Source organism: Ambystoma mexicanum, chromosome 5p (assembly GCF_040938575.1).
Source record: "Ambystoma mexicanum isolate Mex_15411 chromosome 5p, UKY_AmexF1_1, whole genome shotgun sequence".
Classification (NCBI taxonomy): domain Eukaryota; kingdom Metazoa; phylum Chordata; class Amphibia; order Caudata; family Ambystomatidae; genus Ambystoma; species Ambystoma mexicanum.
This window is the reverse complement of record NC_090930.1, coordinates 636,806,314-636,950,492: the sequence shown is the minus strand read 5'-3', so window position 1 is coordinate 636,950,492 and position 144,179 is coordinate 636,806,314.

Here is a 144,179-nt window from a genome sequence, read left to right as displayed (position 1 = left end):
CTTTCTTGCGATTTTCAGGCGGGCAACTTTATCATCTCATCAGCTGCGAGGACCCAGCAGCGTAAGTGGTTATGGGCAAGCAAATAAGGACTTTTACCTTCACGATGGGACTATTAATGATGAACGAAATAATGGGGGTGGTAACTTGAAAATTATGTGTAATAGTGAGCATTACCGCTGTATCACCTGCTAACATTCCCTAACCTAAGCAGGAAGAGTTACGGCGTCAGTGGGTGAGGAAAAGCTACTGCTAAAGTAAGGAGAGTTAAGGGCAGACACAAAGGGAGTAAAACATACACATAACACACATAGCAGAAGTGACCAACAACATGCACACATGTACAAAATTGGTAGGGACACCACTGGAGAGAGCTGTCCTGACTGCTCTTTAACATACGCCGGAAGAGAATTGATTACAACAGAAATTAATACAGCAGAGCACGACGCCCATGTATCCCAAGGTGCAAAGAAGATTGCAAGGGAAGACAGCAACATTGAGATTGATTAAAAAAAAATAAAAAAAAAATTTAAAAAAGGGGGTAATCCCCTATGGAAGATGATTACATAAAGCAGCTAATTGGAGAACAGCTGTATGTGGAAAGTGACCAGAGAGAGAAGAAACAACGAGCAAATGCACAAGTGAGCAAGCTGCAATAGAAAAAAAACAAAAGAAAAAATAAATAAATAAATAATAAAAGAAGAAAGAAAAACAAAAAGAGAGAAGAAAAAATAAAATAAAAGAGACAAAAATATGATAAGTGCCTAACGGAGTGAGACAAAAGAGCGAAGATGGTCACTTGGGTGGAGAATGAAGAAGGACGTATACTGTTAAGGTACCAGCCTTATGTTACCAGCACAACAGTGACAAGAAGTGGACAATCATGCTGGATGCAAGAAGGTTGAGAGAAGTTGCGAGATGAGAGCAGGAACATCACTGTTTATGGACTACTATTGAGCACATGCATCTAAAGATCAAGAGAAACTACCACCGAATTGGGGAGGAGACTGTTCGTTGGTGCGCATCAGCATGCCCTTGTTGGTGATGTCCAAGGAAGATGTGAAGAATGACACATTCACTAAGATGGAAAACAATGGAAGAAGAGAAACAGACAGAGGAGTAAAAAGAGGGGGGAATTACTTCTCGAGCGAGACAGAAGAATCATTGGGTGAAGTACCAGCATACTAAAGAATGATCAGCAAAAAATGCATCTGAAAAGAGAAAGCAAAGAACTAGCTAGTGCTTACATGGTAATGGATGACATCATGACTGCCTGGTTGATTGAAGGTGATAACGGAAGCACTAGTACCGAGCACAGCATCATTGTGCAAGATTGAGATACATTGCAAGATGTGAGAGAACAACAGAAGAAGAGATCGGAATGCAAATAAGAGACATAGTGAAAGGAAGAGCCGGACTAAGGGAGAAGATAGCGGTGTGCGACATGGTTCCAGCAGTAATAAAGGTGGCCACTCCCTGTGATCAGAAGAAGTACAAATGGAAGTGAGTGTGGTGGTACACAGAAGGAGAACACTCCTATATGTACTGTTCATCAACAACAATGCGAACAATTATGGACACTTCAAGGAATTGACAAAAATATGCAGACCGGAAGGAGGTGGATGTTGCTTGGTGGTGTGGTCAACAAAGTCGACCAGAGGGGGGACTGAAGAGGGAAAATCGAGATCAAACCCATGCCCCCTCACCCCAGGCGCATATACAGAAGAACAGCAGGAAGAACAAGGAGCGCACTTATCATTTGAACCAGGCCCCAGCGTACCCATGGGTGACAAATATGCTGAAACACACCCACTTCACCAACAGTCCAACTTCCATGCTACATTAGAATCAATGCTGCAATATCAGAATCTACAAACACAAAAATCCCTGTTTAAAGGCTTGCAAATGCCTATATAAATTAACATGGTCTAATTGCACAGTGTAAAGCCATGTTTCAGGAAAATTACAGCCAAGTTCATTTCTCTCAGTGAACACAGGCTGCAGAAGCCTTCAGCAATGCTCCTCGCAAAACCCACGAGCAGCCAAGGTCGCGCAGTCAGATAACATTGCTTTCTGCAGACAAATATTTTTTAATTCTCCAATAATGCGAGTAAGCCACGGCAACCCAGTGTGTTTTTTTTCTTTTCTTTCTGGGAAAGAAAGACATTTTCTCAAAGACTCGCACAACATTTGAAACATAATTATAACAAGAATGGCTCAGGCCTAGACAATGAGCACTCAGAGCTCAGGTGCGAAATGCTTGCTTCAGCTAAAAAGTTATGGGAACAAATTCATAATCGAACAAGCTAGAATTAGGTAATGGTGGGCTGGCACAGCTAAACCAACCCACTGACGCAAAACTCAAATGTCCAATTATCATGCTCTCTATAAGGGCTACATAGGTAACCTATTACTCAGCAGCCAATAGCAGGAGGAGATAAGTTTCTGGGAGCTGATCCAATTTGGTGAGGTCAGCCTGCAGTGTGATTACAAAGCTGGCTTGCAAGCCAGCCCCGGGGGAGATGGCGCCTGAACTCTCGATGTGCATGATGCTCTGCGTGTTTTTTTTCTTTTTTGCTGCCCAGGAATAAACGCAGTTTGGAACATGCGGCTGCCTGCTGGGGTCTCTGTTGGATTTCTGGGGGCCATATGGGAGGTGTTGGGGTCTCCCATAGCTGGTGAGGGTATGGCTGCTGGCCCCCCCACTGCCCTGGTGGGGGTCCAGCTTCTCCCCAACACCCCGTGTGTCGCATACCCCTTCAGAGGTCATTCTAGGCTGTGTGTCACACGCATACGTTCATTCTTGTGTTTCTAGGTGCCACAGCGTAGTGCAGGTTTATTTTTCCACACACGTGGTCTAGGAGGGGTTGCGTGCACATTAATTCCCTTTTTTGGGGTGCCTGTGCGTTGCATGACCTGTCATCTTTACCCAGGGGTGACATACAGCCTTGCTAGAGCACTAGGGTATGATTACCATCTGGTACCCAACCCCTTTGACCCCCAATTGCCCAGGACAATAGTTCACATCGACTCCCATACGCACAATAACATCAGTGCCATGGCTGGGAGGCGAACAAGCCGTAAGGGTGGCAAAGGTGGCCGAGCCCCAAGTGGTGGCTGTGGTGGATCCGGTAGGGGACGTGGCCGTGACTTGCAGGGTGCCCCTAGCCCCCATGTGTGGAGGAGCAGTCAGGGACACCCATGCCCCCCCCTTTTTGAGGGTAACGTGGCTGACACCATCCATGCTCAGCCCTTGTTGGACCAGCCCACTGTGGAACTAGACCTGGCACAGGGTGACTCCATGGCTGACTTCCAGGTCAGCAGGTCTAGGCCACGTGTGCCGGTGCACGTTGGTGTCATCAGGCCACGTGGATCAGGGGCAGCTAGGTCATCTGCTGCCCCGTGTAGGCAGGCTGGGGAGGCTGCAGGGGCAGCTGCGGCTCCATCCACCCCACCTCTCACACACCCAGCCAGTACAGTGTCAGTCCAAGTCCATCATGCTGACATTCCCCCTGACACCATCACACTTGAGCTAATGCCTGCACCAACTCCCATGCTGAGTGTGCAATCCCACACTCCTAGTACAGAGTCTACGGGGGCTCCTGCCCCTAGTGTCCAGAGCAGCGTAGGACACTCAGGATCCCCACCACCTTCCAAGCGGAAGAGGAAGAGTACTCGTCCAGTAGAGGCTGATGCCCCAGACACGGCTACACAATCCGGCCCGTCAAGGAAGCCCAGCTTCAATGAGGCCGAACTGAATGCACTTGTAGAGTATGTGTCCGCACATGACCGCAAAATGGTGATTGTTGCAGGATCCAAGACCACACCTGCACAACGTCAGGCACACTGGCAGACCATCGCGGACATCATAAGTGCCCTTGGAATTGTGAAGCGCACAGCTACTGAATGCTACAAGCACCGGAATGACCTGAAGCGCAGGGCAAAGAATAAGCTGGCCTCAAGTCATGCCGCAACTCTAGTGACTGGAGGTGGGTCTCCAGCAGAGGACATAGAACTCACTCCACATGAGCAGGTTGCTGGGACCTACGTCACGGAGGAACATATCCAAGGCGTGGGAGAACTGGCAGATTACGAGGCATTGTCCAGTGAGTGCACATGCATGTGTGTGTCATCCATGTGCATGGTGTGTGTGGGAGGGCTTCTGTTTGGGTGCCAGGTGAGGGTGTGTGTGCCTGAGTGGTTTGGGTCACCCATGTGCCTCATCCAATACATTCTGCGCACCAGCATTTGGGTATAGCAGTATCCCTTCTGCCAATATTAGACATCCAGCCCAACACCACGCCAGTTGCCCTTGAAGTGTCATCTTGTCACAACATTATTGCTTATTTTCCTCTGTTTATTCAGGCAGATTGTTTGCATACCACCACTTTTACTCGGCATTTCTCAGTCCTATTGTCACATGTCTGACATGGCTATGGTACAGTGGACTGGCTTTGTTTCCTGGACATGATTTGTTTAGACATGTCACTGTGCTATAGGACCATTTTGGACTGGCAGCTCCAGGTTAAACATTTGAACCATTTCAATGAAAAAATCAATTTCATGAGCAAACTGGACTCAATGAACAATTGGTGCCCTCCTCTCCCTCTTCACTTTATGGCTAGGGTACATGCCATCTGTGTGATGTTATGTGTATTTGACCTGCCAATCACGGGCCAATGTGTGATGCCACTGCTAGGCAGCATGCAGAAAATGTGTTCATCTTCCATCTTGGTGTCATCAATGTGTGCCATCTGCCTACCCTTCACACGCAGTGACGGTACTTGCATGGGAGGGTTTTAGTCATGTGGGACATGTGTCAATAAAGTACTGTTTCTGTAGCCTCTCAGCCCTAATTGTGTGCCATAGTGCTAATGCCTGTTTCCATGTGTTTTCTTTTATGTCTTTGCAGGGGATGACGCACTTGATACTGCTGGGGTTGTGGAGATGGTGTAGACCCAGGAGGGGTCTGAGGCCCGACCGACCACCAGTGAGGGACGTGGTGTGGTGGTGGGTGAGAACCCACAACTGCTGCAGGTCGTGCTCTCAAGGTGTGTCTCTGGCTGCACCTCCCCCGAGCTGTATTCAGGTGTCGATTCGGATGATGAGACCTATGTGCCGTCGCAGGTGAGTGTTCCTGGGAGGGATTCTGTTCTGTCCGACCCACATGCACCAGGGTTAGAACCCTCAATGGGGATGTCAGTGTTGGCAGGTATGCCTTTGGTGGTTACGGATGCAGGGTCACACTCCGCAACATCTGATCCTGTTCCAGGGCCAGCAGATCAGAGGGGGAATGCAGTTCTGCAGCCTCAGGCAGTGCCGGCACAGCAAGGCGCAGTTCGCCTTGCCCCAGACAGGTGTGTTGCCCGCCGACGTGGTAGCCGTACGCCACCTGGCAATACCGCATGGGAGCAATCCATATACGGTATGGCAACCCAACAGGCAGCATCATCAGAGACGATGGCTCAGGCCATGGATAGGGTGGCCACTTCCATTGTCCCCCCCGAAAGGCTGATGGAGCGACTAGAGCAGGCAACAGACTCCATCTGCCAGTCAGGGAGGACATGTTGGCGTCCGAAAGGGACAGGCGGGCGGCACTGGCGTCTCTGCGGGAAGCCATTTCCATAGAGTCCCAGGGCCACAGGGAAGCCTTGAGGGTGAAACTCCTTCACCTCAGGATGACTCTTGTTGAGCTTGAGACTTCAACAAACAGAAGGACAGAACAGCAGCTGGATCGTCTCACACGTACGCTCTCAGCTGAGATGCAGGCAACTAGGGCAGAGGTCCGGGCATCCCGTGAGTTGTTGCATGGGGACCTACGTACAATTATCCTCCAGAACGTGACCTACCACACCCGCATGCTTGCTGCCATGGAGGAACAGACTAGGGCTTAGCGTGGGCTGCCTCCCATAGTGCCACCACCTCCTGATGCAGCTGCAGAGGGTGAGGAGAGCAACAGCAGTGATTCTCTCACAATAGGGTAGCCGTGTGGGCCATGAGCCCATGGGGGTGTTTTATTTTTCCGCAAGAACCAAACAGGTGGGTTTTTGTGTGCACCCTGTCCTCTGACCTCCTGGGTGGCCTCCCCCACCCCCCGGGCCCATTAATGGCCATTTTTGATTTTTTTTTGTTTTTGTTTTTTGGACAGTGTGTTGCCTTGTGTGGCTCCCGTGGGCATACGCTATATTGTGGCTGGGCACATGAAGGCTTGTCATGAATTTGGTTCAGATGCTTGGGTTTGTGTGACACACACCCCTCCTGCTTCCCGTTGCCATGGGCTTGCAAAGGGTGTGCCCAAGTGACATTGACGTACATGGTGACGTTGGACTCCCATTCGATGAGTGGGCAGTCTGTAGTCAATAGTGTGTACACATTCATAGTGCATATTGTTGTATCGTACACTGCATGGTGTATTGATATGTGCCTCTGCATCCATCTCATCCTCCTAATTTGCAGGTCCATTTCTCATGTCTTCACAAGGCGGTCCACCTTGGAACTGGAGTCCATGTTGTAAGCAGTGCACCTACACTCTTGCGTGGCGCTAACACTGTATACTTGGAAGTGTTCGAAGTGCTGGCATCATCAGGTAGTAAGGCTACCAATTTTATAAGTCTGTAATGTCATGTTTAAGGTAGGTTGGAGGTTGTGTAGGTGATTGGTATTCTTGGTAAGTATTTGGTAATGTGTGTTGTGGGTCCTGCATTAATGTGAGCATTTCATGTGTGGCCATGTTTCCATTAGGGACACTGTAGTTGGTGACACTTGGGGCATGGTGTGGGGATTAATTTGTTTGCTCTCACATTGCATGACATGCCATGGTGTGTTGTGTGGCCGTGCCGGGGAGGGGTTGGGTGACATGGAACTGTTCTCATGTAGTATTTTGCAAGTGGGTATTCATTTCTGCAGCATGGAAGTGTGTCTTTTGATGACACTGCATTGGTGGTGTTTGTCTAGGTAGGGATGCTCACATTGTGACACTTCCACATGAACAATCTCAGGCTGCTATGGTTCTGACAGTTGACTGTCCCTTTGTTCGTCATAATTGTCAGGCCGAGTCATCATTGCTTATCAGATGGTATGTGCCAGGGCTGTGTGCACTCCACAGGGGTGTGATTTCTATGTGAAGTAATTAGCCACCAGCTGCGTACGGCCTGCCTCACCCCGTGCCCTTTCCCCTCCCATGCACAGTGAGCGTGCATGTGGTTGGGGATGTGGGGGCACCACCATGTCCACAGCCAGGCCCCGGCGTGTTGCAACATTGTGCAGGACACATGCTGCCACTATGATCCAGCACACTACTGGGGGCGCATATAACAGCTGCCCGCCAGAACGGTCAAGGGAGCGAAAGCGTGACTTGAGCACTCCGAATGTGCGCTCCACTAGGCCAGGGTTGCAATATGGGCTGTGTTGTATCTTACCTCGGGAGGCGTGATGGGGTTCCGAATTGGCGTCATCATGTGGGTGCTCAGAGGGTAGGCACTGTCCCCTGGTGAGGAGGTGATGGGTATCATTAGTGGGGTAGTGACATAACTCTGCATCTGACATGCATGCATGTGAAGTGGCATTCATACTCAACAAGCAGCCATGTATCGCCATGCCGCCCAGCTTCTAGGTCCCGGCTTAGGGTAGACATTCGGTAAATGAAGCTGTTGTAGGTGGACCCTGGATAGTTGGCATATACTGAGGTGATGATTCCCTTGGCATTACATACTACCTGCACGTTGATGGAATGCCAGTGCTTGCGGTTCCTATAGATGTGCTCAGATGCCGTGGGGGGACGTAGTGCCACATGGGTGCAGTCAATGGCACCTAGCACTTTGGGGAATTGTGCCGCACCGTATAAATCAAGGGTGGCAGCCTGCCTTTCTGCAGGTGTCCTGGGCAGGTATATGTGCCTACGGACTGATGGGCGTGCAGTGATGATGTTCAAGACCTGGTGTAGGCAGCATGACTCCGTGGCCTGTGACACCCCACCCACTATGGCACTTGTCCGCTGAAATGATCCTGTGGCCAAGAAGTGCAGTACATTGAGGACCTTCTCCAGGGGGCTGAGTGCTTGGGAGCACAGGGTGGGTGATGTGAGGTAATCTTCCCACTCACTGACCAGGTCCAGTATTATGTGTGGTGGAAACCTGTACCTCCCATACACCTGGTCATCAGCCATCCCAAAAAGGCTGGTTCTGGGAGTGAAAATTCGGGCCCTCACTATCCTCCTCCTCCTCCTTTGGTAACCCACGGCCACTGCTGCTAGGAACGGTATATTCATCCTGGCGTCTGAGCTTGTTTGTTGCTTGCGCGCACTTTTTGCTGTGCGGGTCGACATACGCCTGCTTCATGCTGGCGTACGTGTTTCAGGATTGGACCATTTATTTTTCGGCGCTTTGTAGGCGAAGGTGTGAATCTTCCCGGCCACCCCAGGAATACACGTAACACGCTCTCCCAGGCCCAGTCGCGAGTAAATATTCCCGCCCACCCCTGGAATACACGTACCCCACTCTCACAGGCCCAGTCGCATGTGGAAGTTCACGCGTACACCGAAATACACGTACCCTGCAAAATCGCGTGTGAAACTTCACACGCACCCCATAATACACGTAGCCTGCTGGTATTGCGTGTGGAACTTCCCGCAAACCCCGTAATACACGTAGCCTGCTGATATCACGTGTGGAAGTTCACGCGGACCCATAATACACGTACCCTGATGGTATCGCATGGGAGACTACCCGCGCACCCCAGGAATACACGTACACAGGCAAATTGCACGGCTTGGGGGTGGGGGTGGTGGGAGACATGTGTGGGGGCCTGGTGGAGGCTGCCCTGCACTGCTGGTGGGTGGGGGTGCTGGGGGACATGAGTGGGGGCCTGGTGGAGGGTGCCCCTGGATGCTGGGGGGTGGGGGTGGTGGGAGACATGAGTGGGGGCCTGGTGGAGGCTGCCCCTCCACTGCTGGGGGTTGGGGGTGATGGGAGACATGAGTGGGGGCCTGGTGGAGGGTGCCCTGCACTGCTGGGGGGTGGGGGTTCAGGGAGACATGAGTTGGACATAAGTGGGCGCTTGGTGGAGGGTGCCCTGCACTGCTGGGGGTGGGGGTGGTGGGAGACATGAGTGGGGGCCTGGTGGAGGTTGCCCCTGCACTGCTGGGGGGTGGGGGTGATGGGAGACATGAGTGGGGGCCTGGTGGAGGGTGCCCTGCACTGCTGGGGGGGTGGGGGTGCAGGGAGACATGAGTTGGACATTGTAGGGGCCTGGTGGAGGGTGCCCTGCACTGCTGGGGGGTGGGGGTGGTGGGAGACATATGTGGGGGCCTGGTGGAGCGTGCCCCTGAATGATGGGGGGTGGGGGTGGTGGGGGACATGTGTGGGGGCCTGGTGGAGGGTGCCCATGGATGCTGGGGTGTGGGGGTGGTGGGAGACATGAGTGGGGGCCTGGTGGAGGCTGCCCCTGCACTGCTGGGGGGTGGGGGTGATGGGAGACATGAGTGGGGGCCTGGTGGAGGTGGTGCCCCTCGATGCTGGGGGGTGGGGGTGGTGGGAGACATGAGTGGGGGCCTGGTGGAGGCTGCCCCTGCACTGCTGGGGGGTGGGGGTGATGGGAGACATGAGTGGGGTCCTGGTGGAGGGTGCCCTGCACTGCTGGGAGGTGGGGGTGATGGGTGACATGAGTGGGGGCATGGTGGAGGGTGCCCCTGGATGCTGGGGGGTGGGGTGGTGGGAGACATGTGTGTGGGCCTGGTGGAGTCTGCCCTGCACTGCTGGTGGGTGGGGGTGCTGGGGGACATGAGTGGGGGCCTGGTGGAGGGTGCCCCTGGATGCTGGGGGGTGGGGGTGGTGGGAGAAATGAGTGGGGGCCTGGTGGAGGCTGCCCCTGCACTGCTGGGGGTTGGGGGTGATGGGAGACATGAGTGGGGGCCTGGTGGAGGGTGCCCTGCACTGCTGGGGGGTGGGGGTGTGGGAGACATATGTGGGGGCCTGGTGGAGGATGCCCCTGAATGCTGGGGGGTGGGGGTGGTGGGAGACATGTGTGGGGGCCTGGTGGAGGGTGCCCATGGATGCTGGGGGTGGGGGTGGTGGGAGACATGTGTGGGGGCCTGGTGGAGGGTGCCCATGGATGCTGGGGTGTGGGGGGAGACATGAGTGGGGGCCTCGTGGAGGCTGCCCCTGCACTGCTGCGGGGTGGGGGTGATGGGAGGCATGAGTTGGACATGAGTGGGGGCCTGGTGGAGGGTGCCCTGCACTGCTGGGGGGTGGGGGTGCAGGGGGACATGTGTGGGGGCCTGGTGGAGGGTGCCCTGCACTGCTGGGGGGTGGGGGTGGTGGGAGGTGTGTTTGGGGCCTGGTGGAGGGTGCCCTGCACTGCTGGGGGGTGTGGGTGGTGGGAGACATGAGTGGGGGCCTGGTGGAGGCTGCCCCTGAACTGCTGGGGGGTGGGGGTGATGGGTGACATGAGTGGGGGCCTGGTGGAGGGTGCCCTGCACTGCTGGGGGTACAGGGGGACATGTGTGGGGGCCTGGTGGAGAGTGCCCTGCACTGCTGGGGGGTTGGGGTGGTGGGAGACATGAGTGGGGGCCTGTTGGAGGGTGCCCCTGGATGCTGGGGGGTGGGGGTGATGGGAGACATGTGTGGGGGCCTGGTGGAGGGTGCCCCTCGATGCTGGGGGGTGGGGGTGGTGGGAGACATGAGCGGGGGCCTGGTGGAAGCTGCCCCTGCACAGCTGGGGGGTGGGGGTGATGGGAGACATGAGTGGGGTCCTGGTGGAGGGTGCCCTGCACTGCTGGGGGGTGGGGGTAATGGGTGACATGAGTGGGGGCCTGGTGGAGGGTGCCCCTGGATGCTGGGGGGTGGGGGTGGTGGGAGACATGAGTTGGGGCCTGGTGGAGGGTGCCCTGCACTGCTGGGGGGTGGGGGTGATGGGTGACATGAGTGGGGGCCTGGTGGAGGGTGCCCCTGGATGCTGGGGGGTGAGGGTGGTGGGAGACATGAGTGGGGGCCTGGTGGAGGGTGCCCCTGGATGCTGGTGGGTGGGGGTGCAGGGGGACATGCGTTGGACATGAGTGGGGGCCTGGTGGAGGGTGCCCCTGGATGCTGGGGGTTGGGGATGCAGGGGGACATGTGTGGGGGCCTGGTGGAGGGTGCCCTGCACTGCTGGGTGTGGGGGTGGTAGGAGACATGTGTGGGGGCCTGGTGGAGGGTGCCCTGCACTGCTGGGGGGTGGGGGTGCTGGGGGACATGAGTAGGAGCCTGGTGGAGAGTGCCCCTGGATGCTGGGGGGTGGGGGTGCTGGGAGACATGTGTTGGTGATCAGTAGTGCAAGGTGACATGTGGGTTGGCTGGGGGGCATGTCCATGGTGGATGGGTTGCCTGTGGCACATGAGCAGGGGTGCAGGGTAGCCCCCTGTGGTGTGGGCTGCCTGCAGGGGCCGTGGGGGGTGTAGAGGGAACACCTGGGAGGACCCACACGGCCAAATCAAGTGTAGCATTCCCCGGCACCACCGAAATACACGTACCCTTCTGAAATCGCGTGTGAATCTTCCCGCGCACCACGGAATACACGTACCCAGGCCAATTGCGTGTGGAACTTCCTGCGCACCCGAAGTACACATACTCAGGCCAATTGCGTGTGGAACTTCCAGCGCATCCCAAAGTACACGTACCCAGGCCAATCGCGTGTGGAACTTCCCGCGCACCCCGAAGTACACGTACCCAGGCCAATCGCGTGTGGAACTTCCAGTGCACCCAGAAACACACGCTAGTTTTCACACAGCGGGTGTCTGTGTTTGTCGGTACCCCTTTGCACCTCATTTGTCCTAGAGGGCCACTGTATGGACCATTCATCATGGCTATATATGGGTGCTTTTTGTTAGCGCACATTTTGGCGCACATTTATTTCAGGCGCAGGGACGCTACTGCCTGCTTTCTTGTGGCGTACTTGTTTGGCCCTGTGCGCATCTTTCACCGTGCGCTGGTTTGCCCTATTCGATTCCATGAATACGTGTTGTAGGCGAGCGTGTGGGCGTTCCACACACTTGCCTCCTGTACTTCCCCCGTGACGCCCATGTTTTCACACGTTGTTCCCCATTCCGAGTGTTACGCCCCGTGTTACGCCTACTTTTGTGATGTGCGCCGCGCTATTTGCGATTTCGCAGTGGCCGTGGCGCACGCTGTTGGATGACCTGTGCGCCGGCGTGCGCGGCGCACTTTTTCAGCGCACATCCAATGTTTTTCTCGCGCACGCACTTCCATGAATCGATGTGCGCTGGTTTCCCTGCGATTTTTGCACTTGCACTGCGATTTTCGCACTTTTACTGCGAATCGCACGTTTTGGCACCTCTGCACGGGAATTTTCGGCGCACATTAATTCCATGAATGGACCCCCAATTCATTTAACAATTGGACTATTTTTGTTGAATATGTTTCATACAAAGAATATACTACCGAAGAGGTCGAAATTGAAGACAAGAGGAATACATAAGATATTGTCAAATATTATTTACCATCCTTTTTCATTTTAATGTCATTTTTAATGTTTTAATATTTTACATATGGAATTTAGATTCTGTTTGTAAATATGTATATTTGATTCCTGAAGTGAAAGAGTAAATTGCTTGGTCTATACATTTTTAAAATGTTTTTTATCTGCTTGATCTTGGCATCAGCAATTCAAAATTGACTGTATTGAAGTATTAAAAGAAGGTAAATAACAAACATGTTTGTTTTAAATAAGTTGTTGCAAAGTTGTTTTATAGATATTACATTTTGAGATTGCAATTCATATATTCTGTATGTTTGAAATACATTAAGCATGTTTTATTTTCATCCATTAGGGGGCTACGAAGAAAAGGAGCATAAAGACTCCGACAACAAAGCAAACTAATGATGTTGCTTGCCAAACCAATGTCACTTTGGAGCAACTAAATGTTGAGGCGCAGTATGGTCCTCTCAAGATTTGTGATGCAGATGTCCAGTGGGCGGAATTTAAATGTAATGTCAACAGTGACCCATGGAAAGTAACCATGGATCATTGTTACAGCACACAACATCACCCAGAAGAGACAGACAGAACAGAAGATGTTTCAGAATTGCTTGCAGAACCGCTCATGCAATTCACACCCTCTAAAAAATGGCAATTGAAGAACGTGACAATGTTCCCTGTTTCCCCAATACCTGTGGGAAATCTGAGCATATCACACACTGAAATAACTGAAGCTTTTTCCCAACTGATAGACAATTGTGCTCATGATCTAGACTTCACTCTTCCAACTGTGGAGGACTTGTACACCACAATCGAATGGCAAACCACTGTAAGTCTGGACGATTGGCTAGTAAGGGAGCCAAAATACATTGTATTTGACTTCTGCATAATAGAGATTATGAAAATGATTACATGTGATCATAAATTATGTAGGAGGATTAATGGGGAGCCATTGGTGAAGGTTAGTGGTGTAGAAAAAATGCACTAAACTGAAGATCAATGGTAGCTGTGTCCACAATCATAGAACATTTTCTGCTCAAGCATGGTATGCTCAAATGATGCTTGGAAAAGTGCCTTCTGGAAATGTACTTTGTTCATCTGCTTTGGTTTTTAGCAGAAACAACGTTTAGTAACTTTTCAAGTTTCTTTAAAATTGTGGGACTTCATTTTTTTGCTGAAACCCAACAGTATACATATCAGAAACATGTCTTGTTCCCGGCTATTAGCCAGGCCTGGAAATTTGAACAGATATCAATGGACAATTCTCTCACTGGCAAAAGACTCAGGCCTGGTGGGGATGGACAGTGTGACAGTCCTGGGTGTTGGTAAATACTGCACATACTACTTCCAAGACTTGGAAAGCAAAAAAATAGTGAGTTCATTCATCGCCAGAATGTACATCTTCTTTTGCCATGTAGAAATTTGGTTTAATTAAATTGATTAAACGTCTGCAATTCAGAGGAATTCAAATAGCGAGAGCAGTTCCCACACATACATCATCAATACGATATATGGCACATCACAGATGCTGGTAAAATAGGTACAGAAAACTTTTTAAATTGATCACAGTCTATAAGCAACCATTTTTGGTGGAGCTCCAAAACCTGTGATGGATCGGTAGATATTCTGCTTGCAAAATGGTGTTCAGTCCTGTACCATTACTCAAACAAATAATCTTGCAGAGAAAACAAACATATAGAAAAAGTAGTTGGTGACAGGCTGGCCTCCTCACACACCACTCGAGAATATTGTGTACAATAAAATGCTTTTGAGAGACATGAAGGGAGTCACCGAATTCTGCCACACTGGAGATTTGGGGTTGATACATAACATGTGCCAAAAGTACCAGCCTAAAGGTTGCATTTCAGCATAGATTGCAAGGAGGCCAGAAGAAGACTGGCTGCACTTGCACTCAATGATAACATTGGTAGGGAACAAGCAAAAAATGCAGGAACTGTTGAGATGTTTTGTTACAACATGGTGTTCACAAAAAGAAGCAAACAGTGGCAAAGCCAGTGTTCCAGCAGATGGATGTAGAATTTGTCAAAGATGTGGCCTTGACTGTGCTGGCCATGAATACACATGGAATGGCTCCAGATTGTGCTGCTCCCAGGGCCCAGTCTATGCCACAGAGCAATGCAAAAGAGGTTTGTTCTGGAAAACCTGAACTTGTTGAAAGATTGACTTCAAGATTCAAATGATGTGTGGTTTTTTCACAATTATTCACAAAGCAAATTTCAAGCTTTAGCCCAATGTTTGGAAACTGTTTTAATTGTAAATAAAATGTAATAGTATAATTCCAATATAATTGTGAATAGTTTATTTTAATTTACATATGTTTTGTGATGTAATCTTAAAAGATATTGATTAATAGATCTATTTGTCCTGCCCTTTATTATATTTGTTTCCCACAATATCATTGGTTTATAGTACAACAATAAATGTCAATGTGATTATTTAAAGTATGTGATTTTATTTCAAAATCATTGAAATGTCTTTGTTGATTACATGTCTAGGTACATATGCTTTTTTATTCTGAAACAATTTGTAAAAAGTCTTGGCAAAATTTGAATCACGAAAAATAGAACATTGACTGAAAGTAATGTAATCACATACTTTAATATTTAAAATACAACAGATGCAAGCTGTATTATTAAAATTGCTAGAATGTATCTTGCACACGGGACATAGATTGATACAACAATAACTATTAATTGTGTAATTCAAAGTAATCAAGCATTATGACAAGGCTGAAGTCGAAGGGGCATGAGTGTGAACAGGGTAGCCCAATTATTTCCAGTAGTCCACCCACTTTTTTCATATGATACTTTCAGGTGAAACAATGTTCTAAAAGTGCACAAAGCAGAGAAAATAAGTGACGACATAAGGATTTTAGCATGCAGCAATGATATGTTTAATTTTATACTTTGATGAACATAGCATTAACATGAGTGATTAACAGTAGTTGTGATTTAAAAATATGTTCTGAATGCAATTATGCATCACCTTGGAACAAGGAAGGAGTAGAGCCAGTTCCACAAGGAGTTGCATTGGCTTGCATGTCAAGGATTCTTATTTTGCAATGTCCACTCAATCTAATGACCCAGCTTTCATGATTTATTCCTCTGTCTCATTTACCCTATTTTACATACCCCACAACATATGGTGATCTTCCATTCCACCAAATCTGTCCTGCCCCTTCATCCAACGATTACTTACAATAAAATGCCATATCTCTATTACCATTTTGTGTAATCTATTCACTATTTACTGACTTTCCTTAGCTTACCTGGCTCACCACCCCTTTCATTTGCCCACATTGCCTATTGACTAATTGCTTGCAGATCAGACACTTCCATTTCCCTGGTTCACATGTACATGTCAGATCACATATATTTTCCATTCATGTTATGCAAGACATGAGAAGAAGTTATGGTTGGGCACTTGATGGTAAATGTAGATATGGGGATGGCCCATGGACAACATAGTGAAAGACGCTGAGTAGACTTGACATTTGTAGTGCATACATATTACACTTTCTTGCAAAGTTTGTTGCATATTTCAATTCATGGAAGCCAGGGTAACAGTGCCGGGTGTCATCCGTGGATATGGTGATGGTGAGGGAGTAAGTCTGACCAATAATACACATTTGTGTTGTGCACAAAGGGCAGGAGCTTTCCTTCAAAATTAAGTTTTCAGAAAGGGCCATGCAAAGGGGTGACAAGGAAGCATCTCAAATGAGCACATTCTCACAGCCTTTCACAGGAAATGATTCAAGGGGAGCATATTGTCTATTATGTGCATATAATTTGACCAGCAATTGTTCTATTATAATCTACCATCTTTGTATTATTCGTGGTTAATGAACTCACACACGAGTTGAAGAATCTCATCAGAAAAGTGGAGCAACTGTCATACAGAAAGAAAACAAGGTTAAAATACAGAGGCTAATATCGTTGGCATGCAGGAATCATGCTAAGTGGCTGCAGATTGCAATACACTAAAGGGTTATGGGCCACAGTGTTATCCAACATTGAAATAATGGCCGAAAGAATATGTCATGTACATGCATACTTTGCTGATGTGTACTATAAACATGTGCCTGGGTACTTTACGCGTTTTCATCTTTCTATGGAGGCCCATATGTGGAGGGCACCCAGGCATGCCTTCAACACTGCACACATCAAGATGATTGCAGGACTATACAGCAGCCAGTAAGCCTTTAAAAACTCAGCTCATTCTAGTTAGGCTGGAAAATGAGTGATTATTTTGTAGACTTTGCATGTGTGGCCCTGGGAGCAACAGTCCAACCAGCCAGGTGGACAGTCGTCCCTTTGCCCCCCTTCCCAGTCTGCCCATGCGATCTTTATATATCAACCCACTGCTTTTCATCCATCAATATCCATAGAGCTGTACTTCACACTGTAACCATCTCCAAATGTCCAATTTGATTTATGAAATGAGTGTGTGTGTTTTAAATCCACACTTAAGGTGGGTAGCGAATAGCTAGTTAGTTAACAGCAATACATACTTATCAGGTGTTGGGAATAAGGTGCATTGAGTAATGTTGCAATAGGTTGCAGAGTGCCAATGGTGACTTTATTCAACCAATGGACAGAATTTTAGAAGTCCTTGTATTGGGGTCAAGGAGAGCAAGCCTGTTTTCATGGTGTGTATTCGAATTTTGTTACTTGAGAAGAGACAAGATGGTTTGGACATATACAGGCGTGATACAATTTGGTTTTGTTGTGCTGCTGGTTGACTTTACATTGCAGAAAGACTGGCACTTGTTTGTAAAAACTCTTTTGACAGTAATGCAATTACCACCTAGCCGTAACTGAACCGTATGTGTAGACAGATCTTGACCCAAACCACACTGCTACAGGATGGCCTCCATTCTATGCATCCATATCAAACAATACATACATCCCCAGTGCAGTAGATGCTTGTTTGTGAACACTAGCAAAGAGCAATGTGCGGTGTACGTGTTCTTCAGCCAGGGTCAGATTGAGTCCCTCAAAATGAAAAAGTGGCGCAGATAAGCATATGGCAAACAATTCCTTTGATAACAGACTGTTTGAATAGTACCCCAGGGGGATTTGTTTGATACAATGAAATATAAATTGTGAATATATTTGTGCATTCTCAAATATACATAGCTACATTGTACCGATGTGCAGCTGCCATGGTTTCAATTTTCCAGTTGACGGCTTCTTCAACCATAATTGGACGGTAATCATCAACAACGCATCTGTGATAACCATTATCTGGGACGATCGGCAGACAACAATCTGTCCTTTTGCGGTAGCAGTAATAAGGAACAACATGGCAGGCTATAGGATCTGAATATATGTAGATGTGAAAGTGTTGTATTGGAAACTGAAATTACACAGTTCTTCTCCCTAACAGAATGCCATGTGCATCAATCAAACATCGGTGATGGAACATAAGACCTATCACTCAAGAATACAAATACTGGGCAAAGAATCGGCATTATAGGATCACCATCACAGTTATACAAATAATGCTAAAAATGAAATCTTTGCTAGCTATAACCTCTACTGGCAAAAACGATCAATGTGTTTGTGGACATAATGTCCTTGTTTGAGTATTATGTAAAACATAAAAGTACTTGTTACATTTCTGTCTATTGCGATTTCCTTCAAAACCTATGTTTTTCCCTGCTTTTTGTGAAAAGAAACAGAACATTTGGGTTCTGTTTGGGCATGTGTGTGTTTATGTTCCTGGTTCTGCATTAGATAACATTATGACACGGGTGATGACAGGATACGTTTGGCTATGCTGTCCATGAACATCATGAAAATAGGCGGATCATATGGTTTTGACTAGTCATGCCGGCTTTGGGGCGGTTGGCCTGAATTAATGTTGGAATGGCACTTGAACTTTGGGCGATGAATCAATGGATACGATTAGCAGAAGATTGTGGTACCCTACCTGTCATTTTCGCATTTGTACATGTGAGAAAACCTAAGGTAAGATGCATTGGAATTTGTTTTAAGATCCAACGATGTGCGATCAAAAACACGTGCCCGGTCGATTGGGCCAATAACATTTATGAGCGATCTTCCCCTTTAAATAACAGGAAGGAGATTTTCTTTTCCAGCAAAACAATGTATGTAAAGACTGTTTATATGTACAGCCATGTATGTGAACAACATGCAGATTGACACAAACTCTATATAATATTCTGCGGGAAGATAACATGTTGACATGTTGTATAAATTATACTGATTTAGATAAACTTGTTGATAAGGCCTGCATATATTGAATTGTCATTTTCATACACAAAGCAACGTAGTTCCTCTTGTACAAATAACAGTGGAAAGTGTGAACCCTTGTTAAACCTGAGATGTGTTTATCCAAGTGCTGGCTATGAAGACCGAAGGAGTGCAGAAGTCAGATTTCTGTAATTAATCAATGACTAATCTATTTACAGATATGAACAGACACAGCTGTGGGTATTCATGACAAAAGGCCTTTTGGGGAAAATACAACAAAAATAATCCAAATATATTTCAAATTCTGAACTTTCATGGACAGGCAGATTTTACCATCTTTTATTAGAGATCACTTCTTGATATGTCTAAGAGAAACGTTACAAGTTGAGGATACACAGATAGATAATTACACACATGTTTGTAACCTGCCAGGTCTAATATTCAGGGTGCAACTCAGGTGGCCTTGTAATTTTCATACTTTTAGGCCACTTGTTGTCCTGCGCACAAATTATTGTTTGCAAGAAATGTGTTTGGTTAAACCAGTGTTTCCTGTTAATATATGTTTTTATCTGATGAACTGTTATGCTTTAACCCAGTCAAAGAAAAATGATTCCTTTTATAAAACTTTGAATCATGTGGTATTAGATTGCCTGTAATACATTTCATTCCACGACCCTTTATTTTCTGTGGAGATTGTAAGACACAAATGGGAAATGTTTGTGAATCTGAAATAGGAGAAGTAGAAGAGGCTATCATTCCTGGTTTCTCTAACCCAATTGTCAAAAATCCTCACCATGATAATAGCGGTTTAATTATATTAAATTACTCACCCGAGAAGCCTTAGATTTGTGAATGGGAGATTCAAATACAACTGTCCTGTACTTTTTTGGGCAATCAATCTACAATTGATTTTATTTGTATCTCACTCTGTAAATGGGAATGGGTGCATCACTTGATTATTGAAAGGAGTGTTGATTGTTACCATGTAATGTTAAAACTGTCCCTGTTGATCCCTTATTGAATGGGGAATTACATTATGTGCTCCAGAGTTAGTAATGGAACTAATTCCATCTGTGAGAAGTATTTAAAATGGGATTGGGTAATAAACAGTAGTAGATTGTTTGATATTGAAGTGGAAAACAGTCACATGTTTAATACTTGCTTGAGTGAGCATATTCCTGACCACTATTTTAGACTTCATTGTTTTGATACATTATTGGCAGATTTATACTATCTATGGAAACCAAACAACTAAATGCACATCCAAATAAATCTCGGTTTGATGAAGATTGTAAAGCAGATATGTTTCAGCTACTAAAAGCCCTGAAGAATCCAATTCTTTCTTAATCACTCATTGGTGCCAAGAGGAACATATATATATAATGAGAAGTTGGAACTGCGTAGAAATTAGATTCTTTCCAAAGCATGAGAAGAATTTGAAGCATAAAACCCTGCACCTAATAGCAGACATTTTTGGAACATGATTGCTAATGCAAAGAGTGATCTACAGAATAAAGCTGCGAAAACAAAATGCCAGTAGAGCAATGGAAGTGCCAAAATAAAATTGATGTTAACAATATAATCAATTTATCTTTAGATGACAAAGGCAACACCAATGACAATATTTAAAATGTTTCCATTGATGAAATAGTGGAGGTCATTAGCACCTTAAATAGCAATACATATCTGGGATCAGACAATATTGCTTCAGATTTTTATATATGCACTAGTGATCTTGCGTGCCTCTAGTTAATATGCTTTTTAACCATATGTTGAAATATAGCTGTTTCCTCACTTCATAGTACAAGGCCATTATCTTTGCAATTTTCCCATTTTTAAAAAGGTGATAGCCAATCCACATTAGGTTATTAACCTATGTCCCGCTTCTGTTGATCTTCTAAGAAATTGGGGACATATTTTTTGAGGAAAAGGAATTAGTGGATGATGAATAATGATATTGTGGCACCAGCATTGTTGTGCCTTGTGCAGGAAGCTGGTACACAGATGCTATTTCTCAACATTCATCTTTTAGTTGCCAAATGGTTATATATCAAACATGGGACTTCATATGTTGCATCTTCCTACAGCCTTGATTTATTCTGTTGATAGAGAAAATCTTTGGAATACCTTAAAAATATTGTGCCTGACAACGGGCCGTTTGCAGGTACTGGTTTTCTTGCATGCATCTAATACAGCTATGGTTAAGTATGGCAACATACATTGTGGGAAAACAATTTCTCATTCTGAAGTAAACCTTGGAGTAGGTCAAGAGTATGTCTTGGTCCTGATTCTTTTAAATCATAACTTAAAATGATTTGTATAGGGCCTTGAGTGGATGTTGGGCAAACACACCATAAGTGTGTTTTAGCGTTGCTATCCCACATCTTTGTTATGCTGTTGACAGTGTTTTCATTGGAAGAAACACTAGATCTTTTTAAAGCTTCTCTGAGTATATTCGCATTGTATGGCAGAATGAGGTCTAAGTGTGTATGATGATAAATCGAAAGAACATCCTTGTCCCTAAGGTTTTCTACATGTAAAGTATGTGTACTACAGGTGCTCTACCTATTTCATGTGTAGACACATTTGATTATTTGTGTATTAGAAGTATGTGTACTTTGATCCCTCATGCCCACATAGAAAAGCAGAATGACAATTGGTGGGATTTTCAAACTTTAATGTTCAACTGATTGTCCATATAGTCCATTTCTATATTGATAAATCCTGTTCACTGGCACTTCAGAGACACTCTATAGAGCAGTCATTTGGGGTTCTACCAATGGTGATAAACTACAAAGAAAATAACATTGGTTCATCCCAGTCTTCATCAAATGTGGGAAGGAGCTGTGAATGGAGTTGATCACTTTCCACATTGTCCATATACCTTGGCAATTTAGGAAAAAAATATATTAAACTTTCTAGGATAATTCTTTAGCATATTTTGACATGTGAAAGAGCTAACGGCATGCCCTGCATGGCATATATTAAATCACTACTGTTTGTATCTGCATCCTTGATCCCCTTGAACCAATTAGCAGACATGGGAAAGGAAGTGATTTATTTGACTAGGAATGTCCTTGTAGAGATATTGGAATAATCTAAGGGACTATGCAAAATTACAGACATCATGCAATGGATGTCATGACTATTTCACATTTTCAGACTGGAAGACAGACTTATTTTACATGGTCTCCTTATTCTTAATATAGAATTTGTATAACTAAATTGCATTCTAATAGTATTTATATAAATGTGATTACACCTAGATGGTCTAGTAACAGTACACATACTATAATTACAAACTCGTGTCCTTTCTCTCCAGAAGCTGAAGAATCTTTATTACACACTTTAATTTTTTTGTCCTAAATATAGTCAAATCAGAAACAGAACATTGAGACGAGTTCAAGAGGGAGAATTTAAGCAATGTCGTCTTGCAATGTTGTTCTTACTTTGGGTAATTTTGCCATATTACCGTTGGGCCAACTTTATGTGGAACAGACATTGAATATTAGACCCAATACTGTGAAAAATGTATCTGTGACTTTTTAATGAGATGTGGATAGGTATGCAATAAATGAAAGATATAATTGTATATGAGTAGCTCTTATAAGCAAAAGTCTACGATTTATGTAATATAAAAAAAAAACTGTTTGGGTTTTCGTAGAATTTATAATGCTATTTGGGTAAACTTGGTGCACTCATTATTCTGTCCTCTTCCCCTAGTTTGAACTAGAGACGATTCTCTGGAGATGTGAGCCTAAGGAGTGTAAGGGTTGTCATTGGACAGACTATCACACTTTCAGATAGTTAGAATGAGGCTGAGGAGTATAGGCTACATTTATGAAAGGTCTGGTGGCCATTTTCAAAATCTGTGTGCATGGAGAGGATGGATAAACTGCCTGTGTTGAGGGTATCCTGTTACTCTGCTGTTGGAAAGGCATGTAGTTTAGGGGGGCTTTGTGGATGTTTAACGTTTCCTCTGGGGCTGCCAGTCCTTGAATTATTTTTCTATGGTCTTCCTCTACTTGAAGCGATATGTTAATTTCCCTGTGTCAGACCAGGTTTTCGGTTGTGGGAGATGTAGTGAATTTGCAATTGGTTTGGTGTTTGAGCCCTGAGACAGGTTTCCCAATGTCTTCCCTGGTTTAAGGGATCTGGCTGGGTATTTTGTCAGGTTTTCCCTCGCCCCAGTCCCCAAATCTGCTTTCTTGATCAGGCCCATGTTTTGTATCTTTTCCTGAAGGGCATTATGAAAATGAATGTTTTTAACTGGCTTGGCTAGGTACATTGCCTTTTGTCCCTACAATTTTGCACTCTTCCATGCAAATTAAGTAAACGGGGCATGCCATGTGTGCATGGCAGGCACTTTTTTTAGAGATATTTTGGTGGTATTTTTGGTTTGGTGGTATTTTTGGTATTTCATGGTTTAGTGGTGAGCCAAACTGTCGAGTAACATCTGATAATTGTTCTTAAACAGGGGTCACTAATGATACGCAAAGACTCCACAGTACACTCTAGATAATGTTCTTATCTTTTTGCTGTATTTTATTTACAATGTCACAATATCCCCTTTTGACAACATTTCAGAATGTATTTATCATGTCCCGGAATGCTCACATTCACAAACACACATATAGCCCTTCTGAAACCCAGTGTACAATAAGCAGTTTGGTTGTTGGCATATCACACATGGCAAAGTAAATTACCACAGGCGGTAATGCAAGCTCACATTGGTTATCTCCAGTGCCCCAGGTGCCCATCAGAGATCAAAATACACAATAAACATTCTGAGATGATTCAACTTTTGAATAGTTATTATTTATCAGAAGTTAGAAATATGGAAGATAAACAGACTTAATATATAATTCAAAATGTTCACATGACCCTTACATCAGTGAACCAGGAATCAAACATAAACATTTCTAATTGCAATGTGCTTGCAGTTATTTTTCTCTGCAATGAAATGGCCTTGCTAAGATAGATTTCAAAATGTTCTCTTTGCGATAAAATTTGCCTTGGCCACAATGAGCTTCAAAACAGTGTGTCTTGGTAAATAACCAGAGTCTTGTGGAATTTGCCCTTGAGCTTCTATTACATTTGAATGTTGTTGCAATGCAATGAAGCTATAAAAATCAACAGGGTAATTCATAAAATTTCGCACAAAAGTGGCGCACGCGGCTGGCGCACAGTGTCCCCGTGCGATACATTGCACCAGCCGCATGCGATAAAATCAATTTCATCGCACAGCGTATTCATGGATTTAAGCCTCCAAAACCAGCCGTGGCGCAGAGTGGCGCAGCGACCCTGCAGCAGCGCCAGTTACGCCCCCAAGAACGCCCTCGCGCAAGGAAAAGCCATCAAAATCCCCAATTCATCGCAAATGTCTGCGCTAACCCTGGACCAGTTCACAGGGCTGCCAAACAGCAAACGCCAAGCGGGGAACGTGTATTTCAGGGGTGCGCGGGAAGTTTCACACGTGAATTCAGCAGGCTACGTGTATTTCAGGGGTGCGCGGGAAGTTTCACGTGCGATTCCTTCAGGGCATGTGTATTTCAGGGGTGCGCGTGAAGTATCACACGTGAATTCAGTAGGGTACGTGTCTTTCAGGGGTGCGCGGGAAGTTCCACATGCGATCGTCCTGGGTACGCGTATTCCAGGGGTGTGCGGGAAGTTTCACACGCAAATTCAGCAGGGTACATGTATTTCAGGGGTGCGCGGGAAGTTTCACATGCGAATTCAGCAGGGTATGTGTATTCCAGGGGTGCGCGGGAAGTATCACACGCAAATTCAGCAGGGTACATGTATTTCAGGGGTGCGCGGAAGTTTCACACGCGATTCCATCAGGGCACATGTATTTCAGGGGTGCGCGTGAAGTTTCACATGCAAATTCAGCAGGGTACGTGTATTTTCAGGGGTGCGCAGGAAGTTCCACACGCGATCGTCCTGGGTACGTGTATTCCAGGGGTGTGTGGGAAGTTTCACACACAAATTCAGCAGGGTACGTGTATTTCCGGGGTGCACGGGACTTCCACACGCAATTGTCCTGGGTACGTGTATTCCAGGGGTGTGCGGGGAAGTTACACACGTGAATTCAGCAGGGTACGTGTATTTCAGGGGTGTGCGGGAAGTTCCACACGCAATTGTCCTGGGTACGTGTATTCCAGGGGTGCGCAGGAAGTATCACATGCAAATTCAGCAGGGTACGTGTATTTCAGGGGTGCGCGGGAAGTTTCACACACGATTCCATCAGGGCATGTGTATTTCAGGGGTGCGTGTGAAGTTTCACACGCGAATTCAGCAGGGTACGTGTATTTCAGGGGTGCGCGGACCGTTCCACACGCAATTGTCCTGGGTACGTGTATTCCGGGGGTGTGCGGGAAGTTACACACGCAAATTCAGCAGGGTACGTGTATCTCAGGGGTGCGCGGGAAATTTCACACGCAAATTCAGCAGGGTAGGTGTATTTCAGGGGTGTGCAGGAAGTTCCACACGCGATCGTCCTGGGTACGTGTATTCCAGGGGTGCGTGGGAAGTATCACACGCAAATCCAGCAGGGTACAAGTATTTCAGGGGTGCGCGGGGAGTACTACATGTGAATTGGCAGTGTGGGTCCTCCCAGGTGTTCCCTCTACACCCTCCACAGCCCCTGCAGGCAGCCCATACCACAGGGGACTACCCTTCCCCCTGCTCATGTCCCGCAGACAGCCCATCCACCATGGGCATGCCCCCCATCCCAGCCACATGTCACCTTGCACTACTGATCAACAACGCATGTCTCCCAGCACCCTCACCCCCCAGCACCGTGGGGCACCTGCCAGCAGGCCCCCACTCATGTCCAACTCATGTCCCCCTGCACCCCCCCAGCATCCAGGGGCACCCTCCACCTTTATGGTTTATAACCCCACTCATGTCCCCCTGCACCCCCACCACCCAGCAGTGCAGGGGCACCCTCCACCAGGCCCCCACTCATGTCCAACTCATGTCCCCCTGCACCCCCACCCCCCAGCAGTGCAGGGGCACCCTCCACCAGGCCCCCACTCATGTCTCCCAGCACCCCCACCCCCCAGCAGTGCAGGGGCACCCTCCACCAGGCCCCCACCCATGTCCAACTTATGTCTCCCAGCACCCCCACCCCCCCCCCCGCAGCACCCCCAACCCCCTCCCAGCACCCCGGCAGAATCAATCACTTTTGAGAAGGCCATTCTGAAAAAACTGGAGCAAATAGAAAGAAAGGAGGAAAAGAACTTCCAGAATATCTCAAAGGAAGAACGCGAAGCACTTTGGGACCTCAGCACGAACCAAACTATTGTAATTAAACCAGCAGATAAGGGGGGCTCTATAGTCATCCTTAACACTGCGGACTATGAACTGATGGTTAACAAACTATTAGACAACAGAACCCATTATCAGATTCTACCTCAGGACCCAACCGAAGAGTTGCACATTCTGATCACAGGGATTGTAGAAGAGGTGGCCTGTGAAGGCCACATAAGCTCCCAAGAAGCAGCATTGCTGTGTCCCAGTTTCCCGATACTACCAGCCTTTTACGCATTACCTAAGGTGCATAAAGGGACCTTACCCCCACCGGGTCGCCCTATCGTGGCCGGGATACAATCTATCCTAGAACCCCTTTCGTGAATTTCTTTCTGAGGCCTGAAATCCAAAAGATGCGGTCCTACCTCAAGGACACCACGAGCATCCTGAAACTGGTGCAGGACCTACCATTTAATCCTACGACAAAATTATTAGTCACTCTCGATATAGAGGCATTGTATACCAACATCCCGCAAATGGAGACCTTACGTATAGTGGAGAGAACTCTACAAGAAATGGGGTCAAGTTTGGAAATGCCAGCCCAGTTCATTTTACAACTAACAGAAATAGCACAAACAAAAAATGTCTTCCTATATAGGGAAACATTTTTCCAACAGTGCTCAGGTACTGTGATGGGAGCAACTTTTGCTCCGTCTTTGGCCAACTTATATGTGGCTCATTTTGAGGAAACATACATTTACCCCCATACGAACCCTTACTGGAATAACATCACAGTATGGGCTCATTACATTGACGACATTCTCCTAGTGTTTACGGGGGAGGAAGCCACACTTAATGAGTTCATTCTTTGGCTAAACTCTAGAAACAGATACCTAAAATGTAGCCATAGTGCGACAAAGGAAACCACACAATTTCTTGATGTAGAGATAAGTGCCAACTCCGGAGCATTGACCACAACGGTCTTTAGAAAACCTACAGACCAAAATTCGTTGTTACAATATTCTAGCTTTCACCCTAAAAGCTTGCGGGATAATCTTCCCTTCGGGCAGTTCCTCAGATATAGTAGAAACTGCTCTAGTCTACAAGAGTATGATGCTCAATCTCTTGTTTTGAAAGAACGTCTTCTGGAAAGAGGATATCCGACTAGAATCATCAGGCAAGCCAGAAAACGGGCAAGAAACATTCCCCAGGAAGTCACATTACAACAGGCCAGACGTCTGGAGGGACAACAAACGATCACAGCAATCTTTGGATATTCCTCTAAAATCAACCAAATCAAAAGGGAAATCCTCCAGCTCTGGCCCATACTGAATGTAGGGGCAGTAGATCTTGCCCCTCCACGTTTTGCCATCAAAAAAAGAAGAAATATCAGGGACACGCTAGTTCATTACTATAGAGAACAGGGAAAAGGTACATCTACCACCCTATGGAACACTACACCTGCTACGTGACACACACCATGTGGCAGGTGTAATGTGTGTGATCTGACCACACGCACCAAATCGTTAGAGCTGGGGCTTCGCACCCCCTGGAAACAGAACTCCCTGACAAATTGCAATACAGCAAATGTGATATATATGGTTACATGTCCTTGCAATCTGTTATATATAGGTATGACTAGTAGAGCTATAAAAAAACAGATACAGGAACACATGTCCTGCATTAGAACTAGGCTGGAAAATGCACCTCTCGTAGCCCATTTTCTGGCCCTAAAACACAAACCCGAGGATATAAGATGGAATGTAATAGAAAAGATCAGGTGCCCACGAAGAGGAGGCGATGTTGCCAGCATGCTCCTTAAACGCGAGCAAAACTGGATTTTCCGCCTCAAAACTGATTCAAGGGGCCTTAATGAATCCATTCCTTGGCAAGCCCTCTCTGTCATGATATGATCAGACAGGTATTTACGTACTTTCTAAAACAAAACTGCCAAAAACTTGACTTCTGGCCATGCCCATCAAATTAAATTACACTCCATCATATATGCGTTTCAGCATATAAATATTACCCAAAACAAGCTATTTGTGTTTTGAAGTATTGCCAGCAGAAGAACATTATGCCCACTACAGTACATGCCACTTCCTTCATTTGCCAGCATCCGCGGCATGAGGGATAGAGTTAGCACATATTGGGCACAAATTTATTTATATATAGCTTCACCACCCTCGCTAGGGTGCACATATTGCGTGACTTACTGTCATGCACAGCCTTCCTTTTGTTCTTGTTTCTCTTTGTTTGGATGCGTACGCGAAGGGAAAACCGTGTACAGCTGTTTCCTCGCTCGGACGCATACACGAAAGGGAATACACTCACGTGATGGAGGTCACATGGCCCTGGCATAGCGTCCATTCATCACAGACCCAGCTACAGCCTCTCCGTAGTTTCGGGGTTTGCAGGAGCAGAGCCGCGGTTTCTGGACAACAAGTAAGCGTTTCCGCCCAGTAGAGACAGAAGTTTTCCTTTTTTTACCTTTCGCTCCCACCTTTTGAAAACCTAGGGAGCGCGTGTTTTTGATTTAAACAGAACCGAAAAAATGAATACACATTCTGAGTGGTGCCTGCTGTTTTCTGTTTCAGCCACCATTACTCGGCTATCTTGTGGTCTCTGCCTATCACAACAACAAATTGATAACCTTGGCAGGCGAGAAGGTTAGTACAAGTGGCGCTTTACCTTCCTATTTAGATAACCAAAGGCTGTAGATCCACTTGTTTTTTCAAGAAAACTGTCCCGGTTTGGTCATTTAAGAGAAAAACAACACGTGTCTTTGATTCTTTCATTTCAATATTTTACCACATAAGGGAACCACAGACTTGATTACCACACTGGCTGTCGTTTCCCCCCCTTTTTCTACGTGTATCTGGTTTGTGTATACTTGACCTTGAAGGTTTGTCCCTGGTTTTATGAAAGGCGACGCAGTGATTTCACCTGCAGTCTCCTAGCATTTAGTGCATATGGCAGTCTTTGGGAGTTACTAAGGCTTTGTTGTCTTTGTTTTTCCTTAGATTTCCCCTGGGAATTTTTTCCTGTTTTGGCACTGGAAGTTGGGGTAATGTATAAAGAACTAACCCCACTGGCATAAACATGGTGAATTAACACCATGCACCATTATAGACTCCTTCCCCCTTGTTTTTTAGAAGACTGTCCTGAAGAAAGTGGTTACACCTAAAATACACCACTGAAACCGGTAGACAGCGGTTGTGATGTGGCAGAGAACCAAAACATACTCTACCATGACCATGAACAACCTTTTATGTCTTTTAGCGTAGCCTTACGTCCCCTTCTACTACAAAAACACTTTATTCGAAGGGATTACGTAGCCTACATGTTTGTCTTCACTTGATCTACACTTGAAAACGGGTACATCCCCAATAGTGGGGACCTGCTTCATTCATAAATATGGGTTTCAGCAGTAGAGTGAAATTGTTCTAAACCTGTTTCCAGTGTGGGGTCTTTTTATCTGTAGAGCCATCTTGGGAAATCTTGATCTGTCTATGGGATAGTGAAGTTAAATAGTACCCATAATAGACAGCTCAAATCTGTTACTTTGTAGATGTATACTTAGTCCCAGGTGTAAACTTTACTTTTACTTTCACGTTGACACTCTACTTATGGTGACCAAGGACACACAAGAGTTGAACAACCTTTATGTTGTTCCGGTTATTCAAACATGAATTCTCTTTGACCTCTTTTACTATCCCCCCCTTTTTGTAAGCGGCACATCAGCGCATCTTAGGGAAAGGTTCCTTGAAACCCTTTTGAGTGAAGTTAAGGGATAAGGGATAGACAGTATTTTCCTCTCTGTCCTACTGTCTTTCTAAGGTAACCTTTTGTCTCCCTGGACCGCACTCTGCACAGCGCTTTGGGTCCATACCTAATGGGTCTCTCTACTGCCCTTTTCAAAATGATACACAGTTGTGTGTTGTCCTCCTTTGTTGTGTTACAATACTAGTCTGTTAGGGCTTCACCCTGCTTACTGCACTTATAGTGCCCTTTATGGTTTATAACCCCACTCATGTCTCCCTGCACCCCCACCCCCCAGCAGTGCAGGGGCACCCTCCACCAGGCCCCCACTCATGTCCAACTCATGTCCCGCTGCACCCCCACCCCCCAGCAGTGCAGGGGCACCCTCCACCAGGCCCCCACTCATGTCTCCCAGCGCCCTCAACCCCCAGCAGTGCAGGGCACCCTCCACCAGGCCCCCACTCATGTCTCCCAGCACCCCCAACCCCCAGCAGTGCAGGGCACCCTCCACCATGCCCCCACTCATGTCGCCCAGCACCCCCACCCCCCAGCAGTGCAGGGCACCCTCCACCATGCCCCCATTCATGTCTCCCAGCACCCCCACCCCCCAGCACTGTGGGGCACCCACCAGCGGGCCCCCACTCATGTCCAACTCATGTCCCCCAGCCAACACGTCATCAGAATCTCCCCCAGCAGTGCAGGGGAACCCTCCACCAGGCCCCCACTCATGTCTCCCAGCACCCCAGCCAGCAGTGCAGGGCACCCTCCACCAGGCCCCCACTCATGTCTCCCACCACCCCCACCCCCCAGCAGTGCAAGACACCCTCCACCATGCCCCCACTCATGTCTCCCAGCACCCCCACCCCCCAGCAGTGCAGGGCACCCTCCACCATGCCCCCACTCATGTCTCCCAGCACCCCCACCCCCCAGCACTGTGGGGCACCTGCCAGCAGGCCCCCACTCATGTCCAACTCATGTCCCTCTGCACCCCCCAGCATCCAGGGGCACCCTCCACCAGGCCCCCACTCATGTCTCCCAGCACCACCACCCCCCAGCAGTGCAGGGGCACCCTCCACCAGGCCCCCACTCATGTCCAACTCATGTCTCCCAGCACCCCCACCCCCAGCAGTGCAGGGCACCCTCCACCATGCCCCCACTCATGTCTCCCAGCACCACCACACCCCAGCAGTGCAGGGCACCCTCCACCAGGCCCCCACTCATGTCTCCCAGCACCCCCACCCCCCAGCAGTGCAGGGCACCCTCCACCATGCCCCCACTCATGTCTCCCAGCACCCCCACCCCCCAGTAGTGCAGGGGCACACTCCACCAGGCCCCGACTCATGTCCCCCAGCCAACACGTCATCAGAATCTAGATCCCTGGCCCTTATGGGCTGCCTCCACATGCTAAACACCCACCCAAGTATTGCATCCACCCACTTAGAAATGCCAATTACATGATACAACCCCAATGGCAAGTATGTAAATGAACACATGTCCCTCACATACACACAATGGGTGTCAGTGAATGTCAAAACCCATATCATGACATCTACGAAACCAATGAGATGCTACTACACATTGAAGTTTGATGAAGAAAACGTATTAAAAGCAACATAAATGGATTCAAAAATAAACAAACGACAATGGGAATTAAAAACAAAAAGCAGCATGTCCGTAAAATAATGTAAAATCACAAATCATAATCCAAACGAAAGGTGTCCAAAGTCACAGTTCAAAAAAGTAAATCCAAAGGAAAATCAAAACCGAAAACCATTGCTCCATGGGTAAATTCCAAATAAAAAAATAAAATCCAACAGTCAACTATATACAGCTTAACCAATCCAGGGTCCATGATCCCAACAGAAGAAATGAAACCTATCTAATAATACTACCTAATTAAAAGAATATATTAAAAAATGTGGTCCATTGTCCAAAAGGTCCAAAACAGAAAAAAAAAAACAAAGGAAACCTAACACTAACTACATGACTATTTACAAGGGCAGCGGGCTAGTCCAACGGCTCACTTTGGGATTCTGTGCCAGGGCAACATCGAACTCCTGCTCAATGTCCCGGAGGCGGTTCTACTCCATGGCCCCGAGGGGGGGAGGCATGTGTGTGTCATCCATGTGCATGGTGTGTGTGTGAGGGCTTCTGATTGAGTGCCAGGTGAGGGTGTGTGTGCCTGAGTGGTTTGGGTCACCCATGTGCTTCATCCAATACATTTTGCGCACCAGGATTTGGGTATTGCAGTATCCCTTCTGGCAACAGTAGACATTCAACCCAACCTCACGCCAGTTGCCCTTGAAGTGTCATCTTGCCACAACATAGTTGCGTATTATTCTGTGTTCATTCAGGCTGATTGTTTGCATTCCACCACTTTCACTAGGCATTTCTCAGTCCTATTGTCACATGTTTGACATGGCTATGGTACATGCCATCTGTGTGATGGCATGTGTCATGTATGTGTATTGGACATGCCAATCACAGGCCAATGTGCGATGCCACTGCTAGCCAGCATGCAGCAAATGTGTTGGTCTTCCATCTTGGTGTCATCAATGTGTGCAATTTGCCTCCCCTTCATATGCAGTGACGGTGCATGCATGGGAGGGTTATAGTCATGTGGGACATGTGTCAATGAAGTACTGTTTCTGTTGCTTCTCAGCCCTAATTGTGTGCCATGATGCTAATGCCTGTTCCCATTTCTTTTCTTTCATGTCTTTGCAGGGGATGACGCACTTGTTACTGCTGGGGTTGTGGAGATGGTTCAGACCCAGGAGGGGTCTCAGGCCCGACCAGGCACCAGTCAGGGACGTGGTGTGGTGGTGGGTGAGAACCCACACTTGCTGCAGACCATCATCTCAATAGGTGTCTCTGGGTGCACCTCCCCCGAGCTCTATTCAGGTGTCGATTCGGATGATGAGACCTATGTGCGGTTGCAGGTAAGTGTTTCTGGGAGGGATTCTGTACTGTCCAACCCACCTGCACCAGGGGTAGAACCCTCAATGGGGATGTCAGTGTTGGTAGGTCCGCCTTTAGTGGTTACGGATGCAGGGTCACGCTCCGCAACATCTGATCCTGTTCCTGGGCCAGCCGATCAGAGGGGGAATGCAGTCCTGCAGCCTCAGGCAGTGCCGGCACAGCAAGGCGCAGTTCGCCTTGACCCAGACAGGTGTGGTGCCTGCCGACGCGGTGGCCATACGCCACCTGGCAATACCGCATGGGAGCAATCCATATACGGTATGGCAAACCAACAGGCAGCATCATCTGAGATGATGGCTCAGGCCATGGATAGGGTGGCCACTTCCATTGTCCCCCAAGAAAGGCTGATGGAACAACTACAGCAGGCAACAGACTCCATTTGCCAGTCACACAGGGAGGACATGTTGGCGTCCAACAGGGACAGGCGGGCGGCACTGGAGACTCTGCGGGAAGCCATTTCTATTGAGTCCCAGGGCCACAGGGAAACCCTGAGGGTGGAACTCCGTCAGTTCAGGGTGACTCTTGTTGAGCTTGAGGCTTCAACTGACATGAGGACAGAACAGCAGCTGGAGCGGCTCACACGTACGCTCTCAGCTGAGATGCAGGCAACTAGAGAGGAGGTCCGGGCATCCCGTGAGTTGTCGCACGATTATCCTCCAGAACCAGACCTTCCACACCCGCATGCTTGCTGCCATGGAGCACCAGACTAGGGCTTTGTGTGGGCTGCCTCCCATAGTGCCACCACCTCCTGATGCAGCTGCAGAGGGTGAGGAGAGCGACAGCAGTGAATCTCTCACAATAGGGTAGCCGTGCAGGCCATGAGCCCATGGAGGTGTTTTTTTTTTTTTTTCGCAATATCCACACAGGTGGGTTTTGGTGTGCACCCTGTCCTCGCACCTCCTGGGTGGCCTCCCCCACCCCCCTGGCCCATTCATGGCCATTTTTGATTTTTGATTTTTGATTTTTGATTTTTTGGACAGTGTGTTGCCTTGTGTGGCTCCCGTGGGCATACGCTGTATTGTGGCTGGGCACATGCAGGCTTGTCCTTAATTGGGTTAGATGCTTGGGTTTGTGTGACACACCCCTCCTGCTTCCCGTTTCCATGGGCTTGCAAAGGGTGTGCCCAAGTGACATTGACTTACACAGTGACGTTGGACTCCCATTTGATGTGTGGGCAGTCTGTAGTCAATACTGTGTATACATTCCTAGTGCATATTGTTGTTGTATTGTACACTGCATGGTGTATTGATATGTGCCTCTGCATCCATCTCATCCTCCTAATTTGCAGGTCCATTTCTCATGTCTTCACAAGGCGGTCTACTTTGGAAAAGGAGTCCATGTTGAAAGCAGTGCACCTACACTTTTGCGTTGCGCTAACACTGTACAGTTGGAAGTGTTCGAAGTGCTGGCATTATCAGCTAGTGAGACTACCAATTTTTTAAATCCGTACTGTCATGTTTATGGTAGGTTGGAGGTTGTGTAGGTGATTAGTATTATTGGTAAATATTTGGTAATGGGTGCTGTTGGTCCTGCATTACTGTGAGCATTTCATGTGTGGCCACTTTCCATTAGGGACACTGTAGTTTGTGACACTTGTGTCATGTTGTGGGGATTCATTTGTTTGCTCTCACATAGCATGACATGCCATGGTGTGTTGTGTGGCGGTGCCGGGGAGGGGTTGGGTGACATGACACTGTTCTCATGTTGTATTTAGCAAGTGGGTATTCATTTTTGCTGCATAGAAGTGTGTCTTTTGATGACACTGCATTGGTGGTGTTTGTGTAGGTAGGGATGCACACATTGTGACACTTCCAGGTGAAAATCCCAGGCTGCTATGGTTCTGACAGTTGACTGTCCTTTAATTCATCAGAATTGTCAGATTGAGTCATCATTGATTGTCAGATGGCATGTGACAGGGCTGTGTGCACTCCACAGGGGTTTGATTTCTATGTGAAATAATTAGCCACCAGCTGCGTATGGTCTGCCTCACCCCGTGCCCTTTCCCCTCCCATGCGCAGCAGGCGTGCATGTGGTTGGGGATGTGGGGGCACCACCATGTCCACAGCCAGGCCCCGGCATGTTGGAACATTGTGCAGGACACATGCTGCCACTATGATCCTGCACACTACTGGGGGAGCATATAACAGCTGCCCGCCAGAACGGTCAAGGGAGCGAAAGCGTGACTTGAGCACTCCGAATGTGCGCTCCACTATGCCCCGGGTTGCAATTTGGGCTGTGTTGTATCTTACCTCGGGAGGCGTGATGGGGTTCTGAATTGGCGTCATCTTGTGGGTGCTCAGAGGGTAGGCACTGTCCCATGGGGAGGTGGTGATGGGGATCATTAGTGGGGTAGTGACATTACTCTGTATCTGTCATGCATGCGTGTGCTGTGGCATTTATACTCACCAAGCAGCCATGCATCGCCATGCCGCCCAGCTTCCATGTCCCGGTTTAGGGTTGACATCCTGTAAATTAAGCTGTCGTGGGTGGTCCCTGGATAGTTGGCATATACTGAGATGATTATTCCCTTGGCATCACACACTACATGGACGTTGATGGAATGCCAGTGCTTGCAGTTTCGAAAGGTGTGCTCAGATGCCCTGGGGGGACGTAGAGCCACATGGGTGCAATCAATGGTACCTAGCACTTTGGGGAATTGTGCCACCCTGTAGAAATCCTGGCTGACAGCCTGCATTTCTGCAGGTGTTCTGGGCAGGTACATGTGCCTGCGGACTGATGGGTGTAAAGTGATGATGGCCAACACCTGGTGTAGGCACCGTGACTGCGTGGCCTGTGACACTCCGCCCCACTATGGCCCTTGTCCGCTGAAATGATCCGGTAGCCAAGAAGTGCAGTACATTGAGGACCTTCTCCAGGGGGCTCAGTGCTTGGGAGCACAGGGTGGGTGATGTGAGGTCATCCTCCCACTCACTGACCAGGTCGAGTATTATGTGAGGTGGAAACCTGTACCTCCAATACACTTGGTCATCAGGCATACCAAAAAGGCTGGTTCTGGGTGTGAAGATGCTGGCCCTGACTATCCTCCTCCTCCTCCTGCGGTATCCCATGGCCACTGCTGCTAGGAACGGTATATTCAGCCTGGCGTCTGAGCTTGTTTGTTGTTTGCGCACACTTTTATGCTGCGCGGGACGTGCGCCTGCTTCATGCTGGCGTACGTGTTTCTGGATTGGACCTTTTTTTTTGGCGCGTTGTAGGCGACTGTATAAATCTTCCCACCCACCCCAGGAATACACGTAACACGCTCTCCCAGGCCAAGTTGCCAGTGAATATTCCCGCCCCCCCCAGGAATACACGTAACACGCTCTCCCAGGCCCAGTCGCGTGTGGAAGTTCACGCGAACCCGTATTACACGTACCCTGCTGATATTGAGTGTGGAAGTTAACACGAACCCCGTAATACACGTACCCTGCTGATATCGCGTGTGGAAGTTAACGCAAACCCCGTAATACATGTACCCTGCTGATATCGCGTGTGGAAGTTCACGCGAACCCCGTAATACACGTACCCTGCTGATATCGCGTGTGGAAGTTCACGCGGACCCATAATACATGTACCCTGATGAAATTGCGTGTAAGACTACCCGCGCACCCCTGAAATACACGTACCCAGGCAAATCGCACTGCTGGGGGGTGGGGGTTCAGGGGGACATGAGTTGGACATGAGTGGGGTCTGGTGGAGGGTGCCCCTGGATGCTGGGGGGTGGGGGTGCTGGGAGACATGAGTGGGGGCCTGGTGGATGGTGCCCCTGACTGCTGGGGGGTGGGGGTGCTGGGAGACATGAGTGGGGGCCTGGTAGAGGGTGCCCCTGACTGCTGTGGGATGGGGGGGTGGGAGACATGAGTGGGGGCCTGGTGGAGGGTGCCCCTGACTGCTGGGGGGTGGGGGGTGGGGGGTGGGAGACATAATTGGGGGCCTGGTAGAGTGTGCCCCTGACTGCTGGGGGGTGGGGGTGCAGGGGGACATGAGTTGGACATGAGTGGGGGCCTGGTAGAGGGTGCCCCTGACTGCTGGGGGGTGGGGGGGTGGGAGACATGAGTGGGGGCCTGGTGGAGGGTGCCCCTGACTGCTGGGGGGTGGGGGGGTGGGAGACACAATTGGGGGCCTGGTGGAGTGTGCCCCTGACTGCTGGGGGGTGGGGGTGCAGGGGGACATGAGTTGGACATGAGTGGGGCCTGGTGGAGGGTGCCCCTGGATGCTGGGGGGTGGGGGTGTTGGGAGACATGAGTGGGGGCCTGGTGGAGGGTGCCCCTGACTGCTGGGGGGTGGGGGTGCAGGGGGACATGAGTTGGACATGAGTGGGGCCTGGTGGAGGGTGCCCCTGGATGCTGGGGGGTGGGGGTGCTGGGAGACATGAGTGGCGGCCTGGTGGAGGGTGCCCCTGGATGCTGGGGGGTGGGGGTGCTGGGAGACATGAGTGGGGACATGATGGAGGGTGCCCCTGACTGCTGGGGGGTGGGGGGGTGGGAGACATGAGTGGGGGCCTGGTGGAGGGTGCCCCTGACAGCTGGGGTTGGGGGTGCATGGGGACATGAGTTGGAAATGAGTGGTGGCCTGGTGGAGGGTGCCCCTGACTGCTGGGGTGTGGGGGTGTAGGGGGATATGAGTTGGACATGAGTGGGGCCTGGTGGAGGGTGCCCCTGACTGCTGGGGGGTGGGGGTGCAGGGGGACATGAGTTGGGCATGAGTGGGGGCCTGGTGGAGGGTGCCCCTGACTGCTGGGGGTGGGGGTGCAGGGGGACATGAGTTGGACATGAGTGGGGTCTGGTGGAGGGTGCCCCTGGATGCTGGGGGGTGGGAGTGCTGGGAGACATGAGTGGGGGCCTGGTAGAGGGTGCCCCTGACTGCTGTGGGATGGGGGTGGGAGACATGAGTGGGGGCCTGGTGGAGGGTGCCCCTGACTGCTGGGGGGTGGGGGGGTGGGAGACATGAGTGGGGGCCTGGTGGAGGGTGCCCCTGACTGCTGGGGGGTGGGGGGGTGGGAGACACAATTGGGGGCCTGGTGGAGTGTGCCCCTGACTGCTGGGGGGTGGGGGTGCAGGGGGACATGAGTTGGACATGAGTGGGGCCTGGTGGAGGGTGCCCCTGGATGCTGGGGGGTGGGGGTGTTGGGAGACATGAGTGGGGGCCTGGTGGAGGGTGCCCCTGACTGCTGGGGGGTGGGGGTGCAGGGGGACATGAGTTGGACATGAGTGGGGCCTGGTGGAGGGTGCCCCTGGATGCTGGGGGGTGGGGGTGCTGGGAGACATGAGTGGCGGCCTGGTGGAGGGTGCCCCTGGATGCTGGGGGGTGGGGGTGCTGGGAGACATGAGTGGGGACATGATGGAGGGTGCCCCTGACTGCTGGGGGGTGGGGGGGTGGGAGACATGAGTGGGGGCCTGGTGGAGGGTGCCCCTGACAGCTGGGGTTGGGGGTGCATGGGGACATGAGTTGGAAATGAGTGGTGGCCTGGTGGAGGGTGCCCCTGACTGCTGGGGTGTGGGGGTGTAGGGGGATATGAGTTGGACATGAGTGGGGCCTGGTGGAGGGTGCCCCTGACTGCTGGGGGGTGGGGGTGCAGGGGAACATGAGTTGGGCATGAGTGGGGGCCTGGTGGAGGGTGCCCCTGACTGCTGGGGGTGGGGGTGCAGGGGGACATGAGTTGGACATGAGTGGGGTCTGGTGGAGGGTGCCCCTGGATGCTGGGGGGTGGGAGTGCTGGGAGACATGAGTGGGGGCCTGGTAGAGGGTGCCCCTGACTGCTGTGGGATGGGGGTGGGAGACATGAGTGGGGGCCTGGTGGAGGGTGCCCCTGACTGCTGGGGGGTGGGGGGGTGGGAGACATAATTGGGGGCCTGGTGGAGTGTGCCCCTGACTGCTGGGGGGTGGGGGTGCAGGGGGACATGAGTTGGACATGAGTGGGGCCTGGTGGAGAGTGCCCCTGGATGCTGGGGGGTGGGGGTGTTGGGAGACATGAGTGGGGGCCTGGTGGAGGGTGCCCCTGACTGCTGGGGGTGGGGGTGCAGGGGGACATGAGTTGGACATGAGTGGGGCCTGGTGGAGGGTGCCCCTGGATGCTGGGGGGTGGGGGTGCTGGGAGACATGAGTGGGGGCCTGGTGGAGGGTGCCCCTAAATGCTGGGGGGTGGGGGTGCTGGGAGACATGAGTGGGGGCCTGGTGGAGGGTGCCCCTGACTGCTGGGGGGTGGGGGGGTGGGAGACATGAGTGGGGGCCTGGTGGAGGGTGCCCCTGACAGCTGGGGGGTGGGGTGCAGGGGGACATGACTTGGACATGAGTGGTGGCCTGGTGGAGGGTGCCCCTGAATGCTGGGGTGTGGGGCTGCAGGGGGACATGAGTTGGACATGAGTGGGGCCTGGTGGAGGGTGCCCCTGACTGCTGGGGGGTGGGGGTGCAGGGGGACATGAGTTGGGCATGAGTGGGGGCCTGGTGGAGGGTGCCCCTGACTGCTGAGGGTGGGGGTGCAGGGGGACATGAGTTGGACATGAGTGGGGCCTGGTGGAGGGTGCCCCTGGATGCTGGGGGGTGGGGGTGCTGGGAGACATGAGTGGGGGCCTGGTGGAGGGTGCCCCTGGATGCTGAGGGTAGGGGTGCTGGGAGACATGAGTGGGGGCCTGGTGGAGGGTGCCCCTGGATGCTGGGGGGTGGGGGTGCTGGGAGACATGAGTGGGGCCTGGTGGAGGGTGCCCCTGACTGCTGGGGGGTGGGGGGTGGGAGACATGAGTGGGGGCCTGGTGGAGGGTGCCCCTGACTGCTGGGGGGTGGGGGTGCAGGGGGACATGAGTTGGGCATGAGTGGGGGCCTGGTGGAGGGTGCCCCTGACTGCTGGGGGTGGGGGTGCAGGGGGAGATGAGTTGGACATGAGTGGGGCCTGGTGGAGGGTGCCCCTGGATGCTGGGGGGTGGGGTGCTGGGAGACATGAGTGGGGGCCTAGTGGAGGGTGCCCCTGGATGCTGGGGGGTGGGGGTGCTGGGAGACATGAGTGGGGGCCTGGTGGAGGGTACCCCTGAATGCTGGGGGGTGGGGGTGCTGGGAGACATGAGTGGGGGACTGGTGGAGGGTGCCCCTGACTGCTGGGGGGTGGGGGTGGGAGACATGAATGGGGGCCTGGTGGAGGGTGCCCCTGACTGCTGGGGGGTGGCGGTGCAGGGGGACATGAGTTGGACATGAGTGGGGCCTGGTGGAGGGGCCCCTGGATGATGGGGGTGCAGGGGGACATGACTTGGACATGAGTGGGGCCTGGTGGAGGGTGCCCCTGGATGCTGGGGGTTGGGGGTGCTGGGAGACATGAGTGGGGGCCTGGTGGAGGGTGCCCCTGGATGCTGGGGGGTGGGGGTGCTAGGAGACATGAGTGGGGGCCTGGTGGAGGGTGCCCCTGACTGCTGGGGGGCGGGAGGGGGTGGGAGACATGAGTGGGGGCCTGGTGGAGGGTGCCCCTGACTGCTGGGGGGTAGGGGTGCAGGGGGACATGAGTTGGACATGAGTGGGGGCCTGGTGGAGGGTGCCCCTGACTGCTGGGGGGTGGGGGTGCAGGGGGACATGAGTTGGACATGAGTGGGGCCTGGTGGAGGGTGCCCCTGACTGCTGGGGGGTGGGGGTGCAGGGGGACATGAGTTGGACATGAGTGGGGCCTGGTGGAGGGTGCCCCTGACTGCTGGGTGCTTGGGGTGCAGGGGGACATGAGTTGGACATGAGTGGGGCCTGGTGGAGGATGCCCCTGGATGCTGGGGGGTGGGGGTGCAGGGAGACATGAGTGGGGGCCTGGTGGAGGCTGCCCCTGACTGCTGAGGGGTGGGGGTGCAGGGGGACATGAGTTGGACATGAGTGGGGCCTGGTGGAGGGTGCCCCTGACTGCTGGTGGGTGGGGGTGCAGGGGGACATGAGTTTGACATGAGTGGGGCCTGGTGGAGGGTGTCCCTGGAAGCTGGGGGGTGGGGGTGCTGGGAGACATGTTAGGGGCCTGGTGGAGGGTGCCCCTGGATGCTGGGGGGGTGGGAGTGCAGGGAGACATGAGTGGGGGCCTGGTGGAGTGTGCCCCTGGATGGTGGGGGGTGGGGGTTGAGGGGGACATGAGTGGGGGCCTGGTGGAGGGTGCCCCTGACTGCTGGGGGGTGGGGGTGCAGGGGGACATGAGTGGGGGCCTGGTGGAGGGTGCCCCTAGATGCTGGGGGTGGGGGTGCAGGGAGACATGAGTGGGGGCCTGGTGGAGGGTGCCCCTGGATGCTGGGGGGTGGGGGTGCTGGGAGACATGAGTGGGGGCCTGGTGGAGGGTGCCCCTGAATGTTGGGAGGTGGGGGTGCAGGGGGACATGAGTTGGACATGAGTGGGGCCTGGTGGAGGGTGCCCCTGGATGCTGGGGGGTGGGGGTGCAGGGAGACATGAGTGGGGGCCTGGTGGAGGGTGCCCCTGACTGCTGGCGGGTGGCGGTGCCGGGAGACATGAGTGGGGGCCTGGTGGAGGTTGCCCCTGACTGCTGGGGGGTGGGGGTGGGAGACATGAGTGGGGGCCTGGTGGAGGGTGCCCCTGACTGCTGGGGGGTAGGGGTGCAGGGGGACATGAGTTGGACATGAGTGGGGCCTGGTGGAGGGTGCCTCTGACTGCTGGGGGTGGGGGTGCAGGGGGACATGAGTTGGACATGAGTGGGGCCTGGTGGAGGGTGCCCCTGGATGCTGGGGGGTGGGGGTGCAGGGAGACATGAGTGGGGGCCAGGTGGAGGGTGCCCCTGACTGCTGAGGGGTGGGGGTTCAGGGGGACATGAGTTGGACATGAGTGGGGCCTGGTGGAGGGTGCCCCTGACTGCTGGTGGGTGGGGGTGCATGGGGACATGAGTTGGAAATGAGTGGGGCCTGGTGGAGGGTGCCCTGGATGCTGGGGGTGGGAGTGCTGGGAGACATGTGTGGGGCCTGGTGGAGGGTGCCCCTGGATGCTGGGGGGTGGGGGTGCAGAGAGACATGAGTGGGGGCCTGGTGGAGGGTGGCCCTGGGTGGTGGGGGGTGGGGGTTGAGGGGGACATGAGTTGGACATGAGTGGGGGCCTGGTGGAGGGTGCCCTTGACTGCTGGGGGGTGGGGGGGCAGGGGGACATGAGTTGGACATGAGTGGGGCCTGGTGGAGGGTGCCCCTGACTGCTGGTGGGTGGGGGTGCATGGGGACATGAGTTGGACATGAGTGGGGCCTGGTGGAGGGTGTCCCTGGATGCTGGGGGGTGGGGGTGCTGGGAGACATGTGTGGGGCCTGGTGGAGGGTGCCCCTGGATGCTGGGGGGTGGGGGTGCAGAGAGACATGAGTGGGGGCCTGGTGGAGGGTGCCCCTGGATGGTGGGGGGTGGGGGTTGAGGGGGACATGAGTTGGACATGAGTGGGGGCCTGGTGGAGGGTGCCCCTGGATGCTGGGGGGTGGGGGTGCAGGGAGACATGAGTGGGGGCCAGGTGGAGGGTGCCCCTGACTGCTGAGGGGTGGGGGTGCAGGGGGACATGAGTTGGACATGAGTGGGGCCTGGTGGAGGGTGCCCCTGACTGCTGGTGGGTGGGGGTGCATGGGGACATGAGTTGGACATGAGTGGGGCCTGGTGGAGGGTGCCCCTGGATGCTGGGGCGTGGGCGTGCTGAGAGACATGTGTGGGGCCTGGTGGAGGGTGCCCCTGGATGCTGGGGGGTGGGGGTGCAGAGAGACATGAGTGGGGGCCTGGTGGAGGGTGCCCCTGGATGGTGGGGGGTGGGGGTTTAGGGTACATGAGTTGGACATGTGTGGGGGCCTGGTGGAGGGTGCCCCTAGATGCTGGGGGTGGGGGTGCAGGGAGACATGAGTGGGGGCCTGGTGGAAGGTGCCCCTGCATGCTGGGGGGTGGGGGTGCTGGGAGACATGAGTGGGGGCCTGGTGGAGGGTGCCCCTGACTGCTGGGGGGTGGGGGGTGGGAGACATGAGTGGGGGCCTGGTGGAGGGTGCCCCTGACTGTTGGGGGGTGGGGGTGCAGGCGGACATGAGTTGGACATGAGTGGGGCCTGGTGGAGGGTGCCCCTGGACGCTGGGGGGTGGGGGTGCAGGGAGACATGAGTGGGGGCCTGGTGGAGGGTGCCCCTGACTGCTGGGGGGTGCGGCTGCTGGGAGACATGTGTGGGGGCATGGTGGAGGGTGCCCCTGGATGCTGGGGGGTGGGGGTGCTGGGAGACATGAGTGGGGGCCTGGTGGACGGTGCCCCTGACTGCTGGGGTGTGGGGGTGCAGAGGGACATGAGTTGGACATGAGTGGGGCCTAGTGGAGGGTGCCCCTGACTGCTGGGGGGTGGGGGTGCTGGGAGACATGAGTGGGGGCCTGGTGGAGGGTGCCCCTGGATGCTGGGGGTTGGGGGTGCTGGGAGACATGCGTTGGTGGGCAGTAGTGCAAGGTGACATGTGGGTTGGCTGGGGGGCATGGCCAAGGTAGATGGGCTGCCTGCAGGACATGTGCAGGGGTGCAGGGTAGTCCCCTGTGGTGTGGGCCGCCTGCAGGGGCCGTGGAGGGTTTAGAGGGAACAGCTGGGAGGACCCACACAGCCAATTCACGTGTAGGACTCCCTGGCACCCCCGAAATACACGTAGGCAGCTGGATTCGCGTGTGGAATTTCCCGCGCACCCGGAGTACACGTACCCTGCTGGAATCGCGTGTGGAACTTCATGCGCACACCGAAATACACGTACCCTGCAAATTCGTGTGTGAAACTTCCTGCGCACCTTGGAATACACGTACCCTGCTGAAATCACGTGTGAAACTTCAGGCGCACCCCGAAATACACGTACCACGGACAAACTCGTGTGGAACTTCCCGCGCTCCCCGATATATATACGTACCCAGGCCAATCGCGTGTGGAACTTCCTGCGCACCATGAAATACACGCACACGCTATTTTTCACACAGCGGGTGTCCGTGTTTGTCGGTACCCCTTTGCACCTCAATTGTCCTAGAGGGCCACAGTATGGATCATTCATCATAGCTGTATATAGGTGCTTTTTGTAAGCGCACATTTTGGCGCACATTTATTTCAGGCGCAGGGACGCTACCGCCTGCTTTCTTGTGGCGGACTTGTTTGGCCCTGTGCACGTCTTTGACCTGTGCTGGTTTGCCCTATTCGATTCCATGAATACGAGTTGTAGGCGAGCGTCTGGGTGTTCTGCGCACTTGCCTCCTGTACTTCCCCTGTGACGCCCATATTTTCAAGTGTTGTTCCCCATTCCGAGTGTTACGCCCCGTGTTCCGCCTACTTTTGTTATGTGCGCCGCGCTATGTGCGATTTCGCTGTGGCCATGGCGCACGCCGTTGGATGACATGTGCGCCGGCGTGCGCCGCGCACTTTTTCAGCGCACATCCAATATTTTTATCGCGCACGGACTTCCATGAATCGATGTGCACTGGTTTCCCTGCGATTTTCGCACTTGCACTGCGATTCGCACATTTTGGCACCTATGCGCCGGAATTTTCGGCGCACATTAATTCCGTGAATCGGCCTGCAAATAACAGGCAATTGGCAATGTTCATATATATTTAAAAAGAAACATTGTATATATGCATGTTTTAAAAATACATATATTTTTAATTTGTTTGTTGAAATTGTTTTTTTTTTAATATTTAGACATACATATATTTAAATCTGATCACCTTTATCTTTCTTTTATTTGGTGATCACCTATTTGATTTCTTATTTTTTTCTTTTCCATGTTAATACATTCTTTAGAATGTTTTGTATCTTTTTTAAAATATAAGTAATTAAAAAGAAAAATGCCATCAAATTCAAATTAAACACAAGGTCCTATAACTGTACGAGTGGCATCAGCCTATTCCTGAAAAGTCAAAGCTTGCTAAAATAATAAAAAGAAAACCAAAGCGAGTGTTCAGTCAGAATATCCAGTCATACTCTTGTTCAGGAAATGGTATTTGGCGAAGTAAACCTAAAACCTCTGCAAGTAGGACTTCATTTTGCGGTTACCAGCTTCACAACCTCTTTTGGTACAGGGGGTCTTTCCCAATGGACTCCTCTCCAAGGGTACTTCAGAGATCCAGCGCATTCCAACTCTCAGAACGCTGACGGGATATTCAGTTAATTTCTAAAGCAAAGAGAAAAAGAGACATTAAGAACCAAGTACATCAATCCATTCATTTTTCCCTTTTAATTTGGATATCTGAAACCAAAAATCACTTATGCATATAAATGTAGATTATACCAAAAACTACAATATATTGCAGCAAGGACACCTCTTCTGGACCATCTGAAAACAACAAGGATTAAGTACAAAAATATAACACAGCACTCTTCCAGGCATATATTTCATACACAATCAATCTCAACATGGCATCTCATGTAAAGATAATACAATGTAACTATTTATTTACTTCCTAAACACTCATATTTCCATTTATGTACTCACCTGTTTCATACCTCCTTTTCTCACATATCATTATAAAGACAATTACACCCTTATGTATCTCTCCTTTTGACCTCTTTACACTCCAATTTTGTATTTTTCAAAATATGTACACCCACTTACCTGCTATGGTGAGTCTATTTGATATACAACCACTTTATTTTCAGAACATAACTACAATTCTCACTCCCTGGTCTCTCCAATATTTTCAAGGTGTTTAAATTCATGCTTTGGGTGGAAGGGCTTAATCTGGTTAACATGGAAACATGTTTGCACTGTTAACCCTGCATCCTTTTTGGTGATTCTGTAGACTACAGGTGAAACTTTATCTACAATCCCAAATTAGCTGCAACATGATGCAAGTCATTTGGAGTTTTTATTTTGACTTTTTCCAAAAATAAATTTATATACCTGTCCCCTACTTATTTTCTCACAGATGTTCTCCTATCGTAATATGACTTTGCACTGTTAGCGGCTTTTTTCCAAATTTCGCTGCGCAAATGCAATAGCATGTTGTAAGTGCTTTCTCAGTTCGTGCACGTACTCAATTGTGGATTCATTTTCAAGGGCCTGCTTATTTGTACTGTAAAGTAGGTGTTGTGGCAAAACCATTTTCCTACCAGTCAAAATTTCATGGGGGCTGATATTTGTCGATCTAGATGGTTTCAACCTGAGAGCCATTAATACCAAAGGAAGTAGCAGATACTAACTAGATCCTGCTTCAGCTACACACTTTTTACCATGTCAACTTCCTTTTCTCGCCCAAGATTTTCCAATTTCTTTTTTCATTACTCCACTAGAGAAATGACTTCCATGGTCCCAATCTATTCTTTGAGGTAAACCAAATCTTGAAAAAATATGATTAACAAGTAAGGTGGCTGCAGTTTGCCCACTCCAGTCTGAAGCTGGAATACACTCCACAAATTTAGACATCAAACAAGTGATCGTTTACATGTACCTGTTTCCCATTGCTGATCTTCGCACATGTTCTATCAAAAATCAATTTGCAAATCGGACCATGGGAGTGTGAACCTTCTTTTCATCAACGGTGCTCTGTGAGCCAGTGACACAGGCTGAAATTGCGCAGACACCAAGCATCCCTTGGTATATAATTCTACATCCTGTGACATGTGTGGCTTATAGGCATAGGGCCTCATTCCGAGTACGGCGATAACCAATGGCGCTATTAACGCCTTGGTTGACGCCGTACCCGGACCGGCAGCGCCTTGGTGGATGGCGGAATTACCGCCCCATTCCAAGGTTGGCGGGGCGGTAATTCCCCATTCACCAAGGCTCTTCCCCATTCCCAAATGAGCCCCCATAGGGCATGTGGACAGACATGTTGTAATGCCCAGACAGTGGTCAGAAGTGCCTTTTCACATTCACTAAATCTGGTCTCTACCTGTGACAATGCCTTAAAGGCATATGCAATGATTTTGTTATTTGCTTCATGTTTTTGGTATAGCACTGCTGACATACATTGATCTGTCAATCCTATGTCTACAAAGAAATCCAAGTTTTTCATTGGATATGAAAACATGGTGCTTTCATTAGACAACCTTTTAACTTGGCCCTTCCCTCACTTTGTTCCTTCCCCCATTTCCAAGGTGCACCCTTCTTCAGTCATCTCGTAAAAGGTTGTGTAATCTCTGCATAATTTTCAATAATCTTTCTGTGGTAACTTGACATTCCTAATAAACTTTTTAAACTTTTCAAATTAGTGAGATCTTTTAGTTAATTAATTGCTTCCACCTTTTTCTTTTGTGGGGTTAACCCATGTTCTGTCACTTAATGGCTGAGGAAGTTTATTCTCTTTCTAGACCACTGTGCTTTCTGTAGAGATACCTTTCCCCAGCCTTCTGTAGCTGTCTGAGTACATATCTAATTTCATTGAAATGGCTTTTCAAATCTTAATTTTTGATGAGTACATAATCCTCATAAACTGTTGTTCCTCATTCAGCTGCATTTAGGAGTGTATTGCTCAGGAGTATCCAAACTCATTCCGACTATTGATATAACCAATAGGAGTCCGAGATCATGCATATTGTGATTTGTCAAATGAAAATGCAAATACATTTTGAATGTCTACAGCTAGTGGCACATACCAGTATCCATCTGTAAGATTCAAGGTGGTAAATACCTTTGACGCATGAACTTGTGCAAGGCCATGATCAATAAATGGAAGCAGCCATCATGAAACAGCTACCCTCTTGTTCAATTATCTTAAGTCTGCACACAAAGGCAATTGGCCATTGGGTTTTAGCACACCTAATATTGGAGTATTTGATGTACTACGAATAGGCATAATGATGCATCTAGATTCTACATGTTTTATTATTTATGCCAGTGACTCCAGACATGACAGGGGCAACCTATATTGCAGCACAAATAGTGGCTCCCTACCATGTACTTCTTTTTGTGTGGCAACATGCAAATCAGTCAGCCCACAGTCATAGGCCTCTTTGGCAAAACCTGTTTGAACTCCATAAATAAGTTCCTCAATTGATCTTTTTCTTTTTCATTTGTGCAAGCATCTGCAGCTTGCATTTGCTCCTCTACCATTTTGGAAAACTCTGGAAAATCCTCCAAAGAAGAAACCTCTGTACTTTCCTCTAAACATGTGTCAGTATCTCTTTTGAGAGTCGCTACCCTCAAATATTTTGGCATATTGACCTCCACTTCAGTATTCTGCTTTTCTCTTTTAGATGTACCTAATTCAAATAGGACATAATCATCCTGATGACTGCAGATCACTTCACTTGGCTCATAAGGGAACACAATCTGTACTTTAAAGATTATTTTTGGCTTAGAATCAAATGATTCTGGTAATTCACCCTGAGCTGTCACATAGCTTTCAGGAATATTTCCAATCACTGGGTTACTGAAATCAGCAGTGTAGTAGGAGTTCTGTACAGCCATTCCTAATGCTGTATTTTCTTCCCAGTGAATGTCTTCACACTCCTTATTGTCCACAAGGATTTGAATGGGTCCATTCACAATCACTACCAATGGTGTATACTTGCATTCCAATCCTTGCTGTTTTATGGATTCATTCAGGCACACAAATGCATCAGAATCTTTCATCTGTTGTTCTTTCCTGTATTTTAATGTTACTGTAAATTGTCTGGTAAATGCAAGGATGTTAACATCCTTCTTCGTTTGAACTTCAATTGCTTATGGCATCACATCGGCACAATGGTATGCTTGTCTCTTGTTTTCAAATTCAGGTGCAGCTTCACCCAATCTAGACCAGACCATTACATTTAGAAATGTTAACACCATACACACTCTGTGCATGGTGTAATTTCCCAAAAAGGATTTTGTGTGTGTTCCGCGCACAATCCATACATTGTGATGAATGTTTTTAGAGCCAATTGTAATCTTTAGCATGCATCTTCCCACAATTCTTTGTCCAAATTCAGCTTCATCTAGGGTGAAGTTGTGTTGATTTTTTGTTATTTTAAATGTGTGATCTCCTCTCTGCCACATATTTGCCTGTGTACCTTTTCATTAATGAAACTCCTTTCATGTTCAAGCGCCAACAGGGTTTCAATCATTTCAGAATGCCCACTCACATGGAAAGGAATCCATGTATGCCCTTCTCCTATATGTATTTCTGTAATTGTTGAAATGCATTTATCCTGATCTGAGTCTGGAGTCATATTTTGTTTGTATTTTTCTTCATTTAGATAAACAAGCAATGTGTTTTCATCTATTTCTGTTTGCCAGTTTTTCTTAGGGTCCAAATAAATATCCAAAGATTGCTTCTCATTTTCTCCTTGCATTTCACCCTGACACGTGTGAATGACAGTGATGCTAAGCAAACAGCCATTCTGAAAATATACTTCACCGCAATTTCTGATTTAGCAATGGTGTGCATTCTTTTACACTGTTGCTTTTGGTCATTATTTTTTTAGGTTTCAATGTATTCTTCACTAAGGACCACAATACACATTTACCCCATCAATGAAGGAGAAACGGTCTCCTCATGCAATTTGCCCTATGAGGAAGCATATTTCATTAATGGGTGTGACCAACACTTCCTGTCCCATACTCTGCTTACCTATCTTGATGTCACCCTCAGTGACACCTTTGCTAGGTATTTCTTCCCCATTGAAATTGTGCATACGGCCTTCACTTTGCCTCACCTTTACATAGTTTTTTTGGGATCTCCCCTCAATGATACTTTGCATCAGTTATTTGACATTATTGTTGCTTGGGCACCTGTGCCAAACATAGCAAACGTGTTACATTTCTCTTCAATAGTAATAGGAGCATAGTATCTGTCCTGAACTTCTTCTAACACGCATAGAAAGTGTGAATTGTTGCGGATCTCAGGACGTACTTTTTTTCAAATCAACCTGGCTCTTTGCTAGGCAACAGGGCACATGAAATGACATTTTACCCTGCTTCTTTTTAAATGTCTTTATCTATTTTCCTGGGCTCAGAACCCATTCGAAGTGCAGCCACTGACTGCCCTTCTGATTTGTGACTTCCAGTGTTCATACCACAATTTCTCATCGTGCCTTCCCCATTGGCTGTGTATTTTCACAAGTGTCACGTGACAGAATGTCACTTTCTGGTGTGTGACACTTATCAGCATTTTGTACGGTGTCTGTTATTTCTGTCCCTTGGATTATCTGTGGTTCAAAATACTCCCCAGGTGACTGACCTTTTTTTTCTGTGGGGGTATCAACAGTATTTTGATTATCAAGTAAGGATAAACTGTCTGTTGATTCTGACTCTTCATGTTATGTTTGATTTTCGCATTGCATATTGTTTTTAAATCAGCTTCTCTGCTTTTTGGGTTCTTGGTCTGTTTCCCTTTTTTTCTATTCATCTTCACACACTTGAATAGTTAAGTTCAACTCCAAGTTAACCACATTCCGTTTTTGCGTGTGTTATAATTCCTTATCCTACTTTCATTTGTTTGCTTTCTTGTTTTTAAATTGTCAAGCAATTCAGTGTTTTTGTTCAAAGGTGATACATGGAAATCTGTGTTTTCATCATGGCAGAGGTGATTGGCTAGTCACTTGTCGCTTCATGCAAGATCACTCCTATGACTTTCTGCACCTTCACTTTGTTGTTGCTTTTGAAATACACATCATTTTCCCATTTGCTCAGACACCATTTTAACTTGGGCCTCTAAGCATTGAAACATGTCCATGTCTCTGAATTCCTCTCTTTGTTTACTGGGCCGGTAAGAAATAAACTTACCCTGATGAGGCCTGTTCTGGTATATTTCAGGAGATTGATTTCTGTTTGCGTTTCCTCTGAATTCACATGACACAGGAGGTAGGGGAACATGGAGTGACCATCCTTTGACCATGGTCATCCTGGAGTGGGGACTGGTTATATTGGCGAGGTACATAATTTGCATTTTACCTTTCCTGCGGTGAAAACTGTTCCCTGTGCTGATTTCCATTTTCAATGAACCTATACACATATCTTGGCCTTTCTTGATGGCCGTATACCATCTTGTTTGGGTCAAATCTACTCTGAGTCTCTACTGACTGGTATGGACAATTATACATCTGATTTCGGTTGGTACTTGGCCCTGGCATGTCATAGCGATATCCCACTCTAGGCAAATTACCAAGGTACCTAGGACTAATGTAAGAGCTTCTATCACCGGGATCTACTGGGGTGGTGTTCTCTGTTGAGCCACACCCCCATGTGTGATGTGTACTTTTTGTAATAAACTAGCGTGGATCCTAGTGGCATCTTTACTGACTTTATGTCCAAAATTGCTGGTCTGGATTCTTCAGTCTTTTATTTTGTTTCTCTACTCTTAACTATCTCCATTTGTCTCTCATTAGATATTATCTCATAAATCATTGTTGCCTGCTCAATGATCCAATCAAGTGGTTTTTCCCTGTCAAACTCACAGATTCGTTGAGAAACAATTTCCTATTGAAGGCCATAGAAATACATAGGTTTTGAATTTTGTATACTTAGGGTTAAAAGCCACATCAACACATGAGAATTCCCTTTTTAAGTCTTGAAAGAATTGGCAAGGAGATTGATTTGGCTATGTGGCCATACTATAAGCAGCCCTTTTGGCTTTTTGATTAGACTGCTAAGGCGAGAATTGGTGTCTGATCTCTTTTTCAAAGTTCTCCCATGACAAATGTCCCTGTTCATTCAGACCACGAATAACACTGACAGAAGCTGCATCCAATGTAAGATGAAAATATCGGCCATCTTGTTCAGTAGGGATTTGAAAGGTTTTAAATATATCATAAACTAATTGCAAATGTTCTTCAATAGAACAATCACCCCTTTTTTTAAATGGTCTGATCAAATTCTTAGATTTAGATAGATTTAATAATTTTTAATGGATTACATGGTGCATTATGGGATGTGTCATTTTGTCTCTCATTACTTCTCTCTTGTAGGCGAGTTTTTGTGGGGATAGTTGCTGGTGATTCAGATGACAATATTGGATCATAATCATGACGAGTCATGAATACAGATGATGGCACATTTCCTTGTCTAGGACTGTGATTAAGTTCAGCTCTAGTGAATGTGGTACACTGTTGCTTTTCCTGAGACCTGAAACTAAATATTTGCTGTTCCAGGTTTTTGCATTGTGCATGAAGTCGCTGTGCTTCATGACAGAGGGCAGTATTCAAATTCCTTAGCTTAAAGATTATTGCTTGCAATTATTTGATCTCTGTTTGACAATGATCAATTGCTTTAGCTTTTACTTCATTTTCATTCAATCATTTAAATTTCTCCTGTTCCGTGGCACAGAATTCATTAACTTTCTCTCTATTAAATTTTCTAGGGGTTTGGATATCCGAAATTGCAACATCTTTATCTTGCCTAAAATCAATTTATACTATTTTTTTTAAATTATTTCCTCCACACTCTCAGCAATTTGTTTCTCTCTCTGAGCCAATTGAGCAGCAAGGTCGCTACATTTGGCTTGCAGTTTATGCCTCACTCTATGGGCCTCATTATGAGTTTGGAGGTAACCATGCCCAAATAGCGCCATAGCTGCCTCCAAACCCTTACCGACTCCGCCCTGGTGAATGGAGCTATTACCGCCCCATTCCATGGTTGGCGGGGGCGGTAATTCCCCATTCACCAGGGCTCTTCCCCATTCCCATTTCAGCCCCCATAGGGCTCAATGGGAATGGGGAAGGCGCTAATAAAGGTATCGCAAATTGCAGTACCGTTATTAGCTCCAAAGTCCCTTTGCGGGTACCCTCCTTAACGCCTGCTAAAAGCAGGCATTAAGGGAGGACCCACAAAGGGAACTCGTAGTGACTGTTAACTCTTACCGCCCTACTTGTAATGAGGCCCTCTGTGTTTTAATTCTGCTTTCAATTTCTCTACCTGATCACATCCATTGTCCAAACTGCACTGTAATTTGCTAATGACTTCAGCATTTGTTCTCGCAATTTTAAGAACTTAGGTAGAGAAAACAAAAATTTCACAGATAACCTACTGATGCAATCCCTATCTTCCTTATACTCTGATGCTCCAAATATACTAAGAAGACATGTCTGGATAATACTCCCTTTATCAAAGATGTCTTCCAGAGTCCCTGTTTCCACTTCAATATAAATCCTGTCTTTCCATGTTATCAGGTTTTCAGATGACCAGTTTGCAAAAGCGAAACATTTTCCCTCAACATAGTCCGATAACTCTGAATATTCTGCCTGAATCTGAGACATGCTGGGATTAGTGCTAGTAACAAAATAGTAAAAGTCAATGTGCACATGACAAAGTTGCTTTGCTCACAGCTTTAATTTTGAGAATGAGCGCACAATATGGTTTTGCAATGTTATGCAAGACCACGTCCCAGTAATGACTCTTGCTTCCTGGCCAAACCTCCAAGATATTTTGGTGGTATTTTTGCTTGGTCAGATGTTTGGTATATTTCGTGGTATAGTGGTGAGCCTGATAATTGTTCTTATACTGGGGTCACTAATGGTAAACAAAGACTGCACTTATTACACTCTGGATAATGATCTTATCTTTTTACTGTATTTTATTTGCATACCAAAATATGCCCTTTTGGCAGTATTTGAGAATGCATTTATCATGTCATGAAATGTTCAACATTCACACACACATATAGCCCTTCTGAAATCCAGTGTACAATAACCAATTTGGTTGTTGTCTCATAACACGTGGCAAAGCTCTCCATTGTTTATCTCCTTTGGCCCGGGTTACCATCACAAATTAGAACACGTAATAAATATTCTGAGATGATTCAACTTTTGAATTGTTATAATTTACCAGAGGTTAGAAATATGCAAGATACACAGACTTAATATAAATTGCGAAATGTTCAAATGCCCCCTACATAAGTGAATCAGGGATCGAAAATAAAATGTTGTAATTGCAATTCGCTTACGGTTATTTTTCTCTGCAATGAAAGGGCCTTGTTAAGATAGATTTCAAAATGTTCTTCCTTCTAATAAAATGAGCCTTGGAAAAGGCACACGAGATCCTCTGCCAGTGCCTGCCTCCTCACTTCTCCCAGGGTCAGTAAAACCCTTCGGAGATACCTGCCAGACAGGAACCCAGAGCCAGAGAGAGAGGGAAGAAGCCCCCGCCTTCTGACAAGCCCTTGTAAGCCTTTTTCTGAGACCTAACCAGAATATAGGTCCTATTTACATAAACTGTATAAATGCCTGCCCCTTTCTGTAACATCATGTGTCATTCAAAACCACCTCCCTTTTTGTCAATCACCCTCCAGGAAGTTCTGGTACATTTGACCAGCCTGCCTTTTTAGAGCAGTAGCATGGATGTTAAAGTCATATTTCGACAGTGTTCTGTGTTTCCTGTTCCACAAAGTGAACAAAGAGCCTTCTTAGAGATTGCCTGCAAAAGATCATTTTCCACATTTATTTGCTTGCATTTAGAATGAGCCCTGCATAGAACACTCAAACAATGCACATTGAATTGATCAAATGCCATAGAAACTTGCATATAGGGACCATGGACTGATTTGCCCAGAATATAGGAAATGCATGTTAGAAATTAGAAGGATAAAGGTTAGTTATCATTAGTTATTAAAACATGTTAGTATATTCCCCATTGCAACCTAATACAAGAGCAAAATATATGTTGTGCAGAAACAATCTTGTATTCAGCATTTAGCAGGCATGTGCTTTATGCTTTACAAACTGGCATGCACCCTCGCTCAGAATAGGATCAACTCTCATCCCTGTTGAAATATGGAGTCCTAGTTGAAATTCAGACTTTGCTAAAATGTGGAGTCACTGCTGAAATTCAGAGTCACCTCTCCCTAGAGTTTACAATAGATCCCTATAAGGCCCGCCATATTTATGCTGGCATGTTAAGCCAGCAGAACCCATACGGATCCCGAGCATCTGCATTCTGCCCTTAATCTTTGCCATCAGAATTGAGGGAAATGGGGCACACAGTTAATTGAAAGCATACAAATCCTAGATAGGACTTTTACGCTTTCAATTAATAGTGTGCTGGGCCGAAAATGAACCCCATGGTATTTCCAATGACTTCTTATACAATGTCTCCTGAAATGTGTGTACCGTATTGACCTATTAAGACATAATAAGAAAAGAAAACCGTCTTGTGGGCAATAGACCCAATCACCCCCTATTCTGTTTGCTGAATTTCATAGGCCTACTGATGTGGTCCATGAGAGGTGCATTTCTTGTAGTATTCATAATGTGTTATCAATCGCTTTCATGCCTGTACCATGTAACTAAGTTATTGCAAGTAACAGCGCCTCAATGCCCCTGGGCTTCTTGCGCGCTATATAAATATAAATAAATACATTTCAATGCAAACATGCCCACCATCTTATTGAGTTTGGCACCTCTGCTGTAAAACGATAAAATACAGCTATTCATCTCCCAAAGCATAATGTGTCAAAGATGAATGTGGGATTGGAGTCCTCATTTCCTTGTTTTCCGTCTTAACATGTAGGCAGCAAAATAACCGACATTGCTTTCCTCCTCCCTTAAAAATAACTGTTACCTTACTATTGCTAAATTAGTGAATATTACTTACAGCAGTCACTCGCATAATGAAAATAAAATGACGAGTGATTATACTTAATTATAACATATTTTCTAAACACTATTATTTTGTATTTGGCAGATGGAAAAAGGGCAAGTCTGTCCCACAAGGATTCACAAAAACCTGCTGATATGCACAGATCATACCAACAGCCATATAATGTACCCATTTGCTTTATAATTTAGTGTTCACGACTACAACATTTAAAGAATTAAACAGCACATTTTAATTTCCTGATACTGACAAGCATGATTGCACTAATATCGGCCTCTCCCACCTAATCGTACCTGCTCTATTCTGATACCTTCAACCACATTCAACTGAATCAGCATTCTCCATTTCTCTTTTTGTGAAATAAATCACCTTAATGTACATGAAAATATTAAGCCCAACATACATCTAACTTTGGATTTCCCTTATTGCTAACAACAATGAGAGTACCTCCTCCTCATGCATACCGTTCCTGTTCAGCAACTGAGAAGCCTGATGTAGAGCCATGAGTAGCTCCTGGTTATTGCTCCCGTTGCAAAATGTAGTCACTTAAAATAATCATGCCATTTTTTTTCTTTCTCATTGATTACCATCACTATACCCCAAACCTCCTGTTTCTTCTGCCCTATTTGGGAGACAGTAAGATCATTCAATTTATGCGTCAGCACCCACAAACAGATCTACAATCTCTTCATCTTTCAACTATTTAGGGACTCATTTCAGTGGGATTTGTGTTCCACCAGGGGACTCATCAACAATACAATTCTCTCATTCAAACTATCCATGGCCACTTTTGTACACTTAGACAGTGAAGCCCAATCCGAAACTCTCATTTGTCTTATTTGGGGACTCTGATTAGACTCCCCACTGCAGAATGCTCAGGCATAATGCAACACTCTCTTTTCACCTTTTCTGGGCCTCACGTGAGACCTATGTTTCCCAGGAACACTCAAGCACAAAACAACAGATTAGTCCAAATATTAAACTAGTCAGAACCTCCCATGAGACGTGTTCGACAGTGGCACATTCCGATACCACATAAATCCTATTTCTGCTGGAAACTCAACTCTCTGAAGTAGAAGGACACTTTCTTAGGGGATTTAGTTTCTTTTTAGAGCAACAAACTCAGTGTGTGGCTTTCTCCTTTTCGATCTAAGTCTCCTTTGCTAGGTTGTGGATTGCCTCATGGTTCCTCATTATCACCAATATTATTTTATGGTAAATTATTTTTTATTGAAATAAAGCGGAAATGAAATGAGATGATTATTTAATGTGTATATAAAGCCTATGTTCACTATGATCCATTATTTTCCTTTGTGCATGATACAAAGGTCTTATTTGACCTTGATTATGTTTTTTTTTCTCATTCATCTGCACTTGTACTCTGGCTATTCAGAAGTGGATATCGGAGCATTTCCTCGAATTAAACCCTGAGTAAACAAAGGTCTTAATAAGAAGCATAGAGAGAAATCATTGGAATCTGTCTATATGGCTTTTCTAACTGCCTATGTCCCACTCTATTGGATATCATCTGAAATCTTAGAGTAATTCCTGATTCCATTATGTGCATCAGATCATAAAGATGCAGTTAACTGTTCTTGTTTTCTTATCAACTTACTTCTCATAGAAAAATATGCCTTGTTAGGGAGAATAATCAAAAATGGCTGATTTCCCTTACCTCGTGAGTCCCTCAGCAGCTTTGCTGGATTTCTAGGATTTATTTTTCTCCCCTGGTATCAGTGTGAGCCTTTTTTCCACTCTTACATGTGTTTTGCCTTGTGTGTTTTTACCACTTTTGTGTGTTCTTGGGCTCTGGAGCCTCACCTACTCCATGAGCACCACTGTTTGTGTGTGTTAGACAGCACCTTCAGTGCACTGACACAGAGTTGTCTTTGAGACTTCCCATTGACTCCATTTTTCTGGAGCTGACTACTGTCCCCCACAAACATGTAAAGTTGCCATTAAATGTATGTAGTCACTTCAAACTACAGACCCAGTACACCCCATCTTACATGGAGTACTGGAAAGGGTTAATTCCTATCCCTTTTTGTCTGTGCCTCTTTGAGCCTTGTTTCACTCCCTTAACATTAACACTTGACTGGTGGCAGTGGTAACTACTCTATAACTTTTCTACCATGATTATATTATATAAACGTGGTATTGTTTTAGGCTATTACATTAGCCTCGAACATAAACCCGCTTCACCAAATACATTTTATTTTGGTTCTGGCTGGGTTTATTAGCCATTTCTTTTTGTTAAAGTCTTTCTCGTGTTTTTCTCTGCATGCCAAACTGGGGACGATCCCTTTGTTTGCTGTCTTTTTGCAGACTTCTGCACGGAAGCCCTCCTTAAGGTGCCTGATAGTCTAGGTAGGCAGGATGTGAGGGAGGGATCTTCAAACCCCTGCCATGGGTGATTGACAGCCAGGCTGTATGAATGGGTGAAAACTGCATAAAAAGCAGGTCTCTGGGACTGGAAGAAGAGCAGAGTTGCCACTGGAATGAAATAACCAACGAGGAACTGGAAGAAGAGGACCCCGACCACGATTGAACTGCCCGGTGAAGCCCTGCTTCAGGTCCGAATCTCCGAATCTGACGACAGAGAAGATCCTCCAGGAAACTTCTTCCCTTGAGCTGGTGGGACCAACCAGTTCACCCAAACTACAAGCCAGGACCCCTCCTCTGCTCGAATTCGCTGTACAGAGCCACAATGGACTGGAAAGCCAGGAAGGTCGGATACTGCTTGGCCTGTAAGGAGCGCAACTTTTATTTGCTGTTTTGCTCTGCTGCTGGTTTCTTACATGGGTGGCGCAGGACCTTCCAGTCGTCCTACTTCGTGTCACTCCAACAGTCGGTTCAGGAACCGTGAGCCTGCAGGAACCACCAGGGTTGTCCGCCTCAGCTCCCTCTCCATTTTAAGGTACTGTGCAAATCTTGTTGTCCCTTTCGTTCAACCGCGGTGAAAGTGTTTGAATTCTTTCTCCAATCCAGGGCTTGTCCTTCTCTTCTCTTTGAACTAACTTTTCTACCAACCAACCTCGTCTGGAATCTGTGCCACGCACTTTACCGCAAACTACCCTGTACTGTGTGATCTTGAGCAAAAGACTTTTGACCCATTGACTTTGGCCCTAAGCCTTTTCTAGCTGTTTTCCTCACTGAAGTTCCTCTAGTTCAATTGTCCTAAGTACTTACCTGTTGGTTTCCCTAATTTCTAATAACTTTGTCTTTCCCTCCCTTTTAAAATTGTTAGAGTGCCATTTTGCTCCCACTTCATTTTGTGAGCTTAACTTGTCTGGAATGTAAGGGAAGTGGTAACTTACTCATAATAGTGAAATGGTATACAACTATTGAGTAAACAAATGTATATTCTTTTACTTAGAAACCTTGAGTCAGTGTTTAACTGAATCATAGTAATTGCTGTCCTTTGTGTAACTATTTGTACTGCTCACTTACTCTTGAGATAAGTCTGGCTGCTCCGCTACTGCTACCACTATAACTGTGTAGTACAGGCTTGTACCAAAGGTAAAATTGCACTGTCACTTGTAGTCTTAATTGTGTGTAGTGTTCCCAAAGGTTACTGCATATAATTCTGCCTAACATGTCTCTTCCTGATTATGCCTGCTGAATTCAATATGTCTGCCTTGGTGCCATCACAATTTGATTAGTGTAATTCTTCAAATATTTGATGCTCTGATTTTCTGATTGGGAAACTTTACATCATCCAAAATATGGCTGTCAGGCTGCTGCTCAATGGTGGCAAATGCTCCTAAGCCAGACCCCTGCTGGATAATCTACGTTGGCTTCCTTTATGTAATCTAATCATATCTAAGGTCCTCTGATTAGTCTATAAAGTTTCCAGATGTAATCTTCATCTGCAGGAAAATTAAAAAAGGTTGTTTCTCGGTTTAAGGCCGGAAAAGAAGGTTCGTCTTTCTCCATTCTTTCCCCTTGCCTGTCGATGAATCTCTGTACTGTGCAAAACCATAATTCCTTTAGGAAACAATTAAAGAAATTGTTGTTTACACCAAAATAACTGTTCTTCTATGTGATTTCTGTGCTTCTGGTGGAAGTGGTTACCAGCACCTAGCGATCTCCGAGTAATTTGAGTGTAATACAAAACTATTTTTAACATAACACAACTTAACATAACATAACCTTCCTATAATGAATCAATCACTTATTTTGAGCTTCACACATAGCCCCATGCTCACTCCCTGGAAAGGTAAATACAAGGCAAGACAATTATCACCCTATTCAAGGGGATTCATACCCCCTCTAGAACATGTAAAGAATGGAACATGTAAATCAACAATGACTTAAAAATATTTCACTTTGACCTTCTACTTGAGACCGCGTACAAACCCCATCTGTTGGCAATCCCACCACAGCTGTCAGCAATTGCGACCACAAGGTGACCAGTGACAATGTTACTACGAGGAGGGTATGCATTTTGAACTCATCCTTCCGCAAGGTGTCTACTCAAGGCTGGAAGGACAACATCTCCTCTACCCTCGTGGAGAGCTTTAGAATATTGATCTGCTTCGTACACTCAATCTCAATGTACCGATGGGAGCTGCTTCTCAAATCCAGGAGACTGACTGAGAAGGTTGCAGCAAATAAATCGAATGTTTTATTTATTTATTTATATGTATTTTTGGGGTCAGGTAAGTAAAAAAAAAGGGGTAAAATAAAAAAAATGAAAAAGGGGGGTTTCGAAAAAAAAACGTATTGAAAGAAAAATCTAATATTTTTTTTCGGTCTTTTCACTATAAACCCACATGGATATTGGAGCACAAAGCAATGACACATACAGATCTCAACACCTCCCCATAAATGTATAGGCTATGTATTCTTTATTGCTGATTGGAACTTGCTTGTCCCCCCCTGTGATACAGTCTAGTCCATACCTGATTAAAGTTGCATTGCAAAGCCAATAACTGCATTGTTTGCATCTCTGTCCTAAAGGGGCAATGTCAATGGCATTCTGGGAGGATAGCTCAGCGGCAACGTGATCGCCTTGGAAGCAAGACGACACAGAGCAACACAGGTTCCATCCCCGGGTCCGCGCTTAGAACCATCTTGGTATTAAGCGTGTTATAAATACCCTATCATATCATAACTTTGTCACAAGTATCTGCAATGTAGAAAAGGGGTGCACATTATGGATTTTAACAAACTATTTACTGTTGTAAATTGAAAACTAAAAGCAAATCTGGCTATGTATTACTCCTCAATTTCTATCTTAATATTTCCATTCGAGGCTCTAAATGTGTGGCTTTACTCAAGAAACTCTTATAAGTAATTCAGTATTATGTGTTGTTTTTCCTTGTCTGGGACCTCAGGTTACCTCAGAAATTTCTCAAGACCACGCCTTTTGCCTTCTATATCACTTCACATATAAATCCATTCTCCTGAAATGGTAGCTACCTTGACAGCCATGATAGTATGGCTCATCAACACATTACTTGTCATATATTTGGTTCTGGGCATACTTCATGTACATATGTAACATAATATAGACAATACAACATCCTAATAGTCCCTTCCTAATATGTTTATATGTAGCTACCTTTTTCCCATCTCACATACTACCTCACAAACAAACACACACACGTGCAAACCCACACTCCACTGAAACTGATTATAACTCTGAGAAGCATTAGATGATGCATAATATCAAGTCAGACATAGGAGATGGACCAGAGGACATGCCTAAACAAAATGTTTTACTTAACCAATAAAAGAGAAAACATACTCTTGATTCCTGGTGGGATATGTATCATTTCAGCCAAGGGTAGGCCATGGGCCTGCCTAGCCCTGGTTTGGTTGTGACTTCTTTCAACCCATCCTGGGTTTTTTGATGATCAGCCAGGCATGGGCTATTTTCGTGCTCCACCCTGTTATGAGTCACACTACTCTCGGCCCTTTGGGGGAATGGGTGTGGCCTCACCGGCCTCCCCTCACTGCTCATAGAATGCTGAATATTTCCCTTTAGCAGTGCTCCTCAGTAGTGGAGGCACTCTCTCTGGCCAGCCTAGACCCTCATTCTCAACCTGGCTGTGGTCTCACTTTGATTCTTCCTTTCTGTTACTTTGGCATCAGGGAGGCAGGATGCCAGTACACCTCTCCTTGTTTGGCTTTGCTTCCTTCCTCAGCGGACCCTGGCTCATTGCCATCCCCACCTTTGTCAAAGCATTCCACAAGCTGCCTTGTGTCTCCACCCACCATGTTAACTGTGTGGTTCTCTGACTTTGCTCTTCCTGTGAGGGAGAGGCTTCCTCGTCTGCACGATTGCACAAGACAGCATTTCTTACTTTTCAGGTGATTCACTCTCGCTCTAAGATTGTCCAAATATATTTAGGTCCCTCCTTGGAATGGAATGGCATTGGACCACTCAGGTGGCAATATGTTTGGCTACCTTAAAGAAATATAGCGGTGGGATCCGGGCATTTCTGAATAGGCTTAGTAGAGGTGCAATACAACTGGCTCTGGATTTATATGCGAAGCAGGCCACAGCAGCTGATCCTTTTGGGGCAGAATTATGGAGGTATGGCAAATGTAAGATTGTTGGCTATTGTCAAAAAACATTCTTATAGTCACTCCTCTTGTTACCCCAGGGCACGCCCAATCCTTTATTGTATTTAGAAATTAATTTGAGCCATATCAAAGTAATTGCTTCAACAAAACCAATACTATACTGGGTGCAGCTCTATCAGGCCCCAGTTCTCATGGATCTTAGGAATGATTTAATACACCGATTGAGGTTGGAAGGTAGTATGAATCTGCCATGGATCACTCATGTTAAAAAGGTTTGAGCAATATGAATGAGCAGGAGCTGTGGTTACATCCTGCCCAGATCAACAACAAAACATTCTTAGAATAATTAAACATGCTTTGTGTTAGAGAACATGATGGAACACTGCCGCAAATTGAAATCTGCTTCTAGTTATATGAGGATTAAAAAAGAGTTTGTTTTTGAGAAATACCTCGACTTAATTAGCCTGCGGTGTGCTCATGCTCTATACATTAATTTTCGTTTGGGTAGACTGAAGCTGGCCTCATTTACAGCATAATGGGGAGAAGGGATTTCAGGAAAGTGCCCCTCTGTAGCACTAGTGATGAGACAGTAGCCCATGTTATGTTTTTTATGTGTAGCAACTCAGGGATTAAGGCTACTTTATCTTATATCTTTATTAAGAGCAGCAGTTATGCACACCATATCAGAAGCATTAGACTTGTGCAAAACCTCACACAACATTGACATGGTTTTCAGGGTGTAAAATACATCCACCGAGCTTGGGCTTGGCACATCAAAAATAGCATAAGTAACATAGCCAATTATATAAAATCATCCCTGAAGGTTTTTTATGTAGGAGACTTCGGTATGCTTCTTTCCGGGATTGACCTATAATAATGGGGCCATATAGTCATTAAGGCCCATTAGAGGATAATGGTTAAACAATGTTTATGATGATATAAAATCACAACCATTGTTGGTGCTGCAAGCAAACACTTTCGCCCCAAAGGCTGTGACATTTTATAAACCCTTTTATAAAGCCAAGGCGCAATGTTTAAATTGAGATGGTCATGTATATTACTGTATTTATATATCTGTATGTATTTAGAAAAGATTCTGTATTTAATTCACGTTTATATGCTGGTTGTGGCATACTTTCATGGTTTTTATGCCAAACAAAATTGATATGAATGAATGAATGAATGAATGATTCTAGCTTTGTTACTCATCATTTGCCTGTGACATGGCATCATCATCCCGATCTATAAAAAGGGTGTCTTCAATTATCCTGATAATTATAAGACCATCACACTCATGGATGCTACTAGCATAATCTTTTCTTCCCTATTATCGAGGGACTTCAACCATTTTCTGGTTCATCTGGGTATTATTCATCATGTCAATGTGGGTTTTAAATCTCGCATGGAAACTTCTTTAAATGCCTCTGTAATGGCCCATATTCAGGTGGCTCTTAGAAAGGGCTCCATGGGTACCATCTATGTGGACTTGTTGGACATAAGCAGTGCTATGTTCTTTTGACAGAGTTTTTTTAACAATCATGCGAAATAAACTATTGGCATGGTCAGTGTCCCTGAAGCTGGTAGAATACAATTACTGGCCGATGTGCACAACAATACTACCATCAGAATCAGGCTGAGTTAATAGGGCATTTAATAAGACTCTGGTAGGCCTTCAAAGAAAGCTCAACCTGTCTTTTCAACTATGCCACAGAGAATACCCTCCTGCTAAACGGCAATTAGTCAAAATCTTTCATTTTTTAATCTAAAACCAAACCTAAAATTATGTACTTGAACATAAGCGATCAAAGGCTGGAAATGGTTGTCTCCATGAGATATCTGGCATATAACCTTACTAACACTCGTTCCATATCTGAATGGAAGATAACCTTAAGAGCTAAGGCCCGGCCTTTGATATGTCAGCTGAAAAGAATGTGCAAACATTTATGTAAATTCAACCTCCTTCCACTACTTCGAATGTATCTGTCCAAAGTGGAACTTTCCAATGTATATGGTTTGGATATGACAACAATAGACTTTGGCCTTTACTTGAACACCGTACAGGGGATTACCTGGAAGGAGACTCTTGGCTTGTCTAAATCAATCCTGAATGCAATACTCAGACATTAGTTGGGACTGATTTCACCACAAACCATGGCCCAGTCAAGACAATTATCTATCTAATAATCTAATTATGCTAAAATGATCTGCCCACCGGTTAGCTAGCTGTATATTTATATGGGAAAGATTTTAATGACACAGCCGTGTAGTCAATGAATGTCTTCAAGGTAAATATGATTAATATTCTTGTTATTTGGATTGGTGAAAGACCAAAACACTTCATACAAGGAGTATGCCAAGTTTCCCAGGAAAAGAGATGATGTGCTTACATTTATATATCTCTTTCCCTGTAACAAAGTATGCAGCCTATATTTGCACTTTTGAATAAACCAGTTATCAACTCTAGAATGCATAGGCAGCTGGAAATCCGAAGAGAGTCAACACCTACATTGAAGGTTATGTGGATGTTCATCCACTCTGGCAGCTTTGAAACACTTGGTTCTTTCTTTTACTTTAACTGACATATGAATTCAGTACTTTAAATCAGTTGTACTGGCATCAACCAATGGTCTGTGAGAACTGATCTGGTTCATCTGATGTGGGGTCAAAAGTGTTTAATTAATAATAGCCTTAAATGGATTCCTAGAGGAGATCTGTTGGATGCTTGATGAAGTATCCTAATGGTTTACCACAACTTGCCTGCAAATAGACACGAATGTAATGGCCTAAGGTATGGTTATGTGATCTGTTATCTTTGTATCTGTTTTTTACTTGTGTCTTTTCTCTGACCAAAGACTATTGATAATGTATTTGTCTTTGTTTTAATATTAGCTAAAAATTATAACTATTTTTTTTTATTGAAAACCTACAGTCTTAACATTTAGAAGACTTTTGTTTCACAACAGAACGAAAGATAGGCAAACAGAAGAAGAGGAACATAAATAAATCAAGGTCCAAATCAAGATCATAAACGCCGATCCTTAGCCACAGAAATCAACAATGACACTGTTTGTGTGCCATACAAGTTCGTGAGCCTATTCAACGCAATTACGTTCATATGGACTATACAGGAATTTTCAGAAGTTCATTCAAGTAATTGACTAGTGCGCACACATATTTCGTATTGTTGCCATTTGAGATCGTGTGCCACCATACTGCCATGTCACCGTCTGCAGGGGTATATTTGCCCAAATGTTTCGAGTGAATCTCACAGGTTGCTTGACAGTCGACAATTGAATGTTTTAGGGATTCTACCGCATCTCGACAAAAGCGACAACAATTATTGGTTATAGATTATAACTAATGATATCTGCAAGGATTTAAGATACTGGCCCTCATTACAAGTCAGGCGTTAAGGGTTTAACGGCGCCGCCGGCGCCGTTAACCCTTAACGCCTGATTCACACTTTAACGCCTGCTTTTTGCAGGCGTTAAAGTCCAAGGCGCTAAGCGACCTTGGTGCTAATTACGGCACCGTAATTCTGCATCCCCATTATGCCCTATGGGGCAAAAAAGGGAATTGGGAAGGGCAAATGGTGAATGGGGAATTACCGCCCCACTCACCTTGGAATGGGGCGGTAATTCCACCATCCAACATGCCGGAGTCCATGGTGCTAATAGCACCATGGTCCAGTGCCAGACTTGTAATGAGGGCCATTGTGTGATGGTCTTTCCGTGCAAATGCAAGTACTGGCACAGTATAAATGCTACCTCTGAAATAACACACTCGTTTTAGCTTTTCAAAATAATGTACCTCCACTGTAAGATCATGCACATGATGATTTAATTTTCACAAAAAACACACACAGCATGGCTTTTCTCAGTATTTAACAGTCATGCGAACACACACATACATCGATGATGGCTTCGAATAATATCTCTAGTACTGCCAATGCAAGAACTCATTTGTGTTAGCTAGCTTTGAACCAGAATGCCAGTATTGACCACTGTAAGAATGCACTTGTGGGATGAGTGGCAGGACAGTGGGCTGTTAGATCAAGCATTGGCTGAGTTGTATATGACTCTGAATATTAAAGAAGATCAGCTTAACATGGTCTGCCTCACTGCCTACATATACCTTCACATGGTGGTTATGGAGGAAAAATACAGAGAAAGTATAACCTTTGCCCAAAACCTGTCTGGCCTCTTAAATCAAACTCAGGGTGAATTAGAACAGGTAGAAGACAAACTACAAAAGAGCCAACATTCTGGGGTAGAATTTGAAAACCACATCAAACAGTTAAAAGAGGAGTTGGCAGTACAGCAACAAGCCAAGTCAGAACAATAGGCCAAATTAGTTACATTAAAAGAAGAGTGTCAGGAAAAGGTTGAGTCCCTGAAAGACAGTCAACTAAAATTGAACGAACAGGTGGTGTACAATAGAGCCTGCACAGGGCAGATAATCACTTTACAAAATCAGATCCAGCAATTGGAAGAAGAAAGTAATCATTACATTAATTAGTAAATAACTCCACTCTCAAACATAATTTGATCAAGAACGCCAGAGGGATGACCTGACTGAACAGGTTGGCAACCTGTATCAGGAAAAAGATGCCCTATACCAGGAAGTGTGCACATTAAAAACAGATCTACAGAAAAGAGAGTCAGACCTCCTGGAACTGACTGACTTAAAAACTGAATATGAAAATGTATTGGGGCACATGAGACAATTAGAAGGTGCTCTAGAAGAGACCACCCAAGCGAAAAATGTTCAGAGTCGGGATATGTATCTCATGCAACAAAAATGGTCTCAGTGTTCCCAAGCAATACAAGCAGCAAAAAAAGACAATGAGGCACTCTGTGAGGAGAACAGTGAGGTCAGCCAAGCCCCGATAGCTGAACAAAAGGCTCAGGCCTTTGCCTACCATCAGGAGATAGTGGCTGAGAGACAGAAACTTGAGCTGTTAGAAAAAGACTATGCTAGGTGGAATAAAAAAAAGGGACCCTTCACAAGAAGAGAGTGGCACAGCAAAACCTGATCACAGTATGACACCTTCTGTACCAAGGGACTCAAACCCATTTACCAATTTGTATGTACAAGGCACTGCATACTTCATGCCCACAGGTTCACATGAACCCGAAACCATGACGCAGCCAGACTTAATTAGGCCTAACATGGTCAGCATTCATCAGAAACTTATGGACTGGCATCCCTGTTCAGGTACAAAAATATTGAGGCTGAGGGATCAGAGAAGGAAAGCTCCTATTAGGAAAAAATCAGGGAGCTAGACCTGCAAAAACATAACCTACAAAGGAACCACTTGGTTTGCTTTGCAGAGAAAAAGGAGTATGAGTTGAGACCTCAGAAGAGTATTCTAAAAACCTCCACCCAATCAGGGCAGTGGGGGGGGGATTCTCCACCCACTCTGGAAGCAGGGAAGAGTCAGAAGACTACTCTCCTGTGCGAAAGAGGGAGTCCAAGGGGAGTGACCCATCGAATCCAAGGCACAACAGTGGAGATGACACTAGTCCCCATCATTCTGGGAGAAACTCACAAGCTCAAAGAATTAGGGAACTCCTAGAGATTAACGAGGGGACCTCAAATAGTAGCAGCTCTGAGTCTGAGGGTGAATGGACTCAGGTGAAGCGGCAACAGAGGGATAATAAAAGAGGGCTCTGGTGAAAGACTCCATTAAACAGATTAAAGCTATAGGAGTTTCATGACCATGTACCACAAGAATGCCCAATATTCTGTCTTGGAGCATCTGGAGTTATATGAACAGGTGATGATCTGTTTTGACATAAAAAATAACCAGAATTGCATAGAATTTGCAAATGGATGTTCTCGCCAGAGTACTCCAGCTTCTTTACTGGGCTGGAAGACCAGCATTATTCAAGGTGGTCCACGTAGAAGGTGGCCATCTTGAAGCACTTCTCTACACACAGAAACCACCAGGAGGCCCGCAAGGTGGCCTACAATCTGCAGTGTGGAGAGGATCAGGCCCCAACATAATTTGATCAGGAGCTAAAACGGGCATTTGCACAAACGACTAGTGGGTGCGCACGAATAGTAGGGAATTTATAAACACCTATTTTCATGCACTCCATAAATATATTATGACACAACTAGTAAGAGATTTCCATGATGACAGGACCCTAGACTGGTTAATGGAGCAGGCTACCCGGATCTACGAGGTTCAAAAGCAGGTAGAAAATACAAAAAAAAAAAACAAACAAACCAATACCCACACTGCTGCCAAGGTGGCTGAGGTGAAGGTGGCTCCCATTTTGGATCTAGAAATGGGGGGGGGGCTAAAAATACACCTTCCCAAAACTAACCAAATCAGAGGCAAAGAAGACCCTCCGATCAATCAAAAGCAAGTGGTAGTCAGGTAGGGTACCCCACAAATGTGCCCCCCAACTCTGCCAATTACATCAGCCCTAGGTATAAGGGCAACAGACACATCTTGGGGTATGTGTGGACTCCCCGGCACCAGAGGGCAGGATCAAATGAAGTGAGTACTGCCCCACAAAACTTCCCTCCAAACTTTCCTCTGGAGGACAGTAGTCATCCAAATCCTGGTTTAAGTTTCATCCCCCGGTACCTTCCAAACACCAACATCCAGGACAACCCCCTTTACTCTCCCCGCTTTCAGGAGTCCAGTCCACCAAATACGGGAGCGGGGAGACCAAGGGTGCAGGGGTACCAGGGGAACCCCCAGTACCCAGGTTACTCCGGCAGAAGGAATAGTTACCCTTCCTGAAAGAAACCCAGAGTTGATCCAAGACCCCCGTACCAGCAGGAGCGGGTGTCCCAACTGGAGCACAAGGTCCAAAACCTTACTAAAGATCTGAGTCGCATGTTGAGGGCACAGCAGAACCCTCAGAAGAACATGGCAGCTCACAATAACTCCAACCAAAGGTCTGGCGCCCTGAAACAATGAAGGGGAGAGAACCCCGATAACCCACCGGTTCTAGAGGAGGTTGCACAGGAGAAAGGGGGATGCAAAGCCATAGAGGACTCTTCCTTCCTCACCTGCGAAAACCCTCTAGACACCCCAGAACCGGAACTAAAATCTACTGCTCCTGAAAATCTGCAACCCAGGGAATAGAGAGTGAGTGGGAGAAACAAAGAGACCAAAAAGGCCAATTTTGTGGAGGAAGTCAGTGTCCTCCAGTTTGAAGGGGAAGAATCCTTGGAGGATTCTGGGAAGAAAGTATGTTCCTTCAAGGACAGGGCAATTCCTCCCAAAGAAAAATGAGTCCCAAGAGACCAAAACCCAAACTGGGTAGCTGTGGGGATTGATTCAGAATCGCCTATCCCTGAACCCCCGCAATGTCATCCTGTGATTGTAACAGCAGCTGAGGGATGCTCCCCAAAAACCGGTTCCAGTGACAGTGACTGTCTCCAGGGGAGTCTATTACAAAATAGGAGTCATGGGGTGGTCAAGCATTGTCTCTTACCCAATCAGTTATAACACAAAAAGAGACAAAAAAAATGTGGTTAAAAAGTTTTTTCGCAGGCTTGATTACCTACCTCTAAGTGCACGTCCCTGTAAAGGTTCTGTTAATCCATTACACAGTTCCTCCTATCCCTAGATAGCGCTGTGTGTGATGCCTATCAAGGGTGAGGGATAGCAAGAGAACTCGCCCTGACTCTCTCACTACTTTCACTATACTAAAAGTTGCTCACTTACTGATAGTCGATTTCATATAGCTTTATTCGTATTGCTACCAGTAGGTGTGTCTTTATTCGCTAAAACATCCATATTTATTCAATTTGTATTACTGAATCCCAAATGGATATGCATCAAGTGTAATTAACTTGGTTTTCGAATGAGTTTGCTGTTGCTTGGTTTTCACTGAGACCACACTCAGTGTTTCTATGGTTCTCACGGCTGGGGCCAGCCCACCTGTGCCTATTTTTTTTTTGTTGTCTGTCAACCGTTTCAGCGGTTCTTGTGACCTTTCCACTTTCTTCAGAACAAATAGTGTGCAAACTCTATTGGTTTTAAAAAAAAGACAAAGTACAAATCAGTTGCCTGTTAATCATTTCTTCTGGGTGAGCGTCTCTGCGTATCCATGCTGGGTGTGGTTTTCTCCTTCCACTTATCTATAGTATATGGGAGATATAATACAAGAGGGGGCATTTTTTAAATGATCAGACTTGTATGGTTTATGTGGGCATGTTCAATAAATCCTACTCCACAGGATTTATGTAAGTATTCTTACCTCTCAGTAGCTTGTGAGTGCATCTGCTAACATCAGTAGTTGTTACTTCTTTATTGTTCCCTTTCCAATCGTGTTCCCAATTACATCAGGTTATCCAGGCCACCTCATGTCTCTAGTAGATTGAGTTCAAGTGGTGGCTCTATGAAAAATAGTGGAATACTTACAATCCTCCATTTTCCGATTTGGAAAGGTAATAACACCACAGCAACCCATCAGATTCTTACCTCATAATTGTTGTGATGTTATTAAATCAATGGTGCCATGTGGAGAAAGTCCCATAAAGGTTCACTTATTCTTTCGTCATTCGTCACATTATCTATGAAGAATAGAAACGTATTTTGAGCAATAATAGCTGAAGCGTTCTTACATCATTGCAAAACATATCGTGAGTCAGGAGCCTTCTAAATAAGTAGAATGGCATCCCTTGTGTTTCTATTTCCCTGCTCGTTTATAAATGTGGATTCTCTTCAGTACAATCTTATATAATTGCATGTTGCCATACTTCTCAGAACTTCGTCTCGTGTTGAGTCTATTTCTGCTACTAGGTCTCGTTGCTTCAATCTATCACATTAGTGCCAAACATTTTTATAAGGGAGAGTCTTGTGGAGAACATCCCAGGTTCTACCATTTCTCACGCTCTACCATTTCTCACGCAAAATATTCTACTTACCTCATTCCAGGCCAGTCTCCCTTTCTCGATTGTTTTCATCTCGTGGGCGCCATTTTGAATGCCGTATATATAAGCGTGTGCGTGATTTACGCTTTTACTACGTATTCGCAAAGGGGTTTGTGGATATTGTAGTTTAATTTGCAGCAGACAATTTAATCCGAAATGCCGATCCTCGATGGAATATTTTCTTTTTTTCTACAATAATTAACCCAATGGTTCATTATTGGTTATGCGTGCGTGACCGCAGACCAAATGTATTTGGCCAGGTGATTGTTCTAATTTTGTATGTTTGCGGCCAAACACATTGTCATATTTAACAGTTCCATTGTCTTGGCAATGTGCTCAATATTCATCAGTTCGATTATCTGCGGAGTAGAAGCACTGTTTCCACTTATGTTGCTCATCTCGCAAGGAATCACGGTTGTCCAACTAACTGCAAATTTCAGAAATTTGTGCTTAAGCGCTGAAATGTTGGTCATTTGCTAGGGATACCTTATATATACTTAGTGTCTACACGGTAGTTTCAGTTCTGATGTCTTTTGTAATGGGCCACTCATATTGTCGCTAACGTTAGCCAACATATCTCTTTGTTTAATCCAATCTAATGACTGTTCAATCTGTATATCCACATTTGTTCTCGTTTTAGGGGGAGACTCCCCATATCACCTCCTCTCTTGGGAACCACTACTTTTTCTAAAATAGTCCAAGTTAGATCATTTTCAGAATGTTTGTCTTGGACGAAGTGTTCAATTAAAGGTGCTGTGATCCGTTTTGTATGGATATTCGATCTATGTTCACAGATGTGTATTTTTACAGCCCTTGTTGTCATTCCAACATAGACTTTATTGCGTGGGCATTCAATCATATATACTATGTTAGTAGTATTGCAATTTGTAAATGATCTTTGTTCCCAAGGAACCTTCCATCCAATGTTGATCTTGGTACTGCGTTTTGTCAAGTGGCACACCGAACACCCTCCACATGGGTGTATCCAATGTCTATTGTTTTCTTCCATAGTGTTGCTTGATTGTTGGTATTACTGCTATCTTCTCTGTAAGTGTGTACTAACACATCTCTGATGTTTTTGTTTCTTTTTATTGCAAATCTGGGGGATTTTAACTTCACCTCACCTACAGTGAGCATATACCAGTGTTTCTTTATCTCCTTTTTTATCCAATTGATGATAGGTGAATGAGTGAATACAGCCGTTATTTCATCCTCTCCCCTCTCTTTTCTTGCATGCTTTGTCAATGTAATCTCCCTCGGTATATTTTTGCCCGTTCCTTTGCATGTCTCACAATTTTTTCAGGATAGTTCCTTTTGCATAGGATGCGTGTCCATCTACTCGCTTGCTTTTCATATTCCATCATTGTGGAACAATTTCTCCTAAAACTGAGAAATTGTCCAAATGAAAGATTTTCTTTCAATGTCCTCTGGTGGGCACTATTGCGATCAAGTAGGGAGTTCCTATCTGTGCTTTTTTGGAAGACAGTAGTTTCCACCATCTCTCCCTTTTGAGTTATTTTCAAGTATAGGAACGTGGATTCTTGTTTGCTAGACTAATATGTGAAGTTCAAAAAAGGATTAAGTCTGTTCAGCCATGTCATAAAGATCAAGAGAGTTTGTTTATCTCCTTTGACAACTTCAAAATATCATCAATAAACCTATGCCAACTTAATATGTTGGCAGAACATGGGTTGCTGTCATGGTGTATATGATGTTCTTCAAATTCTGACACAAATACATTGGCCAGGCTGGGTGAAAACGTTGCCCCATCGCTGTCCATGATCTCTGTTAAAAAAATATGTCATCAATCATGAAATAGTTATTGGTGAGCGTGATTTCCACTAACTGCATGATGAATGGGATTTGCATAGTGATGGGAGGTTGTTTTGTCTGTAACACCTTTCTACCTCCTCCAGAGTTTCCATTTGTGGTATCTTAGAGTATGAGGACTCAATGTCCATTGTGACTATGAAAATGTCATCTTCATTCAGTGTCATCACTTCCAGATGGACTAGAACAACAGTGGTGTCTTTAGTGTAGGATTTCATTTTCACCACCTTATCCTTCACAAAAAAGTCTACAAATTGTGAAAGTGGTTTGAGGATAGATCCTATTACAGAGAATATTGGTCGTCCTGGAGGTGGAGTAATGCCTTTATGTATCTTAAGGAGTGAATAAAGCAGAGGGCAGTGTGGGTGCTTTTGGCAGATACATTCTGCCTCTTTCTTGCTAATATATCCCTCCACTTCTGCTTCTTCTATAAATGGGTTGATGAGATCTCTCATTTTCTTGGTAAGGTCCCAACTCAGTCTTTGTTATGCTCACCTGGTCTCTGCGGAGCCATTGGGGCAACGTGCAGCCCTCCTGGCGGTGAGGTCGCTCGGGTTGGACTTCGCCCTCTGCGCTTATGTGGTGACTGGTGGTAATAGGTAATGCTACTCGGGATTGTTCCTGTGTGGAGAATAGGGGGCGTGAGTATGCCAGCTTGTCCGCCTAATCCCATTCCAGACCCCTTCTCCCAAACCCTGGTACACGTGGGATGCGTTGTCCATGGAAACCTCACCTGTTGATTAGTTTTGGCAAGTATTCCATCCTGCTGCTCTGGCAGGGGCGCTTGAATGATCTGGACTGAGTTCCTTCACTGGTCCCTTGCATGTGGTAGTTCAGTCCTGCTGCGACTAAGCCACTTTACTTCAGGTAAGTGTTCCTGTTTGCTTTTGTCTTTCCACGTTTGTTTTTGTTGTATTGTAATGTATGTTGTCTTGTATTGCTGTCCGTTCCACTTTTTATGTTTGATATTTTGCTTTCTTCCCTTGCAGGTGATGTTGCCTGCCCGGCAGAAGCTGTGGAGCTTGAGGTGGAAGCCAGAGGGAATGAGGAACGAAGCTGCTGCAGTACAGTAGCTGGTAAGGGGTTCAAATGCGGCACAGCCCTAGGACGGATGTTCTAACCTGTCTTTCTTCTTCTTCACAGGGTCCAAATTCATAGATGCAGAGCGTGGTGCTGTGGTGTCGGGATCAAGATCACTGGATATCAGGAGATGAGTCTGCAGATGAAGCGATGAAGCACCGGTTTCCAGGGGGTGTGTATGCAGGAGAACTCCTGGTTTCAAAGATAAGTAAACTGGTCCAAGCGGCAGTGAGCGTCACATTGACCGCGAGTGCACAGTAACATGAAGCACCAGCCTTAAGGATGGAGCAGCTTATATAGCTGAGTTTCTGAAGACACGCCTACCAGGTTCAGCCTGCCTGGTCACACCCTGCCTCACCCGATCAGTCAGCACATGAAAATCAGGCCTAGGGAACCACATCCGATGAGTCAGCACATGAGGATGTATCAGCTCATGGAAAGTTCTTGTAAAATAAAAGCAGCACTCCAGCAATGAAATAAAGTAAAAGCACTCCTGCACTGAAATAAAGTGTTCCTGCTCACATCTCTATAAGAGCCTGATGCCAAAGGCGCCAGGACTGAGTCTAGCCGGGGGCCCCTGTGTTTATGGGTCCCAAAGGGACATAAGTGAGTCAAGTGACCCATTGCCCCATCACTAGATGGTGTGGTTTTTGTGTTCTGGGGCCTGTGACCATGACAGTCTTCTATAGGTAGATCTGTCTTCGACTAAGGTGTTGACAATGGCTTCATAGTTGTTCTTGTCCATGATCACTATGGCACCTCCCTTATCTGCTGATTTAATAATAATGTAATTATTATTTTGCACATCTTTAAGGGTTGTTCTTTCATTTCTGCTCAGGCTGTGAAAGGGAATATTATTTTCTGCTTCCATCTCTTCTATTTTCTTAATCATAGCATTTTCAAAAGTAATGGATTCAACAGAGATCGAGTTGGGAGGAAGGTAGTAGGATGATTTATTGCGCAACTTAGTTGTGTCTTTTCTACTCTCATATCTGCTGTTAGCAAAATGCTGTTTCAACCTAATCTTCCTCATGAGTTGACTTAATTCAATTCGAGTTTGGAACGGGTTATGTCTCAAAGTTGGAACAAAACACACACCCTGTTGTAATACTTTCATGCGTGGTTCCGCAATTTCCATTTTTGATAAGTTTACTACCAGATATTGTCCTCTTTGGTTGTTGTCATTGTTAGTTCCATAGCCATTATGTATTGTTCTGCTCGTACCACCCTCTGCCTCTGTTTCTTGTGACTTTGGGCAATTGATCCTGCTACCATCCTCTTCGCCACGTCCTCTGGGTTGTCGAAAACCCTGTGAGTTTCCTCGTTTGATCTGTCCCTTTTCCTCAAAATGGAGGCTATGTGATGGTCTTCCTGATTCTTCATCAGAGCTTCTGCTCAAGAAATTCCAATTATTAGGTCTAGGTCTTGGTTTCTGTTGGGATTGACGCCCTCTCATAGATGGGCCATTAATTTGTTAGTTATGTATGGATATTTCTTCTCACGTGAAAAGGCAGCAATATCTTTTTTCAATTTGATTGCCTTTTTTTCAAGGTTGAAATCTTTATATTCCTTAATTGTTGCGTCTAGAGCTTGCATGCTCCTCAGCTAGTTCCCCACAATGGATTTCGTAGCAAGAGCATCTTGTTTGGCAATAATCTCATTCATTATTTTTCGGATACGGATTTAGCGGTGTTAATAATTAAAATAAGCCAATCCCTTGTACATTTGTCGGCTATGAAGCACCAATCTTTTCTGAACTGTATTTCATCCAGAATGATCTGTGGTTCAATTTTAATTATTAGTCCGTTAGGTGCTATGTGAGATCTCAAATATTCGGTCTTAATTGCACCGTGTAATTCCGTTCTGATGAGCTTTTTTCGTAGGGCCTCTAGCTCATTCCACTCATCACCCTTCATTTGGATATCCGTGTTTTGGTCTGTGCCTAGTATTGAGGGATTAGCTAGAATCCCCTCAACTAACTCTTCCGCATATGCTAGATATGCTGATTGAAAATGTCCAGATAAACTATACAAGTCTGATTATTTGAAAAATGCCCCCTCTTGTAGTATATCTCCCATTTACTATAGATAAGTGGAAGGAGATAACCACGCCCGGCATAGATACGATGAGACGCTCTCCCAGAAGAAATGATGAACAGACAACTGATTTGTACTTTGTCTTATTTTAACAACCAATGGAGTTTGCACACTATTTGTCCTGAAGAAAGCGGAAAGGTCACGAGAACTGCTGAAACCAGTTGACAGACAAAAAGAAATAGGCACGTGCTGGCTGGCCCCAGCCCTGAGAACTATAAAATACTGAGTGTGATCTCGGTGAAAACCAAGCAACAGCAACCTCATTCAAAAACCAAGTTAATTACACTTGATGCATATCAATTTGGGATTCAATAATACAAACTGAATAAATATGGATGTTTTAGTGAATAAAGACACACCTACTGGTAGCGATACAAATAAAGCTATATGAAATCGGCTACCAGTAAGTGTGCAACTTTTAGTATAGTGAAAGTAGTGAGAGAGTTAGGGTGAGTCCTCTTGCTATCCCTCACCCTAGACAGGCGTCACACACAGCGCTATCTAGGGATAGGAGGAACTGCATAAGGAATTAACAGAACCTTTACAGGGAGGTGTACTTAGAGGTAAGGTTATCAAGCCTGAAGAATAACTTTTAACTACATTTGTTTTGTCTCTTTTTGTGTTATTCCAGATAAGGGGGTACAGCACAGGGCTAAGGGATAAAAGAGCATTCCCCAAACCAATTCTAGTTACTGCCTCCAATAAGGGGGGTGGGGAAGCCCAGGATCTGAGGAAAAAGGGGATTCCCAGATTTCCCAAACCAATTCTGGTGACTGCCTCCAAGAAGAGGGGGCAGCCCAGGATAAGAGGAAAAAGCGGATTCACAAATTTCCCAAACCAATTCTGGTGACTGACTCCTAGAAGGGGGGGCAGTACAAAAACAGAGGAAAAAGGGAATTCCAAAAATTTATTCTGGTGACTGTCTCCAAGAAGGGTGGGACAGCACACAATCAAGAGAGAAAGGGGAGCTTGAAACTCCCCAAATATCCAAATGCCAAATTTGGTGTTTAGATTCCCAAACTCCTACACAGGAAACTGTCCAAATCCCATTGTGTCAGAATAAAGAAACTCACCACCCAGCTTGCCCAAAATGCCCATTTCCTTTGCCCCCGTCCGGGTGCAAGGGCAATGTGCAATTTCAACACTGGTGGACACTGGGTCCCAAGCCACTCTTCTGTCCAAAAGAGCCATTGTTGAGCAGCTAAATTGAGAAAGGGGGAGAGACACCAGATCCCTCTCACCCCTCTTCCTGGACAACTCAAGAACTGCAACGGGAATGAAATTCCCATCGAGGAGACTGCGGATCTGGAAATTAAAATTGGGCGACACAAGGTGAAGCACCCGGTAATAGTCATGACTCCAGAGGGAACCCCATGTCTATTGGGAAATCACCTCCTTTGGAGGTTATCTCCTTTAATAGACTGTGTGAACAAGGTCCTCTAACCAGCCAATAAAATTAAAACAAAACATCAACTATGTTACTTTAAATGGCACATGCCACATTGTTGAACATGGTTGAACAAAAATCAGACTAAATTGAGTTTCCAAAACAATCAAATACCTGACATTACCTTAATTGCTGTAGGACAACACACTGGGGATGGGAACTCCTCCTTATTCCTGAAAATCAACCTTCCTTCAAGTTTCAAGTGGCATTCCACACTGGAAGGAAATACCTTGAAATTGTATACCAATCCTTAATCTGAAAACACAAATCTTGCAGTCAAAAGTGATGAAAAACCAGCTCAAAGCCTGGATGAGATTCAGAAGAATGGCGAACAGCTGTTCCTTCCCACCCATTTATAGAATGGATATTGGGAATGTAGAGGCGCACTCAATGTTATATAGCTTCTTGTGGTAAAATTAGATGGTTGAATAGTTCTTAGGTATATCTTAATGGTGCTTCTAATTAGTAGAGTGCCACCTCTACTTTAACAAATGTGACAGATGAATGGCACAACGATAACTTTGTTGTACAACCTGGGGCACAGCACAGGGCAAAATAAATGTTGCTACAAATGCAATCAATTCCTGAAAATGCTATCTTATAATCAGTAATTCAATGAGTACATTTTAATTTCAGATTCAACATCTTTCATAAAAAAGAAAGCATTTATTTTGTCGGGTTTCAGACATTTCTACATCAAGACAATAGAATTATGCATCATAAACAATGTATTGGCATATTAACTCATATGTTTTTTACTACACATTTCTTTCATTTCTTTCACATATTTTTCTTCATGTGTGTTATTCATTCACGTGATCCAATAATCTTGATAGGTTTCCCAGTGTGGTTTCCTAACTTTAAACTATACGTTTCAGGCAATGAATGCCCTTCTTCAGGTTTTAAGAATATTGGAGTGTTTTCTGTAAAACATAAATTGATATATCTACGTTACTTGATTTGTAACATGGTAATTAGAGTCTAAACTTAAAGTGTCTCAATTCGGATGAACTAACCTTTAGAATTCGAATATACCTCTCAAGAAAAGCTTGTTACCACAAAACAGGGTAAGTTTCAAAGGCTGCAAAATAAGGATAAGACATGTTTTAACAGTGGGTAATCTTAGTTGTGGAGAGTGGTGTGCAGAGGGAACAGTCGCTAAAATAAGCGCTTGCTCCCCCTGCACACCACGTTTTTCATGAGCGTTCTCATTGCAGTACATCGTTTCCAGGGTAACATGTATAACTCACCACTGGTTAGGTAGTCGGGTCTATTGGTTACTGCTACTGGCTTCTATGCTATTACTCCAATTTTGGAACAGTTCTGTAAACAAATCAGGTATGATTCTTTTTAGACTATACTGTTTGCGTTTTGCATATTGAGTAAATACATCCTGTTAGTTGTGAACCTTGCTTTTCCCCATAGCCTACCTTATGGGTGAACGCAATTCAGTTCCCTTCTGCCTCGATTTTCTAATCTTGGAGTGTTGCCGGTTACCCGATCGACCCGTAATGTTTCCTGCTTATACTTGCTTATCCCCGTAAATCTGTAGTCATAGGGATTCAATTAGTGCTTGAATATAGGGCTTAGCTTAGAACCAATTCTATTAACTTAATCTGCGGACGAACGCAATAAAAATATGTTCTTACCTGTTAGGAGCTAGCTTTCGTGCTTCTGCATTCTACGAGCCGCTGCTTACCGCAGTGTTCAGAGACGCCGGCTGCAATGCGAGTCGCTAGGCAACCGCGGCTGCTCCTCGTCCATTTTATTAAAGCTATCAGGTGCCGTTTTGGGCGCCATTTTGGGAGAACCAGTCCGTCAATATTACTGAAGGATTCTCTCTAAAAGTAGATCTAACTAATCTAGATTAAACTAGAAAAGCTCAATATATTACAGACAGTTGTTATAATACATTCGCCTCATACAGTTCAATAAGATTATATAGTCACTTAATACAACGTTATTGAGGTTTGAGTTTCGTAAATTGGTTAGAACTATGTTCTTAGTCATTTCTCATCCTGTCTCAATAGTAATACACCATGCAAGTATATAATTCTGTATCTCATGCATCACGTGGCCCTTTGATCATTAGGATACATTAGAAGACATTTTCGCATATAAAAATTTGTTCATGTGTATTTATCCATCTCAAGAATGTTACTTGAGTACTCGTGTGTTGCCTGGTCTGTGGCTCACAAAAGTCTTAATTTTAAAAAATCATCACATTACCCTGGTGAAACATTCCTGTTCATTTCTTTTTTGAAAGTATTTGTAAATAGCAATTAAGATCCCAATCTAAATTCATCCAACTTGGATTCATTGTGTCGAGCTTCTCGATCCAGAATATTTCTCTTTGTTGTAACAATTTAATGATGCTACCTCCTCTTTTTGGTAATTTTAAATGTTCTAAAATGACAAACTGGATCTGTGCAATAGAATATTTTGCCGCATCAAAGTGTTGGGCTACTGGAGATTTCACTCAATGATTCCGAATATTTGATTTATGTTCACCCCAACGGGTTTTTGCTTTCCTGGTTGTTAATCCAATATAGTATAGTCCACACAGGCATTTTATGCCATATATGACATTCTTGGTGTCACAAGAGGATGTATGTTTCAAAGAGATACTTCGTCCAGTATGGGGATGATTAATAGAATTGCCTTTCATCACATTGTTGCAAGAGCTACAATTATTACACGGTATGGTCCCCCTGTATATTTCTTTAGTTGAGCAGTATCTTTGACTGAAATCGTACTTAATCAAATGATCCTTCAATGATCTGCTTTTGTTGTATGCAAATAATGGAGGAGATGGAAATCATTTCTCCAATGTAGCATCCTGGGACAATATTTCCCAATTCTTTTTAATTATTTTCTTTATTGTGCTACTCTGTTGTGAGTAAGTGGTAACATATACCAAATCAGTCTTGGTGTTTTTCACTTTCGTCGTAAGTGATTCTTGTCAAGAGAGGATACAACAGTGAAATATTGAACAAACATGCAACGACAGTCAAGAACATCACACGACAAGAATCACTTACGAATGTCAGATCCACAACCGCCTACCCTGAACCACCCATCCAGAACCACATTCATCACAATAATTCAGGGAGAAAGGAGAAAAGGCTGCTGACCTTTTTAGGAGAATCCAGTGACCAGACCGTTTTTGCCCAGCTGATTCATCCTGCTGTCCACAATGACCAGACTTTGCCCAGGTGTTCCCCTCCAGGAGCCCAGCAGTCCCTGTGACCAGATTTCTTGACCTCGCTGCCCAGTGACCAGATCCTAGGCCCTGCTGTCCAGAGACCCGGCTGGCTGTCCAAATTACCCAGCTCAAGTGTATTTTGTAAGTATCAACATCACCACTTACCCTAAAACTGCATATCCTACTCTTTTCCCTTGCAATGTGTTCAAAATCTATAAAAAGCCAAAAAACAATAATCATTTCACAAATTGTCAGTATCCTCTGTTTACCCTTTCAAATCCATCGTAGCATATTTGTTATCAGCTTGCTTTTCCATTTCTTTCAACTATTTGTGTAAATCCTTAGCATTATTTCCCCTATAATGAGGTATGAGGCATGAGCTGGTTAACGTTGCAAATTAATCACTTTACATGCAGTGTCTCTCTTTAATAATATAGCCATTAACATATAGTCTTAGTAAAACTAGCCCATTTGCATCAAAACACGAATTTGCTCATGTTTTGTGTTTTTCTCTAAAAAACGATTTGCCTTTTTACCATAAAAAACAATATCATCATCCCATAAGAGTATTCCCTTTCCCTTTATATCCTACCTGTTCTGTACCTTTGTTTGCCATCACAAAAAACAATTTCCAATTTTGATTGCTAAGCCCATTTCCATAGCTGTTTGCTAGTTTAAAGCGCAAGTGAAATAAGAAATTGCAATTTTGCAGCGTGTGATTTTTGCTGCATTGTTTCATCCCCAAAAGCAAATTTCTCACCTGTGTTCATGTTGCTTTAGTACCCCGCCCAGTAGCTTGTAAGCTTCCTTGCCTCTTTGGCACAGCCACACAAATTTTCATCCTATCTATCCCACCGCAAGTGTAAATTGACCTACAAGTAACTAGTGCAATCCGCGTATGCTATTTTGCTCCATTTTAAGGTTTTCATTTTCTTCATTCACCTCCCATTCTGGAGTGGAGGGTCGAATTTAAAAACGGATTTTTCCATCCTCTTGCTGACTCCTTGTCACTGCTTTCTATCTACATACACTTTAGTTGACAGGTGTTTGGGGCAGTGCTGCAGGTTGAGTGCATAACATAAGTGTCATCCATGATTGTGGAAAAGAGTTATTTGGGTTCTGTGTAAAGTTGATGCAGATAACCAGCAATTTGAATCAATTGTAATATAACATTTTGCATTTGTATTATCACCACATTAGTGATTGCTGCCCTGAATTGATTCTGCTCTGATTTTTCTGTGAATTTTTAAAATAAATAAATATTTCTTTGTTACACACCAGCCTGAATCATTGTCCATTGTGGCGCTGGGTGTTTGTTAAGGTGGTTGTGAGACGGGTTGGGTGCCTCTTCAAATCAAGAATCGATGGTTCAAATAAAAAGAAAAGGGTGTGTTTATTGTGCGTCACCTTCAGTGTCAGTGGTAGAAGTCTCTGACCGCAGTGTGCCGTAACATAAAACCTGTTACAACACACACGTACATATGCCAGACACTTCACCCCACATCTCCACGGATACCACATGTAAAGACTAATGCACACTGATTCCTACACACATGGTCATAGACACAGCCCACATTTACACATGCACTCAAACATGCAACGCTCATACACACGAGTATGTGTCACTTGGAAATCCCTTCAAACATGCTCCTCTTCCTTGTCCTGCACAGCAGCAGGAAACAGAATCAAATGGAAAGATGATTGACATTGCTCCCCTTGAGCCCTCCTACAGCATGGTCCATAGAAATAATTCTCTAGCAGGTTCCTCCTTGCCACCAACTGCTGGCTGCAGGAACATAAGCATTACACGCCTCCACGTGGGGCAGCTCCCGAAATGATGATCTGCAGTGCTATTGTCCCTGCCAACAGCAGCACTCATTCTGTCATTCAGTGTGTTTTTGAACAGAGTGTTGTGGATGACAGAATGGGTGATGACTGATGCATACTGTGGTCGGGAATGGGTGTCACACAGCCCATTATGTGCTGGCTACCATACAAGTTCATTTAAGACCATACCATACAGTATCTATGATATCTTACCAACATTTATGTGAAGCTATTGAGTTTTAATTGAAGAAATGCTGCAGTTCACCAAAGACAGTTGTTTTCTAGTGGTGTGGAAATACGTTTGATAGTGTATGCATGGGGATTCTCTCTGCATGAGTAATAATTTATATTATAATTGCAGACATATCATATAGCAAGCACACACAATGTGCTGATTTATTTTTGCAAAGCATTTTTCACCGTTGCACTTTGGCCATTCGTGAAAATGTCCCTTGACCAATATACATTACAGTGCAATCCAAGGCAAGCATACTTGGAAACGTGGTTCGAAGTGTTTAATTTGTATTAATGCAGACTGCTTTCTTTGGGTTTTAAAGAGATTCCATTAATATTGAAATGTTCAAAGGTAATTATTTCCCTTTCTTCTGCATGAATTATGAGAATTATGTATGCACCCAAACTTAATATCACAGTTTCTTTTCCTAATAAGAAAAATCCATTGGAAATGAATCCATCCGAAAATGAAGTAAGGCCATTTCTTCTATTTTAAATAAAACAAAAAAAGATGAAGAGATTCCTAATGATATAAAGCCCACATGGCTTCAGGCTCGTCTTGCAAATCACGGCTATTGCGCCACGTAACTCAAAGCTACTGGTTAGTACTTTGTGTCTCCTTGCCTGTAAAGCTATAAAGTGCAGTGTGGTAAATGATTCCTTAATGAAATAGTGGAGTGATAATGAGACTATAAGAAATGTAACTTAAATTATTAATTAAAAAAGGTAAAGAAAAAGTAATAAAATTGGCATACGGCATAGCCCTTTTGTCGAAGTAAGGTAGAAAGACATAAACCTAGCAGCAGTTTAGCACCTAGCCTTCAGCCGGCGGCCATGTTGTAATGAAACTCAAGACATTACAAATACATTCATTTGACAGTTGTTCGTGCACATAGAATAATGGCCCATGAACAAAGCTCATTACAAATTGCTGATAAGCTGTAAAAGACATAAACATCCTCACTGACATTTATTGCCAGTACGTAGCCGCAGGATGTTGATAACAGTCTGCTGTGTGACATTTTCAAAGTTTGATCATAAGTCACTTGCAAGACATGCACCAAGTTACAAATGTTCACACAAGAAAAAATCATGTCATTACCATAACAAAACATGCACTTGCAAAAGAAATCATTTTAATCATATTTTTCCTTCATAATGGTGATCGGCCGGGAAGACACTTGCCTTGTGTATATTTTCTCACGGGAGCCTCTTATAATTGGGGTATTAACGTGTGTAGAGCTTTGTGATTCAGATACATTTTATAACCAATCACCATGAAATCAGGAAACATAGCAAAAATGTACATTTATTAAATACATCTTACTGCTTCTGCTGGCAGCGTGAAGTCCTGTTACTTGTTTCTACTTTAGAGTGACAGCAGAAGTACGCATTGGTATAAAGTAGGCACCTGAACATAATTTAGATACATATTCCGGTGCATGTGACATTTCATTTTTAATAAAATTCACATATTCATATTTGTCATACTTCAGTTTTCAAAAATAGATACGTGCTTAAAAGAAATGCAAAAAATAAATGTTGGAAACGTTTATTTATTGGTCCTTTAAAAGTCTCCATTGTGAGGGTACCTGCTTTGTGGCACCCCCAAAAGGTAAAACGTGGAAGGAGAGAGGGGAGGATTTGGCTAACAAATGTCTCATCATTAGCAGCCTAGGTACATTCCAGCCAACTGAAGTCAAGAAGGAGAGGAGAGCATAGTAAAACGTGCCACTGCATACTCATGTTATAGGATTAATGCAGTAGAAAAAAGCTTTAGCACCTAAAACACAAAATGATAGGTGGAAAAGGTAAAGCACAACTACATGTTCGATCGAAACAATCTGGGAAACCTTGCACATTTTTCACCAATCCCGGTGGTCAGAAATGACTAAGTACAGCAGTGGTCCAGGGACGTCAGTTCACCAAAATGCCTGGGGTAGCGGAAGTGACATCAGACGGCCCTTGACCTCTGATGACATCACAGGAAGTGATGTCATATGACCCCACCCCGAAGTGACATCACGGGAAGCAATGGAACACCATCTTTCACCCCTTGATAAAACAGAAAGTGGCAGCACATAGCTTTGTTTCTAAGTACACTTTACAAATATGATTACAATATCACTGTAAAGTGATATACAATAATACAGAAATGGATCACCATATGTATCATTAATATCAGCGCGTATAGGCCCACATTACCAAATTACTGTGAATGCAAGCAGGCGTCCAAGGCCAAACGATAATGATGTGGTTTTATATAGCACTTATGCTTAAGCACTTCATATAGAGCAAATATACATACAATATCACCCAACCTGTGTTGCTACTCATTAATCAACCTCAGCAGGATGAAAGGCTGAGTTGACCTTGCGGGAAATCGAACCTGGAGATCACACACACATTGCAGCAGCAATCACTCAACCCACTGAGCTATCATACCAGCTGTAGCTATGATTAAACCAGCCACTCCAAAAACAAAGAGCCACATGCTGCTGGCCAAAGCCCAGGAGCCTCGGTTTCATAAAAAAGGTACTTTTCCTTTTTTAGGGGTAGCAAAGGAGACAACAAGGGTAGCAAGGGAGACCGCAGGGGTCAAAGGTGCAACCACTGGCGACCCCTAAATGACATCCCTATAGTGGTCAGGACTAAAAACACATCCAGAAAAACACAGAGGGGCTCATTGTGTGTATGAGTGTCATATTAATATAGGTGTTATTTCAAATTACAATTTTCATCACTCCCGCAGGTGGAGAAACACATTTAAATAATTCTATTAACAAATAAATGTGGAACTTCTGAAAGGTTTCAATCAGTATGTCAGAAGTACCAAATTGCCTTCTGTGGGATGCATCAACCCACTCATCCAAGCCCTGCAACATCATTAGGCATTGCTGGCAGCAGAAACATCAGAATGGCCACTGGAAAGCATGCTGCTCGCTCAAAACCAGCCAAAATTGCGCAGTAAAAATCTGAAAGATAGGCTGCCATCCACTTTTGCCTATTTTACGGAGCACAGGAGATCACTGCCTAAAACCCCCATTGGGCCATCCACAAAGCAGTCTGAAACCACTTGGAAAAAGCAATGCTGATTGCCAAAAGCAACACATAGCTGTTTGGGAATTAATTTTCTTGATTCTCAAAATGTGCTAAAATCATGGTGCCCAAATCACCAAAAAGATCCAACCCTCTTGTTGGGTGTTCCACATTATTCTACTGCAAGAATCCACATCAGTACAATATCAGCAAGAATCCTATGCTATCAAAGTAAAATCACCTTTTTAAAGATATTGATGGAAAGACAGCTGTCAAAAATGGGTGCAGTACCATTGCTCGCCTCTGACAGGTGCTGGCGATCTCTAAATTCTGACAGGAGAGCTGTGTGTCAGAAGCTGAATATGCCAAAGAAGAGAATTCCATCAAAATGCCATATAGAGTGCCACACAGTGATTTCATTCTGAAAAAGACTTGAAGATATATTGCTTATTTTAAGTTTATAATGTTATATGTTTATATGTTTTTTTTCACAAGCAACTCTGTGCAATTGATCAGAAGGTAGTCTGATTTAATTAAAACTTCAAGAGACCTTCTGTCCACGGGAATCCTTCACACCTGGCCTTCCTACCAACAGTAGAGGATATCACATGGGCATGTTAATCAGAACTGTTGTGAGAGGAGGCGTTTTCTCCTGCTGGCAGGAAAAAGAGACAATAGATTCTTTCAGCTGAATAGAATATGCTGATTTGGGTGTGCCTGATCAACAACTGCTCTAGCAGGAAGGCAGGCCATGTGACCATCTGACTCACCGAGCTCTGGGGGCGCACCAGAGTGGGATGTGGATTTAACATTGCACCAAATATATGTTTAAGGAAAATGGTTCTAAAATATTGTAACAAGCTGACAAAAATGTACAACTTTGAGAATGTTACAATGAAAAATTCACTCACAATTTAAGACTAAGCTGGACGTTGTGCGATGTTCTGAGACCAAACTCTGGGATTTTTTGATATTGCAGCTGTAGTGTTTTTGCTATGAACATAAGAACTTACAGTAATATGCCCAGGGAGGATCTGCATGCATGTATCAAATTTGGTGCAGAACCAATATTACAAAACCCACCAAAAGCACAAATAAGTTGTCATTTCTGAACCCAAGCTCGTAGGAACATGGGACTTGAACAGAATGTATCTTAAGTAATATGTGATGTGTATATGTATTAGGAACAACTTGTGTATCTGGGAAATATGTTTGTTATGAAAAATTGATTTCTAAGTAAAAACAAAGGGGAGTGTTCTTTCCTTAAGCCATAAACATGACACCTGATGACACAATATGACACACTACACTTTTACCCAGTCAGGGGACAGGAGATTCTCTGACCTATGAAATCCATAGGGGGTTGGGCATGTAGAATCAGCCTCCACACCCACTTTGAAAACACATAAAAAGAGACTGCCTAGGACAAATAGTGGACACATTTTTTCCACTACTCACCGATTCCTGCGAAGCACTCTGCCGGACCCGATCCAGACAATATCCAGATAGAGACTCCAGATCTAGATCCAGAGACCAGAACTTAGAATCCAGACTCTAGAACCAAGCTCTAGAACCCTGAAGCAAAGGCCTAATTCACAAGCTGAATCCTTCTCATTAGGCCTTCAGAATATTTTGCAACCTGATTCTAACCCCTAAACTTCCACGGGCCCTAACCAAACTATTCAACAGCCGGGCCGTGCTGTTTGCTTCTAGCTAAGAACCCTGTGCTAGAACCCAGATCCAGACCCAGAGAGAGCAGTACTGGATCCAGACCCGTTAGATCAAGTTCAAGAGACCCAGAATGCCGTGCAGTGCTGAAAGCCGAACCCAGAGGGCCTGAGACCTGTCCGGTGGTGAGAGTGAAGCCAAACCATTGATCAGATCTTTGACGAGGCGTATTCCATTCCAAAACTAGGAGTGAGTATCTAGTCTAGAACTGTACAGAACAAATCTCTTAGTTTAAAGTAATCCTCTTCCATTCATTTCAACCTATCCAGAACTGCATTATAGAATCCTGCGTTCATCCTGTTGATTCCAAATCTGTAAAGCGCAATCTGTCATTCTGAAATCTTGACTTTATTTCTGAAAATCTACCTTCACAAAAACATCCGTAACTTTTGAACGTCCTAGAAGCATAATTTTAAAGCTAAGATCCTAAGCTTTCCAACAAACCGAAAACGACATTCCAATTCATTATAGTTTTTCCATAATCATGATTTACGCACGCGGAAAAATTGCTGCGAATTGCAATTTAGCTCCATTTCACACTTGTAAAAATAGCTGCTTCTTGCTTTCCACTGCTGAATTTTGTTTCCAATTTGATTATCATTCATGAATCATTGCTAGTGTTGACCTGAACCAATCTAAAGTAACTATCACTCATCCTGAATCTCTTTAGTGAATTAAAATCAATTTAGCATTATTTCCCATCCATTGCAATCACATTCAAAAGCATTTTGACCTGTGTTTTAAAATCATTCCTGTGTCTCTCTAAGCTTGCAGGGAAAACTGGAATTGAACTGCATTCTTGATTGTATTCCTGAAACCTGTGTGCCCTCATTTCCATCTCTTCATATTGCATAGTGGGGGAAGTGAGTAGTCACAGGGGAAAAAGTGATCATATTATCTTTTGATTGAAATCATATCAAGTTATTTCTGTGTTGCATTTTTTCCCATCATTGCATTTCCTTGAATCATATAAAGTATTCTCTGCTACAGTGTCCTTCATATTCATACTCCTAAGTGATTAAAGAGAGTGTCAATTTTGTAATATTACCCATTGATGATTACCGTCCATATTCATAAGTGTGCTATTCACATATTATTTTATTCATAAAAGTGTGATATATATATTGTTTAATTATTCAAATAAACCTTTGAATTTTCAAAACAAACCTACTTCTTGGCTCAGTGAGGTCAGGGGGATTCAAAGAGAGGGGCATGTTATATAAGGGTTCATCATCCAGATTTAACGAACTTTGACATAAAAATATATAAATAAGGGCTTCCATTGGGCATCCCATCCTAAGCATTGACTTAGTTGGATTGCTGGATTGAAGTCACTTACACTCCATGAGTTTACCACTATGGTAAAGCCATAAACACAACTTTTTACTGAATATCACACTCCGGTATCTGCAAAGACCATAGACTCCTCTATGCAGAGTGTTTGCAGAGTGTTGGAGTCTGCAGGAGTTTCCAAGCTGTGTTGTGCTGTGAGCATAGTGAGATAGCCTGTCTTCACTCTCTATTATCATCTGCAAACAAACTATAAATCATCGACTCCAGACCTGGAGCATCGCAGAGTGTTTGCAGAGTGTTTGCAGTAGGGAGAGCAACTGCACTGCAAGGTGAAAATGACAAGTCACATGGAAGCAGAGCAGGATGCATGAGGGATACAGCGTACGTGGAGACAGGTATGTATGAACTCTAAGCTAGCTGTACTTGATCCAGCGTGTAATACTGTGGCATCCTTGAAGCCCTATGCATCCCAAATACATAGTCGTTCCCCGCCCAATCTGGGTAGCAAAGAACTTGAAAATGGCAGCACCTCTGTAGTGGTCTGTAATGGTGTGGGGAGCCTTAAGAGATCATCGCCCCATCTTTCATCTTTCTCAGAAATAGAGACTTTGACCACCCCTTACCCCCCACTACCCAAAAGCGAGTGGAGGAAGAGGATCCCTGTGTTCAGTTAATGGAGGTTGTAATAGAAGCAGGCAATTCAACCACTGAAGCGACTGTTTCATTGGAAAGTGCTCAAACTTTTCAGAAAGAAGGAACAAATGGGGAAGCGTCTTTCAAAACGCCGGTCACTATGTGGAAAATGAGGGACGCATAACGATCAGCTGATAGGATGCTCACAAAGAAAAGTTACTAAAGCTCTGAACTAGGAAATTTAAAACGCCATTTCAAGGCCAAAGCAGTGCATAGTTTTGCCTCTCGACTTCCAGACTTAAACCGAATGGACCTCTCTATGTTGGTAACGCCTGAAGGAAGTTTCACTCCTTCACGTGAATAAACGGATGAAGACCATTTGTAGCGCAGTAATAAGGCACCAATAATGCACTGCACCTACGTTCCCGATTATAGCCCAAACTAATGCGAGGTAACTTACTGCCTTCTAGGTCCTGCTCTTGTCGTGGCCACCCTGATCCTCACTGCCTGCCCCATTAGTCCCAAACGTTTATGTCTCTTCATGCCCTGGATCTCCCCTTACGCTTCAAGCCGGCTTGCTCTATCTCCTCACCGCATATGGTGCTACACCTCACCCTGACCTACTTCACCCCAGTAACATATAGTCACAAACCGAGCGCTGTGCACCTGATTCAAGCATCCTTGATTCCACCTGTGCCATTGAAGTTACTCCACTCCAGGACCCAACCATATACCATCCGCCTAAGAACATCTATACAGACCCTACTCAATATCTAACGGCGCCCGACCAGCCCACTGCAAGTAATTCAAATCTGCCTATTTGTTAAGCTGCACACCACCAGCCCACTACCAATAACGCCCTTACTAGCAGTATTGAACTACATTCCTTTGCTACATTATGCCCTTATTAGCAATGATTGAACCAGCCTACTTGCTTAACTGTACACCACCGGCCCTCTATTAGCAATCCTTGAAATGTACTAGCATTATGCACCACTAGACTCACTGGCACTGTTAAACCTGCCTACTACTTTGCCTCATTGTGCACCTCTAGTCCATTGTCAACAATTGTGAAATAATTTGCTCTGCTTCATCTGTGTATTACTAGCCCTCTACTAGCAATTTTGAAATGACGTTTCTGTGTAATTGTGCATCATTAGTCCACTGACAGTTGTGAAACAATTTTGCCTTCTGTATACTATTGTGACATCATGGACTTTGCTTCATATGTGCACTACTAGCTCATTACTAGCAATTCTGAAATGGCCTTCTGTGTGATTGTGCACCATTAGCCCTCTGACAGTAATCTGGATCCTCTCTCTCAAAGTTAGCTTTGCAAAATAGCTGAATAACCTTACTTCTTTGCCTTCAATATGTACATGGCGGCCATGTACACAGTCCTACTAAGGACCATCCTAGACTTGATCATCCTGACCTGCAGCACAAACTTATACTGCCCTCCCATATCCACTCAACCATGATAGTTCCACTACTCACATTCATGGCTGCCCCATTGACACCTCCACTACCTGGTGCCCTATGCCATGCACAGTACTCATCTCCTACTGCGCACCTCCAAATCCCTAGAACAGACAGGCCCTGCAGTCCCATCCTTAGAAACAGAGACTCCCTTCCAAGCTTCCCAAATTATTCAAACCTCTCGCCAGATCTTTCACCACTACTCATACTAGAAAAACACCCCGTCCATCAAAACCACCTCCTGCCACCACCATCTACTACTAAATAGCTGCCAGCAGACCATACCTACCAATGCGCTCCCTGAGAGCAAATCCATCATCCAACTCCCCCCCACCCAATGCCCCCATTCGAGCTACGACTACTCACCTCAAAGGGGCCCTTATGAACTTCTGATCCTTAGAGATAGCCGTTCTCTTACAACAAGAAAAGTTTGACTTCTTAGCCATCACCGAGTCCTGGCTCAATCCTGCAGCTGGTCCTGCCCTTATGTTGGAAGGATTACACCATCCTCCGAGCAGATAGAACCGAGGCCTGCAGAGGAAGCATAGCTATTATAGCCAAAACCAAATTAGACATGAGACTAGCCCCCTCACCAACTACTACCAATTCCTGTGAATCCCTGATTGTCAAATTACCGATCTCCAGCTCCAAAACTCTCACTATCAATTTACTATAAAGACCCCCCGGTCCCATTGGGTCGTTCGAGGAGGACCTTACCACCATCCTCTCTGATAATTTAAAAACCACACCTTCTGCTGGGTGATTTTGACTTGGGGTTCATAGACCCTAAAGACTACCATGCAGAACTAATTGCTCACACTCTTGCTGAGCTAGGTTTCTATCAAAGAGTAACGTGCCTCGCCCATATCAAAGGGAGAACCCTTGATTGGGTGGCAGACTACAATTGCAATGTCTCCATCACATCCATCACCCCACTGTCGTGGACTGACCAACACCTCTTAGCATTTTCTCTCAAAGCCATAAAACCTATCATCAAATACAACCCCTCGGCCCCTTCCATACTCACCAGGAATAAAAAAAAAACACATCACAGCCGACAAACTTGTATTATTAAGATAGCGTTCATAATATCTAGTGCCCCATTCTTGTCTGTAATGTCCACCCCTGGAATTGATGTTGCCAAAAATGTATTGTGCTGTAGTTGATAGGTTTTTATCCACTCTGTGTTAGTAAGTTTAATCTCTTCATTTAAACCGTTTTGTATGGCAGGGTATCTCATGAATTTGGCCGTTTTTTTTCCACTTAGAATTAGCTAACTCTTTGGTCTCTCCTTACTTCCTTTAGTTGCTTTGTTTGTATTGTGTTTCATCCCTCAAATATCAAGGTATCCATAGCCCATGTTTCCTGTAGGGGCACACTAGTATGTTGGTCCTTTAAGTCGTGCAGAGTATTCACCTATGTGTGATGTACGTAGCCTTTCGCGGTCCAGCACAGTATCATTAAGGGAGTGCTATGTTCTGGCTATCTGGCTATCAACTTCCATTTTTGAATTAATGGGAATGGTAGCCAGTTCCATTCAGTGTGATTGTGTTTGTCAGTCACAGTGCTGTGAGCAAGGGTAGAAGTGTGTTTTCCATCATCTCCCAAGTTTATTAGGATTCACTCCGTTTTTAATTCGATTGAGAGTTTGTGGATAGGGGGATGTTCAATCTCTAGGTCAATTAAGATTTCAGTACAGTCATAGACTAGTTTTCAAAAGTCATCTGAGTAACTCATGAGAGAATATAGTTGGGTTTAAAATGAATAATGAATGTGGGAAGTACAATGTCCTCCAAATATTCCACTATTCGGATATCTTCTGATTTGATTATACAGAAAGATGGTATAGAGCTGAATAGATTATGCTCCGAAACTCGATTTAGGTACCATTGAGAGCTGTAGTAGAGGATGCTTTGTAACCACATAGCTCTGCTGTGCTTTGTATAATTTATGTGTGTTAAGGACCTGTTCTGATGTATTGGCAGATTGAAGCATTGACTTATTATAAAATGTTGCCACAGGTAGAGTAACACTGCAAATCCATACAAATGTCAAGTTTATTACAACTTTTCCGTTGTTCATTATACCTCTATTATGACTATTCTCATGTGTAGTCGGAACCTTCTCAATTTCAACCAGATAGAATAACGCTTCCAAACCTTCAAGTGGCAAAGAAATATCTATAGTTTCAATTCTGTCATGTTTTATCAGCAAAATGATTGTCTGTCTTTATCACCAATTGCCTTTTTCCTGTTCCTTTTGGAGGGAGCTACAAACTGGTCGATTCATGGAATTAATGTGCGTCGAAAATTCCCACACAGAGGTGCCAAAACTTGCGATTCGCAGTAAAAGTGCGAAAATCGCAGTGCAACTGCGAAAATCGCAGGGAAACCAGCGCACATCGATTCATGGAAGTCCGTGCGCGAGAAAAACATTGGATGTGCGCTCAAAAAGTGCGTGGCTCACGCCGGCGCACAGGTCATCCAACGGCGTGCGCCACGGCCACTGCGAAATCGCACATAGTGCGGCGCACATCACAAAAATAGGCGGAACACGGGGCGTAACACTCGGAATGGGGAACAACGCGTGAAAATATGGGTGTCACGGGGGAAGTACAGGAGGCAAGTGCGTGGAACGCCCACACACTCGCCTACAACCCGTATTCATGGAATCGAATAGCGCAAACCAGCCCACGCCAAACAAGTATGCCACAAGAAAGCAGGCGGTAGCGTCCCTGCGCCTGAAATAAATGTGCGCCAAAATGTGCGCTAACAAAAAGCACCCATATACAGCCATGATGAATGGTCCATACAGTGGCCCTCTAGGACAAATGAGGTGCAAAGGGGTACCGACAAACACGGAAACCCGCTGTGTGAAAAATAGCGTGTGTGTGTATTATGGGGTTCGTGGGAAGTTCCACACGCGATTGGCCTGGGCATGTGTATTCCCGGGTGCGTGGGAAGTTTCACACGTGAATTTGCAGGCTACATATATTTCGGTGTGAGCGTGAAGTTCAACATGCAATTTCAGCAGGGTACCTGTACTCTGGGTGCGCGGCAAATTCTACACGAGAATCCAGCAGCCTATGTGTATTTCTGGGGTGCCGGGGAGTCCCACACGTGAATTGGCCGTGTGGGTCCTCCCAGCTGTTCCCTCTACACCCTCCACGGCCCCTGCAGGTGGCCCACACCACAGGGTCTACCCTGCACCCCTGCACATGTCCCGCAGGCAGCCCATCCACCATGGCCAAGCCCCCCAGCCAACCCACATGTCACCTTGCACTACTGCCCACCAACGCATGTCTCCCAGCACCCTCAGCCCCCAGCATCCAGGAGCACCCTCCACCAGGCCCCCACTCATGTCTCCCTGCACCCCCACCCCCCAGCACTGCGGGGCATCCTCCACCAGGCCCCCACTCATGTCTCCCTGCACCCCACCCCCACCAGTCAGGGGCACCCTCCACCAGGCCCCCACTCATGTCCAACTCATGTCTCCTTGCACCCCCACCCCCAGCATCCAGGGGCACCCTCCACTAGGCCCCCACTCATGTCTCCCTGCACCCCCACCCCCCTGCATCCAGGGGCACCCTCCACCAGGCCCCCACTCAAGCCTCCCAGCACCCCACCCCCCACCAGTCAGGGGCACCCTCCACCAGGCCCCCACTCATGTCTCCCTGCACCCCCACCCCCCACCAGTCAGGGGCACCCCCAACCAGGCCCCCACTCATGTCTTCCAGCACCCCCACCCCCTGCATCCAGGGGCACCCTCCACCAGGCCCCCACTCATGTCCAACTCATGTCTCCTTGCACCCCCACCCCCCAGCATCCAGGGGCAGCCTCCACCAGGCCCCCACTCATGTCTCCCAGCACCCCCACCCCCACCAGTCAGGGGAATCCTCCACCAGGCCCCCACTCATGTCTCCCAGCACCCCCACTCCCCTGCATCCAGGGGCACCCTCCACCAGGCCCCCACTCATGTCTCCTTGCACCCCCACCCCCCACCAGTCAGGGGCACCCTCCACCAGGCCCCCACTCATGTCCAACTCATGTCTCCCTGCACCCCCACCTCCCAGCATCCAGGGGCACCCTCCACCAGGCCCCCACTCATGTCCAACTCATGTCTCCTTGCACCCCCACCCCCCAGCATCCAGGGGCACCCTCCACCAGGCCCCCACTCAAGTCTCCCTGCACCCCCACCCCCCTGCATCCAGGGGCACCCTCCACCAGACCCCCACTCATGTCTCCTTGCACCCCCACCCCCCAGCATCCAGGGGCACCCTCCACCAGGCCCCCACTCATGTCCAACTCATGTCTCCTTGCACCCCCACCCCCCAGCATCCAGGGGCACCCTCCACCAGGCCCCCACTCATGTCTCCCTGCACCCCCACCCCCCTGCATCCAGGGGCACCCTCCACCAGGCCCCCACTCATGTCTCTCAGCACCCCCACCCCCCACCAGTCAGGGCCACCCTCCACCAGGCCCCCACTCATGTCTCCCAGCACCCCCACCACCCTGCATCCAGGGGCATCCTCCACCAGGCCCCCACTCATGTCTCCTTGCACCCCCACCCCCCACCAGTCAGGGCCACCCTCCACCAGGCCCCCACTCATGTCTCCCAGCACCCCCACCACCCTGCATCCAGGGGCACCCTCCACCAGGCCCCCACTCATGTCTCCTTGCACCCCCACCCCCCAGCATCCAGGGTCACCCTCCACCAGGCCCCCACTCATATCCAACTCATTTCTCCTTGCACCCCCACCCCCCAGCATCCAGGGGCACCCTCCACCAGGCCCCCACTCATGTCTCCCAGCACCCCCACCACCCTGCAGCCAGGGGCACCCTCCACCAGGCCCCCACTCATGTCTCCTTGCACCCCCACCCCCCAGCATCCAGGGTCACCCTCCACCAGGCCCCCACTCATGTCCAACTCATTTCTCCTTGCACCCCCACCCCCAACATCCAGGGGCACCCTCCACCAGGCCCCCACTCATGTCCAACTCATTTCTCCTTGCACCCCCACGCCCCACCAGTCAGGGCCACCCTCCACAAGGCCCCCACTCATGTCTCCCAGCACCCCCACCACCCTGCATCCAGGGGCACCCTCCACTAGGCCCCCACTCATGCCTCCTTGCACCCCCACCCCCCAGCATCCAGGGGCACCCTCCACCAGGCCCCCACTCATGTCTCCCTGCACCCCCACCCCCCTGAATCCAGGGCCACCCTCCACCAGGCCCCCACTCATGTCTCCCAGCACCCCCACCCCCCACCAGTCAGGGGCACCCTCCACCAGGCCCCCACTCATATCTCCCTGCACCCCCACCCCCCACCAGTCAGGGGAACCCTCCACCAGGCCCCCAGGCATGTCTCCCTGCACCCCCACCCCCACCAGTCAGGGGCACCCTCCACCAGGCCCCCATCCATGTCTCCCAGCACCCCCACGCCCCACCAGTCAGGGGCACCCTCCACCAGGCCCCCACTCATGTCCAACTCATGTCTCCTTGCACCCCCACCCCCCAGCATCCAGGGGCACCCTCCACCAGGCCCCCACTCATGTCTCCCTGCACCCCCTATCGACCACCAGTCAGGGGCACCCTCCACCAGGCCCCCACTCATGTCTCCTTGAAACCCCACCCCCCAGCATCCAAGGGCACCCTCCACCAGGCATCCACTCATGTCTCCCAGCACCCCCAACCCCCTGCATCCAGGGGCACCCTCCACCAGGCCCCCACTTATGTCTCCTTGCACCCCCACCCCCCAGCATCCAGGGTCACCCTCCACCAGGCCCCCACTCATGTCTCCCAGCACCCCCACCCCCCACCAGTCAAGGGCACCCTCCACCAGGCCCCCACTCATGTCTCCCTGCACCCCCACACCCCATCAGTCAGGGGCACCCTCCACCAGGCCCCCACTCATGTCTCCCTGCACCCCCACCCCCCTGCATCCAGGGGCACCCTCCACCAGGCCCCCACTCAAGCCTCCCAGCACCCCACCCCCCACCAGTCAGGGGCGCCCTCCACCAGGCCCCCACTCATGTCTCTCTGCACCCCCACCCCCCACCAGTCAGGGGCACCCTCAACCAGGCCCCCACTCATGTCTCCCAGCACCCCCACCCCCCTGCATCCAGGGGCACCCTCCACCAGGCCCCCACTCATGTCCAACTCATGTCTCCTTGCACCCCCACCCCCCAGCATCCAGGGGCAGCCTCCACCAGGCCCCCACTCATGTCTCCCAGCACCCCCACCAGTCAGGGGAATCCTCCACCAGGCCCCCACTCATGTCTCCCAGCACCCCCACTCCCCTGCATCCAGGGGCACCCTCCACCAGGCCCCCACTCATGTCTCCTTGCACCCCCACCCCCCACCAGTCAGGGGCACCCTCCACCAGGCCCCCACTCATGTCCAACTCATGTCTCCCTGCACCCCCACCCCCCAGCATCCAGGGGTACCCTCCACCAGGCCCCCACTCATGTCCAACTCATGTCTCCTTGCACCCTCACCCCCCAGCATCCAGGGGCACCCTCCACCAGGCCCCCACTCAAGTCTCCCTGCACCCCCACCCCCTGCATCCAGGGGCACCCTCCACCAGACCCCCACTCATGTCTCCTTTCACCCCCACCCCCCAGCATCCAGGGGCACCCTCCACCAGGCCCCCACTCATGTCCAACTCATGTCTCCTTGCACCCCCACCCCGCAGCATCCAGGGGCACCCTCCACCAGGCCCCCACTCATGTCTCCCTGCACCCCCACCCCCCACCAGTCAGGGCCACCCTCCACCAGGCCCCCACTCATGTCTCCCAGCACCCCCACCACCCTGCATCCAGGGGCATCCTCCACCAGGCCCCCACTCATGTCTCCTTGCACCCCCACCCCCCACCAGTCAGGGCCACCCTCCACCAGGCCCCCACTCATGTCTCCCAGCACCCCCACCACCCTGCATCCAGGGGCACCCTCCACCAGGCCCCCACTCATGCCTCCTTGCACCCCCACCCTCCAGCATCCAGGGTCACCCTCCACCAGGCCCCCACTCATATCCAACTCATTTCTCCTTGCACCCCCACCCCCCAGCATCCAGGGGCACCCTCCACCAGGCCCCCACTCATGTCTCCCAGCACCCCCACCACCCTGCAGCCGGGGGCACCCTCCACCATGCCCCCACTCATGTCTCCTTGCACCCCCACCCCCCAGCATCCAGGGTCACCCTCCACCAGGCCCCCACTCATGTCCAACTCATTTCTCCTTGCACCCCCATGCCCCACCAGTCAGGGCCACCCTCCACCAGGCCCCCACTCATGTCTCCCAGCACCCCCACCACCCTGCATCCAGGGGCACCCTCCACCAGGCCCCCACTCATGCCTCCTTGCACCCCCACCCCCCAGCATCCAGGGTCACCCTCCACCAGGCCCCCACTCATGTACAACTCATTTCTCCTTGCACCCCCACCCCCCAGCATCCAGGGGCACCCTCCACCAGGCCCCCATTCATGTCTCCCTGCACCCCCACCCCCCTGAATCCAGGGCCACCCTCCACCAGGCCCCCACTCATGTCTCCCAGCACCCCCACCCCCCACCAGTCAGGGGCACCCTCCACCAGGCCCCCACTCATATCTCCCTGCACCCCCACACCCCACCAGTCAGGGGAACCCTCCACCAGGCCCCCGGTCATGTCTCCCTGCACCCCCACCCCCACCAGTCAGGGGCACCCTCCACCAGGCCCCCATCCATGTCTCCCAGCACCCCCACCCCCCACCAGTCAGGGGCACCCTCCACCAGGCCCCCACTCATGTCCAACTCATGTCTCCTTGCACCCCCAGCATCCAGGGGCACCCTCCACCAGGCCCCCACTCATGTCTCCCTGCACCCCCTATCGACCACCAGTCAGGGGCACCCTCCACCAGGCCCCCACTCATGTCTCCTTGAAACCCCACCCCCCAGCATCCAAGGGCACCCTCCACCAGGCCCCCACTCATGTCTCCCAGCACCCCCACCCCCCTGCATCCAGGGGCACCCTCCACCAGGCCCCCACTCATGTCTCTCAGCACCCCCACCCCCCACCAGTCAGGGCCACCCTCCACCAGGCCCCCACTCATGTCTCCCAGCACTCCCACCCCCCACCAGTCAAGGGCACCCTCCACCAGGCCCCCACTCATGTCTCCCTGCACCCCCACACCCCATCAGTCAGGGGCACCCTCCACCAGGCCCCCACTAATGTCTCCCAGCACCCCCACCCCCTACATCCAGGGGTGTTAGGGAGAATTCTCTGTTTAGGCTGAATTTCCTAACCTAGTGAGTCCCCCAGCAGCTTTGCTGGATTTCTGGAGTTTGTTTTTTCCATCCTGCCAAGAGTGAGACTCTTTTTCTCCCACTCTTGGACATGAATGTGTGTAATTCCTTTGAATGTCAATGTGTTCTATGGGCTATGGGGTATTTTACTCCATAGGGTCTCATATGTTTTGCTATGTGTGTTACAATGCACCCTCCGTGCCGTAGCACTGGGGCATCCTAGCGGACCTCCATCATAGATTCCATTCCCGGGGACTGACTACTGTCTCCCCAGGGCATGTAAAGTCACCATTGGCTTTACTAGATCTAAATTTACTAACAGAACTAGTACAAACCATCCTATTGTGGACGTACTAGTAGGGGTAATTCGATTACTCCTGGGTCTGTTATTCGAGGGGGCACTGTCCCGTCCCCCCTCGTCGAGTTTTGGATGGTGGCAGTGGAAACTACTTGTTATATTCGACCCTGAATATAACCCTATGGGATTCTTCCCCTTGTTGGAGATTGATACTTTTTCTCGTTAATCTCTAACATACCACCGGTTTACTTATCTTAAATAAGTCTATCGGATGGTATTTTCTGCCAGAACTCGGTTTTTAAAATGGCGTCTGTGTTCGTCTCTGTGACTCCTAAACCAAAGGTTGAGCCCTTTGTTCCACTTTTGGCGGGCTTCTGTACAGAGACCCTCCAAAGTGGTGCCATTCTGTCTGGGTTACCACAGGGGTGTGGGTGGGGGTTTAGGCACCCTGGACTGAGTTGCCTTGCCAACTCCAGTCGCACTCTGGTGTGATTGGCCCAAGTGGTGAGCCACCCCGCTCACCACTTAGCGTGTTCTGATTGAGAGCTAGGCTGAATGAATGGGGCTTTTCTGCATAAAAGCAGGGTTTTTGGGACTGGATCTTCAGAAGTCACCACAGGACCTAAGAATCTGAAGAGGGTAAAGCTGAGCCGACCTGCAACGACGACACCTCCGGTGGAGCCCTGCTGAACCGACTCACCACTTCCCGACGACAGAGGAGATCTCCCTGCAGGAGAATCTCTTCCCCTGACTGGTGGGAACAACCAGTCCCCTTTGCTTTTTCTTCGCTCCAGGACGCAGTGGTCGAATTGCCCGTGCAGAGCACCCCGGCAACCGGATAGCCACTGCCCCTGTACCGCGACCAAAAGGTGGTGCCTTGTGACGGAGCACTCCGCGGCTGGTCTCTTCCCTGGTGGTGCACCGGACTTCACTTTTCTTCGACGACAAGATCATCTCTACTCTTGGCAGAGATCCGATGTGCATCCACCACCAGGAACAACTGCCCCAGCCGGAACTGTCTCTCCACAAACAAGGTACCGTGTCTGCCTGGCTTCCCTTTCTGCCGGATAGAGTGAGGTGTCTTAATGCTCGCTTGTCCCTTGGGTCGCCTCCAAGCTTTCTTTAACTTGCTGTTCTGAACTGGTCCAATCTTTCCATAACAATTTGCGATAAAGACTTGAAGCGCATTTCCACTGAGACACTTTTTGGGACATATGGCCTTGCCTCTCTCCGAGTGGGCCTGGCCTCTGAACTTTGTGATCTGCAGTAGACCCTGCCTTACTTGCCTTGCATTTGTCCGTAAAGTATTGGTACCGAGTTGATTTCATAACCTGCCTTATTTTTCTCTCCAGTCCTAACGAATACTAGAGTGCCATCTAGGTTAAAGCATACACCTCTGTCTGCAAATAAGTGATGCCGGTGATCCTAGACTTGTCGAACTATTGTTAGGGGGATTGATCTTTTCCTTCGTATTAGTAATTGTGATTGAAGTTGTTTGCCGTATTAGAGCCAGAGTGTTCTCCATAGATGTGTCGTTATAAATAAATACCTTTATATCTTTACACCGAAGCCTTGTTCCGTGTCTACTTGTTCTACTGTGTAGATTGCCCTATTTTGTATACTCCACATACTGCCTAACTCTTCTTGAAGGAAGTCTGACTGCTAAGCCACAGCTACCAAGTGAATCTGTGTGGTACAGGCTGCTACCAAGTGGGTTTACTGCCAAACACCTGTAGTCCTAAATCTTTTGCAGTGGTCCCAGAGGGAACTGCACAGGTTTCCGCCTAACACTGGTGTACAGCGGTGGGATTTGTATCGAGTATACAGTTCAGAGTGCTTCGACACTTTAGGATAACTAACCACAAAGCTTAGCACTAAAAAGCAACTTTCAAAAATATGTCTACTATGGAAGCTTACAGTCAAGAATCCTTGTCAGGTGAAAATACTGAGAGTTTACGAGCTCTCTGTAGACAAGAGAACCTTTCTGTAAGAGGCAAGAAGTTAGAACTAATAGCGAGATTGCTGGAAAACCAAAGTCTGGGTACTGGTTCAGAGGAACCAACTTCTCCAGCAGATGTAGATAAAAGTGATGGTGTTGATCTAAATCGTAATTCTGATGATAGTGATGAAGAGGCTGAAGGGGAAGGAGAGGCTTACGAAACGGTCCCCCCTACTCCTCTACCTGCCTTACCAGCTGTACCTACGGGGCCCATTCCAGGTCCCACATATAACCCTGCTTATTTTGAACTTGAAAAAATGAAGCTCGAATTAGAATACAAACGGTTCTTGGCTCAATCTGAAAGAAACCAAGCTCGAGTTGAGACGGATAAATGCCCAGGCTGAGCAGAAGCAATCTGAGTTAAGGCTCAGGGAAATAGAACTTAATCACGAATTAGAGATGAAAAAGTTGTCTGTGGAAAATGCTTCTCTCTCCTCTGGTTCCTCTAGGAGCTCCAGTCCCAAATGACCCTGGATGCCGAAGGAATTAGTGGGTATGTATGAACCGAGATTGGATGTGTTGGATTGGCTAAAACTGTTTGAGTACAATCATGGGCTCCAGGACATCACCGGGAACGATTTACTTCCCTGGTTGTTCTCTAGGCTCCCCCCTGTTGCGACTGATGTGGTAATGGAGTTGGGGGAGGCGGATAAGACTGATTACGAAAGTTTGAAGCTAGCTTTGATAGCTAGATTCGGGAAGACCCCTTCCCAGTATCTTAAGAGGTTTAGAACCCTCAAAAAGCATGATGGTACCCCTTGGGCTACCTGGGTGAGTGAAGGGTTGAAAAACTTAGAGGGATGGATTAAGGGTTACAAAGTGAACACTTATGAGGGTATGAATAATCTTTTTATGTTGGAGTCGATTTATGATGCCTGTTCTCCTGAGCTCAGAAAGCACTTGGCTGATTCGAAGGAATTGGATTCCCGGAGGCTGGCTAAGGCTGCTGATTTATGGGTTGCCAACAAGGCTACTCATAAGGATTCTGGGGCAACTCAGAAGAAGGATGAGGAAAAACAGCCTAAAAAAGACTCAAAAGAAAATTCGAATAACTCAAATTCCAAAGAGGGCCCCAAACAAAACCAGAAGGGTAAGCCACAAGGAAAACCACAGCAGAATAGTGTGTCTTCTGGTGCCAAACCGAAAGGAGGCCAGAACAAGCCACCATTCCAGAAAGCATTCGGTAAATGCTTTGTTTGTGGCTCAACTGACCACGTGAAAGGAGATCCCAGATGTAAGGGTAAACCTTGAGGGGTCCAGCTTGTCTCCTTAGCCTTCGCTCCAGAGGAGGAAGTCCAAATGGCAAGTGGAAACTTTCTACTGCTGGCTGATGAACCCTTTGGAGTCTCAGCCAGCGTTTCTTTAGTATCTCTGGGGTTGTGGGAACAACAAAATTTAGATGTCTATAATTCCATCCCCGATAATACTAAATAGTATTATAAGGACATTGTCCAGGTGAATGGTCAGGAGACTCCTGCCATTAGGGACACTGGGGCCAGCATAACTGTGGTGGATAAATCATTTTTTCAGGCTGAGGATGTTGCTAAGGCACCCAAACGCCTCACCAAGTTAGCTGGAGGGTGAGTGCAGATGCTTCCCCAATTACCAGTTCTCATCCAGTGTAACGACATGACTGTGAAGATACCTGTGAGCATACAGAGCGAGGTACCAGGACGCGTACTGTTGGGTAACGATTTGAAAACTCTCGGAGTTGTATCGCATACTCCCAGACCTCCTAGTAAATGGTTACAGGAGCTAACCAGACCTGCAAGAGAGAGGACCATGCATGGTACTCTCCCGGAGATGATGAAGAATGAAATCACTCCTGCTCCACTGGAATTGTCGGCCGCTATCTCGAAGAAATCAGAAGCGAAAGGGAAACCTAAGACTTCTATCCCGAAACCAGCGGCCAGCGTTTCAGTGCAGCCAACAAGGACTTCCCCGCGGTTGTCCAAAGTTACATCCATAACTCCACCTCCAGCTGAGGCTGAGAGGGAGGTACAACCCTGTGTGGTAGAATTAGACTCTGACGAACAGCTAATGGAAGGCCAGGAACTCATTGGAGATCTGGATCCTGTTGACCATCCTGAGCTGCAGTCTTTACTGGCAGAGGGTGGACCCAGCAGGGCAGACTTCAGTAAGGTACAGAGAGAATGTCCAACTCTGGAAGGTCTTCGCCACCAGGCATAAGCTCAGGCTGAAGGGCAAGAGCCTGGGAAATACAGGTTGCACTGGGAAGATGGCCTCTTCTACAGTGAACCGACCGAGTCTGCACCTGGAGACTACAAGCGGCTTGTAGTACCCCAAGGGAACAGACCACAGTTCTTGCAGTTAGCCCACAAGATTCCTTTGGCTGGTCACTTAAGTTTCAAGAAGACTAAGGAAAGGCTCTCTCTCTACTTCTATTGGCCAAAGATGGGGGCCGAAGTAGAAAAACACTGCAGGAGCTGCCACACCTGCCAGACCTCTGGTAAGGTTGGCTCCAAGAATGTGGCACCTTTAGTGCCTCTCCCAGTTGTGGGAGTCCCATTTGAGAGAGTAGGGATTGACATTGTTGGTCCCCTTGATCCTCCAACCTCCTCAGGCAACAGGTTTATACTTGTTGTAGTAGACCATGCTACTAGGTATCCTGAGGCAATTCCTATGAGGACTGTTACAGCTCCGGCTGTGGCTAAGGCCCTCCTTGGTATTTTTACTAGGGTCAGGTTTCCTAAGGAAGTAATCTCTGACAGGGGGTCAAACTTTATGTCCCACTACATGAAAGCCATGTGGAAAACCTGTGGAGTTACTTACAAGTTCTCAACAGCTTACCACCCACAAACCAATGGGTTGGTAGAACGGTTCAACCGAACCATGAAGAGCATGATAGGTGCTTTAGAGGAACCCCTTAAGCATAAGTGGGACCTTCTACTGCCATGCCTTCTCTTTGCTTATAGAGAAGTCCCTCAGGAGGGAGTAGGTTATTCTCCCTTCGAACTTCTCTATGGTCATCCCGTCAGAGGTCCATTGGCCCTGATTAAGGAGGGGTTGGAGACTGCTCCTTCCCCCAAGCCAGTCAGAGTGACTGACTACTTGATAGGTCTCCGGAGGAGAATGTCGCACATGATGACAGAAGCAAGCAATAACTTGAAAGCTGGACAAGCATTGGTCAAGCACTGGCACGATCAAAAGGCTAACATGGTTGAGTTCGCTCAAGACCAGCTCGTTCTCGTTATGATCCCAACAAGGCAGAGGGCCTTGCAGGACAAATGGATGGGACCCTTCAGAGTCGTGGGTAAACTCAGAGAGGTCAACTATCTGGTGGACTTGGGCAATCCCAAGGAGGCTCCGACCGTCTTCCAAACCAACCGACTCAAAGCGTATGTCTCCCGACCTGATGTAGGAGCGTTGCTTCTAGCATCATCCGAGGAAGAAGAAGAGAGTGAAGCTCTTCCGGATCTCCTCAGAGGCTTACCTTTGGACGAAAAAGTTGAAGGAGTAAATCTCTCTTCAAATCTGACACCCGAGCAACAAGAAGAGTGCAAATCTATGTTGAATCAGTTTGCCTCTCTGTTCTCGCTTTCGCCAGATTTGACCCCTTGGGGCCAGCATGACATACTCACTCGTGACTGTCTGCCAGTCAAAAGCAGAGGATACCGAATGTCAGAACACGTACGAACCCACATCAAAGGTGAGGTCAGCAAGATGCTCGATCTCGGGGTAATAGAGCCCTCTACTAGTCCATGGACTAGCCCAGTTGTGTTAGTACCAAAGGCCGGATCAAAAGAGCTTAGATTCTGCGAGGATTATAGAGCTCTTAATGCAGTCACCAAGACTGATGCCCACCCTTTGCCAAGAACAGATGAGTTGGTGGATAAACTTGGCGCTGCCAAGTTCCTCAGCACCTTTGACTTGACGTCAGGCTATTGGCAAATAGCCCTGACAGACCATGCCAAGGAGAAAACTGCATTTTCTACCCCCGTTGGCTTATACCAATTTAAGGTAATGCCTTTCGGATTGAAGAATGCACCTGCTATGTTTCAACGGATGGTAAAACAGGTTCTGAATGGGATGGAGGACTTCTGCTTGGCATACTTGGATGACATAGCAGTGTTCAGCAATTCCTGGGAAGAACATGTAACCCACCTGAGAGATGTTTTGCAGGCTCTTGGACGAGCCAATCTGACCATAAAGGCGAGTAAATACCAAATTGGACAGAGTAAGGTAGTCTATCTTGGACATCAGGTAGGAGGTGGAGAAATAAGGCCTTTGCTCAGTAAGATTGAAGCTGTGCAAAATTGGACAACACCTACTACTCAAGCCTAAGTAAGAGCCTTCCTAGGCCTCACTGGGTATTACAGGAATTTCATCAAGAACTATGGGACCATAGCTTCTCCACTGAATGTCATCTCCTCGTCCAAATTCCCTAAAAAGGTTAGATGGAACGAGGAGTGCATTCAGGCTTTTGAAAACCTGAAAAAGGCTCTTTGCCAAGCCCCAGTACTCAGAGCTCCTGATTACCACCAACACTTCATTGTGCAGACAGATGCTTCAAATGTAGGAATAGGTGCCATACTCAGTCAACTGGATGGGAAAGGTAGGGAGCACCCTGTTTGCTTCATCAGCCGCAAGCTGAAGGATCCTGAAACAAGGTGGGCAACAATCGAAAGAGAGTGCTTTGCCATCGTGTGGGCTCTGAAGAAGATTAGGCCGTACTTGTATGGTTCTACTTTTGTCATTCAGACTGACCACCAACACTTGAGATGGTTAATGCAAATGAAAGGGGAAAACCCGAAACTATTGAGATGGTCGATCTGCCTGCAAGGGTTTGATTTCACCATTGAGCACAAGTCAGGGTGTCACCACCAAAATGCTGATGGTCTCTCTAGGATGTATGTCATCGACTAGAGGTATGAGATTCATCCAGGAGTGGATTAAATCCTCTTGCCCTTTAGTCTGGGGGGGGCGAGTGTTAGGGAGAATTCTCTGTTTAAGCTGAATTTCCTAACCTAGTGAGTCCCCCAGCAGCTTTGCTGGATTTCTGGAGTTTGTTTTTTCTCCCACTCTTGGACATGAATGTGTGTAATTCCTTTGAATGCCAATGTGTTCTATGGGCTATGGGGTCTTTTACTCCATAGGGTCTCATATGTTTTGCTATGTGTGTTACACTGCACCCTCCGTGCCGTAGCACTGGGGCATCCTAGCGTACCTCCATCATAGACTCCATACCCGGGGACTGACTACTGTCTCCCCGGGCATGTAAAATCACCATTGGCTTTACTAGACCTAAATTTACTAACAGAACTAGTACAAACCATCCTATTGTGGACGTACTAGTAGGGGTAATTCGATTACTCCTGGGTCTGTTATTCGAGGGGGCACTGTCCCGCCCCCCCTCGTCGAGTTTTGACTGGTGGCAGTGGAAACTACTTGTTATATTCGACCCCGAATATAACCCTATGGGATTCTTCCCCTTCTTGGAGATTGGTACTTTTTCTCGTTAATCTCTAACATACCACCGGTTTACTTATCTTAAATAAGTCTATCGGATGGTATTTTCTGCCAGAACTCGGTTTTTAAAATGGCGTCTGTGTTCGTCTCTGTCAATCCTAAACCAAAGGTTGAGCCCTTTGTTCCACTTTTGGCAGGCTTCTGTACAGAGACCCTCCAAAGTGGTGCCATTCTGTCTGGGTTACCACAGGGGTGTGGGAGGGGGTTTAGGCACCCTGGACTGAGTTGCCTTGCCAACTCCAGTCGCACTCTGGTGTGATTGGCCCAAGTGGTGAGCCACCTCGCTCACCACTTAGCGTGTTCTGATTGACAGCTAGGCTGAATGAATGGGGGTTTTCTGCATAAAAGCAGGGCTTTTGGGACTGGATCTTCAGAAGTCGCCACAGGACCTAAGAATCTGAAGAGGGTAAAGCTGAGCCGACCTGCAACGACGACACCTCCGGTGGAGCCCTGCTGAACCGACTCACCACTTCACGATGACAGAGGAGATCTCCCTGCCGGAGAGTCTCTTCCCCTGACTGGTGGGAACAACCAGTCCCCTTTGCTTTTTCTTCGCTCCAGGACGCAGTGGTCGAATTGCCCGTGCAGAGCACCCCAGCAACCGGATAGCCACTACCCCTGTACTGCGACCAAAAGGTGGTGCCTTGTGACGGAGCACTCCGTGGCTGGTCTCTTCCCTGGTGGTGCACCGGACTTCACTTTTCTTCGACGACGAGATCATCTCTACTCTTGGCAAAGACCCGACGTGCATCCACCACCAGGAACAACTGCCCCCGCCGGAGCTGTCTCTCCACAAACAAGGTACCGTGTCCGCCTGGCTTCCCTTTCTGCCGGATAGAGTGAGGTGTCTTAATCCTCGCTTGTCCCTTGGGTCGCCTCCAAGCTTTCTTTAACTTGCTGTTCTGAACTGGTCCAATCTTTCCATAACAATTTGCGATAAAGTCTTGAAGCGCATTTCCACTGAGACACTTTTAGGGACATATCGCCTTGCCTCTCTCCGAGTGGGCCTTGCCTCTAAACTTTGTGATCTGCAGTAGACCCTGCCTTACTTGCCTTGCATTTGTCCGTAAAGTATTGGTACCGAGTTGATTTCATAACCTGCCTTATTTTTCTCTCCCGTCCTAACGAATACTAGCGTGCCATCTAGGTTAAAGCATACACCTCTGACTGCAAATAAGTGATGCCGGTGAACCTAGACTTGTCGAACTATTGTTCGGGGGATTGATCTTTTTCTTCGTATTAGTAATTGTGATTGAAGTTGTTTGCCGTATTAGTGCCAGAGTGATCTCCATAGATGTGTTGTTATAAATAAATACCTTTATATCTTTACACCAAAGCCTTGTTCCGTGTCTACTTGTTCTACTGTGTAGATTGCCTTATTTTTTATACTCCACATACTGCCTAACTCTGCTTGAGGGAAGTCTGACTGCTCAGCCACAGCTACAAAGTGAATCTGTGTGGTACAGACTGCTACCAAGTGGGTTTACTGCCAAACACCTGTAGTCCTAAATCTTTTGCAGTGGTCCCAGAGGGAACTGCACAGGTTTCCGCCTAACAAGGGGCACCCTCCACCAGGCCCCTATTCATGTCTCCCAGCACCTCCACCCCCCACCAGTCAGGGGCACCATCCACCAGGCCCCCACTCATGTCCAACTCATGTCTCCTTGCACCCCCACCCCCCAGCATCCAGGGGCACCCTCCACCAGGCCCCCACTCATGTCTCCCAGCACCCCCACCCCCCACCAGGCAGAGGCACCCTCCACCAGGCCCCCACTCATGTCTCCCTGCACCCCCTCCCCCCACCAGTCAGGGACACCCTCCACCAGGCCCCCACTCATGTCTCCCAGCACCCCCACCCCCCTGCATCTAGGGGCACCCTCCACCAGGCCCCCACTCATGTCTCCCAGCACTCCCACCCCCCACAAGTCAGGGGCACCCTCCACCAGGCCCCCACTCATGTCCCCCTGTGCCCCCACCCCCCATCAGTCAGGGGCACCCTCCACCAGGCCCCCACTCATGTCTCCCAGCACCCCACCCCCCTGCATCCAGGGGCACCCTCCACCAGGCCCCCACTCATGTCTCCCAGCACCCCCACCCCCACCAGTCAGGGGCACCCTCCACCAGGCCCCCACTCATGTCTCCCTGCACCGCCACCCCCCACCAGTCAGGGGCACCCTCAACCAGGCCCCCACTCATGTCTCCCAGCACCCCCACCCCTTGCATCCACGGGCACCCTCCACCAGGCCCCCACTCATGTCTCCCTGCACCCCCACCCCCCACCAGTCAGGGGCACCCTCCACCAGGCCCCCACCTCTTCCTACCACTCCCCCCACCTCCCAGCAGTGCGATTTGTCTGTGTACGTGTATATCAGGGTTTCGCGTGTAGTCTGACACGCAATATCAGCAGGGTACGTGTATTATGGGGTTTGCGGGAAGTTATACATGCGATTTCAGCAGGGTACGTGTATTTCGGGGTGCGCGGGAAGTTTCACACGCGAATTTGCAGGGTACGTGTATTTCGGTGTGTGCGCGTGAAGTTGCACACACGACTGTGCCTGTGAGAGTGGGGTACGTGTATTACAGGGGTGGGCGGGAAGATTTACACGCTCGCCTACAACGCGCCAAAAAATAAAAGGACCAATCCTGAAACACGTCCGCCAGCATGAAGCATGCGCACGTCCCGCGCAGCATAAAAGAGTGCGGAAACAACAAACAAGCTCAGACATCAGGATGAAAATACCGTTCCTAGCAGCAGTGGCCGTGGGATACCGCAGGAGGAGGAGAAGGATAGTCAGGGCCAGAATCTTCACACCCAGAACCAGCCTATTTGGTATGCCAGATGACCAGGTGTATGGGAGGTACAGGTTTCCACCACACATAATACTCGACCTGGTCAGTGAGTGGGAGGATGACCTCACATCACCCACCCTGTGCTCCCAAGCACTCAGCCCCCTGGAGAAGGTCCTCAATGTACTGCACTTCTTGGCTACCAGATCATTTCAGCGGACAAGTGCCATAGTGGGGGGGGGGTGTCACAGGCCATGCAGTCACAGTGCCTACACCAGGTGTTGGCCATCATCACTGCACGCCCATCAGTCTGCAGGCACATATACCTGCCCAGAACACCTGCAGAAAGGCAGGCTGTCAGCCAGGATTTCTACAGGGTGGCACAATTCCCCAAAGTGCTAGGTGCCATTGATTGCACCCATGTGGCTCTACGTCCCCCCAGGGCATCTGAGCACATCTATAGAAACCGCAAGCACTGGAATTCCATCAACGTCCAGGTAGTATGTGATGCCAAGGGAATCATCACCTCAGTATATGCCAACTATCCACGGTCCACCCACGACAGCTTCATTTACAGGATGTCAACCCTTTACCGGGACATGGAAGCTGGGCGGCATGGCGATGCATGGCTGCTTGGTGAGTAGAAATGCCACAGCACACGCATGCATGACAGACACAGAGTAATGCCAATACCCCACTAATGATCCCCATCACCACCTCCCCAGGGGACAGTGCCTACCCTCTGAGCACACACATGATGACGCCAATTCCGAACCCCATCACGCCTCCCGAGGTAAGATACAACACAGCCCATATTGCAACCCGGGGCATAGTGGAGCGCACATTCGGAGTGCTCAAGTCACACTTTCGCTTCCTTGACCGTTCTGGTGGGCAGCTGTTATACGCTCCCCCAGTAGTGTGCAGGATCATAGTGGCAGCATGTGTCCTGCACAATGTTGCAACATGCCGGGGCCTGGCTGTGGACATGGTGGTGCCCCCACATCCCCAACCACATGCACGCCCGCTGCGCATGGGAGGGGAAAGGGCATGGGGTGAGGCAGCCCGTACGCTGCTGGTGGCTAATTACTTCACATACAAAGCACACCCCTGTGGAGTGCACACAGCCCTGGCACATACCATCTGACAATCAATGATGACTCAATCTGACAATTATGATGAACAAAGGGACAGTCAACTGTCAGAACCATAGCAGCCTGAGATTGTTCATCTGGAAGTGTGACAATGTGTGCATCCCTACCTACACAGACACCACCAATGCAGTGTCATCAAAAGACACACTTCCATGCAGCAAAAATGAATACCCACTTGCAAAATACAACATGAGAACAGTGCCATGTCACCCAACCCCTCCCCGGCACGGCCACACAACACACCATGGCATGTCATGCAATGTGAAAGCAAACAAATTAAGCCCCACAACATGCCCCAAGTGTCACCAACTACAGTGTCCCTAATGGAAACTGGCCACACATGAAATGCTCACAGTAATGCAGGACCAACAACACACATTACCAAATACTTACCAAGAATACCATTCACCTACACAACCTCCAACCTACCATAAACATGACAGTACGGACTTAAAAAATTGGTAGCCTCACTACCTGATAATGGCAGCACTTCGATCTCTTCCAAGTATACAGTGTTAGCGCCACGCAAGAGTGTAGGTGCACTGCTTACAACATGGACTCCAGTCCCAAAGTAGACCGCCTTGTGAAGACATGAGAAATGGACCTGCAAATTAGGAGGATGAGATGGATGCAGAGGCACATATCAATACACCATGCAGTGTACAATACAACAACAATATGCACTAGGAATGTATACACAGTATTGACTACAGACTGCCCACACATCAAATGGGAGTCCAACGTCACCGTGTAAGTCAATGTCACTTGGGCACACCCTTTGCAAGCCCATGGAAACGGGAAGCAAGAGGGGTGTGTGTCACACAAACCCAAGCATCTGACCGAAATTCAGGACAAGCCTGCATGTGCCCAGCCACAATACAGTGTATGCCCACGGGAGCCACACAAGGCAACACACTGTCCAAAAAATAAAAAATAAAAAATAAAATAAAAAAAATATTTTAAAAAATCAAAAATGGCCATTAATGGGCCCGGGGGCGTGCAGGAGGCCACCCAGGAGGTCCGAGGACAGGGTGCACACCAAAACCCACCTGTGTGGATCTTGCGGAAAAAAAAACACCTCCATGGGCTCATGGTCTGCACGGCTACCCTATTGTGATAGATTTGCTGCTGTCGCTCTCCTCACCCTCTGCAGCTGCATCAGGAGGTGGTGGCACTATGGGAGGCAGCCCACACAAAGCCCTAGTCTGGTCCTCCATGGCAGCAAGCATGCAGGTGTGGAAGGTCTGGTTCTGGAGGATAACTGTGCGGAGGTCCCCATGCAACAACTCACGGGATGCCCGGACCTCTGCCCTAGTTGCCTGCATCTCAGCTGAGAGAATATGTGTGAGCAGCTCCAGCTGCTGTTCTGTCCTCGTGTTAGCTGAAGCCTCAAGCTCAACCAGAGATGCCCTGAGCTGATGGAGTTCCACCCTCAGGGCTTCCCTGTGGCCCTGGGACTCAATGGAAATGGCTTCCCGCAGAGTCTCCAGTGCCGCCAGCCTGTCCCTGTTGGACGCCAACATGTCCTCCCTGTGTGACTAGCTAATGGAGTCTGTTGCCTGCTGTAGTTGTTCAATTAGCCTTTCTTGGGGGACAATGTAAGTGGCCACCCTATCCATGGCCTGAGCCATCATCTCAGTTGATGCTGCCTGTTGGTTTGCCATACCGTATATGGATTGCTCCCATGCGGTATTGCCAGGTGGCGTACAGCCACCACGTCGGCGGGCACCACACCTGTCTGGGGCAAGCCGAACTCTGCCTTGCTGTGCCGGCACTGCCTCAGGCTGCAGGACTGCATTCCCCCTCTGATCTGCTGGCCCAGGAACAGGATCAGATGTAGCGGAGTGTGACCCTGCATCCGTAACCACCAAAGGCGGACCTACCAACACTGACATCCCCATTGAGGGTTCTACCCCTGGTGCAGGTGGGTTGGACAGTACAGAATCCCTCCCAGAGACACTTACCTGCGACAGCACATAGGTCTCATCATCCGAATCAACACCTGAATAGAGCTCGGGGGAGGTGCACCCAGAGACACCCCTTGAGATGACGGCCTGCAGCAAGTGTGGGTTCTCACCCACCACCACACCACATCCCTCACTGGTGCCCGGTCGGGCCTGAGACCCCTCACGGGTCTGCACCATCTCCACAACCCCAGCAGTATCAAGTGCATCATCCCCTGCAAAGACATGAAAGAAAAATAATGGGAACAGGCATTAGCAACATGGAACACAATTAGGGCTGAAAAGCAACAGAAACAGTACTTCATTGACACATGTCCCACATGACTATAACCCTCCCATGCATGCACTGTCACTGCGTATGAAGGGGAGGCAAATGGCACACATTAATGACACCAAGATGGAAGACCAACAAATTTGCTGCATGCTGCCTAGCAGTGCCATCACACATTGGCCTGTGATTGGCATGTCCAATACACATACATGACACATGCCATCACACAGATGGCATGTACCCTAGCCATGTCACACATGTGACAATAGGACTGCGAAATGCCTAGTGAAAGTGGTGGAATGCAGACAATCAGCCTGAATGAACACAGAATAACATGCAACTATGTTGTGGCAAGATGACAATTCAAGGGCAACTGGCGTGAGGTTGGGCTGAATGTCTACTGTTGCCAGAAGGGATACTGCAACAACCAAATGCTGGTGCACAGAATGTTTTGGATGAAGCACATGGGTGACCCAAACTGCTCAGGCACACACCCCCTCACCTGGCACTCAATCAGAAGCACTCACACACACTCCATGCACATGAATGACACACACATGCATGTGCACTCAACGGACAATGCCTCGTAATCTGGCAGGTCTCCCACGCCTTGGATCTGTTCCTCCGTGACGTAGGTCCCAGAAACATATGCATGTGGAGTGAGTTCAATGTCCTCTGCCGGAGACCCACCTCCAGTCACTAGAGTTGCGGCATGACTTGAGTCCAGCTTTTTCTTTGCCCTGCGCTTAAGGTCATTCCAGCACTTGTAGCAATCATTAGCTGTGCGCCTCACGAATCCAAGGGCACTTATGAGTTCCGCAATGGTCTGCCAGTGTGCCTGATGTTGTGCAGGTGTGGTCTTGCATCCTGCAGTAATCACCATTTCACTGTCATATGCGGACACATACTCCACAAGTGCATCAAGTTCGACCCGATTAAAGCAGGGCTTCCTTGGTGGGCCGGACTGTGTAGCCGTGTCTGGGGCATCAGCCTGTACTGGACGAGCACTCTTCCTCTTCCGCTTGGAAGGTGGTGGTGATACTGAGTGTCCTATGCCGCTCTGGACACTAGGGGCAGGAGCCCCGGTGGACTGTGGACTAGGAGTGTGGGAATGAACACTCACCATGGGAGTTGGTGCAGGCATTAGCTGAAGTGTGATGTGGTCAGGGGGAACGTCAGAAGGATGGACTAGGACCGACACTGTCCTGGCTGGGACACTCAGAGCTGGGGTGGATGAGCCGCCGCTGCCCCTGCAGCTTCCCCACCCTGCCTACTCGGGGCAGCAGATGACATAGCTGCCCCTGTTCCACGTGGGCTAATGACACCAACGTGCACCGCCACACGTGGCCTAGACCTGCTGACCTAGAAGTCAGCCATGGAGTCACCCAGTGCCAGGTCTGGTGCCACAATGGGCTGGTCCAACAAGGGCTGAGCAGGGATGGTGTCAGCCACGTTACCCTCAACCAGGGGGGGTCATGGGTGTCCCTGACTGGTCACCCACACCTGGGGGGCTAGGGGCACCCTGAAAGTCCTGGCCACGTCCCCTACCATATCCACCACGGCCACCTCTTGTGGCTCGCCCACCTTTGCCACCCTTACCGCGTGCTCGCCTCCCAACCATGGCACTGATGTTGTTGTTCGTATGGAAGTTGCAGTAAACTATTGTCCTGGGCAATTGGGGGTCAGGGTACTAGATGGAATTCGTACCCTAGTGCTCTAGCAAGGCTGTATGTGACCACTGGGGAAGATGACGGGTCACGCAACGCACAGGCACCCCCCGAAAAAAGTAGATAATGTGCACGCAACCCCTCCTAGACCACGTGCGTGGAAAAAAGAACCTGCACTACGCTGTGGCACCCAGAAACACAAAAAGGAACGTATGAGTGTCACACGCAGCCTAGAATGACCTCTGAAGGGGTTAGCAACACACGGGGCAAGCACAGATGTCAAATACGTGCGCAACTCACCGTCTGCCAGGAAAAATCACATGTAAAATACGCGCATATGCGTGTTGGCAACACCCCCGCCAAAAGAAGAATTGTACGCTGTCTGAGGAGACAGAACAACAGGAGAAGTGAACGCTGTTTGAGGAAACAGGCCCAGGAAAAAGACAAGAAGAGAAAAAGCTGTCAGAGGTAACAGGGAGTACGAACTTGGAACGCCGTGAAGTAAATCGCATGTGAACCGACAAGAAGTACAGATTTCACCCACTCGCTCTCCATGAAAAGCACGTATAAGGAAATGGCGTTCTACACGTACCTTTTAAACATGCCCACACATCCAGCGTCACTACCGCGTGTACGCGCAAAGGCCCCATCCGCCAATTACACGCACTGACACTCTGACGTGCAGTCATTGGACGTGTAACGCGCTGACACTCTGACGTGCAGTCATTGGATGTGTAACATGCACCCGAGTACAGGGAAACGCCCGCGCATGCACGTCACAGACGCGCATACGTGCTGTTGGCCTTTGGGCCAATGAATTTGCGTATGTGTGCTGACGCGCTTACGCGCTAAGGCCCTTTCCTCGAATTACACACAGACGGGCTGGATTTTCACGTGCCAAATCACTCCGTATCAAGCTGGCCACGTGTAAGCACACGGAAGACCACGCTCCTGCCCAGAAGGCCGAATTACTGCCCCCCAGGGCCCCGAGCACGCTCCCGCCTGCCATCTGCTGCTGCCTGATTGCCTGCTGCCCACGTGCCCTGCCATTTGCTGCCTGCACATCAGCCAGGGGTTCTGTTGCTGTGACCACCCCTGCTGGAACCAAAGACTCCCGACTGGGATTCCATCGCTCCACAGCCCAGCCCCAGGACCCAGTTGCCCACCCACTCCTGCCTCTGGGGTTGTCATGTCGGGCACTGCAACATCTGGCACCACTGACAACCCCCGGCCAGAGAGGCAGGGGGGCACCAGCTTCACTGCCACCGAAGTTGGTGTCCTGGTGGAGAAAGTCCTAGGGCAGTATGATGCCCTCTTCGGAGGTTTGCGCCGACAAGGAAGGACTGACTCGGATCTGGACGGACATCGTGACTGCCATCTACGTGGAGGGGGTGGCAGTCTGCGACTTCCAACATGTCAAGAAGCGCTGGGAGGACTTCAGGTCCAGGACCCTCAACAAGGCCCGGCGCCTCTTGAAGGCAGCGGATGCTAAGGGGCGCCGGGGCCACTTGTCGGAAGATCAGATGAGGGTCCTGGAACGCATATCCCCAGCGCTCCACGTCCAGGTCCTTGAGAGGCAGACCCGTCTGGAGTCGAGCGGTATGTGTACATGCATCATGATTGTAATCTGTGCGTGTGGTGATATGCCAGTAGTGTGCAGGTTGCACATCTGTTTCTATGGGGCCGAGTATGGGTTGGGGTTTACAGGGCCGTGAGGCTAACACATGCGAGGGCTGTCATGTGTAAGACATGGAAGGTGGTTGTGTGTGTAGGCGTGCATGCCAAATGCAGTTGTGTGGGCACACATGTTTGGATGAATGTGTATGTAAGTAGGCATGTTCGTGATGTCACACATGTATGTTGTTTTCAGCTGCATGTATCAGCACTGTGTACATGTGCATGTGTGTGTATTTGACAAGGGTGCAACAGTGATGCAACATGGATGAATGTGACAGCGGGATGTGGAAGCCTGATTGGCAGATGTGACATGGATGCCCATCTGAACACTGCGACAGTTGGCAGAGGTGTACACATGCATGCAAGTGTGGTGGTGTGTGTGCATGTGTAATGCACTCCCAGTGTTGCATGTGATGTCTGGCTCACCTTTGCCTGCTCATGCTGTTGTATGTGTATGGATGGTGCTGGCAGTTGCGATATGGCTGTGGAATGGCTCATGTGTGCAAGTTGAAATGACATGTGTGTTGGCGATTGTGATGCCATGTCTGAGGTTTGCCAATGCCACTCATGTACAACTGTCATGTGTGTATGTGTCCATTGTACAGTGCCCTGATGCCTGTGTTTTATTTCTCCCTGTCTGCAGTGTCAACTGATGAAGAGGGCGGAGAAGGTGCTGTGGAGCACAGCGGCAGGGATCGCACCGCCAGCCGGAGAAGCAAGGCCCGGCTCCCCTCCCAGGTTGTGATCTCGTCAGGGAGTGAGGAGCCCGGTGCCGCGTCCCAGGACGCAGCTGCCGGGGGGAGGTCCAAGAGGCGGAGGTCGGAGTTGGACTCCTCGGCAGCAGAAGGGGCAGCTGGGACCCACAGGCCCAACGAGGGAAGATGGCACGGAGTCAACCAGGTTGGTGAGGGGTTTGGTGGAGGAGGAGGCCATGCAAGCAACAGAGACGGGGTCTGGAGGTGGGGATTCCACTGGTGCTTGTGGTGCAGTGCAGGACCAGGGACAGGAGGCAGCACAGGCCGCCGCGGAGGTGCCTGTGTGCAATCTTTCACCAGCAGGGATGCCTACGTCCAAACCTGTTTTTAGGCAGGGGATGAGCTCACAGTAACTGGCCTTCCTCTGCCTGCGGACATGGCTATCCGGGTCCGGGTTGAGCCTGGTCTGACTGGTGTGGCGTTGTGTCAATGGGCCATGCGAGGTGACCTGCAGTCTTTTCATGAGGAGACTGCACGTCATCTCGAATGGCTCGTTGACCGCGTCGGCCTTCTGGGACAGGTCACCCAGTCCAGATTCCTCCGTTTGATGGGGCTTGGTCAGACCTCCTCCTCAACTGAACCCCCTATGCGCCAGTCGTCCTCCGTGCCATCTTCCCACCCATTAGTCACCTGGGTGCCCTGTGGAGCTGCCTCTGACGGTGCAGCCAGGCTGATGGAGGAGGCATCCCTGCCACAGTCGGGAATCGGACGTCCAGCAGGGGTGGCCACATCAACAACTGCACCCCAGCCAGTGGAGGATGTGCAGGCAGCAGGAGGCAGTGCACGGTCAGAGGCACAGCAGCAGCAACGAGGTGGGAGCCATGATGGCTCGGGGCCTTCGACATCGGAGGGGCAGGCATCGGCCGGAGGGCAGGAGGACCCAGGACGGGAAGTGTCTTCCATGTGGCAGCAGTTGGGCCACGCCATAGATGCGGAAGAGGAACGGCTCACGATGGTCAGGGCGGAGAACTCCATGCGGAGGGCCCTGAGGCGGGCCGAGTGCCTCGAGGCAATCCGCAGGGAGTTGGAGGTGAACATGTCGACGGCCCTGCGGACCCTCGGGGCCATGGAGGAGGACCGCTTCCAGGACATTGAGCAGGAGTTCGATGATGCCCTGGCCCGGAACATCCCGAAGTGAGCCGTCGGACTAGCCCGCTGCCCTTGTAAATAGTTCTGTAGTTAGTGTTAGGTTTCCTTTGGTTTTGCATTTTTTTTGGACCTTTTGGACAATGGGCCACATTTTTGTATATATTTTTTTTTATTAGGTAGTGTTATTAGATAGGTTTCATTTCTTCTGTTGGGATCATGGACCCTGGATTGTTTATCTGTATATAGTTGACTGTTGGATTTTCATTTTTTTTAATGATTTACCCATGGAGCAATGGTTTTCGATTTAAATTTTCCATTGGATTTACTTTTGTGGACTGTGACTTTGGACACCTTTCCTTTGGATTATGATGTGTGGTTTTGCATTATTTCACGGACATGCTGTTTTTTTTTTTTTTTTAATTCCCATTTTTGTTTATTTTTGATGCAATTTATGTTGCTTTTAATACATATTTTTTCTTCAAACTTCAATGTGTAGTATCATCTCACTGGTTTCATGCATATAATGATATGGGTTTTGACATTCACTGACACCCATTGGGTGTATGTGAGGGACATGTGTTCATTTCCAAACTTGCAATTGGGGTTCTATCATGTTATTGCCATTTCTAAGTGGGTGGATGCAATACTCAGGTGGGTGTTTGGCATTTGGCGGCTGATCATAAGGGCCAGGGATCTAGATTGTGATGACATGTTGGCTGGGGGACATGAGTGGGGGCCTGGTGGAGGGTGCCCCTGGATGCTGGGGGGTGGGGGTGCAGGGAGGCATGAGTGGGGGCCTGGTGGAGGGTGCCCCTGGATGCAGGGGGTGGGGGTGCAGGGGGACATGAGTGGGGGCCTGGTGGATGGTGCCCCTGGATGCTGGAGGGTGGGGGTGCTGGGAGACATGAGTGGGGGCCTGGTGGAGGGTGCCCCTGGATGCTGGGGGGTGAGGGTGCAGGGAGACATGAGTGGGGACCTGGTGGAGGGTGCCCCTGGATGCTGGGGGGTGGGGGTGCTGGGAGACATGAGTGGGGGCCTGGTGGAGGGTGCCCCACAGTGCTGGGGAGTGGGGGTGCAGGGGGACATGAGTTGGACATGTGTGGGGGCCTGCTGGCAGGTGCCCCACAGTGCTGGGGGTGGGGGTGCTGGGAGACATGCATTGGTGGGCAGTAGTGCAAGGTGACATGTGGCTTGGCTGGGGGGCATGGGCATGGTGGATGGGCTGCCTGCGGGACATGTGCAGGGTAGTCCCCTGTGGTGTGGGCCGCCTGCAGGGGCCGTGGAGGATGTCGGTTGAACAGCTGGGAGAACCACATGGCGGATTCACGTGTAGGACTGGCCGGCACCCCCAGAATCCACGTAGGCTGCTGGATTCACGTGTGGAATTTCAATTGCACCTTGGAATACACGTACCCTGCTGAAATTGCGTGTGGAACTTCCCGCGCCCCTTGGAATACACGTACCCTGCTGAAATCGCATGTGGAACTTCCCGCGCACCCCAAAATACACGTACCCAGGGCAATCGCGTGTGGAACTTCCCGCAAACCCCGTAATACACGTACCCTGCATGTCAGACTACACGCACAACCCTGATATTCACGTACACAGGCAAATCGCACTGCTAGAGGTTGGGGGGGGTGGTAGGAAGGAGTGGGGGCCTGGTGGAGGGTGCCTCTGGATGCTGGGGGTGGGGGTGCTGGGAGACATGAGCGGGGGCCTGGTGGAGGGTGCCCCTGGATGCAGGGGGGTGGGGGTGCAAGGAGACATGAGTTGGACATGAGTGGGGGCCTGGTGGAGGGTGCCCCTGACTGGTGGGGGGTGGGGGTGCAGGGAGACATGAGTGGGGGCCTGGCGGAGGGTGCCCCACAGTGCTGGGGGGTGGGGATGCAGGGGGAAATGATTGGGGGCCTGGTGGAGGGTGCCCCTGACTGGTGGGGGGTGGGGGTGCTGGGAGACATGAGTTGGACATGAGTGGGGGCCTGGTGGAGGGTGCCCCTGGATGCTGGGGTTGGGGGTGCATGGAGACATGAGTTGGACATGAGTGGGGGCCTGGTGGAGGGTGCCCCTGACTGGTGGGGGGTGGGGGTGCAGGGAGGCATGAGTGGGGGCCTGGTGGAGGGTGCCCCTAGATGCTGGGGGGTGGGGGTGCTGGGAGACATGAGTGGGGGCCTGGTGGAGGGTGCCCCTCGATGCAAGGGGGTGGGGGTTCAGGAAGACATGAGTTGGACATGAGTGGGGGCCTGGTGGAGGGTGCCCCTGGATGCAGGGGGGTGGGGGTGCAGGGGGACATGAGTGGGGGCCTTTTGGAGGGTGCCCCTGGATGCTGAGGGGTGGGGGTGCTGGGAGACATGAGTGGGGGCCTGGTGGAGGGTGCCCCTGGATGCTGGGGGGGGTGGGGGTGCAGGGCGACATGTGTAGGGGCCTGGTGCAGGGTGCCCCTGGATGCAGGGGGGTGGGGGTGCAGGGAGGCATGAGTGGGGGCCTGGTGAAGGGTGCCCCTGGATGCTGGGGGATGGGGGTGCTGGGAGACATGAGTGGGGGCCTGGTGGAGGGTGCACCTGGATGCAGGGGGGTGGGGGTGCAGGAAGACATGAGTTGGACATGAGTGGGGGCCTGGTGGAGGGTGCCCCTGGATGCAGGGGGGTGGGGGTGCAGGGGGACATGAGTGGGGGCGTTTTGGAGGGTGCCCCTGGATGCTGGGGGGTGGGGGTGCTGGGAGACATGAGTGGGGGCATGGTGGAGGGTGCCCCTGGATGCTGGGGGGTGGGGGTGCAGGGAGACATGAGTGGGGGCCTGGTGGAGGGTGCCCCTGGATGCAGGGGGGTGGGGGTGCAGGGAGACATGAGTGGGGGCCTGGTGGAGGGTGCCCCTGACTGTTGGGGGGTGGGGGTGCAAGGAGACATGAGTTGGACATGATTGGGGGCCTGGTGGATGGTGCTCTGGATGCTGGGGGGTGGGGGTGCAAGGAGACATGAGTGGGGTCCTGGTGGAGGGTGCCCCTGGATGCAGGGGGGTGGGGGTGCAGGGGGACATGAGTGGGGGCCTTGTGGAGGGTGCCCCTGGATGCTGGGGTTTGGGGGTGCAAGGAGACATGAGTTGGACATGAGTGGGGGCCTGGTGGATGGTGCCCCTGGATGCTGGGGGGTGGGGGTGCAAGGAGACATGAGTGGGGGCCTGGTGGAGGGTGTCCCTGGATGCAGGGGGTGGGGGTGCAGGGAGACATGAGTGGGGGCCTGGTGGAGGGTGCCCCTGGATGCTGGGGTGTGGGGGTGCAGGGAGACATGAGTTGGACATGAGTGGGGGCCTGGTGGAGGGTGCCCCTGACTGGTGGGGGGTGGGGGTGCAGGGAGACATGAGTGTGGGCCTGGTGGAGGGTGCCCCACAGTGCTGGTGGGTGGGGGTGCAGGGGGACATGAGTTGGACATGTGTGGGGGCCTGCTGGCAGGTGCCCCACAGTGCTGGGGGGTGAGGGTGCTGGGAGACATGCATTGTTGATCAGTAGTGCAAGGTGACATGTGGCTTGGCTGGGGGGCATGGCCATGGTGGATGGGCTGCCTGCGGGACATGGGCAGGGGTGCAGGGTGGTCCCCTGTGGTGTGGGCTGGCTGCAGGGGCCATGGAGGGTGTAGAGGGAACACCTGGGAGGACCCACACGGCCAATTTACGTGTAGTGCTCCCCACGCACCCCTGAAATACACGTGCCCTGATGGAATCGCGTGTGATACTTCCCGCGCACCCCTGGAATACACGTACCCTGATGGAATCGTGTGTGATAATTCCCGTGCACCCCTGAGATACATGTACCCTGCTGATTTTGCGTGTGATACTTCCCGCGCACCCCTGGAATACACGTACCCTGATGGAATCGCGTGTGATACTTCCTGCGCACCCCTGAAATACACGTACCCTGCTGATTTTGCGTGTGATACTTCCCGCGCATCCCTGGAATACACGTACCCTGATGGAATCACGTGTGATACTTCCTGCGCACCGCTGAGATACACGTACCCTGCTGATTTTGCGTGTGATACTTCCCGCGCACCCCTGGGATACACGTACCCTGATGGAATCGTGTGTGATACTTCCCGCGCACCCCTGAAATACACGTACCCTGCTGATTTTGCGTGTGATACTTCCCGTGCACCCCTGGAATACACGTACCCTGATGGAATCGCGTGTGATACTTCCCGCGCACCCCTGAAATCACGTACCCTGCTGATTTTGCATGTGATACTTCCCGCGCACCCCTGGAATACACGTGCCCTGATGGAATGGCGTGTGTTACTTCACGCGCACCCCTGATGTACACGTACCCAGGGCAATCGCGTGTGAACTTCCCGCGAACCACTGAAATACACGTTCCCCGCTTGGCGTTTGCTGTTTGGCAGCCCTGTGAACTTGTCCAGGGTTAGCGCAGCCCTTTGCGATGAATTGGGAATTTTGAAGGGTTTTCCTTGCACGAGGGCGTTCTTGGGGGCGTAACTGGCGCTGCTGCAGGGTCACTGCGCCACTCTGCGCCACGGCTGGTTTTGGAGGCTGGAATCCATGAATACGCTGTGCGATGAAATGAATTTTATCACACGCAGCTGGCGTAGTGTATCGCACAGGAACACTGTGCGCAAGCCGCGTGCGCCATTTTTGTGCGAAATTCTATGAATTACCCTGTTAGTCTTTGTTCTCCTTGCTCTTTTTAAGAGGTTATTTTTTGTGGTGTAAATGTTCACAGTATTATTTTTAGAATATTGTTGAGCAGTATTTTTTTTCTGATTTGGTTTCTCTTGTTGGTCTTGATTTGTTATTTTTCTCAGAATGTACTTTGATGTCATAACGACCACTTTCATCAGTTGCTCTAGAGTCAATTACTAGGTTATTCTGCTCATTTTTGTGCTGTTTCCTTTTCTCTGTATGTTGTCTTTGGTGGACGTTTAGTTTGACCTCTCTCCCCTTTTTTATGTGTTACACCATGTTTTTTATTTCATGTGCATGTGTGGTTTAATTGAATTCCTGATCAATTAGGTAGTTTCCATGTATTTCTATTTCGTGCCCAATAGTAGTGGTACTTGGCATATTTCTATTCTAGTCTATTCTATTCTGTTATATATTCTATTCTATATCGGTTTTGTGTATTCTTTTGCTACTCACGTTGGTATTTTATTTTTTGATATGCAGGGCAAAATTGTGCATTTTGCATTTTCCACAGTGTTAAAAAACGTGGACTCGTTGTCCTAGCCCGTGAAGGAATCCTGAGGAATGCCCAAAAATGACTGTTCTACACATGTGAGCTCTTTGCAGAGCCCACAAAGGCACTTTTGCATAAATGTTACCTAGTTTCGACTGGATGAATGGCTCCTAGGCGCATCAATCAACGTCTGTGTGTGTGCCTGCGTGAATTAAATTTTGCTGGCCAATCCTGATTGGCTGATTGCCAAAACTTTTAAAAATACAAACATGCAGATTGTACGACAGGGATACACTCCTGTCTCCGGGTGTTCATAGCCTACGAGACCACTGACCATTACAAATATAGGTTTTATGACACTGAGTATCCTAGTACTGCTGGATTGGCTGAGCTCCTGATCCTACGGACTATGCAACTCTGCCTCTTCATGCAATGGAGTATTCACTCAAGTTAGTCCTGATCTTCCATCTGCTCTCTGGGTCGGAACAATAACGATTGTAGCCTGAAAACTTAATGGACATGAGGGGCGAGACTTAATGCTGAGTATGTTATCGAGAGGCCTGTTGCTGGTCTCCCAAACGTCTAGCTTCACTGTGGGATATCCTGCCTCAAACTCCTAAAACTGGTATTTGTTGTGAAATTATTCCTCCTGCCTATGCTGAGTCATTTCTCCTCCACTGAGAGACTTCCACAAACTGTCTTAAAGGGTCATCTGTGCATTTCTTTTTTTTTATTTTTTATTGTTTAATCAAATAAGATTGTTACAATACAGCATGTGCTCGCAAATTTACTCGAAAATCGAGGCTTTGACGCAAGACAATTATTGTATCCGGATCCAGTTGAATTCGCTGGATGTTATGAATGTTTGGGTGCTTAGTGACCATTTTTGTCGTTAAGTAAGTTTTTCTCGATGTATTCTATCATTTTGGCCAGTGCAATTTGCCATGTTGTTTTCTCACCTCCAATGAGCCGGCACCACCGTGTGTTTTCATCAGCAAAGATGTCAAAGCCTACCATCCGCCTATGCTGAGTCTTTTCTCCTCCACTGAGAGACTTCCACAAACTGTCTGAAAGGGTCATCTCTGCATTTCATTGCCTTTCTCTTAGTGGGTTGCCTGAAGATGGCCTTTCAGCTTCATGGACCTGAAGGTTCTGGTCCTGCCACAGACTGGGACTCTTCTAGCAGAAATAAAGTCTAGAATGGGTGCCTAGAAAACACTCAATCCTGACACCACATGTGACCTCTGCACTAGCAGTTCCCGAGATTTATACACTGCATACATCAACCATGGTAACCAACACACGTCCTCCGACCCCTATACTGTCACTGATCCTCATCTTCAGTTTCTAGAGCTGTTTCTAAAGCTGTGTGTGCAGTCCTTTTTCTAGGCCCACCAACCGTTTTCTGCAATGAGATGGTGTTACACTCTTCAGTCATCCATTGCCACATCCTTACTCTAACCTGGACTGCAGCTCTTCTAGTTTTCTTCCCCTGCATGAGGATGGCACATACACTGCCCGTGCAGTCTGTAAGAGAAAATGTTCCTAAACATATTACAGGCTGTAGAACTTTATCGGACGTTTACATACTAAATGTATTCTTTCCCCATGCGGTTCTGACTTTTAATTATAGACTATTTCTGGGATTCTTTTCGATGCATTTCTCTATTAAAAAAAAGAATTGCAGCTCCGTCCTTATAGCTTAGTAGAGCAGCTACATCTGTACTAACTTGTATTTTTCCAATTCGTTTTAGTTGAGAGTTGTGTCTTTGGTAGGCCTTTACTAATTGTATAATGTTTGTGTTCTATTTTTTTAAAACTACTTATTTTTGTGTGTATATATTTTAATGCATGGCTTCATAACGAAAGATATTTTTTCAGTAAATGTACAGGGGGGTCATTTGTTAAATAATAAATGATAACTGTATGCAGGTGACAAGCACCATTAGCACTTTCATGTTGTTGGTGCCCCTGTATTCCCCAGTATGTAATTGTAAACATTCATATAGCAGAGTGTAGAAGTGAAGAGAAAAATAAGGTGACATCTCCCTAAGCTTTCAATGTTACACTGCGTCCTATTAATAATGGAAATCCTGAGTGTGAATCACGCTTTGCAGGCTGCGTTTACCAATGGATTGCTATGGAATCAGGATGCTTTTAGCAGGTCCAAAATGAAGGCAGATTCCATGCAAAACCATTAATTGTAGGTCTGCATGAAAATCTTAGGGGGGTATAAAACGAATTTAATTTCAAGAAGGTGAGCATGCTGGAAATCTTAACTGCAATTAGCAATTGTGTGGACACATCTTTATTGTATGCTCGTTCATGATTACATGAACCTTTTTCCAGTCCTCCTAAGAGTGAAGTCAGAGTGCTCAGCCACATTTGTGGGAATTTGGACTACTGAGGTGGAAACTCTGGGGTTCGGGAGCTAAATGGAGGTAAATTCCATAGGAGAATATTGTTTTGAACCTGCATGAAAACCTCATACAGGTGTAAAACACATTGGGCCTTATTACGAGGTTGGAGGTGGCCTTGCCGGTTTTACCTGCCAAGCTACCTCCAAACCAGCAAGAAAATCCGGTACACGCGAATGGGCAATTACCGGGGTATTCTGGCCCCACCAGACCCTGTAATTGCCCTTTTGCAGGTGCCTAGTTCATTACTGTGCCCGTGCTACAGATTGCTGTGCTTGCAGGTGCCTTTCATTCCACCAGGCCAGGCCTGGCAGAATGAAAGGCACCCGCGAGCACAACTCGGAGTTTGCCGGTCCGGTATCAATGGTACTGGCAAGTTTACCGGTACCGTTGTATCCGGACCGGCAACCGCGTAATGAGGCCCATTGTACTTTCAAGATGGATGAGCAAAGCAGGACATAGATGACAACTCCTCTCTATGCTTCCTCTCCACCTTGAAAATAATTGAAAATGGGCCACAGTGAAGTTGAAGTTGAAACACATTACATCTCGAGTTCCCCCTTGATTTACCACTCTAACTTATGTAAGAGGTTCCACTATGTCTTACCCATGCCTTAACAGCTTTATGGAGAAAGGGGATTTTCATTTTTGATTTGAGGAGTTGTGGGGGTACTGAATGAAAAGAAACATGTCTGTCATGCTTCCCTGTTTCACCTCAAAACATCATAGATTAGCACCAGCGCATATTTTCATACTGGCACAAACCCAGTGGATTTCTATAGAATCACCTGACTTTTCCAACTGGCAGATTCCATGGTAATCAATTTTAAATGACTCTTAAACAAAGTCGATAAGTAAGTTGTAAAGGCTATTTTGCCCGTGTGTTACACATTTTTTTCCCAATACATGGTGTAAAAGTTGAAAATTGCATGGAATGGACCAAAGTTGTCTTCTCTTAACACGTCACCAATGGACTTCAGAAGATCCTCCTAACAGAGGTAGTTAGAAAATCAGTTATAGTCAGGGTAGTGAAATGATCCAACCTGCTATGGATACAAATAAATGTTATCTGTTTGACTTATTTATTGCCATAGCCATCCAGACTATTACTTCAAATTGGAAAAATCTTAAAGGTGTACACTTTAAATTGTGGTGGAATTCAGTTTGTAATCTTCATAGGATGGAAAAATGTAATGCTGTATCCCCACCCTTGTTGCACAAACATCTATTAAAATGGCAATCTTTCTTAGATTTTTGAATAATGCAATACCCAGTCATGATTAGAGAATATGGTTTATTAGTTCTTACTCATAATGACCCCCCCTTCTTGTGTCCATGTTAGTCCTGTGTGTCTTGTACGATCATATATATTATCCTACAAATACGTTATATATCTATTGGTCTATTAGAAACTGCATTGTATGCATTAGAATAGAAATTTTATACACATTATGTAAGGTTCCATTGGTTCTCAAATGGGTTGTTAATTAATTTTTCATACTATAGCCATTTGTGGCACACACAATATTGTTATATGAACCTTAAACACAAAAGAAAATTGGTTATACTAATATATGTAAAAAAAAAAAATCCTATGATGAACCACAAAGGTTGATAATGAAGGGGACTGTTTTCAATTGCCCTGAGTGAAAAGAACATAGTGTCATCCGCCAGGCCGGCCGCAGCCGAGATTGGCGGTTGCTTCCGCGTTGGAGCTGGAGACGCGGAGGTAGAGTTTAGTCCCCTCTTTGTTTCCGCGTCTCCAGCGATGCAGCGCAGCGCGGCTGGTCGTATTTAAGGCCCCGCCTTCCGGCACAACGCTGCGTTGCAACCCTCCTTTGGATTTTTTTCCTGCTTCCGGGTTAACACGCTGTGTTGTTTCAGTCCTCCGGCTTCGGCTTTCTTACGGAAACTTTCCTACTTGTGCTGTTTCGGTGCCTCTGCTTCCATCTAGACTCTCCTGATCCTCGTAGTCGGCACCTTCCTTCCCCCGCTCGCTGAGCAGGGCTCTGCCGGTCTCTCTCTCTCTCTCTCTCTCTCTCTCTCTCTCTCTCCGCTGCGGCTCCCGCCGCTTGTTTCTTTTTTCTCCTTCCCTCTCCTTACTTGGCCTCTCTGCTTTCCCTGAGGGTCTACCTCATCCAGCGGTCCCATTTCCAGGTCCAGCCTTTCTTCCTGCCTCTTACTGGTCTCAGCTACCCGAACTCTGCTACTCCTGCACTCCTGGCATCTGGACTATCCCTTCACTACAGACACTGTACTCTGCCTCGGATTCGACCATTGCCAACTGTCCATACTGACATCTGGATTGAAGAGCATCACTGCTCCACTGCAGGGTTTTTTCCCCTTGGGGGTTTATCCCTGATTTCTGGTTGGTTCCGGAAGGGAGTCGTGGGACAGCTGTTTTAACAGCAGTCACTGTGGCTTCCCTCCGTGACAAGCACCATCTTCCCAAAAAACAGAAGGACTACCTCGCGAGACGCCACCTGCAAGACCTTGACACTTCCAGCAGATCAGGTGAGGAGAGTGTGTGTACTGGGGAGGCCGAGGTCGGGGTGCATACTAGATCACAGATTGCAACGCCAAAAGGAATCACGATGTCGGCGGAAGATCAAGTCCAAGAGTTATGGAAGGCATTCCAAGCAATGTCTCAGGAGCTACAAGGGGTAAAGACCGAGAACGCTCTGCTAAAATAGATGGTCTCTGCTAGAGAACCCGCTCCCCCTGAATTGCCACCCATGGCGCTATCCTCCGGAAAATTTGACGGCTCTCCCAAGAAGGTGAAAGAGTTTCTAGAAGCATGTATGGTGTATTTCACCTTCCGCCCTCGCACTTTTTCCTCTGATCAAGCCCGAGTGGGCTTTCTGATTTTGAATGTGACAGGAAACGCACTATCCTGGGCTACCCCGCTAGTGACCAGTGGTAACGCCATTTTACAGGATTTCTCGGCGTTTCAGGATTTGCTAAAGCAGACTTTTGAACGCCCGGACTTATCGTTTACAGCTTGTGAAGAATTGCTGGACGTCAAACAGGGCTCCCTGGATGTCTTGTCTTACATCTCAACCTTGAAACGTTGGTGGCCGGATCAGGATGGGCCGAATCCGCACAATACGCCACCTTCAGAAGGGGTTTGAAGGAAGAAATTAAGGATGAGCTTGCGAGGTCTCCTCGTTCACCTACATTTGCGGGTCTGCTTGCTGCGGCCCTTCACATAGAATATCGCCTCCAAGAAAGGAGGGATGAACGTCGCAAACAAAAAGGCCTTGGTTATCTTCCAGAACCCCTTACACACTCTTCCCCTGGGTGTTCCACAGTCTCCCCGACGGATGAACCAATGCAGATCGGTACCACCCGATCACCACTGACCTCGGCTGAAAGACGTCGCAGACGGGAGAAAGGTCTGTGTGCCTACTGTGGCTCGGGCCAATACCTTCTGAAAGACTGCACAGAACTGCAAAGCAAGAGGTCGGGAAACGGTCCCCCTCAGCGTCGATAGGGACAGACGATCGAGGGTCTCCAAACGTTTCTACTCGTCCCTATGTCTCCCTCTCGGTTTCCTCACCCGGGTCGTAGGACAACTCCAGACTTATGGTGATTCCGGTACTTCTTGACCTTGACGGCCGACAAATTAAGACCCTAGCTCTACTGGATTGCGGTGCGGCGGGCAACTTCATCGACACCCTGTGGGCAGACCGAGTGGGTCTACGCCGGATACAGCGGACGGAGGGTCAGAAGGTTGAAGGTGTGGATGGGTCCCCTTTATCCTCTGGCCCCATTACCCAAACTACAGAGGAGCTAGCCTTGACGATAGACCATCACAAGGAAGTCTTACGCTTCGACATCATTAGGGCTGCCCACTTCCCTATCATTTTGGGTATCCCTTGGCTCCGCCGGCATAATCCCCGAATAAATTGGACTGAGAACCAGCTAAGTTTTGATTCCTCCTATTGCCGTAACCAATGTTTCTCACTGGAAGGTCGGGGAGACCTACAACCGGTTACGATCTCTTCCAACCATCACATAGGATTTCATGCTTTACCCAACTTCTGTTCAGGATTCTCAGAGGTGTTTCAGGAATACATTCATGCTAAGTTGCCGCCTCACCGGCCAGAAGACTGTACCATCGACCTGGAAGCCAACGCTTAGGTGCCATTCGGACGGATGTTCTCTCTCACACAGACGGAGAGACAGGTTCTTCGGAAATACTTAGACACCAATTTGGAGAACGGTCTGATTCAACCCTCAAAATCACCGGCTGAGCACCACTATTCTTTATCAAGAAGAGACACTCTACCGATCTTAGGCCCTGCATAGATTATCAGGGCCTAAACAAGGTTACTGTTCGTGATAGGTATCCCATGCCCCTCATCACGGACATCATTGAGGTGGTACAGGGAGCCAAAGTATTTACCAAACTGGATCTCCGGAACGCTTTCCTTCTGCTGCGAATCGCAGAAGGAGATGAGTGGAAAACCGCATTCCGGACCCCTCTAGGATTGTTTGAGTACCGAGTTATGCCGTTTGGATTGGTGAATCCCCCAGCGGCATTCCAGAGGTTTATGGACAGAATATTTTCTGACATGCTCTTGATATCGGTTGTCATCTATCTGGATGACATTCTGGTGTTTTCCCCTAACATGACCAAACACATTGAGCAGGTCAGACTGGTACTAGAACGCCTTCGGAAGAATCATCTACTCGTTAAAGCAGAGAAATGCAGATTCGCTGAACCTTCTGTGCAATACCTGGGTTATGTCCTGTCTGAGAGAGGGATAGCCATGGACCAAGACAAGGTGAATGCCATACTGGATTGGCCAACCCCCACTTCTATCCGGGAGGTGCAGCGGTTCTTAGGACTTGCAAATTACTATAGGAGGTTCATCACAAACAATTCGGAGGTGGTGTTTCCCATCACCAGATTGCTTAAAAAAGAAGCCTACCCGTTTTCTTGGTCTGCCTCGGCGGAGCAGAGTTTCTGCAGTCTCAAAAGCCTTTTTTGCTCGGCCCCAATTCTACAACATCCGGATCAAACATTACCATTCATTCTGGAGACGGACACATCCGCCATAGCCATTGGGGCCGTGCTTCTTCAGACTATTCAAGGAGTTGAACACCTGTAGGCTTACCTGTCTAAAACGCTCTCACCCAGCCAACTCAACTACTCCGCTCTCGAATAAGAGTTGCTTGCCATGAAGTCGGCTTGTGATGAATGGCGGCATCTCCTTATGGGGGTGAAGTGGGAGAATGGAAGACCAGGCTCCCGTCCTTCACCTCTCGCGCTTGGCCTAGAGGGTCACGGCCCAGACACCCGCCGCGAGAAGAGTTTGTCCATTTACCAGACGACCAGGTACCCTGGTACAGGAACATACGGATGTGTCCACCTGCCTGCCCAGCAGCCCGCACTGGCCATGCCGACACCTGCGGCTCGGATCAGCTAGACTAAAAACCACACGTCGTTAGAGATGCCATGACGACCTAGACAACGGGAAGCACATCTGTACAAATATACACATTTAACATTTCCACACCAATCTACACGAAGAACATACTCAGTGCTCTGACGTAGGCGACAGGCATATTCACGGACGTGCATCTTTATTATTTTTACATAGGCTTTCAGAACGCAGAAACGCAAGACGCATCATGAACTCATCTATAACGCTTGCTCACGCTTCTCTTGAAACCCGTTACCACCATGAGAGGTATAATGGAAACACGATACTGGTCATGGAAATATATGCTACTATAACCTAAAGCACCTATGCACCAAACAGACTACTTAAGCACCAGGCCCGAGTAGGCATCAAACAAGAGCTCCCGTGGACATTAACAAAGCAAGAGTCAGGTTGCTGATCCTGCAGAAAGAACCCGGTGGAGCAACCAGCCAAGGTCGCAATGTTGCAAACCCACATCCAAGAACAAATCATCAAAGGCACGATGTTGCAACCTCGCACTCCGCGCCTCAACGATAAAGGCACGCCGACAAATTAAACCAGACGCGCAGTAGAAAAAACAATATTAATTGTGCAGAATTCTGCCTCTTTCACAGTCCCTCCCCACGTGACCAAGCCGAACCTGACGAGATGCCAAAACCCAGGAGAGAAAAGGCGTCTGGGTCCCTCACTACGAGACACAGGCCGATACACTTGAAAGGCTCAATGGACATCTGCTACAGTGGGAGCGGTCAGCCTTCCACCTATGAATAAATCCTCACATTGTCTGCACGTACCCATATTGAAACATTGTTGCAAACACAGGTACACCGAGAGCTGGGAACAACGGTGGTCCCAGGCTGGGAAGCTCACGGATGCACCAATCAGAACATGGGGCTCTTATCTCAGACGTCAGTAATACTAGCCAATCCTCGGGAGTCTTCATGTAACAATTCTTATGTATCTAATTGTAGGGACAACCCAGATATACCACCTGACTACACCTTGTCCACTAATATCATTCTCTATATGTGTACTATACTAACCCTACCACTCGAGCAACCAATTAAGAGTGGCGATAGGTTTTTTGTTAACTTTCTGAAGTGACGCAAGTAGCGCGTCATAATGCAGTAAAAAGGGCCTGCGAGCCCCACGATTGTGTGTGTGTCAGGACGGACGCGTACGATCCTTGACTCATCCCTGCCGTTTTGTCTAAATAAACAGCAGAGTCACCTTGCTCCTTGTGTGTGTCTCATACTCTATCTCGCCTGGGATATACGGGAGGAGTTGGGGCCTCCCTGCCCGGAGGTCTGCGGACGGCCCGGCCGACCCCGGCAGAATTTCCCCCCGACAAGTTGGAGGCACTGCTGAGATCTGTTTAAGATCAACTTTTATTTTTAGTTTTTCCAGGCACTCCCGTTGCGAGGAGGCCCGGCGGCGCGGCCCCCTCTGCCGTTGCCCCCTTCTGAGGACTACAGGACCATCGCGGAGCTGCGAGAAGACCGGACAGCGCAATCCGGATATTGGCCCTCGGGAGCCGGTTGAGAAGTATCCCGCCCGCGGTCGGCGAGTGTCCAGACGTGGTCCAGACGAGGGGAGGTGGCGAGCCGCTTGGAGGGGTGCACGCAGTCGAGCGGCCCTGCATCGAGAGAACTTGGTGAGCATGACACGCACAACAAGCAATGCGAAATTGTGAGGGAGGGGGAGGAAGTAAATAAGGGAGGAGGGAAGTATTGTACAGATGTGCGGCGAAGATTTAACTGAGTGTTGCCAATGGAATGAATGGTAGCGAAACGAGTGCGAGAACAGTCGGCTAACGTTACGCGAAAGAGGGGGGCGGGGCACGAAAACATCACGTGCAGCCGCTCGTAAGACAGTGATGGCCTAAATTGCGACTACGTGTGAGGGTGGGTGTGTGTGGTATCCTACGACTTGACATTTATTGATCAATGAGTAGATGAGGTTTCCTATTGTTCGAGCAAGAAACTCGATAGGTAGATGACGTTTCCCTGTGGGCGGTAGCTAGTTACATAGTTGCCCAAAACGGAAGATAATTGGCTGGTTAAGCCCTCCTGTTGAGGGGCGTATCACACGCGAGGCGACGCAGCGTGCGCAGTCCGGTTATATTATTGATGAGATTACCTTGTTCCAGGAGAGACAGGAAGACAGCTGTAGGGTTAGCGGGGTAGATTGCAAGTGTATTTTGAACTTAAAGAACATAACAAGAATATACCAGTAGCTCGAAGAAATCGGTGACGTCACCAATAGGGTTTTAATAGGATATCGCGTGCATAAGGAACTTTGGGTTGAGAGTGGTGAGGAAGAGAAAGATGATAAGGGAGCAGACACGGAGATAACGGATAGACTAGAGGATCGGAAAAGGAGAAGGGGAAAGGGGCGTGGCTGCGCGCGGAGAACGCCGGCCACGGCAAATGTAAAAGGGGGAGAGAACGGAGAAACAGGACGACTGTATAAGATCGTCGTAAGGGGTACGCAGCCGCAGGGGGCTGCGTGCGCTTCAGCCGCAGGGGGCCGTAGGGGAAGGAATATAATATAACATCATATTTAGTATTATTGCATAATCTGTCAAGGGATTGTGGTAAGTCCCCACACTTGCGGGGCAAGGTAAGCAATACGAGGTTGTATATTATAAACTGCTGGTAAAGAGAAGGGTAACAAGGGGAGGGCCACTATGTCATACGGGAGAGGGTCGGGAGGGTGGGGGAACACCCTCACTACCCCATTACAACACATATGCACCACACTGCCACCACATAGGGAGAAATTAATTAAGTACAGCATAGAGTGGACCCAGGGGACGGACAACAAAATGTTAACACCATGGCCGCCTAATGGTAGTTTCGATCCATATGCCCAACATTCACTACTAAACCATCTACACAATACATACAAGGGGAAGAAGTTGGCAAACCATGTGGAGGTGTTTAACTTATGGAGGATGTTCCAGGGGTCCCGACCAGGACCAAATGGAATGTTCACTATGGGGGAAGCACCGGAAGAAAAGGAGATTAAGAAAGAAGGAACGGATGGGGAAAAGGGGTGCGAAAGCACAAAGAATACGGGGAACGGAGGACAGGGAGGAGAAAAGATTGATAAATCAAACGACATAAAAAAGGAACGGAACAATGAGACACCCATAACACCGGGAGTGAAAACAGAGGGAGGAGGGTTGTACCCTTTAAGAGAATTAGGAGAAATAGAAGGACAGTTCAGGGCGGCTGAAGGATACTCGAACCCGGCATACAGCCCTCCACCATATGTGGCTCATAGGAAGATACCAATGGGGGAAGAAAGGATTGGAGAAGAGCAGACTGTAGAGATAGGAAACGATGAGTGGGTAGCTGCACAGATATTATTGAAATTACGAGGCTCACTAACTGGAGAAGAAAGGGAGGCGGTAAGGAGAACAGACGAGGATAGTGCCAGAGAGAGTGAAATGAGGGGAGAGGAGCTACTATGGCAGAAGGAAGAGATTTTGGAGGAAAAATTAGCAAAACTAAGGGATGAGCAGAATGAATTGATCAAACAACTTGAGAGGGAGGAAAGAGAGAGAGTGAGGAAAAGGAAAGAAGGTAAGAACGAATTGGAAAAATTAAGAGAACGAAATGAGGAGCAAAAGAGAGAAGCTGAAAGGGTAAAAGCAGCAGCAGATAGGGTATCAAGAGTAGTGCTGAGGGAGAAGAAGAAGGAAGAAGAAGAAAAAGAAAAGGAAATGGAAATATGGAGGAGGAGGGTACTATCAGAGACAGCTAAGAAATATGAAGAGGGGAAGGTAATAGAGAGCATAGTAGAAAGAGAAAGGGTGAAATGGGAAAGGAAGAAAGAGGATGAAAGAATATTGGAACAGATGAGCAACGAAGTAATGGAGGAATTGAAAAGAAAAAGGGAGGAAAATAGTAGGGAAATGGAGGAGAGAAGTGAAGGGGGAAGAGAAGGGAGGAGTAGGGAGAGTGAAAGATGGGGAGATGTATATAAAAGTAGAGAGGTAGCAACAACATCAGCACTAGGGGGAACAGTTGGTAACAATGAAAGGGGAGAAAGAGACTTAATAGACTTAAAAACAGTAACAATAAAAGGAAAAAAGGCAGAGTGGGGGTGCCATTTATGAATGACTTTTGCAGTGAGGAGGAAGAAGGAGTGGAGAAGGATGGAAGAAAGAGTGAAAGGGAAAGCTTAGATAAGCTATACCTCACTAGAACAAACATAGATTCGCCCTGGATGAGTAGAAGATGGGAGGAGCTGGAGAGAAGTAAGGAGGGAGTGAAAAGAATAGGGGAAACACAAACCCATGAAACCACGCCACCCACATCTCCATCACGCCCTCCCACGTCACACCATACATGTTCAACCACCGCACGCTCACTGCACAGAATAAAGCTCGCGCCCTTCATGAACGAAATTACACCTTATGCATGTCGGCTTAGGGACCTCCCTAGTCGCAGGCAAGACAGACAAATAGACATACCCATATTGAACACAGGAAATGACGAAAAAAAGGGAAAGGCAGAAGAGGGAGGTAGGAGCAGAGGTAGTAAGGATGAATTTGAAGTAGTAAAGGAAACGGGGGAAGAGGAGGGGTGTGAAGACTCAATATTATGGAGCGTAAAGGGTGACACAAGACAGAATTTAATGCCACTGTTGGAGAGAGGAGGGGTTAGACCACAGTATGTACCTTGGAAACATACGGATAAAGAAAATATAAAATGTAGGCTCCCATCACTAAGTGGAGGTGCGGGTAAGTGGATATATGAAATGGAAAAACACACCGCAGGACAGAAACTAGCAGTAGGAGATGTGAAGGGCCTGTTAATATCAATATTAGGGGATAGAGCGGATGACATTTGGAAAAGAGCGGGATTCCATGGGGTAACAATAACGAACACATCGCATGATGGGGCACCATTTGCAAACTGTAGACATGCGCTATGGCAGGCACTGAGAGTGCAGTACCCAGACACATCAGACATAGGAGCCATTACTTCCCGTAAGATGGGTGAAAATGAGGACCCTGTTGATTATATCCAGGATATTCAAGAGAAGTGGCGCATGGAAACTAGAGAACAATGGGACAAAACACCAGCCATATTTTATCATATACTAGTACAAGGGCTCCCAGAAGGGGTTCAGAAACAACTAAAGAAAGTAGTGGGGATGGAAGCAAAACCATGGCCAGAAATACAACTGACTATAGTACATCACTGCAGAACATGGCAAGGAAAAATGAAACAAAAGGAAGAGGATAGGAAAACAGAAGAGGCCAAACTAGTACAGAAAAAACTTGGCCCACACCAATGGCCCAAAGCCCAACGCAAGTAGTGGCTGCACAAGATCCCGCCCAAATAGCGCCTCCACAAGGTGTAATACAGCAAGTGCCGCCTCTGCAATTACACGCACCAAACATGGGAGGAGGGTACCCAATGCAAGGAACTGGGTATTATAGTTATAACAGAGGGAGAGGAGGGTTTATGAGGGGGAGAGGATACGGATATAATACCCAACAACAGGCTGGGGGACTTAGAAATTACTACCCCACAGGGCAACCCGTATACCAGGACAACACAGGGAGCTTCCCATGGCAAAGCAGGGAACCACCCGTGTGTTGGAGCTGCGGACTATTAGGACACATGTCACGTACATGTAGGGTCAGGCCAGGAACACCAGCATGGAATGAACAAGCACAACCTAGGACATTACAAGAACAGCAGGGCATACAACAACAGCAGATGTCACAAAAAGGGAGTGACCCACAACAACAAACAACACAACAGCCACAAACCTATTCACTGCCACAACAACAAATAACACAGCAACTGCCACCGCCACAACAACAAGTAGCGTTAATACAACCACCACCCCAAACTCAACAAACGCAATTGGGTAGGGTGACGGTGTTGGGACACAACCCTTACACAGGGAATGGCCAATCATTGTACCCCCAATAGGCCAGCCCACAGACGGCCTTGGTGTGTCCCATCCTGTCAGTAACACCTAATAGTGCGGAGGAACCACGCATAGAGGTAACGATAGGTGACAAAAAATTATCATTTCTTGTTGACACCGGGGCAACCCGGTCTTGCATAAGGGAAGGTAAATTTAAGATGTCAGGCGAAGCCATGAACACCCAAGGATTTTCTGGGGCTAAAGGGTTGGTTCCATTTACTGATAACGTTCCCTTATCTATTGGAGATTATGATCTGTCAGTTCCACTTTTGTATTATAGTGCCTCACCAGTAAATATACTGGGGAGAGACATAATGAACAGGTTGAATATGACGATCTCCTTTACAGAGGATGGCATAATTTGCTCTACTCCAGGGATTAACATGCTCGCAGCACGACAGATTTTGCAAGCATACTGTGGACAGACAGCGATTAGGGCGGAGCCAGTAGATGGCGAGCTATTCCAAAATGGCACAGACATGGCATTTGCATGGATGCCAGGGATAGAAGGGAAAATATGGAGGAGACCAGCAGCCTATCTGTTCCGACCAGAAACACCAGTTAATGAACTGGAAGGGAAGGTGTTTGTAATGGACATTGAGAGCATTATTGCAACAGCTGATTATGTTGCTGTGCACGCCCAAGATAAAGAAGGGAGAGCATGGAGGGCGGTGATAGCACTAGCAGAAGGATGTAGGCTGACCCAGGTGTCAGATGAAGAGCTGTTCTCAGAAGAAAAGGAAGAAGATGAAATGGTGTTCATGATGAGTGTAGAAATATGGCTAAGAGTGGCTCACAAACAAGTAGCACAGAAAATTGCAATGGCACTTGAGGCACCCGCAGGCACCCCAGTCCCATTTTTTAAGGAGGATATGTCAAAGGTGCCCAAATCATTATGGACTATTAGCCCTTATGACGTGGGATGCATAAAAAGCATAGGGGGTGTAAGGATAAAATTGAAAAAAGGTGCCATACTACCAAGAGTGAAAAAGTACCCATTGTCAAAAGAGGCAGATGAAGGCATATATGAAACCATAACGGCCCTTATAAACAATGGCATATTGGTCCCCTCAGAATCACCATGTAACACAGCTGTGTACCCGGTGCGCAAGGCTAAAGGGGGGTCTTGGCGCTTCATACAGGACCTCAGACCCTTGAACAACATAGTAGAAGCAGAGTATCCAGTAACAGCAAACCCGGCCACAATATTGTGTGGCATTCCAGCAGAAGCATTACGATTTACAGTGATTGACCTTAAAAATGCTTTTTTCTCAATACCATTACACCCAGAATCACAAGATTTGACAAGCTTCACTTACCGAAATACAAAGTGGAAACATACCAGATTACCACAGGGGTATTGTGAATCACCCTCAATTTTCAATAGAGTAATACAGATGGATTTGGGTAACGTTGAGGTGGAAAGCACAGTGTTACAGTATGTGGATGACATAATAATTTGCAGTACAAACGAAAGTAAATGTAGAGAGGACTCCTTAAAGATGTTGACAATATTGGCTGAAAAGGGGTACAAGGTAGACATGGAAAAGATACAATACTGTCAGGAACAGGTACTTTACATTGGCCAACTGATATCCCAACATGGAAGAAGGATTGCACCACAAAGAGCACAGGCCATCTCAAGCACTCCCGTGCCACAGACTGTGAGAGAACTGCAGCAATTTCTGGGGCTGTGCAACTACTGTAGAGCATGGGTATTTGATTACAGCTCATACATAGGACCCCTGCTTGAGGGTTTGAAGGAAGCAAATAAAGGGGAGAAAAAGTTGGGATGGACTATGGAAATGAGGGAGGCATTTGACGAATTGAAAGACGCGATATCAACTGCTCCAGTACTGGCATCCCCAGACTATGAGCGACGCTTTTTTATATTTTCACATTGCGACTCAGCAGTGATGAAGGCAGTATTGGCACAAAAAACGAGCATGGGATATAAACCAGTAGCATTTTACAGCGGACACTTAGACCCTGTGATGTTAGGCCACTTCCCTTGTGAACAAGGTCTCGCTGCAGCTGCCTTTGCAGTAGAAAAAGCATCAGCAATAACTATGGGGTGTCCAACTACACTGTTTGTGGAACATGCATTATTTGCAATATTGAATAAACCCAAGTCCACACTAACGACACAAAGGGCATCAGGTTACGAGATCATTTTGTCTAGGGCTGAACTAGCGATTGTTAGATGTAGCACTGTTAACCCTGCAAGGTTCCTAGCAGAAGTAATTAAAGAGGGAGATTACGCCCACGACTGCACCCAAATAACTAAAATGTACTCATGTACTAGAAAAGTTGAAGAAAACGCACTAGAGGGAGGTGAGCTTTTGTTTATTGATGGGTCATCAACTATTGATCAAGGAGATGGGATACGAAGGACTGGGGCAGCAGTGGTAAAAATGATGGAGGCTCCGGTGTGTGTGGCTATGAAATGTGTACAGTTACCACAGCATTACTCTGCTCAAGCCGCTGAACTAGTTGCACTAATATTGGCACTGAAAGAAAGTTTTAACAAACGTGTAACAATATATTCCGACAGTGCATATGTTACATCCACTGTCCACTCAGGGCTAACAAAATGGAGGAGAAGAGGGTTTAGGAGAGCTGACGGCACTCCAGTGCAACATGCCCTCTTGTTGGCTGAATTAATTGAAGTAATAAACGACCCCCAAGAGCTAGCCCTAGTAAAATGCACCGCACACACCAATGGTGAAGACCATGTCTCAAAAGGGAATGCAGCAGCAGACGCACATGCGAAATATGCTGCATACTTTGGTGAGATATGGAACCCCACAGACTCACAGAGAGGGAGAGGGAGGGGAATAGCTAGGGAGATGTTAATAAAAGAAGGGTACACCCATCTCCCAGCCACACAGATTATGGAACTACAAGCGGCTGCACCAATGGCCGAAAAAGAAGTATGGGTAAAAAGAGGATGTACAATGTCCCCAACCGACGCACTATGGCGCCAGGGTGGCACGGGGAAAGTTGTAATACCGTTGGCACTGTTAAATACCGCCCTGAGCCAATTACATCACCCTGCCCATACAGGCAAGGAAATAATCGCAGCACGAATTAGAGAAGATTGGTTTTGTCCTGAGTTAAACTCTCATGTGTCAAATTTTATCAGCAATTGCCTCACATGTCAACAGTTTACGGCCGGTCATACTTTAAAAGTGATAAGAGGTACCATACCCCGGACAGAAGGCCCTTTTCGGCACCTTCACATTGACTATGTTGATATGATCAACATATGTCAAGGTAATAGGTATATGATTGTAGTAGTATGCCCATTTTCTAGGTGGATTGAAGCAGGGCCCTGTTCACACCCTGATGCGTTTAGAGCAGCCAAATTCATAGTAAGGGAGGTCTTCCCCAGGTGGGGAGTGTGCGAGGTGTTAAGATCAGACAACGGCCCACATTTCGCAAACAAAATGTTCCAACATATCACATCCCTGCTGAACATTAAACACAAATTTGCATGTGCATACCACCCACAGGCTAATGGCGTATGTGAACGCCTGAATGGCTTATTGAAGGAGGCAATTGCAAAAATACAACAAACAACAAAGAAAAGTTGGTTGTATTGCCTTCCGTTAGCTTTATTTGAACTTAGAAATAGGCCAGGGTCCGACCACCACCTCACCCCTCACGAAGTGGTTACTGGACGTCAAATGCGCCTTCCCCTAACCCCAACGTCAAGGGCATTCACCGACCACGAAAGTTCAGCGAGTGTGTTAGGTGATGAAATGTATCAATATGTGTCTTCTTTGATTACTAGTGTCGTATTTGTGTCTCAACAGCTCGAGCGCACACGGGGCGGGTCTACCAGCAATCAAGAAAAAGGCGCAAGTACAGAATTGGGAAAGGAGAACTTGTGCAAACTTGCCAAAGGTGACCACGTGCTACTTCGCAATTTCAATAGAAAGTGGAACGAGAAGAGGTTCACTGGCCCCCATCTGGTAGAGGACGTATCAACAAGAGCAGTAAAACTAAAGGATAAGCGTGCCTGGAACCACCTACATGACGTAAAGATCTACAAACTGCAGACCCGCCCCAGCGCCAACGACAGGTCCATTGGAAGAACAGCAACAACATCCCTGACAGCGGAAGAAAGTTCCACCACAGACAACGACCCAATTGTTCCCTCGGAGACGATAACTGACGAAGAAGGGGGTGATCCCCATACTGCCCACCCCATGGTCACACGCTCAAAGAGTAAAAATACTTCCGCCATCTGAGCGCAAACCCCCCCCGCCCATTTACTCCTAAGTACAGTTGTAACTAAAACTGAAGGACATTGCTTGCACCAATACACATGTAAACACGTGAATGTTCTCCTTTTTTCTCTCGCACATACAGGAACTGCGTAATATTGTATTGTTAAGAAAAAGCTAATTAACAAGTTCAGTGTACAGGCGTAGATGGTACTCCCAGACGATAACTACCCAGAAGAATTGTCACACCAATTTGTATACGAAATAAAAAGGCCAACATACCTAAAAAGGAGAAGGGTACGTGTCTACTACACAGCCTTCCTCCTGGCCATAGAATATTCCATGCCCCACCTCCGCCCGTACTTGCCGGTCCTAAGAGACCGATCACTTAGAGTAGCGTGGGAGCAGCTCTTCGCCTGGGCACTGAATGACTACTTGATAGGGAGAGCTTAAAGGAAACAAAACTAACATTTAATAACAAGCACTTTTGAGAATTTTTAGGCGGGCAACTTTAACGTCGCAAGAATACGCTGCCAGGACTGCAGCAAGGTAAGAGCAAAATGCCGGTGAGATTAGCATATGTAATAAAAATAATAGGGATTTTTATGATCACCGGGTTCTTGGCTGCCTCTGTCTGGCAGTACAGCTATGCTATTGATTTTATTGCTGCACCCAAACCTAATATACCCCCGTTCCCTGCTGCAACAGGTGTTACGTCAGGTGGTAATAGTAATTTTGCACCCAAGCAAAATAGAGTTAAACGCAGCACATACTCAGACAATAAAGGTATTGATAATTATGTACAAGATTCAGCACACGTCGCAAACAACATATGGTACCAGCACATGACCCGCATTGGTAAGCAGACAACCGAGGACAGCTGTTACGTTTGCTCATTAATACCATACGCCATGAGCGCTTCACGAACATTTGTTGCCACAGAAATAGATGAAAAAACAGCACAGTGCATAATCTATTTGGCCCTGTTCCAAACGAAAGGAAGATTTCAAGGAACAGTAGTGCACATGACATGGAAAACACAAGACTCATACCCATATGAAAACAACTTCCTCAAGACCTATCTGAGTTATCACAAGACCAGTTTACATGCTGAAGCATTCAGGTACATAACAAGTGGCCCTGCAAAAGGAGAAACAAAGAAGGTAACACTGCAGTATCTACCATGTGATTGGTACGCCACTGAAGTTCCGAGTAAACAAGGATGCTGGGAGAGGCCGCTACTGACGATAACAGGAAAGGTGTATCTGGGCAACAGCTGGGAGATAGGAGTGATTGGCAGCAACATGGTAACAAAAGAAACTATCTCAACTATCGAGACACACAATCATCGATGTTGGACGACGTGGATCAAGTATGTACCAATGCTCACGTGGGTAGAAGAAGATGAAGACCCAATAACTATACTACCATTGACTGCGCCCAAAGTATGCTACCAGCATAAAGGAGAGGTGGACGTAGGATATAACACCAATTGTGCAAGCGTGATGGAGTTACCTGAGGGGGGAGCGGGAACAGCAGTAATAATGGACCATTATTGGGCCTGCGGAGAAAAGGCATATCATACACTGCCTCCCCTGTGGAATGGTGTGTGCACAATGGTACACGTCAATGTACCATCACTAGTGGTACCTAAGAAGCATGTCGATGTGGCGAAATTTCCTAAAATGGATGAAGGGGATAAGAGAAGAAAGAGATCTGCACCACTTCAGAAGGAGCAAGGAAACAGGACCAACAGCAATGATACTGTCCTAAATAGGAGAAAAAGACAAGGAGAGCCACTGACAGGAAATTACCTGTGGGGAAGGTCGGAAACGGAACTAACATCAATACCGCCAGAGCACAGACTATTCAGCAGAGCAGCAATGTTCTTCTCCTCAATAATACATCCGGGACTGCAGGCATACGCAAACGCAAAATGGCTCCAAATAACCAGATGGGAACTAATGATGACCATCAATTCAACAGTAAATGGGTTCAACGCAATTAAAGAGGAGCTGCGAGCTGTAAGGATGGTAGCACTCCAGAACAGATATGTATTGGACCTTCTCACAGCAATGGAAGGAGGAGTTTGTGCAAAGATAGGACAATCTTGCTGCACGTTCATACCTGCCAACGATGCTGACAATGGTACACTGACAGAAGCAGTTTCACAATTGGCCCAGATGCACTCCAAAATGATGGACGAAAGTAACGGTGTAGACAAGGATAAGAGCTGGTTTTTCACTATTATGGTCATGGATGCCATCTTGGCTGTCAGATGGACTGAAAATAATAGTGGGGTGTACTATTTTGGCTGGAGCTACCCTGATCATAATTAGATTTTGGAAGGCCCGGAAGGCACGTACGACTGACGAGTTGCTGGAAATGGTGGGAATGCACCCCTTAATGCCAGCAGATGACGGCCAGCATACAGGTGTGATAATACAAGAAAGAGAGAAGTTGCGCACCCAAATCATCACCAATCATCTAGACCCACCATCAGTGAAGATCGAGAACCCAAGGAACCCCAGGAGCTACATAGGAAGATGGGTATACTGTACTCCTGGAGGAACATGTGAATATATGTATTGGTCATTTGAAGATCATGTAAACCATTATGGACATCTCGGAGGGATAACTAAGATATGGAGGGTAAGAGGAGATAACGAGAAGGATATGTTTGTGGTCGACAAGTCGACCAGAGGGGGGACTGAAGTGGGAGAATGGAAGACCAGGCTCCCGTCCTTCACCTCTCGCGCTTGGCCTAGAGGGTCACGGCCCAGACACCCTCCGCGAGAAGAGTTTGTCCATTTACCAGACGACCAGGTACCCTGGTACAGGAACATACGGATGTGTCCACCTGCCTGCCCAGCAGCCCGCACTGGCCATGCCGACACCTGCGGCTCGGATCAGCTAGACTAAAAACCACACGTCGTTAGAGATGCCATGACGACCTAGACAACGGGAAGCACATCTGTACAAATATACACATTTAACATTTCCACACCAATCTACACGAAGAACATACTCAGTGCTCTGACGTAGGCGACAGGCATATTCACGGACGTGCATCTTTAT